This window comes from Aotus nancymaae, unplaced genomic scaffold, assembly GCF_030222135.1.
Source record: "Aotus nancymaae isolate 86718 unplaced genomic scaffold, 86718_ANA_hifiasm-v0.15.2.pri h1tg000006l, whole genome shotgun sequence".
In the NCBI taxonomy this organism is placed as follows: Eukaryota; Metazoa; Chordata; class Mammalia; order Primates; family Aotidae; genus Aotus; species Aotus nancymaae.
In genome coordinates this window covers 69,290,328-69,434,506 of record NW_026988417.1, presented here as the reverse complement: position 1 = coordinate 69,434,506, position 144,179 = coordinate 69,290,328, and the positions used below count along the sequence as shown (strand labels likewise).

The 144,179-nt window shown below is 39.2% G+C and overlaps 2 protein-coding genes, 1 long non-coding RNA gene and 2 other non-coding genes across 6 annotated transcripts; 2 read left to right on the top strand and 3 right to left on the bottom strand.

Moving 5' to 3' along the window:
• Positions 1-7,096: 7,096 nt before the first annotated feature.
• LOC105713326 (uncharacterized) lies at positions 7,097-16,091 on the bottom strand. Its single transcript, XR_001106540.1, has 3 exons — positions 15,906-16,091; positions 15,177-15,341; positions 7,097-7,274 (listed from the first exon to the last, which is right to left on the bottom strand). It is a non-coding gene; the product is annotated as an uncharacterized LOC105713326 (long non-coding RNA).
• A 23,467-nt stretch (positions 16,092-39,558) lies between these two features.
• On the top strand, positions 39,559-134,014 carry CCDC158 (coiled-coil domain containing 158). Of its 2 annotated transcripts, none has more exons than XM_012446995.3 (23): positions 39,559-39,674; positions 46,199-46,416; positions 57,396-57,505; positions 57,617-57,944; positions 58,289-58,365; positions 59,295-59,405; positions 62,486-62,600; positions 70,262-70,381; positions 72,509-72,706; positions 74,390-74,872; positions 80,128-80,317; positions 85,065-85,217; positions 87,115-87,227; positions 89,274-89,432; positions 90,735-90,826; positions 91,391-91,517; positions 106,970-107,115; positions 108,641-108,700; positions 109,737-109,796; positions 111,847-111,914; positions 114,099-114,257; positions 116,402-116,509; positions 133,727-134,014. In XM_012446995.3, the coding sequence occupies exons 1-23, from the start codon at positions 39,605-39,607 to the stop codon at positions 133,801-133,803; spliced, it is 3,342 nt and encodes a 1,113-aa protein (XP_012302418.2). In that variant the 5' UTR covers positions 39,559-39,604; the 3' UTR covers positions 133,804-134,014. The 2 variants fall into 2 exon arrangements, with proteins under 2 accessions (XP_012302418.2, XP_064220579.1); XM_064364509.1 differs by having other exon boundaries at positions 106,970-107,127.
• On the bottom strand, positions 40,661-40,732 carry LOC135272123 (small nucleolar RNA SNORD50). The gene has a single exon (XR_010340224.1). It is a non-coding gene; the product is annotated as a small nucleolar RNA SNORD50 (small nucleolar RNA).
• Positions 85,860-85,965, top strand: LOC135272071 (U6 spliceosomal RNA). The gene has a single exon (XR_010340181.1). It is a non-coding gene; the product is annotated as a U6 spliceosomal RNA (small nuclear RNA).
• Positions 134,015-135,837: 1,823 nt separating the features above from the next.
• STBD1 (starch binding domain 1) lies at positions 135,838-139,888 on the bottom strand. The gene is made up of 2 exons (XM_021669650.2): positions 139,632-139,888; positions 135,838-137,768 (listed from the first exon to the last, which is right to left on the bottom strand). Exons 1-2 carry the CDS (start codon positions 139,849-139,851, stop codon positions 136,927-136,929), a joined length of 1,062 nt encoding a protein of 353 aa, XP_021525325.2. The 5' UTR covers positions 139,852-139,888; the 3' UTR covers positions 135,838-136,926.
• Positions 139,889-144,179: the final 4,291 nt, after the last annotated feature.

Genomic DNA, 144,179 nt, shown 5'->3' with positions numbered 1-144,179 from the left:
GAAAGAAAGCATAGTTCTTGCTGATGCTAAGACCAATTTGGCACAGCATGTCACCATGCTGCTTGAATAAAAGTTATTTCCAACAGCATTAATAGGAAATATCAAAATTAATTTGTGTCTAAAAACGTATAAGACTTTAACTAAAATTCGGTTAATTTTTAAAGGATTAAAAGTTAAAGAGAAACATGAGTTTCCTTTTTTTTCCAATCTAATTAAATTCAACAGACATTTACCAAACATTACGTATGTGCATATGAAAGACATGGTCAGACTGAGTCCAACTTAACCTGCTTGCCTTGTTTTTAAACAAGTTTTTCTAGTAACCTGTGTAGACACTGGCCTAGATAGCTTCTAACAAAGATTTTTAACAAGATCCTTTCTAATATTTATCTTCCTCTTCATTCATTTCCATTTCCATTTTCATAATTGTTATGCATAGTTTAAGCACTATGAATAATAAAAAGAAAAGAAGTAAAGGAAAAAGGGAAGGACAGAGAGGAGAAAAGGAATCAATGAAGGATCTTTAGGTTCTGGAAGGTAACAACAGTCTAACAGGGGAGCTAGGATTCATAGAAAAGTATTTGTAGTCCCAGCTACTCGGGAGGCTGAGACAGGAGAATCACTTGAACCCAGGAGGTGGAGGTTGCAGTGAGCCAAGATTGTGCCACTGCAATCCAGCCTGGCGACAGAGCGAGACTCTTGTCTCAAAAATAAAAAAAAAGAAAAGAAAAAGAAAAAGAAAAGTATAAAGGGCACAATCAGAGAAAGCAATTACTTCCTTACTGGCTGGGGCTTTACATACACACAGATACACACATACACTCAATTTGCTAAGATTGAAACCATCTTGGCAAATAAGTAAACTTTTCTGTATCTTAGTTTTCTCTCTGTGTGTGAAGAAAGTTATATGATTGCCAATATTTCCTACAGCTGTAAAATCCGATAAGTCATTTAACATTTATTGAACATTTGCTATGTGTAAATGAGAAGGATTTTGCTAAGAGAAGAAGGATATACAGCATGAGCAAAACCCATCTGGCCTTAACATGGACAATTTATTAGCAGGATGCCAAATGCAAACAACTACCTTTATAGTACCTTTATATACCTGTATAATAAAACCACTGGGTAGAGATAAGAGGCAAGAAGAATGAATGCAAATTGCAGGGCAAAGATGGATTAAACAAAGAGAGAAGAAACAAACTAGTTGAAGAGCAGCAGAAGGATGAGGCTACCCTGGTAGGAAGGGTAAAGGATGTTAAAGGAAAAAGCAAGAAAGGTAAAAAGTCAGAAGAGATTGGCTATTTTAAAAGGTCAGAGTAACAAGCTGATCTAATGTGGCAGTTGGAAGGAGACAAAAAAGATGACTTTGGGTCATCTACCAGATCCAGGTTTTGGGGAACTGCCTAAAAATCCATTTCAAACTGAACTCAGGACTGTGGCTGAAGAAGTGGTAAAATGAGCCTTAAGCCCCTCCCCCTCACCTCCATAGACAAAGAATAGAAAGCTGTTGATGAAATAGAGTTAGTGAGTCAAGTCTTGATGGACAAAGAGGCTAAGATTTGGATTAATAGGAAAAGGATGGCGGTATTGCAGGTGGAAGAAGCAGTTTTGGAGAAGGAGGGGTGACAATGTGGATGATGGAACTACCAAGATTTATAATGAGATGGCACAGAGATAGTCCAGCTAGAACACAGATACCTCCCAGGGGAGTAGAAATCAGAAATATAAGCACTGATGGAGGAGCACTTTGACCAGCACATTGCTGAGTGTTGAGGATGTAAGAGACAGAAGAGACCAGGGCAGTGACTTATCTTTAAATTTGAAGTCCACTTTGAAAAGCACAAAGAAATACCTCTACAGGTGAAGACACCATGAACATACTTGCCAAAAACAGCAGGCGGCCCCTTATTTTAAGGGTGTTGGACTACTTAAAGGGGTTAACTGAGCAGTAGTCAGACCTATTTTATGGGATCTTATTGGACTATGTATTAAAAAAAACCATTTTCCCCAAATAGATTTAAAAACTTATATAACAAAAGATCAATCCCATATTTTACCAGATAATAGCTCTAGAATCTAGTCAGACCCAAATTTTCAGTAGGCAGTGGAGACTGAATAGTGTAGGGTGTGAAGGGCATCGACTCTGGAACCAGAATACATGAGTTCAAATCCTGACTGCATCACCTAGTAGCTATGAGAGCTTCAGCAAGTTACTCAAATTAATTCTGGGTCCATGTCCCACATATAACATTGGGATAAGAGTATTAACCTCCCCGTGAAGTTGTGGAAATTAAATGGGTGAACACATGTAGCGTTCTTGGAATAGAGCCTGGAACATCATATGCACTAAGTGCCAGCAGTTGCTGCTGTTGTTGTTTATTGTTGTTACTCAGTTTATGAGCCCTGGGAGCAGGTGCATCCCCTCTGCAGGTGGAACTGCTTTTCTGAGTCACAATACAGAGTAAGTGAATCATAATAAAATCATGCCGCCAACTTCCTGGACTATTGAATTACCTGAGCATCCACTTACAATGATAATTTTTTAAAAGTTACCTTTCTTTTTGAAGTTCACAGATTACAGAGGCTCTTTCCACAACCCCACCTTTCCTTTTCAAGGATATTAAATCCCAAAGAAAGCAATTTGAAAACGATTTCTCCTATTGTTACCCTTTGTAGATCCTTTTTGCCCATTCATTCTCCTGCTTCATTGATATCTAAAGAAAAATGATACTTCATTTATTGTATTGTCATCCATAACCTGGCAGTTTATAGCTGTTTTGTATAATGTGTATGTGCCTTTCACATGTGTGACTCAATGTGTACTATCCCTTCCCTTCTCCTACAATGGAAGGTCACTCTAACTTGGAAGAATAGCAGACATCTGGTTAGCAGTGTATGAGCTAATGTGCATTTTTTTTTTTCATTGTCTTAGAGAGAAGATCTAGTATAGGCATGATCAGCCAACACATTTCACTTTAGTCCCATCCCTGGTACTGCCTTAATTATGTGGACTTCTACCAATGCTCAAATGCCTGGTGGTAGGCAAAATAATGGCCTGTCTCCCCTAAGATGGCCACATTCTAATTCCTGAAACCTGTGACTATGTTATGTTATATAGCAAAGGTGAATTAAGTTTGCAAATACAATTAAGGCTATTAACCAGCTGATATGAAAATAGGGAGATTATCCAGGATTATCCTGGGAGGACCAAGGTACTCACAAGGGTTCTTAAAAGTGAAAGAGAGAGGCAGAATCAGAGGCCAGCTGCAAGGTTAGAAGGACTCAACCTGCTGCTGCAGATTTTGAAGATGGAAGAAGGGGACCATGAGCCAGGGAATGTGGGCAGCCTCTAGAAGCTGTAAAGGGCAAGAAAACACATTCTCCCCTAAAGCCTCCAGAAAGGAACACAGCCCTGCTGACACACGGTACTTTAGCTCAGTGAGACCTGTGTGAGATGTGTGACCTACAGAATTGCATGTTGTGTTGTTTTTAAACCACAAGTTTGAAGTAATTTGTTACAGCAGCAATAGGAAACTAATACCTGCCCAAAGTGGAGGTCTGCCTGGCATCCTCATCGGTGCTCTGTTTTGTCTTTTGCTTATTAATTCAATAAAAGTTATTGAGTGCCTACTGTGTGCCAGGCACTGTGCTAGATCCTGAAAATGCAAAAGGAGTAAGACACAGCCATGCCCTTTTATTTACTCAACAAATATTTGTGTACCTAGGCTCTGGTTTAGATGTGGTAGAGATGAAAGAAAAAAAAAATCCCTGCCCTAAAAAGGCTCACAGACTTCTGAGAAGGCCATCAACAGAAATAAAATTTTATGATTCAATGTCATATGTGCATAATATAAGAATATAGAAGGGAGACCACCAAACTCAACTTGGGTGACATCAGGAAAACCTGAGAGAGAAGAAGAAATGGAGCTTAAATGAGTTTGCCAGACAGACAAAGTGGGGGAAGATGCTCAAGAGCTTTGGAACAATGTGACTCTTGGAATGCAGCAAGTGCAAATGAGGAACAGTTTAAAATTTTTGACCTCATTTTAGTTACCTTAATTGAAATGGAAATAGTCACATATGACTGTGGCTACCGTATTGGACAGAGCAGATTGGACCAGATTGGATCCTTGAAAGAAAGGAGATTGCCTTCTCCTCTTACCTTTCCCACTTCTTACTGACTGGAAAGCAGATATAGTGGCAAGTCACTTGGACCATGCAGATGAGATATCACTCCAGGATGGAAGTAACAAATAGAAGAAACTTGGGTCCCTGATACCACAGAGCCATCTTTAGGTTTGGCTTATGCTCAGATCATTATGTCAAAGATATAAATTCCTATATTAAGTTATTGTTATTTTGGATCTTTTTACAGTAGCCAGACCCATCTCCTACTACAAATGTCTACTAGAATAATGAAAAGCAATAATCATAATCTTTGCTAAGATTTTTTTGGAATTCCTTCTACATATCGGGTACTAGGCTAAATGCATGGTTGCATTTAAACACACGCTGTTAAAGTAGATAGTAGGATAGCCCCATTCTGCAGATAATTCTCATTGGTGGCAGGATGAGACTTTTCTGACATCAAACTGTCAGATACTGTAGTATATAAATACAGAATATTTTATCATTAAGGGCCAGGTAAATTGTGTACAACTAGACTTTTTAAATGCTGAGACAATATTTATATTCATTGTAGAATTCTCAGCTGTTATGCAGCAACCGTGCCCTCTTTCTTCCGGCAAAAAGAACCTCAAATGATTCAAACAGTGGGCAACTATTCCTTGACTTTAGGAAGAGTAGGTCCTTATTGCAGAACCCGTGAAAGAAATCCTAATCAATCGGTATTAATCACTGGCATTTTTGGCCAGTTATTGGCCTAAAGATAGGCAGAAGGTACAGTTCTGATTAATGAGATGTAAGCAAAGATCAAATGAGAAATAAAAAGTCAAAAACTTGTCTGGAATGAAGATGCAATGCTGGAGGTGTGGCATCCATCACGCAACCATGAAGACAAAGCCAACATATAAGAATGGCAGAGTGGAGAGATAAGTGGGATCCTTGATCATATTATTGAGCTGCCACTCCTTGCCTGGAAAATCTATCTTCAAACTACTTGTAATACAAGAAAAAACCCCAATTTAATGAGGTTTGTTTTGAATTTTTTATAAATTCAAAATTTATAAATCTGGTTTTGAATTTTTTCACAGGGGGAAAACTTCCTAACTGACACAGACATACGCACATCCTTCTGTTTTCCTTAAGAAAGTTAAGGAAAAGTCATACAACTTAGAATGGTGTCCTATGCATTCGTGGCTTATCTCCGTGAAACCCAGTTCTCACTGGCTCAACCACAGTAAAATTACTTCAGTAATTTGAAAAATAACTTTTGGAATTATTTATTGGGATATGTAAAATAACCTGAACAGATAACAGAGCTCAAATGCAATCCATATTACCTTGTTCCGATCCTCAAACTAAAAACTTATTCTCCCTTAATTACAAATGTTTCTTGATGAATGTACATGTGTGGAAAGCCATTATAATCTATTGTACCCAATTAGTAAATATTCTAAAATTTTAAGGGAAATATTATAACAAGTAATGTTAGGCTATCGTTTAAGAGAAAAATAGAAATATTAACCCTAATGCATAAAAATTTCATTGATATCACTACCCACAAGAAAAGATAAATGAAGAATTGAGGTATGCTGCAGGACGGCGAAGGTTTAAAAGGGATTTAAATATACAGATAAATAGGAGAGGCAGAAATGTTTTGGTCTTGAGTTATACTAAAAGCTGATTTAATTCTTTTCTGAGTGTGGGGAGGGAAAAGCAACACATGATATTTATGCAATCTATTATCCAGAATTATAAGCAAATTTAAAATATTTTTAGATGCTATTTTCCGTTAAAGAGAGAAAAAGCAGATATTTTTCTATGCACAAATATATACTATGCTACCATCTTAACCATGTTATTAATCTTTAATCTGATTTATAACTGAAAAGCTCATGTGATAACTGATTGTATGTGATTTCATTCACAAAAAGAGAAGATTATCCATCAAATAGGCACATTTTTCTTGGGATTTCACAGAATAAATGAGCTGGACACATTTTTCTTTCAAATACCAGGCAATCCAAAATATTTGCAGATAATCAGAAAGGCATGAAACAGCAAATTAAGCTACATTAAGGCAGTTCTCAATATTTTGCATTTTTGACAAATCCGACAAGTTGAAAAAAACAATTTGAATAAAGGCAATATTAGAAAAAATAACATACCTTAGAGATGATTAATGGTTCTCCGTGCTCCAGGCCACCTTTCAGAGTAAAACCCCAGGGAGCTCCTCCCTCCAGGAATGCCTCCAGATAAATGTACCTTCCCTTGGGGGCCGTGTTAGGGTTTAATGTGGCACTAGGCTTATGGAAGTTTTCAGTGGTCCTCATCATGCCAAACACATGATCCCTCAAGTTAAATGTAAAAGGCCTGAAGCAAATTCAGGCAAGCAGTGCTTCTATAGCACAAGTTGTCCCATCCTTCAGTATATTCAATAGCCAAAAGAGAGGTTTGCAGAAGCAAATTCTTCCATACATAAAATGTTCTTCCAAGCTGAACTCCAAGATGCTGAACCAGAGGGAATTTTCACTTCAACATTTCTGAATGTAAATCCTCCTCCAGGAATTCTGAGTTCTCACTGAAGCCCCCAAGTGGTATACATCTCTACTTTGTTCGTAAAAACTTTCTTCAGTGGCACCCTGAAGATCGCTGTTTTGAGGTTTTATTTCATACACACACACACACTAAAACTACTTCTGTCTATTTTACAGAGAAAATTAAAAGCATCTTACAATACAGTAAGAAAATTACAAATACTCAAAGGAATATCTCATTTTTGATTGATTATCAACCCTTTCTTCTCTCGGAGTGAAATTTACCATTACAATAGCCTCCTCCCTCCCCAGAAGTAGCTTAAAAAGAAAGAAAGCACTTACTATGCTTCGGCTCACTTCAGAATTTTCTAACTTGTCCCAAAGAGACAGAGAAGCTGTGCTAAAACTTTTTACTTCTTTTTTTTCCAGCAATAAGTTAAAAGTTTGTTCTTAGGAGAGAAAGAAAGTTTTTGTAGGATGTAGAGAAAATGAAAAAAGCACGATAAATTAATCCTCAATGGAAAAAATATGAAGGAGGCAGCTCAGTTCTTTTCTTTGTTATTTTCAGTGATGATCAGCCACCGCTGCTGCTGCCACAGCCACTTGCCTCCTCTGAGAGAAAGAGTAAGGAAGTTAGAGGAACATGGATTAAGGCAAAGTGAAGCATTGCAACCTTTCTGCACAGTAAGCACTGCCATGCAGAATTCAGTTCACCACAAAGACCTGACAATCCAAACAGTCTCACAGCTGATAACACGTAGAAAGTTAAAAATACTATACAGATGGCTAATTACTAAGGGATAGAAAATAGTTCCTAGAATAACCCTGCCTCGTACCAATTAAAGGAGAATTTCAGTGAGTGAGACACAGGCATTTGTGTTTTTAAAAACCCTCCAGGCAATTCTGCTGTGCAGCCGAGTTTGAGAAGCAATGCCTAAGTGATTTGGGTAAACATTTAAGTACGTGTCAAGGTGTGGAACAAGGGCTTTATTTTTTTCATTAGAAGAAAATACTACCAAGTATAACAGATGAAATGGGACTTTCCAATCAAATTTCTGCTTGTTTGACTCAATAAAAACAGGAGGCAGGCTTTCTTCTTTCCAGGTTTTCATTGTTATCTAGTCCAAGACTGTTATCTACTCTTTACATGAAAAGAAATCCATAATGCCTTGTGGGTAAGTATGAGGCACTCGGGAAGAAATGTTGTTCTAATTTCAGTTTATCAATGTAACTTTGTAATAATGTTACATAAAATTTAACATTCATATTTGTTATTAAAAATTTGAACAGTAGAAAGATAACTACATCTAACCCAGAAGCCTCAGCTATTTAGTTATTGGAACAGATTATAATTATTTCCAAGGAATATATGTACTAAAACATTTTTCTGTTTAAAAGTATGGAATAATGAGAATTAAGTTGAAACTGAAGTTAAACACTACCGTGGGGCTTGATAACAATTTGATTCTGGTGTTTGTACTTATCATTAATGAAGGTTGATACAGAAAAGCAGGTATATGATATTAAACTATATGATATTTAATTTACAACACTGGACAGGTGTTGTTTGATTTTCAGTAGTAACTTCACTGAAGGGCTTGAAGACAAAAAAAAGTAAAATCTCCTGTAATGGTAGTATGTGAGTGGAGACATAAGGAAACCTAAGGTATACCAAGTGAAAATATGTGGTAAAAGTTGGCTGACTCTTCAGGGCTATTCATGCAATTTTTACTGTGGTTTTCTTTTATAGCTTAATTTGTAAATTAGAATAAATGGAGAAATACTAGTTTTTCTTTCACTTCAAAGAACATAGGTATTTTAAATAAAATTCCTAGGTAAATAAACAGCTTTTTCCCAAAAAATTATTTTTTGAGGCTCTTATATTGCTCCTAAAACATTTTGTAAAAATTGGGATTTTACAGAATCCACATTTATTATTAAAAGTAACAAAGCTATACAAAATTTCATTTAGACAGGAGGCATAAGTTCAAGAGATCTATTGTACAGCATAGTGGCTATAGTTATAACAATGTATTTATATTTGGAAATTGCTAAGATTAGATTTTAAGTGTTCTCACAACACAAACAAAAAATTAGTAGTGAGGCAACAGATATGTTAATTCCTTGATTTATCCATTTTACAATGTATACTTGTATCAAAACATCATGTGATACACCATAAGTATATATAATTTTTATTTATCAATTTAAAAAATAAAGTAATGAAGCTAAAAGCAAAAGGCAAAGGAAATAAAAAGATAAGAGATGAAGAATATGAACCCAGAGCTTGTAAACTGATGAAACCTCTATTTTAGATTATCACCAAAAATATTGAAGAAACAAATACATAACCAAAATTGATATGTAATCTGAAAAATGTGTAAAGCTTCATTTTGTAGACAGTCAGTATAGCAGCTGATAGACCAGGGTTGGAAGAACTTTTTACCTTCATCTTCCACTGATCAGATTCAAAGAATGTTAAAGCTGCAAGAGACAATCCTCCCACACCCTTGATTTTAGAGGTATGGACACAGAGACCACCAGAAGGTTAAATGATCTGACCAGCGTCATCCTGCAAGCAACAGAGGCGGGCATGACATTTAAATCTTCAGATGTTTAGGAATGGAATCTCAGCTTAAGTCAGGTGTTTTGCATAGTTTATGGTGAAAAGATAACTTTCTTTTGATATAGCATTACTAATTCATAAAGAGAACTTCTGTTAGGATATGTGATTTGGGCGCAAACTCTTAATTACACAGTGCAATCAGCCTCTCCTCCCCAAGGAGAGAAAGGTAACCCTATTGTATCAAGATGCTGACAGTGGAAAGGTTAGGATTCTCGTTGAGAACAGCATAGGATTTAGGCTTTCTGATAGAGGACTTCTTTTTTGCCCGTTCAGCATCTCTCTAGGAAACCACTTCTTCCTTGATCGTGTGGTGCTGGTAGGCTGCCCCATCCCTGGCTCCAGGGTAGATGTAATAACCCAGAAGTCAAGCACCCCATGGCTCAAATAATTGGGATGTGGATGGGCATGTGACTTAAGTGTGACCAATGTTATAACCAGAAATTTTATTAGTCCTATCAAAAAAAGGGCATTTTCTCCTATGGGCTGCCAGGTTGGTAGACAAAATTTTGGAGTTGCTGGAAGTCATCTTTTTTTCTTTTTTTTTTTTTTGAGACAGGGTCTTGCTTTGTTTCCCCAGACTGGAGTGCAGTGTGTGATCATGGACCACTGTAGCCTCAACCTCCGGGGCTCAAGCAGTCCTCCCATCTCAGCCCCACGAGTAGCTGGGACTACAGGTATATGCCATCATGCCTGGCTAATTAAAAAAAAATTTTTGTAGAGACAGGGTCTCACTCTGTTGCCCAGGCTGGTCTCAAACTCCTGGGCTCAAGTGATCCTCCCGCCTTAGCCTCCCAATGTCCTGAGATTACAGGTGTCGGCTGCCATGCCCCAGCTGGAAGTCATCTTTGACATCACCTGCCTGAGAAGGAAATCAGCTCCGAGAAAAGCAGGGGGAGACAGTTCTAGTGATACCATTGAGCCTTGTGCTCAATTGTACCTTACTTAAGCTGGCAATTCTCAAGCTTTTTGGTTTCAGGACCCCTTACATTCTAAAAAATTACTGAAGACTCCGAAGAAATTTATATCAATCGATATTTTCTATATTAGAAAATAGAAAAGAACCTGTTAAAATACTTATATATGCATTAAAAACAATGATAAATCCTTTACACGTTAAAGTAACTAACATATTAATATTTTTATGAAAAATAATTACATTGTCTCAAACAAAAAATATTACCAAGAAGAGTGGCATTGTTTCACACATTTGCAACTCTCTTTAATGGCTGGGTTAGTAGAAGATGGTTAGATTCTACTATCTGCTTCTTCATTCAATTTGTTCGATGTCACATGGCATATAGCCGCTGGAAAATTCCACCATACATTTTTGAGACAGCAAGTGGAAAAGGCAAACAATGTCTTAGTATTATTATGAAAGTGGTTTTGACCTTGAGGATCCTTCCCCTTCCAAGTTCCCATGGGTCATAAAACTGGTAATTGTAGGAGTGGGCTGGCTTTTAGGCCACCATAAGCAGACATAGCCAGGCCTAAAGCCACCCACTCCTACAATTACCAGTTTTATGACACCATAGATACCTGTTTGTTTTTTCCTTAAACCAGCTGGTGTTGAGTTTCTGCTTCTTGCAACTAAAAGAACTGTAAGTAATACACAAGGAAACCCCTTCCTGGTTTTTCCTGGTTTGGGACAAAGTTTAGAGAAGCTTAGCACAGTACCACAAATGAAGCTTCACGTAGTGTTTTCTCTCTATTACTTCTCTCCTTCCTTCTCCCTCTAACTTACAACTATTGCCTACTTTCTTGATCAGATTCTTCCCTTCATGATAAATAGATCCAATTTAGCTCACAACTTCATTTTCTGTCTCTATATGAAAAATTCCCACTGTGAGTTATTGAGCTCATATTGCTGTTACTGTGAATATGGCTCCAGAACAGAAAAAATATATCAATCATACTGACTTTACCACTTGTTTAGCATCCCTACACCAAACAGTCTGTTAAATGTCATTTTCCTAATTACTGTTTTGACTTTTTAGCAATCACATCATTGTATTTGTTAACAGCACTGAAGGAAAATTAATTTGTTCTTTTGAAAATTCTCATTTTTTTTTCTTAGTATTCTCTAATGTTTCTCTCTTTATTTTTTGCCAAAACTTTTAATATGATTGTCAACTTATTGGATTTTAAAAATGCTTCTGGATTGAATATTTGAGATTGAAGTCACTAGTTTATGTCTGAAAATAAAATCAGAGTGACATCTGGTGGCTATTCTAGCTCATTAAACAATCAGTAAAGTAAATTAACTGTAGACAATAAATTGCTTTTTTTTTTTTTTTTTTTTGAGACAGAGTCTCACTCTGTCCTGCAATCTCTGCCTCCTGGGATCAAGTGATTCTTCTGTCACAGCTCCCTGAGTAGCTGGGATTACAGGCACACACTGCCACGCCTGGCTATTTTTCTTTTTTTTTGTATTTTAGGGGCAACGGAGTTGCCCAGGCTGTCTTGAACTCCTGAGCTCAGACAGTCTACCCACCTCGGCCTCCCAAAGTGCTAGGATTACAGGTGTGAGCCACATTGCCCAGCTTAATAAATTGTTAAATTATAGGTTTGGAAGTTTATTTAGTGTTTCTTAGAGAGAAGGCCTCAGAACAATACCAAATAGACAAAAATCAATCTTATTTTAAAGTTTGTGCAATCTCTCTAGGCAGCCTTTCACAGGCAAAAAGAATGATGTCTTCATGTGTCTCCTTAAGATTGAGGATCAAAACATGATGTTGGCTGATTAAAAAAAAAAAAAATGGCTGGGCACAGTGGTTCTCACCTGTAATCTCAGGACTCTGTCTCAAAAAAAGAGAAAGCTTAAGGAAAACTTTCCCAACTGATCTTCTCTCACGTCTCAATGCCAGGAAGTGGATTAAATGCTTCCTCTGAAAACAGTTACTTGGAAGAGGAATGAAAGCACAAAGATTAGATTTAAACTAATTGAGATCTACCTCCTAGAACTTCTCCTGAAGCACAGGGCTCTGTAGAATGTTGTGTTGAATACGGGGGTTCTTGAGAAAGGAGAAAGGGGGAATAGATGCTGAATATGCAATTTACAGCATTTGCTTCACCAAATATCAAAAGTTGGTTGCAAAACTATCAAAGCACAATGAATTCAAATTATTTGGGAATGATCTAAATGCTCTGTGTCTTGAAGGAAGCAGTAGTTTTACAGGTGCATATATATATGTCAAAACTCATCACATGGTATACTTTAAATGTATACAGTTTATTGAATGGAAATGATAGCTCGATAAAGTTAGTTTTTAAACAACTGAAGGACTTCATGGTCAAATGAATAGATAACCCAAATGTAGAATATACATGCAATGAAATATTATCCAGCCTTAAAAATGAACGAAATCTGTTATCTATTGAAAGTCAGTCAACACAAGGATTTATAATACTTTTTTATTTAAAAAAAATGAACAAAATTCTGATGTATGCTACAACACAGATGAACTCTGAAGAAACTATGTGAAATAAGCCAGACACAAAAGGACAAATATTGTATGATTCCATTTATATGAGATACCTACAGTAGTCAAACTGACACAAAGTGAAAGTAGTATGGTGCTTTCTAGCAGATGAGGGATGAGGAAATAAGGAGTTAGTGTTTAATGAGTACAGCATTTCAGTCTGAAAAATGAAAACGTTCTGGAGGTGGTGGTAATGGTTGCATAACAATGTGCCTATGTGAATGCCACAAAATGAAAATAGTTATAAAGATAAATTTTATGTTATATATATTTTGCCACAATAAGTTTAAAAAGTGCTTGTAAGAGGTAAAAAAAAAATGTAAAACATCACACTATGGTTAATCAGATCATTATTCATCACTTAATCATGGTAAGCACGGTTGTAGTGAAAAGTCACAAAACTGCCAGATGCATAATGATCCAAATAATAATAATATCTGATGGCACATACTTGATATTAGATCCCTGACAGAAGTCATAACTGTTATAGAAGTCATTGTAGTAGGTTATTATTTAAAAACTGGTAGAAGTATATTGATAAACTTACATCATTTACTTCCTAAATAGAAGTAAAAGATCTTAATAAGAATATAACTCAGCAACAGCAACGGTATTGAGATCTTAAACAAAAGATGGTTTATAATAAAGCATAAGTTGGCTTCAAAGATGATTATGACAATGATCTCAATGGCAGAAATGAGACCTAGAGGAAAACAGGCAATCTCCCTTTATTAGCTATCTGACTTCTATCTGCTACTTCTATTCCTTTTTTCATCAGTCTGTAAAAGAGTTTGTTAATTAAAAAAAAAAACCCATATCAAAACTTGTATTTTTAAAAACCCATATCAGTGTTAGGGGAGAGACTGACTTCCAAGGAACACAAAGAACTTTCTAGGGAGACAGAAATCTTGACTGGAGTGTTCGTTACTGGGTGTACACATTTTTCAAAACTCATCACTTAAAAGAACACTTAAACTTTCTCTCCAGCTGGGATATCATCTTCTCCTGCCCTAGGACATTGTCTCGCCTGGCTCCTAGGCCTTTAAATTTAGACACCAGCTTTTTTGGGTCATCAGGATGTAAAGGGCATGTCATGGAATTTAGCCTTCATAATTATGTGAGCCAATTCCTATAATAAATCTCCCTCCCCCATCTTTCTGTCTCTCTGTCTCTCTCTGTGTCTTTCTTTCTCTCTCCCCACTCTGTAATAAATACCGCCACCTCTGTCTCTCTCTCTCTCTCAATTTACATATACATAAAATTGAGGGTTTTTCAGAACTTTGGAAGAAACAAACCCACAGATTCAAAAAGCCCAGTGAATTACAGACCGGACAGAAAAAATAATTATACACTAATACAACACATAGAAAAGAACTTGCATATGTTTTCTTGCTTAATCCATCTGTTTATGTTTTGGTTGCTTACTCATTGATTTTCTTGTTATAAAAAATGTATTTTGTTTGCTATTGAAGTTTTCAATCATGTTTATACCTCTACTAATGTTACCTTTATTTAAGCATTCCAAAACAATTTGTGAATCAAAATGTATATGCTCTCAATTTGAATATTTTTCTTCATAGAAAATAAATGGTTTATCTTATACTATTTCCATTTTCTAAACCCATATCTAAAAAGGCATCTGTTGGTTTTGTCTAGAATTGTAAACTATACCATTGTGATAATAATATAAATGATTTTATTAAAGAGTGTTATTCTTTTTTTTTTGAGACAGAATCTTACTCTATCACACAGGCTGGAGTAGAGTGGTGTGACCTTGGCTCACTGCAACCTCCACCTCCTAGGTTCAAGCGATTCTCCTGCCTCAGCCTTCCGAGTAGCTGGGATTACAGGCACATGCCACCATGTCTGGCTAATTTTTTGTATTTTTGGTAGAGATAGGGTTTTGCCATGTTGACCAGGCTGGTCTCGGACTCCTGACCTCAAGTGATCCACCTGCCTCTGCCTCCTAAAGTGCTGGGATTACAGGCATGAGCCACGGCACCCAGCCTGTTATTCTGCTTTGAAATTTTTATTTTTAAAAGCAAATAGAGGCAGAGACTCTCTGTGTTGCCCCAGCTGGTCTCAAACTCCTGGCCTCAAGCAATCCTCCCACTTCAGCCTTCCAAAGTGTTGGAATTACAGGCATGAGCCACTAGGCCTGGCTAAGATTGTTGTTCTTTAGCATTCTATTAAATATTTTGTCATATTAACAAGAAAAAAACTTTGATTTTTATTATTTCCACACACAAAAAGTACACTAATTGTATTGGAAGTGAAGTATAACTTAATAAAGTTGATTTTTAAAACCTCAATCAGCTCCAAAGAAACATTTCTACTCTTTAAGATGGCATATGAAAAGTCTTCTTTTAAAACTAATTCAAAAGCAGTCTCAAATTAGAAATTACTCACCCTGCCAAGATAAATTTCCAGAAATATAATCACAATTCCTCCTGGAAATGCTGTTCCTCAGAGAGCCACATGGCTGCTTCCGGTCTCCTTCAAGGTTCTGCTCACAGGGTTCTGCTCACACCTGGAGGGGCTCATCTCTGCTCTGTTTGTTTGCATACTGCAACACTGAAACAGAAAAAGAGCTAACATGACTAACTCCATTTTTTTTTCTTTTTTGAGACTGAGTTTCGCTCTTGTTGCCCAAGCTGGAGTGCAATGGTGTGATCTCCACCTCCCTGCAACCTCCGCCTCCTGGGTTCAAGCAATTCTCCTGCCTCAGCCTCATAAGTAGCTGAGATTACAGGCATGTACCACCACATCTGGCTAATTTTGTATTTTTAGTAGAGACGGGGTTTCTCCATGTTGGTCAGGCTGGTCTTGAACTCCCAACCTCAGGTGATCCACCTGCCTCGGCCTCCCAAAGTGCTGGGATTATAGGTGTGAGCCACCAAGCCTAGCTTCCAGTTTTTATTTAAGAGGACTCTACCCATTCCCGTACATGGACTAGGATAATTTTAGAGCACTGAGATACAATGCAAAAACTGCAATCATGTAGTATTGGAAACTAACTCTAGGATTAAAGAAGAAGTGTATGAACAACTATGTTTTGTTAAAGATTTATAGGAACAATGAGGTTTGGCTATCTTTACATGAGAGACTATTACCCAAGGACAAAGAAGTTTCACAGACCTCCGCTGGACCCTTGTTGGTGCCCATATGTCTGTGGTTCCCTGTCACTTAAACATAAAAGACAAGGCAAAATCCTCGCATAATCCTAAAATGGTTCTTTAGGACATTGGTCTGCATCTTCTTGGTTCCTGGCTCTCCAAAGTAAAGTTGCTTTCCTTCCTCCACCTCCTTGTCTCTTGACTTATTGATGTCCTGTGGCAAGAAGAACAAGTTTGGATTCAGTCACAATCCATCCCACATTTCCTCCTCTCCTTCCCTGCTTCCTTTGTCCCCATGGCATTTACCACCTTCTAGTACATTAATTCTGTCACAGTGATTATTTATGACCTGTACCCCACCACTAAAGTATAAGTTCCATGAGGGCAGGGTTTTGGTTCATTTTATTCACTGATGTTCCTGGTACACAGCTGGTGCTCAATAAATATTTGTTGATGAACTCAAGTTTTCTAGTTAAATATATTTCTCTCCTTGTGTGGCTGGTGGGGAGAAGAATGTCAGAACATAACTACATGGTCTTTAATATTTTATGCTCTATGTACTTGCAAAATGTAATAGAGATGATTTGCCCTCCACAAGGTATAGTATCACCTCCACAATGTATAGTATCACCTCCACAATACATATTGATGACTTCTATATATCCAGCTCTATACTGGGCACTGGGGAAAAGTAGTTGCCCAATAAAATGTACAATAGAAAGTTTTAAACCATATTCAGGAAAGGAAAATATCTATCCCCCAAATCCAGGCTGTTCTGTAACTCTGCTTTAACACTGTATTTAGTTTTGAAGATCTTTGGCAAAAGAAAAGTTTCGAAGTCTAAGTCATAAAGGAAATACAATAGTTAAAGTAATTTCATATAATCTATACCATATGCTAAATTAAAATATGTGTTTTTTTCCGAAGTACCACCCATTTACAAAGCTGGTTGTGTTGGGTGAACCACGATTTTTTTGAACTTAGCAAATAGTGAACTAAATTTTAAGTGACCCTATATGTGCATCATGTATTTGATGTCTGAAGTTATTTTCTAACAGAATTTTAACAAATGTTTTTGTACTAAGATAAAGTTCTACTCTTTGATTTTATAGAATTGTAGAGTTTTTTCCTTTTTTTTTTTTTTTTCAGTTAGGAAAGCCTGTTCTGATATTTCTACATCTAACATCTTGCAGAGGAAAATACTAATGCTTTCAAAGTTCAAATGGCTTGTCCAAGCTAGTGCCAAAGCTCAGATCAGGCCTGGGTTCCATATTCCTGAGCCATCCTTAAATTGACTGAGTCTTAATTGCCTCCTCACAAAGGCCAGCCACCATTTGGATTGACATTAGAAGGGACACTGGTTCCTTGAGGGCAGAAACTAGAGCTTCTTTGTATCTCCTCAGTGCCCAGCACAGGATCTAGTGCAGAGTAGGAACCAGTTGAGGAAGACACAACCACCTTGGACCTAGGTGTTGACTCTTAACTAAAGAGCTCTTGGTGACTTGGGCCCTAAATAACCACAACAACCCAACCTCTGCTTGTTCAGCCACTCTGCTCAGTCCTCACTGGCCTCTGGGTTGATTTTCAAACACACCAAGCAAATTCCTGAAAGTCTCTGTCTCACAATATCCACACAAATCCCTCCCCCAAGCCCTACAAGTCTCTTTTGAATGTCAGTTGTTCAATGAGGCCTTCTCAAGATCACACTATGAAACGTCAACCCCACACTCCCTAACCTCCTCGCTCTGTCTCCACGACACTTATCCCCATCTGGCATATTTGAACTTGCCTGTTCATGCATTGCTCATCTTCCTCTACAAGAATGTAAGCACTACAAGGGTAGGGTCTTATTGTTCCCTGCTTTATTTTCAAAACCTACGAGTAGCATGTGGCAGGTGCCCTATAAATATGGGTGGAATTAGTGAATGGAAAAGGATTTTGGATCCCTTTCTTGATCTTTTAATTCTTTATTTACAAAGCTAAGAAGTTGTTTTTAATACAAGATTTTTAAAATGTTGTAAAGTAAAACTGCAGGACACTTCAAAATGCAATGGATTTTATAGTAAAATCAGGGGCACATAACTTTTCATACATATCTGCGGGTGCAGATAATTTCAAACACATCTTTTAATTAAAGACTTTAAAAAGAAAAAATCCTTTGTGTGTGTGTCCAGGGTACAAGCACAAAATGAGACACCAATGGAAATCATATATTAGGTATTGAAAATATTTTTATGTGATTGGAATTCTCATGTTTTGATAGAAAAAGAAAAAATATATAATTAGAAATTACTTTTTCTCTAACCACAAAACCTAAATTATTTACCTTTCTATGTAATACTTATGGTTTCATTTCCTGTTTAAATGCCCGAGTCTATAGGTAATCTTAGATCTCTGAGCCAATCAATGGATTACAAAGACATGATAAACAATCTTTAATGGCATTTAATCTATTTTTATTAAAATTTGTGGTTACATTATGTAATGTAGGACTAATATTTCTAATCAATTTATACATAAGAAGTTATTTGTAGGTGTGCACAATGTGATTGCTAGTAGAATTAAATGCCTCAGCCTGCATCTATCAGACCCTGGCCTTTCTGGACGCCTTCCATTTGATCGATAATTTGCGCAGCACCGAGAGGTTTGGGTGTGCTCGCAGAAATTCTGATAAATTCTATATTAGAGATAACGACAGAGAGTAACTGAAGCACAGCGGAGGGAACAAGTCTCCAGAGGCAGAAGGGTCAGCTATGCCAAGAACACGTATGAACTTGAAAAACATTCGGGGACAGAGAAAACAGAGCTGCAAAATGTGAATTCTGTTAACTTGAAATGGTCAAATGGGAATGCCAGGAGTGGGAATGGGGGTGGCGGGGGTGGGAGTGTCAGAGGAGGCGCGACGGGCAACGCCAGATTGGGCTTGACTCTTAGTTAAGAGGGCCGGACTGGTGCGGGTCAGTAGGTTATCTGGGAAACCACGGTGGGGACGGCTGCGAGAGTGGCCCGGGGCACTCGGGTGGGGGCAAGAGTAGGGCCGGAGACCAGTTAGGAGGCAGTAGGAGGAGCGGCAGCGGGCGCCGGTGCAGGCCCGAAGCCAGGGTAGTTTCTGGGGCAGGGCTCCAGGATTTGACCCCGGGCTGGGTTCACCCTGCTCCCAGAGGGCGCCCGGGTGGTGGTGGGGACTTTGCAGCTCCGTTGCCCCGGCGGGCGGAGTCGCAGGCGCGTGCGAGTGGTCCCTGCTGGGCAGCGGCCGAGCACAACCCCCTTCTCTCTTACCCCCCACCACGAGGCCTTGCCGAGACTCCCAACGGTCCCAGAGCGCCACCGCCGCGAGGAGCGACGGGCGCGGGGGAGGGGGGCGGGCAGCTTCGGCGCAGCCGGCGAGGAGGAGGAGCCGGTGCCGCCGCTGCCGCTGGGCCTAGGGGCGGAGAGTGGGGAGCCGCCCCGTCCCCGCAGCCCGGTCGACGCAGGTGGGGCCGCCGCGCCCGCCGGCGCCCAGCGGAGACGCAGCAGGTGTCTTAGGATTAGGTGTTAGTAGCAGGTACAAGCAGGGCGCTGCCCAAGACCAGGATGGTGGGGTGGGGGTGGGGTTCTTCTGAGGACCGAGAGGGGCTCGTGTTCATTTCTGGAATCTTCCAGTGTCTCGTGTTTGTTTTGCACATGGTAGATGCCCAATAAATTGTTTCTTTACTTGAATGAACTGCTGTTGTTTTCCGGGATCGCAAGACCCCTGGGGACGGTGGCGCTGGAACCTGGACCTCGAAGAACACAGAGGCCTGTGCAAAGTTATTTGATTTGTGGGGAAGAGAATCACCGAGTAACCGGCCCCAATGTGACTTTTGACTCCATGTCTACCGCGCTATGCGAACAGGGGGAGGAGATGGGGAAGACTTGGCGGTAAAGGGGACAGCCTCGCATCCAAGACGGAATGGTGTTAAACGCTGGCGCAAGGGCCCTTTCAGCTTGAGCCCTGTCTTTAAACCACATGTGGGGCTCAGAGCTTTCCCCCATTAGCAGCCCAATTGAGTTCTGGAAAGTCTCCATCTTTTTCCACGACACTCTGCCCCAGGCCCCACTCAGGCTGCTCCAGGTTTTGTTTGTGCCTCATGTTGAAATCCAAGGTCAGGAGAAAGTAGAAGTGAGGGTGGCTGTTGCTCAGATTTTTTGACTGTCGACCAGTTCTTGCTGATTCTCTCAGCACAGGCTAAGGGAGACAAAAGGACCAGGGCTTCCACATATCCCAGAGACATGCTAGATAGGACTGTTTGTGCGGAAGGTCATTGGGTAGGGGTGGAGGAGTGGTGAGAGAGGTGTAGTCCTCCTTATCTCTGTACTGCGCTTATTGTTTTTAATCTTAGTACAGTTATCTTATTTGTGTTGTGGGTAAAATGGTTTCCATGCCATATAGATAGTGTATTTTCTAAAATAAATTGAGGACAGCAATTTATTTGTATGTATTCAAAGCCCTTACTGTTGTTGTGCATTTACAGTGAGGACTCAGTGTTATCTAGAATGTCAGAGCCACTTTAGACCTCCATCGTTTATTAAACAGAGCCTCTTGTGATCCACCTGTCCCCTAGCTAGACGGCCCCAAATTATATGGCAGGCTGAATAATGGCCACTCAAATATATCAGGTCTAATCCCTGAAACCTGGGAATGTTACCTTATAAGGGAAAAGTGCCTTTGCATATGTGATTAAGTAACTTGAAATGGAGAGATTATCATGAATTATCTAGGTGGGCCTTAAATGCAAACGCAAAGGTCCTATGAGAGAGAGAGAGAAGCAGATTTGATACAGGCCGGAAAGAAGGCAGTATGACCACAGAGGCAGATACTGGAGTGATGTGGCCACAAGTCACCAAATTCTCTGCAGCCAAAAGAGCTAGAAGAGGCAAGGAACTGATTCTCTCGCAGAGCCTCCAGAGGGAGGAAGGGATCCCTGCCAACACCATGCTTTCTTCCTCATGTGACTGATTTTGGACTTCTGGCCTCCAGAATTATGAACGAATAAGTTGCTATTGTTTTTAAGCTACCGATAATTAAGTTTGTGATAATTTGTTATGGCAACTGTAGGGAACTAATACATCACATAGCATGCTGTACTGATGAATAGTTTACAGGTCGTCAGCTGGGGCAGTAATAGGGTACAGTAGTGGAGATCACTGTGTATTTATCTGAATCCTGTGAATTCTAAAGAAAGGATTTGAAGGGGGAATTTGGTAAGAAAAGATATTTAAGTGGTGCATAGGAAGGGGAGGTAGTCCGGCATTTAAAGCCATTTTTTAAAAGAGTATTCCTATTAATATGTAACTATTTGCTCTGGCTAAAGAGAATAAAGGTAATGGCTGGGCACAGTGGCTCACACCTGTAATCCCAGCACTTTGGGAAGCCCAGGCAGGCGGATCATGAGGTCAGGAGATCAAGACCATCCTGGCCAACATGGTGAAACCCCATCTCTACTAAAAAATACAAAATTAGTCAGGCATGGTGGCACGTGCCTGTAGTCCCAGCTACTCAGGAGGCTGAGGCAGGAGAATTGCTTGAACCCAGGAGGCGGGAGCCGAGATCATGCCACTGCACTCCAGCCTGGGCAACAGAGTGAGACTCCATTTCAGAAAAAAAAAGTGGCAAAGGCTTTTTTTTTTTAGCTGAATCATAATTGATTATCCATCATGTGTATATCAAGTAAGAGTTGCAGACACTTGGGGACTGAGGTACAGGCCTGGGGAAAAGAGGGAATGCAGAACTGTTTCCATGTCTTAAAATATGGCTAAAAGCAACCACTAGTCATCTGGAATAAAGATACTTTGGAGTTTTCAGGGTACAGGAAAATGCAGTGTTCAAATTTAATGATTTACTTCCGGGACCCAGGCAGCTAATTTACACTTCCCACTTTGCTTTATGTGGTTTGGCTGTGTCCCCACCCAAATCTCATCTTGAATTGTAGTTCTCGCAATTCCCACATGTTATGGGAGGGACCCAGTGAAAGATAATTAAATCACAGGGGCAGGTCTTTACTGTGCTGTTCTCCTTATAGTGAATAAGCCTCATAAGATCTGATGGTTTTTATAAAGGGGAGTTCCCTGCAAAGCTCTCTCTTGCCTGCCATCATGTAAGACTTCCCTTGCTCTTCCTCCATGATTATGAGACCTACCCAGCCATGTGGAACTGTGAGTTTATTAAACCTCTTTTTCTTTATAAAGTACCTAGTCTCGGGTATGTCTTTATCAGCAGCATGAAAACAGACTAATACACTCCCCACACTGCTTTCTTTTCAAACTTCTTTGTGAGGTGTAATTTACATACCATAAAATTCATCTGTTTTAAGTGGACAGTTCAGTGATTTTTAATAAACTCACAGAATTGTACCATCAGCACACAATTCCGTTTTAGAACATTTCCATCACCCAAATAAGATCCCTCGTAACCATCTATAGTCAATCCCCATTCCCAACCCCAGCATCATCTACTTTTAATGACTGCTCTACTTCAGAGTTGAGTTTTAGTCCCTTCATTGGACTACTCCAATGGGTTTATAACTGGCCTAAGCTCCTCCTAGTATATTCTCTACTCAGCTACTAGAGGATCATACGCCTTTGATTAAAATCCTCCAGTGCTTTGTGTTGCATTTAGAATAAGCCCCAAAAATCTTCAGTATGTGGTCTTTTCAAGGCCCCATGAGCTCTACCTCTGCCAATTGACATCTTCTCAGGATAGTTTAGGAAAGGAAGTGATAAGCACAGTGTTCCTTTGGGCATGATACACAGTTGGCCTCCATTAGAAGCCCCCTCATCCCCTACTTAGCTACCCTGCAGCCTCATTAGCGTTCTTCCTTGGCAGGCAGTGAACACTGAGCTTTTCTCATCTTTGAGCCTTTGTGATGGCATTTCCTTTTAAGAAACTACCCCTTGCCTCTGTGATGCTGACTCCTTTTTGTCATTCAGTTCAATGCTACCTCCTTAGAAACGCCTTCCCTGATCTACCCTAACTAGAGCTGTGTTAGTCTGTTTTCATGCTGCTAAGACATACCTGATAGTGGGAGAAAAAGGGGTTTAATTGGACTTACAGTTTCCCATGGCTGGGGAGTCCTCAGAATCATAGTGGGAGGCAAAAGGCACTTCTTACATGGCGATAGCAAGAGCAAATGAGGAAGAAGCAAAAGTGGAAACCCCTGATAAACCCATCAGATCTTGTGAGACTTATTCACTATCATGAAAATAGCATGGGAAATACTGGTCCCCATGATTCCATTTCCTCCTCCTAGGTCCCTCCCACAACACATGGGAATTCTGGGAGATACAATTCAAATTGAGATTTGGGTGGGGACACAGGCAAACCATATCATTCCAACCTTGGCCCTCCAAATCTCATGTCCTCACATTTCAAAATCAATCATGCCTTCCCAGCAGTCCTCCAAAGTCTTAACTCATTTCAGCATTAACCCAAAAGTCCACCTGCGACAAGGCAAGTCCCTTCAATCTATGAGCCTGTGAAAGCAAAAGCAAGCTAGTTACTTCCTAGATACAATGGGGGTACAGGTATTGGGTAAATATAGCTGCTCCAAATGGGAGAAATTGGCCAAAACAAAGTGTTTACAGGGCCCAAGTAAGTCCAAAATCCAGCAGGGCAGTCAAATTTTAAAGCTTCAAAATGATCTCTTTTGACTCCAGGTCTCACATCCAAGTCACACTGATGCAAGAGGTGGGTTCCTATGGTCTTGGGCAGCTCCACCCTTGTGGCTTTGCAAGGTGCAGCCTCCCTCCCAGATGCTTTCATGGGGTGGCATCAAGTGCGGCTTTTCAGGCACACAGTGCAGGCTGTTGGTAGATCTCCCATTCTGGGGTCTGGAGGATGGTAACCCTCTTCTCACAACTCCACTAACCAGTGCCTCAGTAGGGACTCTGCGTGGGGGCTCCAACCCCACATTTCCTTTCGGCAGTGCCCTAGCAGAGATTCTCCATAAGGGCCCCACCCCTGCAGCAAACTTTTGCCTGGGCATCCAGACATTTCTATACATCTTCTGAAATCTAGGCAGAGGTTCTCAATCCTTAATTCTTGAGGTTTGTGTACACACAGGCTCAACACCACATGGAAGCTGCCAGGACTTGGGGTTTCTATCCTTTGAAGCCACAGCCCAAGCTGTACATTGGCCCTTTTTAGCCATATCTGGAGTGGCTGAGACACAGGGCACCAAGTCCCTAGGTCTAGGTCTCTGACATGGCCTGGAGACATTCCCCCATGGTCTTGGGGATTAACACTAGACTCCTTGCTACTTATGCAAATTTCTGCAGCTGGCTGGAATTTCTCCCAAGAAAATGGATTTTTCTTTTCTATCACATTTTCCAAACTGTTATGCTCTGCTTCCCTTATAAAACTGAATGCCTTAACAGTACCCAAGTCACCTCTCGAATAGTTTGCTGCTTAGAAATTTCTTCTGCCAGATACTCTAAATCATCTCTCTCAAGATCAAAGTTCCACAGATCTTTAGATCGGGGGCAAAATGCTGCCAGTCTCTTTGCTAAAGCATAGCAAGAGTCACCTTTGCTCCAGTTCCCAACAAGTTCCTCATGTCCATCTGAGACCACCTCAGCCTGGACCTTATTGTCCATATCCCTATTGGCATTTTGGGCAAAGCCATTCAACAAGTCTCTAGGAAGATTCAAACTTTCCAACATTTTCCTGTCTTCTTCTGAGCCCTCCAAACTGTTTCACCCTCTGCCTGTTACCCAGTTCCAAGGTTGCTTCCACATTTTCAGGTATCTTTTCAGCAACACCCCACTCTACTGGTACCAGTTTACTGTATTAGTCTGTTTTCACACTGCTGATAAAACATACCCAAGACTGGGAAGAAAAAGAGGTTTAATTGGACTTACAATTCCACATGGCTGGGGAGGCCTCAAAATCATGGCAGGAGGCAAAAGGCACCTCTTACATGGCAGCAGCAAGAGAAAATGAGGAAGAAGCAAAAGCGGAAACCCCTAATAAACCCATCAGATCTCGCGAAACTTATTCACTATCACGAGAATAGCACAGGAAAGGCTGGCTCCCATGTTTCAGTTACTTCCTCCTGGGTCCCTCCCACACACATGGGAATTCTGGGAGATACTATTCAAGTTGAGATTTGGGTGGGGACATAGCCAGACTATATCAGGAGCTTCAACTCCATCTCTCTGTATACCACTATCCTTCGTTGTTTTCTTTATTGTACTTAACAACTCTTCAGAATTATATTTTTGATTTTTTTCCTTGGTGCCTTTCTTTCCCCATTGGAATATAAATTCATGAGGGTAGAAACTTGATTGGTTTTGATTTTAGACAGTTCTATCTCTAGTAGTTATGGAAACACTATATTCATAGCAATAACATATTGTAAACTATCAGAATGCCAGCAGCCGTAATTAATAGTTATCAAAGGCTTGCTATGTGTGCCAGGCTCTGTGCTAAGTGCTTTCTATGCATGAATTCTTTAGTCAAAACTTGCCACTTTTGATATGGGAAGAGTAAGAGGAGCATGTCCTCCAAATATAGTCCTCTACATTTTTTTTTCCAGAGATATTGGGTAGTTTTTTTTTTTTTCCTCTCATTAGAATGTTGACTTTCAAAACTGGATCAATGTGCATTGCCACCAGCAATAAACCTAAAAGCCGATCTGGAGAGGTTTTTGCCAGGAGAGAAAGGAAGGATAAAAAGAATAGTACAAATAAAAGTAGAGTCCTTAAAGAGCATGACTCACTGAGGCCACAGCAAGTAAGACATCTCCTGGAGCACAGTATGTGTCAGGGGAGTGGCCAGAGAATGAACTGGTAAGTGGGTTAGGCCAGATCTAAAGTGCAAGCCTAAGAGTGCTAGTCTTAGTTCAAACCTTAGTCTTTGAGCAAGACGGCAAGATGACTCTGGTTTTATAGGAAACTTTTAATGATTTTAAGAAACTAAAGCTAGAAGGATCATTTTGAGATACTTTGTAGTAGGCCTGGCAAGAGCTGAAAAAACCATAAAAGTACAATGGGAGTAAAAGGAACTAAATGGAACTAAATTGCATATTCAAGAATTCTGTCCTTATGACTTGTGACCCCCACCTAAGTATTCTTTACTGAGTTCAAGATATTACAGAGTTAAACTTAACAGAATATGGTGATTAATTGGATATGGAATTTGAATTGATGAAGATATCTGAAACACCCAAGAAAGTAGGTTTAGTGAGGAGATGAAGAGAGCAAATTTGGGATAAGATAAATTTAATACGACTGTTAACATACATGCAGAAATGTTAAAGGAAAAAAACTTAACCAGGAATGGTGACTCATACATGTAATCCTAGCACTTTGGGAGGCTGGGACAGACAGATCCCATGAGTTCAGAAGTTCAAGACCAGCCTGGGCAACATGGCAAAACCCCGTTTCACTAAAAATACAAAAATTAGCCAGCCATGGTGATGTGTGCCTGTAGTCCCAGCTACTTGGGGAGCTGAGGTGGGAGGATCGATTGACCTGCCACTGCACTGCAGCCTGGGTGACAAAGTGAGACCCTGTCTCAAAAAAAAAAAGGTAAAATCTTTATTAAAATTTATCTAGAACCAAACATTTTAAACAAAGTAGATGAAATTTGCTAGAAGCAGTAGAATTGTTCCTATCTGGCTTTGCTTTTGACTGATGTCACCTGTGAGAAGTCATCATATTTTGGGATAGCTTTTTGCTGGATGTTTTCCATGAGAAATCATAGAATGTCCAAATTGGAGAAGATTTTATGAATTTTCTAGTCCAACACTCTACCCAAGAAAGAATACCAGTGGCAGTTGCCATTTCAGGTGCTCACCCATCCTTATCTTCAACACCTCTCAAGGAAGCCCTCCATGTATATATATATTCAGGGTGTTATAATCTTTAGAAAATTTATCTCCACCTTGAACTCGACTCTGCCTCTCTTTACTCCCATTCATTAGGCTGAATTCTGCACATAGGATATATTCATTTTTTTTCTTTCATGTTTTTTTTTTTGAGATGGGGTCTCATTCTGTTGCCCAAGCTGGAGTGCAGTGGTGGGATCATGGCTCACTGCAGCCTCAACCTCCTGGGCTCAGGTGATAACTCCCACCACAGACTCTGGAGGAGCTGGGACTACAGGCATGCACCACTGTGCCCAGCTAATTTTTAAAAATTTTTTTGTAGAGACAAGATCTCACTATGTTGCCCAGGCTGTTCTCAAATTCCTAAGCTCAAGCAATCCTCCCTCCTTGGCCTCCCAAAGTGTTAGAATTACAGGCTCATTCATTTTTAAAATATTTTTAAAACTGCTTATATTCCACTGAGCCATTCCAAAAATATTGGTTGTTTATCATTTCAGTATACCTGCTTAAATTTTATAGACCTGTTTTGACTCACCAGACAGAAGTTTCTGTACCCAGTTACTTCTCTAACCAAGCACAAGTGATGTTGCCTGGTCAAAAGCATTTCCAAACAGAGAAAAGCAGTTAAAATGGTCAGAAGGTATTTGACTGGTCTGTTTAAGTCAGTTTGGACTGTACCTGGAGAAAGATCAGGTCTGAGAATATTGATATTAGGTAATATGTGCCTGTAGGTTTACTTGCTACATCATCTTGATAGTGCCAATAAGATCTGTGCCAGTAAAATTAGAATTGGGCCAATAGGGAGCATATAATTAAACACATTTTGTTGTAAAAACATGATTTAGATAAGTGCTATAGGCTATTTTTTTTTCTTTGAGACAGAATCTCATTCTGTCACCTAGGCTGGAGTGTAGTGGCACGATTTTGGCTCACTACAACCTCTGTCTCCTAGGTTCAAGCAATTCTCCTGCCTCAGCCTCCCAGTAGCTGGGATTACAGACACACGCCACCATGCCCAGCTAATTTTTGTATTTTTAGTAGACGAGGTTTCTGCATGTTTATCTCAAACTCCTGACCTCAAGTGATCTGCCCATCTCAGCTTCCCAAAGTGCTGGGATAACAGGAGTGAGCCACTGCATCTGGCTGCTATAGGCTATTAATTTTTTTTTTTTTTTGTAGAGGCAAAGTCTTACTATGCTGCCTAGGCTGATCTCGAACTCCTAGCCTCAAGCAATCTTCCTATCTCAGCCTCCCAATGTGTTGGGATTACAGGTGTTAGCCACCATGCCTGGCCTGCTGTAGGCTATTAAAGTGTATTTTCACATAAAAGGAAAAAATAATTTGGCACTTCTTGTTGTCATTGTTATATGTGTGTGTTTTAGATATTGTCAAGATCTTAAGTGATGAACATGAATTTGTAAATTGAACTTTTGAAATAATAAATTTCAGTAAATGAAATATATATAAATGAGCAGATTTTAAATATTTTGTTTTTCAGGTGTTAATAGAATAAGTGAAAATAAGAATATCCGGAAGTTAAGGTAACTTTTGTTTTACTTCTAGTTATATTTAAGGATTGCAAACATATACAACTGATAGACTATTTTATCTGTATCTGCATCTAATTTATTTTAGAAGACTTGAAGCCTTGAACCTGATGGATGCTTAGGACAGAATAACCTACAATATAAAAGCTGCAAGGACTTTAACTTGGTGGTTTTCAGACAATGTTCAATGGAGCCCTCTGTATTCCATAGAGGTGTCTCTGGGCCAGAGAGGAGGGTGTGGTTGGGGCTCAGAAGATTTAAAGAAACATTTTCACTGCTTAAAAAGGATTTGAAAAACACACACAACTGTAATTTCATTTAGTAAGGATGGAAATTGAGACTCAGAGATATGAAAAGGTCTGCCCATGCTCTCACAGTTAACCGATGATAGAATTAAGTTTCCTGATTCTAAGTTCTGTGCTTCTTCCAAATTGCCTCCCTACTAGATGGTATTATGTATGGGTGAAATGTGATCTTAAATAGCTTACTTCCATATTACATTATAACAATCCCTGTGTTTAGTCAATGCAGATTAAACTCACTTTCTTTTCTGTTAGTGGGCCTGTATGAAACTTAATATAGCTCTTTAGTATGGGAAAGTGAATTGATATACATACACTGCTTAAATTATAAAGATAGTTTTGGGATTTTGGGGAGTTTTTTTGGTTTTTGTTTTTTTGAGATGGGGTCTTGCTCTGTCACTTAGGCTGGAGTGCAGTGGTGATGGCTCACTACAGCCTTGAACTCCTGGGCTCAAGGAATCCTCCCACCTCACCCTTCCATGTAGCTGGGACTAAAAGGCAAGCACCACCATGCCCCGCTAATTCTTTTCATTTTTTGTTAAAGACAGAGTCTTACTCTGTTGACCAGGATGGTTTCTAACTCCTGGGCTCACATGATCCACTTGCCTTGGCTTCCCAAAGTGTTGGGATTACAGGTGTGAACCACAGCACCCTGCCAGATAGTATTATTATTCTTCATATTATTGCTATCCGATTATGTGATACTTTGTATGTGTTGAGGCAGTTGCTATATAGGAAGACCTGCAGTTACTATCTAGAAGGCCTGCGTGTGAGTTATCAGTTAACTCCTATTCTTTTGAGGTATATGCTCTTTACTTTTTATACTGTATACTCTTTATCTCCATCATATAGTCATATATAGGTTAAATATTGTTCTCAAAGTGACACAGCTAGTAATCACAGAGCTAGGATGACAATATCCAGAGACTTGAAAGAGTGTGATTGAGAAAACAGACACTGAGAGCATGTGAAGTTAATAAGCAGTTAACAGCAATTCAGGCAGTACGATGCTGTTCAACATGAATGGTTCTCTTTATTGTGTTTCTGAGATTGTACCAGCCCAGATATGTTTATTTGAATCAGTCCTGAGGTACCTCAGAATTTCCCAAGGAAAACATACCTGCAGACTGGTTCTAGAAGAATACAGATCAGTTCTATAATATCCCCAGTCTCTGGTTTCTGTGGAAGGTAGGGTGGTTCATCATCCTAGGAGCTTGAGTCAGTTGAAGAATCCAGGAATCTAAATAGAACATACATCGTAAGTCATCTGTACCCAATCAAAACAGAGCTTGGGCCGGGCATGGTGACTTATGCCTGTAATCCCAGCACTTTGGGAGGCTGAGGCAGGCAGATCACTTGAGGCCAGGAGTTCGAGACCAGCCTGGCCAACATGGTGAAACCCTGTCTTTACTAAAAATACAAGAATTAGCCAGGCAGTGGTGCCACATGCCTGTAATCTCAGCTACTCAGGAGGCTGGGGTGGGAGAATTGCTTGAACCTGGGAGGTGGAGGTTGTAGTGAGCCAAGATCGCACCACTGTACTCCAGCCTGGGCGACAGAGTAAGACTCCATCTCAAAACAAACAAACACACACACACAAAATACCCACAGAGCTTGGATTCTAAATCAGTCATTCATTCTAGATAATCACAGGAGAGGTCCGCCTTAAGTAGCAGCTGTACAAAAAGAAATTAAGGTGAGGATTATTCACACTAGGAAAAGTTTAAGTTCATATCCACCATGGCCTTTAGAATCCAAGGAAGAGGAGTCAGAACCCCGGAAATACTTTTAAGTGCTTTATCTCAACTATATTACAAAACCTAAGGCTTGTGATTTTCCTCCAGAAGTCCCCTCTTTGTGGTCTGTGGTTTCTTAGGCCTTTTTTTTTTTTTTTTTTTTGCAACATTCCAATCAAATATCTAGAATAGAATAGTTACATAGATATTACTTGTTACAAATGTAAGGTTCCTTTTAATGTGAACCTGTTCATAATTTTAAATCAGGCAGAACTGTCCATAATAGACCTTGGACATACCAGAAGAGGCCAAGATCTCACTTCTGTATTTTACTCAGAGATTTAAAATAAACACATGTAAGTTCATGTTATGATCCCCAAATCAATCAAGTAGAGTGTTTTTTAACAATTTTATGATTTATTGAAACAAAAAACCTTGCTTTTTCTAGAAATCTTCAATCATTTCATAAGCTTTATGCCTGAAAATAGGAAAAATATTTTAATTCCAAAAGTGTCATGAAAGTAGAGAAACACTGATGACTTGACCAAGTTGAGGATATATAGTCAGTCTAAAATAATGAAAATGAATTACAAATATTATTTAAGTGCAGATTTTTTTTACTCTAAAATACACACATAAAATAACTACCAGCATTGGCAATAGAGGTACTAAGCATCCTCTTTACAAATAAATGGTTGTTTTAAAACTCTTGTTTAAGTGAATAAACCTGTGCTGTCTTCTGTAAACTACTAATTTTCTAAGAAAAAAATTTCCCTCTGAAGGACTGCTGCTTTCTGACAGCCTATTATGAATCAGTGGTACTGAGTTCTGATGAATAACACAAGCATTCCTCATCTTATGTCAAAGGAAACAAGTGTGGTTTCCACATCAGAATATTCTAAAACCAAACCTTCCCGTTGCATCTTTTCTCTATTCTCTAGCTTCTGGTTTCAGTTCTGCTTACCTTGGTCTTAGATTCTGTTTCCTGCTTAATACTAAATCTTTGATGTTGAATTACTATATGATTTTCCAGTATTTGGTTGTAGTTCTATACCTGTCCTATTTGTTCCTTTATGCTTCTGATGGATCTCTAATCCATGATAACATTACTCACCAATTTGAACTTTCTTAATGTCATTCATTATCCTGAAGAATCCCAAAATGTATCATTTTAGTGTATCAGAAAAATTATACAACAAACATTCACGATGAAACATGCTTAAATGAGAAGGCATGCTTCTTGTACACAGCATAGAGTCATTATTTATAAGCCAGTTTGAAAATCCTTTTCTTTCAATAGTCAAGGTTCTTTTTTTCCTCAAGTGGCAGCCTCTTCTATTTAGAACATTTAAATTGCCTAGAAATTTTGACTAACATTCCATTTGTTATAATTCTTTATGGAATTATCTCCCTACCTACTGCTTACTTCCTAAAAAAGGATAGCATGAAACATGCTAAGGTAGCTATGTTCTGTCCTTAACTGTAGCTTTGACAGGTGGCATCTCAGTAATCAAAAGGAAGAAAATGTGAGTAAAATAAAAAGGAATTCCGTTTAATAAAAACTGTTTAGCTTAGAGTTTTAAAATTTTTAAACACTTTATGCTTACAATCATGAATTAATGTAAAAATGATAAGTAGTGTGTTTTATATGTGATCTTCCTCTATCATTTTAGTGGTGCTCACCCACATCTATTTTGTTTTTTAAAGAATCAAGATTTTGAGAGTGTTGCCTAGAGGGTACCAGGAAGAGAGTGCTGCAGCCTTGACCTGTGCAACTGATAACAAAGTACAGATGGGAGGGAGGGCATCTTGCCTGATGCTGGCCAGTAGATCATGAATAACATGGAGAACTCCACTATTCCTGAGAAACTTGGACTCTGACTCAACAGAGAGACAGAGTCTCATTCTCTTGCTTAGGCTGGAGTGCAGTGGTGTGATCACAGCTCATTGCAGCCTTGAATTGCCCACCTCAAGGGATCCATGTGCCTCAGCCTCCCAAGTAGCTGGGACTACAGAACAGTGTTTGTGGAATGAATGAAATACCATGATTGCTCAAGCATACCATTCATAACTCCTATTAAATCCGGGTGCCATGGCTCATACCTATGATCCCAGCACTTTGGGAGGCCGAGGCGGGCAGATCATGGGGTCGAGAGATCGAGACCATCCTGACCAACATGGCGAAACCCCATCTCTGCTGGGAATACAAAGATTAGCTAGGCGTGATAGTGCGTGCCTGTAGTGCAGGCTACTCGGGAGACTGAGGCAGAAGAATTGTTTGAACCAGGTAGGGAGAGGTTGCGGTGAGCCAAGGTCCTGCCACTGCCCTCCAGCCTGCTTGACAGAGTGAGACACTATCTCAAAAAAGAAAAAAAGAAAAAACTTAACTTCATCTGTTTGACCTTAAAATTTTTTTTTTAGTTCTTACTGTTTATAGAGGACTATGAATTTCTTTGAGATTTTTAGCACACTTATCTGCAGACAACTTGAGTGTTTTGGGGTCAGGCCTCTATAAAGTATGTGTTGGAAATGATTGATGTGGCATTGACTCACCTCGTCCTGCACTTGGGAGTGACGTCTCACTGCGTCCAGCTGCAAGAGGAGATCTGCGCTTCTTCCCATAAACCTTAGGGAACTATGACTACATTCTTGCCCTATATGTAAACAAATTCCAGTGATAATGTAACCAGGCTTTTTTTTGGCGGGGGGGGGGTGGTTGCTGGTGAGGCACAGCTCCCCCGAGAGAATGCTGTGGGTTCTTGACCTTTAATTTTTTAAAGAATAAGCAATGGAACCACTGCAGGTGCGCCGTTTGCTCATAAAAGTAAACATCGTACCCAAGAAGCATTGCAGAAAGGTGATTTTATTTAGGTAGAGAAAAGAGAAGGAAAGAAGAAGAGAAAGACTTCCATGAAGAGTGTGGAAGGGGATTCCAGAGGGGAAAGGGAGCTCCCACCATGTGGGAGGGGATTCCAGAGAGCTGGAAATCCAGCGTGGGTCAAGGAGCAGGGGAATTTATCCTGGGAGAAATTCCCACCTTCCCAAGATCCTCTGACCAATGAAAGGAGTTCCTTTAAACTTCCACTGGGGTGATTGACTCTTAGTTTCTTCCCATGCCCTGGAAATTTAAACATAAACCGTGAAATCTCCCGGATGGAGAGAGATGGGAGCGGGGCATGGCACTGGGAAATTCTTGCCCTTAAAACTATGCCCCCTCATAAACCCGGAAAAAAAACATTCCCTCAGTAAGTTAATGGGAAAGGAAACTGAAAATATTCCTCTTACTGTGCTAGGTATGTTTACATGTATCATTTCATTTCCATCCTCCCAAAACATTGTGACTGAGGCATTATCTCTTTGACACTGAAGAAACAGATGATGAGACCCACCCAAGGTCACCCAGCTAGTAAATCCTTGAGCCAGTGTCCCTCTTAAGTCCAGAACTGCTTGGATGCTCTCAAAGTCCCCTGTGTTCCTTCACACTGTAGAACACAGTGACATTCCATCCACTTAGATAAGATAGCCATCTTGTAGCCTCTTATTGCTTATATGACTTTTTTTTTCTGAATCATAAGTATTCATGTTAGAGTTTGCCCTCATTGTCCTTCTTTTTCTTTTTTAAAATAATTTTTAAATTTTTAATAAAAAGAGGTGGGATCTTGCTATTTTGCCCAGGCTGGTCTTGAATGCCTGGCCTCAAGTAATCCTTTCACCTTGGTCTACCAAAGTGCTGGGATTACAGCTGTGAGCCACTGAGCATGGCCTCCCTCATTTTCTTTTGGAATGATTTTGATCATTGGTATTGATTGGTTAATTGATTAACATGGAGTCTAGCTCTGTTGCCCAGGCTGGAGTGCAGTGGCACAATCTCAGCTCACTGCAACCTCTGCCTCCTGGGTTCAAGCAGTGCTCCTGCCTCAGCCTCCTGAGTAACTGGGATTACAGGGGCCTGCCAGCATGCCCAGCTAACTTCTGTATTTTTAGTAGAGACAAGGTTTTAATGTGTTGGCCAGGCTGGTCTCGAACTCCTGACCTCATGGTCCACCTGCCTCAGCCTCCCAACGTGCTAGATTACAAGTGTGAGCCACTGTGCCTGGCCAGTCATTGGTATTTATACTTGGCTTACTTATCCTCCTTCCCTTGTGCAAAATCTTATGCAAGTTTTGCTTTCATAAAATCTGCCTATTCTGAGATTGTGTCTGAGGTGTAGATATCCAAGTCTTTATGAGTGGTAAGGGGAAAATGGCAGTGATCATGAATTCTCCAGTTTGCTTTATTGTAGTAGAACATTTTTCTTTCTTTTTTTTTAGGAAGAAAAGGCAAAAACACATGTAATTTTATTTTTGTTTAATTTTAAGCTTGCCAACTTCTTTCCCTGAACAGCATTTGTCTTGTTTTTATACCCACCTACACTTATATTAGAAACGTACTGCAAACTACTTAGTGATTCCACTTTGAATTCATAGTCATATGACTAAGATGTTTTGAATATAAGCCTATCCATATGCCAGATATAAATTTCAGGAACTCTTAATATCTCTTCTTTTACCGAAATTCTACCTCTATCCTGATGTAATTAGGTTGATTAAGAAAATTAAAAGGCTATGGGCCAGAAAACTAACTTACACAAATACAACAAAAGGAAAAGTTTTTCCAAGTACCTCAATGGGAAATATTTCTTTCAAGTACCAAGTCAATTTCTTCAACTGTACAATGTATTCTAATTTGATGGTTTTCAAATATAATATAGTAACAACAAAATGTAATAAAATTAAGACTATAAGAAAAAAAAGATTTTGATTCATTAATTTAACCAATTGTTTTTCTGATTGCTATCTTAATTTCTGCTTTTGAATTTATTATTTCCTACTTGTGCTTTCTTTTAGTTTACCCATGTTTCTTTCTTTCTCTTCCTTCCTTCCTTCCTTCATTCCTTCCTTTTTTTCTTTTCTTTCCTTTCTTTTTTTGAGACAGAGTCTTACTCTGTCACCCAGGCTGGAGTGCAATGGTGAGATCTCTGCTCACTGCAACCTCCGCCTCCTGGGTTCAAGCGATTCTCTAGCCTCAGCCTCCCGAGTAGCTAGGATTACAGCCACCCACCACCACACCCAGCTAATTTTTGTATTTTTAGTAGAGATGGGGTTTCACCATGTTGGCCAGGCTGCTCTTGAACACCTGACCTCAGGTGATCTGCCCGCCTCAGCCTCCCAAAGTGCTGGGACTACAGGCGTGAGCCACCGTGCTCAACCTAGTTTACCCATTTTTCTATGTTTTTGTGTTAAAGACTTAACTTACTTTTATTATTTCATTTTTATTGATATAGGTGTCCAGGGCTAGGAATTTTCATCTTTTTACTACTTTTAATGTATGTCACAGATACGTACTGTTTTCATTATTATTTTTTAGAAATTATTTAATTTCAGTTTATGTTTCCCTTATCATACAAGAGTTGTTTAATAGAAGGCATTTTAATTTCCAGGTGGAAAGCCCTTTTTAATTTGGAGGTTTTGATTTTAATTTCTAACTTGATTATACTGTGACCAGAGGTGGTGTTTGTAACATTTCTACTTTATGGAACCTACCGACCTTTTATTTGTGCCTTAGAATATGATTGATTTTTGTGAATGTGCCATGTGCCCTTGAGAGGAAAGTATATTGTCTTTTATCAAAGTATGGTGTTCAATATATAGCCAAAAGATCTGCCTTAGTGATTAGTTCTTCTAAATCTTTTATATCTATCTCTACTTATTTTTTGTCCACTTGGCCTGTCTCATACTAATTGTCTGTTAAAGCCTTCTATTATCACTGTGTTTTCAGTTCTTACCGTATCTTCTGTGGATTTATGCTTTATCCAGGTGATTGCTGTGTTATATGGTACATATCTTTATTGTAGAATGTGGCTTTTAACTTCAAGTACACTGCACTTTGTTTTAGTTAATGCTCTCTGGCTTGAAGACTATTTAGTCTGGTATCAGGATTTTTTTATTTTTTTTATTTTATTTTTTTTTTTTGAGACGGAGTTTCGCTCTTGCTACCCAGGCTGGAGTGCAATGGCGCGATCTCGGCTCACCGCAACCTCCGCCTCCTGGGTTCAGGCAATTCTCCTGCCTCAGCCTCCTGAGTAGCTGGGATTACAGGCACGCGCCACCATGCCCAGCTAATTTTTTATACTTTTAGTAGAGACGGGGTTTCACCATGTTGACCGGCATGGTCTCGATCTCTTGACCTCGTGATCCACCCGCCTCGGCCTCCCAAAGTGCTGGGATTACAGGCGTGAGCCACCGCGCCCGGCCCTGGTATCAGGATTTTAACCTGTGCTTTCTTATTGTTTTTATTTGCCTGGCAAATTTTTGTTCCTTTTTATTTTTAGCCTTTTTGAATCTGTGTGTTCTTAGGCATACTTTTTTGTACATATCAGTTTTTTTTGAGCCAATTTGAAAATCCTTTTCTTCCAATAGGCAAGTGAAGTCCCCTTACATTTATCAACATGACTGTTTGGTCTAAATTCTGTGGTATTATTTTCACATTATTATATTATCTTGTGTAATTACTGATTGTGTTATATTTGTTAGAGTTTACTTGTGTTTCTTTTTTATGTTTTCTTTTTAAAATTCTTTGTCATTTAAGAAGGTTGTATTTTTTACTCTTGTGGTTACTTTTGTATTAATGCTTTTTATAGTGCACTTTTAAGCCCCCTTTTTCTTGATCTTTTACTTTTTGTCAGTTTTAAGTGGTGTCCTTTGACAATCTATTCCATTTATAACAGTCTATGGTCTTTTACTTTCTGCTTTTTTCCCTCTTCCCCCTGTTTTTAGTTACATTTGTTCTCCGTTGTTATGCATATAATATTTATATCACTATTCAGTGCCATTACCTCATATTTGTTTTTCTCAACGCTGTAATTGAATATTTAAATATTCACTATCAGTCCCTTTGCAGTTGTCTAAGTCTTGTTTTTTAAATGTTTGTCTTTATCCTTTTTTTCCAAATTTAGTTTAAAAAATTTAGAACCTACACAAAACCTTGAAGATCTTTACCGGTTGTGGACATTGCCACATTTTACGGTGGTCTTTTGGGTGGCTGAAGCTCATTTAGTAGAATCCTCAGCAGAGGCACACAGCACAGTGTTCTGGTACAGACAAAACTGCTTTTTTATGGCTTCAAAACCTTTTGAAGGAGATCTTGGCTGGCTGTAATAACCTTAGTTTGTACTTTCTCTCTCTTCTTGAAAGTACTACTCCACTCTAGCCTTACTGTGTGTGTTGTTTTAATAACCTAGTGCCAGTCTAATCTTCTTGCCTTTGGAAATTATTTCATCTGTTTTGTCTGGAGGCACTGAGGATTTTTTCATTATCTTTAAAGTCTTAATATTGTTTTGCTAGAATATGTTTCAGAGTTGATCATTCTTGGTCAATTTTCCCTGGTACAGAAAATGTGTAGATTGAGGTCTTTATTTCTAGGAAATTTTCTTGGATTATAATTTTAAATAATAGTTCTGTTTCATTGTTCTATGTTTTTCCTTTAGGAACCCCAGTTATACTCAGCCTCATTTACCTGTCTTCCATTTCAATATTCCTATATCACTCTTTTATTTTTTTTGTCTTCTTTTCTTCTTTTTGTGGAGAATGAAGTCTTGCTCTGTTGCCCAGGCAGGTCATGAACTCCTGGGCTCAAGCTATCCTCCTGCTTCTGCCTCTCTAAGTGCTGGGATTACAGGTATGAGCCACCATGCCTAGCTTACACCCTTTTTACTTTTTTATCTTATTTTTTATGATCATGGTGGTTTTCCTGATTTTCTTCAGTGCTTTTATTAAATTTTTATTGCAACCTGTCATTGCTTGTGTACTTTGTGATTCAGTCTTTATTTCTGATATAATTGTGTCTTTTTCTTCTCTGTCTTTCCTAAGTTTAATCAACTCTTGTTTCGTCTCTTCCTGTTTGTTTTGTTTGTTAGCTTATTTTATTTCTTGTCCATTTTTATTCTTTGGCTTTACATATCTAATTCAGGGTGATTTTTCATACCCCTAAATGCTTGTTTGCGCATACTGGGTTCAGTTTGGAGTATAATGTTACAGTTTTCTTTGGCTTCATGTTTGTTGTTTGTGGGAGAGAGTTTTCATCAGCAGAAAAGATTGTATTCATGTTTTCTGACATTTTGCAGTTGATATAGTCTGCTTTTATCTATTCCAATTCATTTTGTGGACAAGCTTCCTACTTTGAGACTGTCTTCTGCCATGTAGTTTCTTTGTGGGTAGTGGTGTTGGGTGGGAAGGGTGGTATATCCAGCTAGTGTTTTGTTTCTGCTGGTTCCTTAATGTTCCCCTCTCATTTCCTTCTTTCCCTTGAATGCCATGGCCCCAAGGGAGACCACCTTTTCTCTCCATATCTCATTCTCTCCAAGAAACACTGCTTCTTTGAGGCCGCTACTTCTTCAAGCCCTTACTCCATTGTCAGGGCTATGGACTATCAAGTTCCAACCTGTGCTTAATATTTTGGCCTTTACTTTTTTACATCTGGGGGTGAATTTATCTGTCCTTTCTCTGTCTTCTGCTTACCTCTTCCCTTCCATTTTCTGTACTCCTAGGCTTGTAGTGGTGGTAGGTGGGCTGTAGGAATTCTTTTGGAAAAAGCTTTTCTCTTTACTTGCAGATTATTTGCAGGTTGTGGTACTCTCTGTCTTCCAGTGATGCTAGGGGTGTGGAGTGCCTGGGTGATTTTATGGCTTTTTGGGAGGATGAGAGGGAGATTTGAAATCAGAACATTACCACTGTTCTCCACATTCAGAGTTCTCTTCTTAGCTTAAATAAAAATGTGAGCACTGTTTGACATCAAAGAAATTCTTCAACTTTTATTAATGACTTCTATTTTGATGATTTGTGGGTTTTGCTAACGAGATATTTTCTTCCATTATTTGACGGTATAACTTTATGAGAAACCTCTACCCCAAATCAGAGCACTACTTACCACAATAATTATTAGTTTTAGATTTTCGGGTTGTCTTTAATAATCCACTTGGCCATTAAAATGAACAATTTTCACCATAAGATTGTATTCATTTATTAATTTTATGTAATATGTATTTCTGTATAAATAATTATTTTTCTGGAGAAGAAATTATTACTGAATTTCAAATGTTAACAAAGTCAGTTCCTGTTCTTCTGTGAACTTTTTTCACATAGTACCTTATTAATAAGATTGAATCTCCGTCTTCCATAGACAGGAATCAAAAGAACCAAACAGGGAACTATTCATACTTCAAGATCTCTAAGAACAGGTAGCAATATTTAATATGGAATCAAAAGCTTGTGAATCAAATAATGAAGATCTTCTATCAGGTAGTGGCATCACATCTAATGGAGGTATGTGCCATTTATAAAACAAAATGGGAAAAAATTAGAATTAACCAATCTTCATGATATTCATTCAAGTTGCTATTTCTTGTATATTTTGTTTTTAACCACGTGGGTTATAGACCATGGTCATGAATGTCTACCATATTGTTTATAATTCTGTTTTTTTTTTTAGGAAGAAATTCCTAGTCTTTTAAGGAATTTTTTGGTTTAAAAAATGTTTCTGCATTGAGGTACTTTAGCCTCAACATGCACCATGCCTCCCTAATGCCTTGGCTTCCTCCTGTGTTTCTCGGTCTACCCTAAGTTAGAATTTTGTGTCATTTCACTTCTTTTTTTTCACCTGCTTCTACATCCAGTCAGGTACTGAGGCCCTACTGATTTTACCCTTGAAATGTCTCTTGAATCCATTTTCCCCTCTACATTCCCATTACTGCTGTTCTGGCTCAGGCCCCCATCACCTCTGATCCAAATTATTTCAATCAAAAGGTGATTCCTATGTTAAGAAAACAGACACAATTGTAACAAATAGTTGGAATTTAATACAGGGAATGGGTACATAGGTGTTGAAAGAGCTGCAAAGCCTAAAGGGATGAAACAACACAGAGATTACCAGCTGCAGGAAACTGCTACCAACCATCCCTTTGGCTAGAAGGACAATGAGGAAAGCAGCTGTTGTAAAGGCATGGAAGTTAGAGGTAGAACCACAGAGAGGGCTGCTTGGAAGGAGCTGAAACCACCACTAACTACCAGATGCCCATCTGAAGCAGTGAGAGGATCATGACCTTAGCTTCCCCACTTCTGCTGCCTTCGGCTCTTCCACTAGTTTTTCCATTGCAAACCTACCCAGAAGAGAACTAGAAAGGGAACCTGCAGCACTCAACAGAGAAAGGGAAGGACAGAGAATGCATCAAGGGCAATCAGGCAAATGACCTGCACTTTCCCTTTCTTGCCCCTCTCTCCTCATTCTTTTTTTCTTTTCAATTTAATGGTCTGTCTCAGAAGCCAGATTCATATATGTTTTTTTCCAGGAGAAATTCAGATTCAAAATAGGGTAATCACAGATATAACTCATTCTTTTCTTGCATGCAGAGTTTATTCTCAGTTACAGATCTGTTTTACTGGTTGGCTTAAAAACCTTTCTTTCAGCACCCTTATTGTATAAACGTTTCTGCTTTTCAATATGCTCCTAATTTTAGAATGCGATATGCATCCTAAAATGCCATTGTCATCTCCACCCTACCATACTCCTCTCCACTGCCCACCTCCACTTGCTCACTTCCTGCATAGCCACATCCTCATACTCATCATTGGCACTGGCATGTAGTTCACAGGTTGTCCCTCCCTGCTCAGGTACATCATCATCCTGTAATACTGTCCTCCTGGGTGACCCATCTAAGATCTTAGACTTACAGCTTTTTGACCTCTTGAATTCTTATTATTTTAACCTTTACTCTAGTTACCCACTCCCTTATTTGGGATCTTATTACCAAGAACTGATAGACTTCTGAAATTCAACTTCCTGTCTTTTTTTTTTTTAACATAAACTCCAGATTTTATTGTTTTTATAATAAAATAAAAGATGACACTGAGAACTGGATCCCTTGGCCCTTTCTTTTCTTATCTCAGCCCAGTTCAAAAGGCTTTCATCTCTTAGATCTGAAGTTGGGCTCAATGCATTCAAGGGCTCAGCACAATCTTCTTGATAGTTTTAGTCTTTTTCCAGAAAATCAACTTAGTCTGCCCACCATAGCCATTCTGTTTCCTGTCATCATACTGCTTTTTCTGGGCATACAGAGAATCCTTGCCCTTCTTGTACTGTGTCACTTTGTGGAGGGTGCTTGCCACACATTTTACAGAAAGTCTGGTGGGTTTTAGGAATATTCACCATGCTTATTTGTGGGAGTGCTGTCCATGCAGAAAGAAAATTGTTTTGTTTTTTTTTTTAACCTCCTGTCTTTCAACCGTCTCACTCCCATATTCCTAGAGTACACCTATTTTCTGCTCATGAAGGTAGTGGCCCCATGTTAAAAATCACTTTTTCTTTAAACAATAAATGGCTTAGATCCACACCTTGAGACTCTGATTCAGTAGGTCTGGAGTGGAGCTCAGGCACTGCTGTTTTTTATTTTTTTATTTTTACAGCTCCCCAGGTGATTCTGATTTACAACAAAGGTTGAAGAGGTTGAGAACAACTACTCTCGGTTCTGCCATTTTCTCCAAAATTATCAACCTTTTTCCATCTTCACTTTCTTTCGTATCATTCCTTGTTTCAGCCAGTCACTTGCCAGTATTCTCAACTTCCTTTCCCCTTTATTATTCTCTTCACTCTTACAGTAAAACACAAATCCTTATCAGGCTGACTGCCTTCTCCATTATTCTTTGAGCTGCTGCAAGATTTTGTATTTGCTAGAGAAAATACACAAATGTGGATTTTCTGCTTTAAAGTCAGTCTCTTATTTCAATTGGATGCTGCCAAGAAATCTTTCTCATTGCCTTAGCCAGGTATCTTTCCAGTTTTCCATAATACTTATTTCAAAATTACACCATTCTTAAGTCCCCTCCCCTGTCTTCTTCTTTCTCACTCTCAGATAACATTATTTCTTAATTTCTAGAGGAAGTAGAAGCCCTTATGCTGGTCCTCTCTTTTCTCCCTATGTCCTGTGCTGAAGGCCCACTATTTTACATAGCCCATGCCTCCTTCTCCCATAGCTCCATGGAAGAGTCAGCTCCTTAATTCACTACCCATGCTTTACTTCTCATCCCCCACTGTCACCTCCTCTGCCCCTTCAGTGATCAGGCTCAGAAATTACCCCTGCTTATTCATATCTTCAGCCTCTTTCTCTCCATTTGCACCTTTCCATCAATAAAAACATGCCAAGACTCTCCCAATCTAAAAACACTGGCAAATACATGTAATGCACAAACCAAAACAACAAAAACCCTTTTCTTCAACCTGTCCCTTCCTGATCTCTCCCTCATAGCCCTGCTTTCTGAAAGAAAAATCTGTATTACCTAGCTACATTTCTTCACCATCCATTCACTCTACAAGCTACTGCCTTACAGCTTTTGAGCCCAGTATTCCAATGAAATCACTCTGGCCAACGTGGCCAGATTCCCCCTCTTTGCTAAGTCCAATGAACAGCTTTTATTTATTTATTTATTTTTAACTTAATTTTAAGTTTCGGGATACATGTGCAGGACATGCAGGTGTGTTATATAGGTAAATGTGTGCCACGGTGGTTTGCTGCACCTATCAACCCATCACCTAGGTATTAAGCCCTGTGTGCATTAGCCATGTATTCTGATGCTCTCCCTCCTCCTGCACCCCTAATAGGCCCCAGTGTGTGTTGTCCCCCTCCTAAACAGTTTTTTATTTTGAAATCTTGTGAAGTTGTAGGAAAAATGGAAAGAACAATATGGTGACCACTTTATATACCCTCCAGCTGGATTCACCAGTTTTCCACATTTTGTCATATTTGCTTTATCTCTATACCTGTAATATGTATCTCCGTTTGCCAGACTATCTGAAAATTACTTGAAAGCATCACGATTCTTGCTTTAAAACTTGAATGTGCATCTCCTAAGAATAAGGATGATTTCCTACAAATCACATTATTGTATCTAAGATAAATACTGCCAATATAGTATCATCTAATGTGTTCATATTTAAATTTCTCCAGTTGTCCTCCCAAAAAGTCTTAGGTATTTTTACTAATCTAGGAGCAAGTCAAAGATCATGAATTGTATTTGGTTGTTTGATATCCTTATTGTCTTTAAATTTACAACCATTCTCTCTCTCTCTCTCTCTCTCTCTCTCTTTCTTTCTTTCTCTCTCTCTCTCTCTGCATGTTTCTCATGGCATTGGCTTTAAGAGTTCAGACCAGCTATTATGGAATGTATGTATCATAGACTGTCCCCATTCTAGAATTTAAAAAAATTTTTTCATGTCTTCCAGTGATGGAAGATTCAGATTTAGATTAAACTCATTTGACAAGAGTTTTACATAAATGATGTGTGTGTGTGTGTGTGTGTGTGTATATATATATACATATTTTTTTTTTTTTTTTTTTTAGACAGAATCTTGCTCTGTCACCCAGGCTGGAGTGCAGTGGCATGATCTCAGCTCACTGCAACCTCTGCCTCCCAGGTTCAAGGGATTCTAATGCCTCAGCCTCCCAGGTAGCTAAGATTACAGGCATGTACCACCATGCCCAGCTAATTTTTTGTATTTTTAGTAGAGATGGGTTTCACCATTTTGCCCAGGCTTATCTTGAACTCCTGAGCTCAGGCAATCTGCCTGCCTTGGCCTCCCAAAATGCTAGGATTACAGGTGTGAGGCACCACACCCAGCCAAGTGATGTATACTTTTACAGCATACACCAGGGAACACATAATGCCACATCCCACTAATTTAAAGTTACATTTCCCCCTTTATAATTAATATGTAATCTATAGTGTATCTTTTGAAACCTTGTGAATCTCCTGCTACTAAATAATCCTTCATTCAATGGCATTAGCATCAACTAAAGATCTTTGCCTAAATCAACTGTTACGTTGATGATTTTCTAATTTTATCATAGTTATTTATTAGCTGATATTCTTCAGGAATAAAAAAGCTTTCCCTATTATCATTATAGAACCATCTTTTGTTTTTTAATTCAAAGTGCTATGATGCACTGTTGTCACTACTGTTTTTGATTCTCAGTTGTGTCAAATTTGACCAGCCTCTTAAAGCTGGGTCCTATGTCTTTTTAAAGGCATGACCTCAATTTATTGCTTTCTGGCACATCAAAATGTTTCAGGCTCACCTTGTATTTTGCCTGTTCCCTCAGACCTGGAATCAACCATTTTGCTAGGAAGTACTTGTTCCTTTTAGGAGGGAATCGTATTTAGAAATCAAGATCTGGCATGCATATTGCTACTGAGGTGCCATTGTGTCTAGGACCTTTCAGTGAATAAAGCTTGGAAGCTGACTTTTAAAAATCATAAGTTATAAGCACTGATAACTCAAATTCAAATCCAATACCATAGAGTTCTTCCTTATCATTCATATTTGTGTCTTTCCTACAGTGAAAACTGTAATTTCCAAAGACTTCAGTACATTTGTTCATTTTCTCTCTTCTACAATACACATGAACTAGTTTCAGAATTATAACAACACTACCAACATTAACAACTTACTAAGTAGCTAAGGCTGGTTGTACAGTGTTCTAACGTTAACACTGTGTTCTAATGTCATTTGAAGGAACAATTTTCTTTTCTCTGTGAGGTGGTTACCAATTTCCTTACTTACTTAGGTTTACTTGTTTCTGTTAGTATTTAACTTATTTTCATTTTGCTTTTAATTTTATTTTTGAATAGTGTAACACTTACATGGCTCAGAAATAAAAACTTTGTGAACAGTATGCTCTAAATAGAGTCTTGCTTCCATCCCTATCTATACCACTCTATTTCCACCTATTCCTATACCCCATAGATAACTGCTTTTATGAGTTTCTGTTTTATTCTTCCAGTTTTTCTTTTTGCAATTAAGTAAATGCTAAAAACACATATACTCTTCCTTCCTCTTTCTTTCTTTTTTTTTTTGAGACGGAGTCTAGCTCTGTTGCCAGGCTGGAGTGCAGTGGCACAGTCTCAGCTCACTGCAACTTCCACCTCCTGGATTCAAGCGATTCTTCTGCCTCAGCCCCCCACGTAGCTGGGACCACAGGCATGTGCCACCACGCCCAGCTAATTTTTTTTGTATTTTTGGTAGAGATGGGGTTTCACCATGGCCAGGATGGTCTCGATCTCTTGACCTCGTGATCCGCCCGCCTCGGCCTCCCAAAGTGCTGGGATTACAGGCGTGAGCCACTGCGCCCGGCCCCTCTTCCTTCCCCTTTCTTACAAAGAGGAGGGAAATTAACCTCTACCCTCCTCAAGGGAGTAATAGCAAATAATTTTTGGACGTATTTTAAAACCACCCCCACCAGCTTGCCTTCTGATCACAAATTAAATGCATTTCGCTCACATGCAAAATACATTCACTCTCTCCCAAGAAGGCCCCTAACAGTCTCATCCTGCTACAGCACCAGCTTAAGGCGAAAATTGCTTTATCTCTTCACTTGCGTATTTTTCCCACGAGACCTTGAGCTTCTTCAGGGTTTAATAAGGGAATCAGTTAGCATAAAGTGTACACAAAATTATGAGAAGGTTAATTAATGGGCCTGGTGCAGTGGCTCACACCCGTAATCCCAACACTTTGAGAGGTTGAGGTGGAAGGATCACCTGAGGTCAGGAGTTCGAGACCAGCCTGGGTAACATGGTGAAACCCTGTTTCTACTAAAAATAAAAAAATTAGCTGGGCATGGTGACGTGCACCTGTAATCCCAGCTACTTGGGAGGTTGAGACAGGAGAATCGCTTGAACCTGGGAGGCGGAGGTTACAGCGAGCCAAGGTTGCACTATTGCACTGCAGCTTGGGCAACAAGAACGAAACTTCATCTAAAAAAAAATTTTAAAAGTTAATTAATGAATTCTTTAATATTTAGGTTCTTCAAGTCCATTTTTTGTGTCATCTATTCACGGTACAATAATTAAAAACACATCTTCAACTGGGACTTTGACACGGATTCCTTTTATCTCTAAATATGAAGTGGAACTTGATTCTCATAGAAAAATCATCCCATATCCTGGAAAGGAACACATTGAACGTGTTTCAGAGGAGTATTCACATCAAGTCGAAGATTTGCAGAGAAGACTAGATGAAGTGAGTTGCCTTCTCTTCTAGCACCTGATGCTATTTGGGGGACAACTGTGAGGGCCAATATGCAGTTTTAAAGCCAGTTATACAACTTATTGGGAGAAAAAACAACAGTGGGTTTATTGGTTAAATTTGTTAATTTGACCTGTGCCTTCTATTTTCAGTATTAAAATTGGGCTAATGAAAAGTCTACATATTTATTTATTTTTGTTAATAATTATTCAAAACACCTTGGTTTCTTGATGTAAAATTTAATGAAACTTGAATAACTCAAAATTATAGTAAGTAGCATTTATCTGCAGTTATAATTAATAATTTGGGTAGACCTGCTATCCTATCATACCTGATTTCTCTTTGCAAAGCAATGATAGAGGGAAGGCTTTTTGATGTATGTGTATACATTATGGCTAAATAGCATCTATAAGTATATTTGCCAAAATTTTCAAGTGGACATTATGTAGAATCAATGCATTTTTACAATTACATATTGGGTCTCAGTAGTTCACAATCTAAAAGTCAAACTCCTTATGATCACATACAAAGCTTTTCATGCTCTAACCTCTCCCTGGTACATTTTAGCCTCATATGCTACCTATTCTCCATAGGTCCTATTCTGGCAATATCAGGCCACTTGCTCTTCCCTGGACATACCGGGTTATTCCAGACCTGCATGCCTTTGCTCAGGCCATTCCTCTTCTCTACCTTGTCTGCCTGGCAAACTCTTATTACGCACCAAGACACAGCCCAAGCATTTTCTTCTGTGAAGCCTTTCCTGTAGATGACATTAGGTATGCTCTCCTCTGTACGCTTACTGCCATCTGTGCACATTTATTGTAGTATTTAGTACATCTAATTTTACTCATTACCACATTGTTCTAACTCGTCAGACTGTGTATGCACTTTTAGGAAAAAAAACTCTACAATTTTATTAACTGCTGAAAATTATGTACCCTAGTATATTATGTACAGGGATACAAAAATGACTCAGATAGGACTTACAAGGAATTCATAGTCTGAGATGGGAGCTTGTCATATAAACAGTGGCATTACCTTATGATAAATACACTAATGAAGATGTATATGTAGACAAAGGAAGCACAGAGTTACCAGTGAGGAGAAGGAACAGTATCTCAATTTGTTTTCTATGTCTATTCCTTAAAAGAGTATGTAACATTTTATTGGCCTTCAATAAATATGTGTTAAATCAGTAAATTTCCTTTCTTGTGTAGGTTTTTATTTTTCCTAGGGTTCCTAATTGCCTTTCTTTTTCTTTATACTATTTGCCTTTATCATATCCTTATTAGAAAAAAGCCTGTCAGATAGGTTTTCTATATCCTCCTTTGATGCAGGACACTCCAAGTGTCTTCTGACCTTTTGCCCAGTCTAGATTAGTTTCTCAATAGGTCTTTTGTATAACTCTTTTCCTAAGACTCGTGCCTCTACTTTCCAGGTTGGATCCATGGTTTCCAGGAATCACTGTTTTCTATTTTCTTTCTTTTTTTTAAATTAAACAAAAATTTTATATGTAAGTACTAGGTATATATATTTATGAAGTACATGAGCTATTTTGGTATAGGTATGCAATGTGTAAAAATCACATGATAGAAAATTGGGTACCCATCCTCTCAAACATTTATACTTTGCGTTGCAAACAATCCAATTATATTCTTTTAGTTATTTGAAAATTTAATTATTATTGACTATAGTCACCCTGTTGTACCATCAAATACTAGGTCTTATTCATTGTATTTTTTTGTAACCATTAATCATCTCTACCTCCCCCTCATTCCCCCACTACCCTTCCCACCGTCTGGTAACCATCCCTCTACTCTCTGTCTCCATGAGTTAAATTGTTTTGATTTTTAGATCCCACAAATAAGCGAGAACATGTGATGTTTGTCTTTCTGTGCCTGGCTTATTTCACTTAACATAATGACCTCCAGTTCCATCCATGTTGTTGCAAATGACAGTATCTCATTGTTTTTTATGGCTAAATGGTACTCCACTGTTTATAAGTACATTTTCTATATCCATTCGTCTGTGGATGGACACCTAGGTTGCTTCCAAATCTTGGCTATTGTGAACAGTCTGCAACAAACGTGGGAGTGCAGATATCTCTTTGATATATTGATTTCCTTTTTTGGGGGGTATATACCTAAGAGTGGGATTGCTGGATCATATGGTAGCCCTGTTTTTAGTTTTTTGAGCGACCTCCAAACTGTTCTTTATAGTGGTTGTACTAATTCACATTCCCACCAACAGTGTACAGGGTTTCTTTTTCTCCGTATCCTTGCCAGCATTTGTTACTGCCAAACTTTTGGATAAAAACCATTTTAACGGGGGGAGTTGATATCTCATTTTAGTTCAGATTTGCATTTCTCTAATGATCAGTGATGCTGAGCACTTTCTCATATGCGTGTTTGCCATTTGTATTTCTTCTTTTGAGAAATGTCTATTCAGATCTTTTACCCATTTTTAAATCGGCTTATTAGATTTTTTCCTAGAGTTGTTTGAGCTCCTTATATATTCTGGTTATTAATCCCTTGTCAAATGAGTAGTTTGCAAACCATTTCCTCCAATTCTGTGGGTGGTCTCTTCACTTTATTGATTGTTTGCTTTGCTGTTTAGAAGCTTTTTAACTTGATGTGATCCCATTTGTCCATTTTTGCATTGGTTGCCTGTGCATGTGGGGTATTACTCAAGAAATTTTTGCCCAGACCAGTGTCCTGGAGAGTTTCCCCCAGTGTTTTCTCATAATAGTTTCATAGTTTGAGGCATTAGATATAAGTCTTTAATCCATTTTGATTTAATTTTTAAATATGATGAGAGATAGGGATCTAATTTCATTCTTCTGCATATGGATATCTAATTTTCCCAGTACCGTTTATTGAAAAGACTGTCTTTTCCCTAATGTATGTTATTGGCACCTTTGTTGAAAGTGAGTTCACCGTGTGTGAGTGGATTCATTTATAGGTTCTTTATTCTATTCCATTGGTCTATGTGTTTGTTTTTATGACAGTAACATGCTGTTCTGGTTACTGTAGCTCTGTCGTATAATTTGAAGTCAAGTAATGTGATTCCTCCAGTTTTATTCTTTTTGTTTAGGATAGCTTTGGCCATTCTGGTCATTTGTGATTCCATATGAATTTTAAGATTGTTTTTTCTATTTCTGTGAAGAATGTCATTAGTATTTTGATAGGAATTGAATTGACTCTGTAGATTGCTTTGGATTATATGGACATTTTAACAGTATTGATTTTTCTAATATTTTCAATAGGAAGACCGAATTTTAAAAACTATCTGCACACTGATAGGTTTTAGATTTCTTCAGAAGAGCACCATCAGTGTGCTTCTTCATTTAGTAAAAACACGTCTTTGTTAAATTCTTAAGAAAGTGTTAAATTCTTAAGAAAAAGATACATTTTATAAATCTTTGCATGTCTGAGAATGACTCTATTTTATACTCATACTTGATTGATTGGCTCAGTAAAGTTGAAAGTAATTTCTCTCAATCTTTTGAAGATATTGTGCTTTTGCATTCAGTATTGCTACTAAGAAGATGTTTATCTGGTTCTTGTTCCTTTGCAGATGATTTTTTATTTTTTAATTAATTGAATTTCATTTTTACCACCTTTTCTTTGTCTCTGAAATGCCACTCTAGTGTGCTTAGGTATGAATTTATTTTTTATTTTTATTTATTTATTTTATTGCATTTTAGGTTTTGGGGTACATGTGAAGAACATGCAAGATTGTTGCATAGGTACACATCTGGCAGTGTGATTTGCTGCCTTCCTCCCCATCACCTATATCTGGCATTTCTCCCCATGCTATCTCTACCCAACTCCCCACCCCCCACTGTCCCTCCCCTATTTCCCGCCAACAGACCCCAGTGTGTGATGCTCCCCTCCCTGTGTCCATGTGTCCTCATTGTTCAACACCCACCTATGAGTGAGAACATGTGGAGTTTGATTTTCTGTTCTTGTGTCAGTTTGCTGAGAATGATGGTTTCCAGGCTCATTCATGGTCCCTACAAAGGACACAAACTCATCATTTTTTATGGCTGCATAGTATTCCATAGTGTATATGTGCCACATTTTCCCTGTTCAGTCTATCATCGATGGGCATTTGAGTTGGTTCTAGGTCTTTGCTATTGTAAAGTGTGCTGCAATGAACATTCATGTGCATGTGTCCTTATAGTAGAACGATTTATAATCCTTTGGATATATACCCAGTAATGGGATTGCGGGGTCAAATGGAGTTTCTATTTCTAGGTCCTTGAGGAATCACCACACTGTCTTCCACAATGGTCGAACTAATTTACACTCCCACCAAGTGTAAAAGTGTTCCTATTTCTCCACATCCTCTCCAGCATCTGTTGTCTCCAGATTTTTTAATGATCGCCATTCTAACTGGCATGAGATGGTATCTCAATATAGTTTTGATTTGCATTTCTCTAATGACCAGTGATGATGAGCATTTTTTCATATGTTTGTTGACCTCATGTATGTCTTCTTTTGTAATGTGTCTGTTCATGTCCTTTGCCCACTTTTGAATGGGCTTGTTTTTTGCTTGTAAATCTGTTTTAGTTCTTTGTAGATTCTGGATATCAGCCCTTTGTCAGATGGGTAGACTGCAAAAATTTTTTCCCATTCTGTTGGTTGCCAATTCACTCTAATAACTGTTTCTTTTGCTGTGCAGAAGCTGTGGAGTTTGATTAGGTTCCATTTGTCTATTTTGGCTTTTGTTGCCAATGCTTTTGGTGTTTTGGTTGTAAAGTCCTTGCCTATGCCTATGTCCTCAATGGTTTTGCCTAGATTTTCTTCTAGGGTTTTTATGGTGTTAGGTCTTATGTTTAAGTCTTTAATCAATCTGGAGTTAATTTTAATGTAAGGTGTCAGGAAGGGGTCCAGTTTCTGCTTTCTACACATGACTAGCCAGTTTTACCAACACCATTTATTAAACAGGGAATCCTTTCCCCATTGCTTGTTTTTGTCAGGTTTGTCAAAGATCAGATGATTGTAGATGTGTGGTGTTGCCTCTGAGGCCTCTGTTCTGTTCCATTGGTCTATATCTCTGTTTTGTATCAGTACCATGCTCTTTTGATTACTGTAGCCTTGTAGTATAGTTTGAAGCCCGGTAGTGTGATGCCTCCAGCTTTGTTTTTTTGCTTAGAATTGACTTGGCTATGTGGGCTCCCTTTTGGTTCCATAGGAAGTTTAAGGTGGTTTTTTTCTAGTTCTGTGAAGAAGGTCATTGGTAGCTTGATGGGGATAGCGTTGAATCTGTAAATTACTTTGGGCAGTATGGCCATTTTCACGATATTGATTCTTCCTAACCATGAACATGGAATGTTTCTCCATCTGTTTGTGTCCTCTCTTATTTCGTTGAGCAGTGGTTTGTAGTTCTCCTTGAAGAGGTCCTTTATGTTCTTTGTTAGTTGTATTCCTAGGTATTTTATTCTCTTTATAGCAATTGTGAATGGCAGTTCGTTCTTGATTTGGCTCTCTTTAAGTCTGTTATTGGTGTATAGTAATGCTTGTGATTTTTGCACATTGATTTTGTATCCTGAGACTTTGCTGAAGTTGCTTATCAGTTTCAGGAGATTTTGGGCTGAGACGATGGGGTCTTGTAAATATACAATCATGTCATCTGCAAATAGAGACAATTTGACTTCCTCCTTTCCTAATTGAATACTCTTTATTTCTTTTTCTTGCCTAATTGTTCTGGCTAGAACTTCCAATACTATATTGAATAGGAGTGGTGAGAGAGGGCATCCTTGTCTAGTGCTGGATTTCAAAGGGAATGCTTCCAGTTTTTGCCCATTCAGTATGATATTGGCTGTGGGGTTTTCATAAATAGCTTTTATTATTTTGAGATACGTTCCATCAATACCTAGTTTATTGAGGGTTTTTAGCATAAAGGGCTGTTGAATTTTGTCAAAGGCCTTCTCTGCATCAATTGAGATAATCATGTGGTTTTTGTCTTTGGTTCTGTTTATGTGCTGAATTACATTTATAGACTTGCGTATGTTAAACCAGCCTTGCATCCCCGGGATGAAGCCTACTTGATCATGGTGGATAAGCTTTTTGATGTGCTGTTGCAATCAGTTTGCCAGTATTTTATTGAAAATTTTTGCATCTATGTTCATCATGTATATTGGCCTGAAGTTTTCTTTTCTTGCTGAGTCTCTGCTGGGTTTTGGTATCAAGATGATGTTGGTCTCATAAAATGATTTGGGAAGGATTCCCTCTTTTTAGATGTTTGGAATAGTTTCAGAAAGAATGGTACCAGCTCCTCTTTGTATGTCTGGTAGAATTCGGCTGTGAACCCATCTGGACCTGGGCTTTTTTTGGGTGGTAGACTCTTAATTGCTGCCTCAACCTCTGCCCTTGTTATTGGTCTATTCAGGGTTTTGACTTCTTCCTGGTTTAGGCTTGGGAGGATGCAAGTGTCCAGGAATTATCCATTTCTTCCAGGTTTGCTAGTTTGTGTGCATAGAGTTGTTTGTAATAATCTCTGATGATGATTTGTATTTCTGTGGAATCTGTGGTGATATCCCCTTTATTGTTTTTTTATTGCATCTATTTGAATATTCTCTCTTTTCTTTTGTATTAATCTGGCTAGCGATCTTGCTATTTTGTTGACCTTTTCAGAAAACCAGCTCCTGGATTTGTTGATTTTTTGAAGGGTTTTCTCTGTCTCTATCTCCCTCAGTTCTGCTCTGATCTAAGTTATTTCTTGTCTTCTGCTAGGTTTTGACTTTTTTTGATCTTGCTCGTCTAGCTCTTTCAATTTTGACGACAGGGTGTCAATTTTAAATATTTCCTTGTTTCTCATGTGGGCATTTATTGCTATATATTTTCCTCTAGACACTGCTTTAAATGTGTCCCAGAGATTTTGTACGATTTGAAGAGAAACCAGAGTATGTCCCAGAGATTTTGGTATGTTGTATCTTCGTTCTTGTTGGTTTTGAAGAACATCTTTATTTCTGCCTTCATTTCATTGTTTATCCAGTCAACATTCAAGAGCCAGTTGTTCAGTTTCCATGAAGCTGTGCGGTTCTGAGTTAGTTTCTGAATTCTGAGTTCTAACTTGATTGCACTGTGGTCTGAGAGACTGTTTGTTATGATTTCCATTCTTTTGCATTTGCTGAGGAGTGATTTACTTCCAATTATGTGGTCAGTTTTAGAGTAGGTGTGATGTGGTGCTGAGAAGAATGTATATTCTGTGGATCTGAGGTGGAGAGTTCTGTAAATGTCTATTAGGTTTGCTTGGTCCAGGTCTGAGTTCAAGTCCTGGATATCCTTGTTAATTTCTGTCTCGTTGATCTGTCTAATATTGACAATGGAGTGTTAAAGTCTCCCACTATTATTGTGTGGGAGTCTAAGTCTCCTTGTAAGTCATTAAGAACTTGCTTTATGTATCTGGGTGCTCCTGTATTGGGTGCGTATATATTTAGGATCATTAGCTCTTCTTGTTGCATTGATCCTTTTACCATTATGTAATGTCCTTCTTTGTCTCTTTTGATCTTTGTTGGTTTAAAGTCTATTTTATCAGAGATGAGAATTGCAACTCCTGCTTTTTTTTGCTCTCCATTTGCTTGGTAAATCTTCCTCCATCCCTTTATTTTGAGCCTTTGTGTATCCTTGCATGTGAGATGGGTTTCCTGGATACAGCACACCGGTGGGTTTTGGCTTTTTATCCAATTTGCCAATCTGTGTCTTTTGATTGGGGCATTTAGCCCATTTACATTTAGGGTTAATATTGTTATGTGTGAATTTGATCCTGCCATTTTGATGCTAACTGACTGTTTTGCCCATTGGTTGATGCAGTTTCTTCATTGTGTCGATGCTCTTTACCATTTGGTATGTTTTTGGAGTGCCTGGTACTGGTTGTTCCTTTCTATGTTTAGTGCTTCTTTCAGGAGCTCTTGTAAAGCAGGCCTGGTGGTGATGAAATCTCTGAATAATTGCTTGTTTGTAAAGGATTTTATTTCTCCTTCGCTTTTGAAGCTTAGTTTGGCTGCATATGAAATTCTGGGTTGAAAGTTCTTTTCTTTAAGGATGTTGAATATTGGCCCCTACTCTATTCTGGCTTGTAGGGTTTCTGCTGAGAGATCTGCTGTGAGTCTGATGGGCTTCCCTTTGTGGGTAACCTGACCTTTCTCTCTGGCTGCCCTTAGCATTTTCTCCTTCATTTCAACCCTAGTGAATCTGACGATTATGTGCCTTGGGGTTGCACTTCTTGAGGAATATCTTTGTGGTGTTCTCTGTATTTCCTGGACTTGAATATTGGCCTGCCTTGCTAGGTTGGGGACGTTTTCCTGGATAATATCCTGGAGAGTATTTTCCAGCTTGGATTCATTCTCTCCATCACATTCAGGTACACCTATCAAACGTAGATTAGGTCTTTTCACATAGTCCCATAATTCTTGGAGACTTTGTTCATTCCTTTTTACCCTTTTTTCTCTAATCTTGCCTTCTCGTTTTATTTCATTGAGTTGATCTTCGACCTCTGATATCCTTTCTTCTGCTTGGTCAATCCGGCTGTTGAAACTTGTGTATGCTTCGCGAAGTTCTCGTGTTGTGTTTTTCAGCTCCATCAATTCACTTATATTCCTTTCTAAGCTGTTTATTCTCATTAGCATTTCCTCAAATCTTTTTTCAAGGTTCTTAGTTTCTTTGCATTGGGTTAGAACATGTTCTTTTAGCTCAGAGAAGTTTCTTATTACCCACCTTCTGAAGCCTGTTTCTGTCAATTTATCACACTCATTCTCCATCCAGCCTTGTTCCCTTGCTGGTGAGGAGTTGTGATTCCTTGTAGGAGGAGAGGCGTTCTGGTTTTGGGTGTTTTCATCCTTTTTGCTTTGGTTTCTTCCCATCTTTATGGATTTATCCACCTCTCGTCTTTGTACGTGTTGACTTTCAGATTGGGTCTCTGAGTGGACGTCCAGTTTGTTGATGATGAAGTTATTTCTTTCTGTTTCTTAGTTTTCCTTCTAACAGTCAGGCCCCTCTGCTGTAGGACTGCTTAGGTCCACTCCAGGTCCTGCTTGCCTGGGGATCACCTGCAGCAGATGCAGAACAGTAAGGGTTGCTGCCAGCTTCTTCTTCTGCTATCTTTGTCCCACAAGGATACCCATCAGGTGTCAGCCTGAGCTCTCCTTTATGAGGTGACTCTTTGGATATACAGGGGTCAGGGAGATGCTTGAGGAGACAGTCTCTCCTTATAGGAGCTCAAGTGCTGAGCTGTGAGCTCCGTTGTTCATTCAGAGCATTCAGCAATGACAGACTACCTCTGTAGTGATGGAATGCCTCAGTAATGGCGGACGCCCCTCCGCAACAGAGCTGGACCATCCCGGGTTCAGCTGTGCTTGCCATGAAACTCTCAATCCAGAGTGTTTCCAATTGCAGTTTTTTTGTTGGGTTGGGACCAGCTGAGCCTGATCACCTGGCTCCCTGCCTCAGACTCCTTTTTTTTTTTAGTTGAATGGGCAACTCTGTCTCCCAGGCATTCCAGTCACTTGTTAAAAAGGCGCTGGGGTCTGTGTGATTTCCCATGCGGTGTCTCACTGCACTGGCTAAAACAGCTGCGTGGAGATTCCTGGCACTTTTTTGCCTGGGAATCTCCTGGCCTGGCTCCCTGTTTCAGTCCCCTTTTTATCATTTGAATGGGTGACTCTGTCTCCCAAGAGCTCCAATTGCCAGCTAAAATGGTGCCTGGACCTGTGTATTTTGTGTGGAGACCTGCCGCGCCAGCCAAAACAGCCGCGCTGGTGACCCATGGGGCTCCTCCACCTGGGAATCTCCTGGTCTGTGGGCAATAAAAATCCATCTGGAAATGTGGCGTCCACTCACCCTCTGCACTATTGCTGGGAGCTGCAATCTTCAGCTGCTCCTAATTGGCCATCTTGGATCCTCCCCCCGAATTTTTGTTTTTTGATTCACCATGCTAGGGACTCAGTAGACCTGTTGTTCTGTAGATGTGTGCCTTTCAGTTTGGAGGAATTCAGTTGCATTTTTTTCTTTGACAGTTTCCTTTCTTCTGTTTTTTCAGTTCTGTCTTTCCAAAGTGCCTGTTAGAAACATATTTTCACCACAGTTAAATCTCTAAATCTCTTACTTTTTCTTTCAAAAATTTGTCTACTTTTTTTACCTTTGGAGGACACTTCTTGACTTGCAACATTTTATTGAATTGAACTTTTTTGTTTACAACCATATTTTTAATTTCCATGACCCCTTCTCCTCTGATCAGTTCTTTAGCATAGCATTTTATTCTTGCTTTATGCTGATAATGTCTCTTGAATTTCTCTGAAAATACACGTTTTTGAAGTGTTCTTTCATTCTTTGCATTATCTTTCTTTGTTTCCTCTGGTTCTTTTTTTATTACTTTGGTATTTTTCCTCAGGTGTTCACTGGTTTTTGGTTTTCTGTTCATATTCAGGCTGATGGCAAACTTTCCATTCATGGGCAGAACTTGATGGCTTTGCTTTAGGAGGATTAGGTACGACATCAACTGTAATATTGGACCATCTTCTATTCTGGGAGATCCCTCAGTGCCTGATCTTAGAAATCTTTGTGTATTTCTCTATAGTTAGACACCTGGAATTTTGGGTGGTGGTGTCTGCTGCCAGGTATTTTAAGTGGGTAGGAGGTAGGGGCTAACTTTTCTATGTATAGAATGTCAACTAATTCTCATGTTTTCATATAAAAAACTTATTCCTATCTCCATGTTAAGCTGGAAGTCAGATTTGTTTTAGAAGCAGTGTTTTGCTTGTAAAGTAGAGAATGGATTAAAAGGTGTCAAGCTTGAGACAGGGAGACTAGTTAAGGTATTCTAGTAATCTGAGTGAGAAATTATTAATTAGGCTTTGAACTACAGCAGTGAGGGAAGGACATAGACATAAAGATACATTGAAAATATATATAGATTTTTGGAAGTTACTAGCTCTAATGAAGATTGATTCGGATGGCTTTTTTTTTCAGAGCAATGAATTGCATGAGAAACAAAAATTTTATTTGAGGCAGTCAGTCATTGATTTGCAAACAAAACTTCAGGAGATGCAAATGGAGAGAGATGCTATGGCTGACATCAGGTTGGGATTTGTTATGTGAAATTATTTTAAAGTTTTACTCTTTGTAGTAGAACTACTTGTGTGAATATGTGTTTTATCAATATTATTTATTTTCTTTCATTTATTTCATAGACGAAGGGAGAGTCAGTCCCAGGAGGATTTAAGAAATCAGCTTCAAAATACAGTTCATGAACTTGAAGCTGCCAAATGCCTTAAGGAAGACATGCTGAAAGATAGCAATACACAGATAGAGCAATTACGAAAAATGATGCTTAGTCATGAGGGAGTGCTTCAAGAAATCCGGTCAATCCTAGTTGACTTTGAAGAAGCCTCAGGCAAAAAAATATATGAACATGACAGCGTATCTACTCTGCACTTCTGCAGCTTGGGTTCAGCTATTAGTAAAATCCTAAGAGAATTAGACACAGAGATTTCTTATCTTAAAGGGAGGATATTTCCAGTAAGTGGTGAGAACACTACTGTAATTTTATATTAAAATGCATTAAGAGAATAACATTAGATATATAATTTTTTTAAATCTTAAAAGTAAGCCAAGTTCTCATTTTTCTGAAATAACAGAAGTTAATTCCACAGTAATCTCTCATGATAGGAACTAGCTTGATTTACCTGTATAGCTTCATGAGAGTATAGACAAAGTAAAATATCTAATAAAATATAGGGATAGAATGTATCTGATTTTATAATTCTATTTGTATTTAAAGCATTCCTTTAGTTGAAAATCTCTAGATTTTCCAAGAGTCATATTTACCAGTAACTAAATCAGTGTCCCTTTTTAAAAACCAGGTAGAGGATCAACTTGAAGCACTGAAATCTGAATCACAGAACAAAATAGAGCTACTTCTACAACAACATCAAGATAGGTAGGTTTCTGACTGAGGTGTGGAAAAACATAGTGAAACTAAACCACAGTTTTATAGTGTTTCAGCCACTATTCCAAAATCTAAACAGCTCTGAAACACGTGAGTTTTTTTTCGTAAGTTTATAGGAAACTCATGTTAAAATTTTGTTTTCCTGACTCTTGTTAAAATGGTAAGGAAGACTTTATTTGAGATGATTCCAATAGGAGTATTGCTATAGGAGAGAGAGATTGAGGTCAGCTCCCAATACAAGGCCAAATGAGGATTTATAGTCAAGGGGCAGGGTGAGGGGATCTATGGATGGAAAATTACTAAGAAAAGGCATTAAGAGTAGGAGGATTCTTGCTAAAGACAGGCCAAGGGCTTAGATATCAAGGGCAGAGCATGAAGAATTTGATGAGATATAGAGGGTAGGAGGACTAAACTGACTTGGGAAGATTCTTGCTAAGTATGGGCTAGGCGGGCCAAAGGTTGAGGCCTAGTTGAAAAGAGGCCTCAAAAGACGGACTAAAGTTTGGTGAAGGAGAGAGTTTTTGTCACTCATTTGTTGGAAAAACCTGACCAGAGCTAATGTAAACCATTTTATAGTCTATGATTTAGTGTGAATATTTACAAATTGTTGCATTCATAATATGTTTGATTAATGGGACACTTCCCTAGATCTCACTGGGGGTGTCATATAATATATAGTACTTGCAATTTATCACCATTGTAAAATCAAAAAAAATCTGAATTCCAAAACTTGCTGGCTCCCAAAAGGTTTAGATAAAGGATTTTGGACCTGTTGTAGACACTTGTTATTAAAAGAGTAGCATATACAAAAGCAAAGCAAAATACTAAATTTGAGAGTATTGAAAATCATTAATTTTAAAAATAATTCATAGTCTGGAAAATCTTCTGTACCAAATAACAATTACCACATTCTTTTATAGGATTGAGCAGTTAATAAGTGAACATGAAGTTGAAATAACAGGACTTACTGAGAAAGCCAGCAGTGCTCGAAGCCAAGCCAATAGTATCCAGAGTCAAATGGAAATCATTCAGTATGTGGTTTGAAACTGTTAGTTATTCATCTTCATTTTAGAGATATTATTTTCATTAACTTTCTGTTCTATAATCTTTTAGAATTTGCTTAGTAAGATTTCATAAGAAAGTAAAACTTTTTTCCCAGCTACTCGGGAGGCTGAGGCAGGAGAATTGCCTGAACCCAGGAGGTGGAGGTTGCAATGAGCCAAGATCGCACCATTGCACTCCAGTCTGGGTAACGAGCAAAACTCCATCTCAAAAAAAAAAAAAAAAAAAAGGAAGTAAAACTTTTTTTCTAACATTTAAGTGAACAGAAAATATTATTTAACATAGATAATATTATCTGACCATATAAGAAGTATTTTTGCAATACTTCTGGGCTCCTGGGATTGGCTGTTTTATGTATTTGTATAAGTCCATTCTTACACTGCTATAAAGAACTACCTGAGACTGGGTAATTTATGAAGTAAAGAAGTTTAATTGACTCACAGTTCCATCAGCCTAACAGGAGTCATGACTGGGAGGCCTCAGGAAACTTACAATTATGACAGAGGCAAAAGGAAAATAAGCACATCTTACCATGACAGAACAGAGAGAGAATGTGGGGATGTGTCATGCTTTTAAACCATCAGGTCTTGTGAGAACTCACTATCACAAGAAGAGCATGGAAGAAATCTGCCTCCATGATCCAGTTACCTCCCACCATGGCCCTCCCCTAACACATGGCAATTACAATTCAACATGTGATTTGAGTGGGGACACAGAGCCAAGCCATATAATTCCACCATGGGCCCCTCCCAAATATCATGTTCTTCTCAAATTTTAAAATACAATTATCCCTTCTCAACAGTCCCCAAGTCTTAACTCATTTCAGCATTAACTCAAAAGTCCACAGTCCAAAGTCTCATCTGAGACAAGGTAAGTCCCTTCCACCTATGAGCTGTAAATTAAAAAACAATTTTGTTACTTCCAAGATACAATTGGGTTACAGGCATTGGGAAATGCTTCTGTTACAAGTGGGAGGAATTGGCCAAAACAGAGGGGCTATAGGCCCCATGCAAATCCAAAATCCAGTGGGGCACTCCTTAAATCATTAAGCTCTAACATAATCTCCTTTGACTCTATGTCTCACATCCAGGGCACACTGATGCAAGGGGTGGGCTCGCAAGGCCTTAGGCAGCTCTGTCCCTGTGGCTCTGCACAGTACAGCCTCCATGGCTGCTTTCATGGGCTGGCATTGAGTGCCTGCAGCTTTTCCACATGTACAGTGCTAGCTGTCTGTGGATCTATCATTCTGGGGTCTGGAGGATAGTGGCCCTCTTCTCACAGCTCCACTAGGCAATGCCCCAGTGGGGACTCTGTGTGGGAGTTCCATCCCCACGTTTCCCCTCTGCACTACCCTAGTAGAGGTTTTCCATGAGGGCTGTACTCCTGCAGCAGACTTCTGCCTGGACATCCAGGCATTTCCATACATGCTCTGAAATCTAGGCAGAGGTTTCCAAACCTCAACTCTTGCTTTCTGTGCACCTTCAGGCCCAACACCATGTGAAAACTGCCAAGCCTTGGGGCTTGCACCCTCTGATGCAATGGCCCAAGTTGAACCTTGGCCCCTTTTAGCCATGGCTGGAGCTGGAGGAACTGGGACATAGGACATCATGTGCCGAGGATGCACAGAGCAATTGGGAGGGCCTTGGCTCACAAAACAATTTTTCCTCCTAGGCCACTGGGCCTGTGATAGGAGGGTCTGCTGGAAGATCTCTGACATGCCGGAGACATTTTCCCCATTGTCTTGCAGCTCCTCCTTATTTAATGCAAATTTCTGCAGCCCACAGCTTGAATTTCTCCCCAGAAAATGGGTTTTTCTTTTCCGCCACATGGTCAGGCTGCAGATTTTTCAAATTTTTACACTGTGCTGTCCTTTTAAACATAAGTTCCAATTTCAGACCATCTCTTTATGAATACATATGACTGTATGCTTTCAGAAACAGCCAGGTGACATGTTGATGCTGCTTAGAAATTTCTTCTGCCAGATACCCCGAATTATCTCTCTCAAGATCAAAGTTCCACAGATCTTTTGGGTAGGGACAAAATCTGCCAGTCTCTTTGCTAAAGCATAATGAGAGTGATCTTTACTCCAGTTCCCAAGAAGTTCCTCATCTCCATCTGAGACCACCTCAGCCTGGACTCATTGTCCATATCATGATCAGCATTTTGGTCACAACCTTTCAACAAGTCTCTAGGAAGTTTCAAACTTTCCCTCACCTTCCTATCTTCTCCTGATCCCTCCAAACTGTTCCAACCTCTGCTTGTTACCTAGTTCCAAAGTCATTTCCACATTTTCAGGTATTTTTATAACAATGCCCTCACTCTCCTGGTACTGTTTTCTGTATTAGTCTGTTCTTATGCTACTATAAAGAACTACCTGAGACTGGGTAATTTATGAAGAAAAGAAGTTTAGTTGACTCACAGTTCCACAGGCTTAACAGGGATCATGACCGGGAGGCCTCAGGAAGCTAACAATCGGAAGGCAAAGGGGAAGCAAGCACATATTACCATGGCGGACCAGGAATGGGGGAAGTGCTGTACTTTTTAACCATCAGATATTGTGAAAACTCACTATCGTGAAAACAGCATGGGGGAAATCTGCCCCCACAATCCAATCACCTCCCACCAGGTCCCACCCCGACACGTGGGGATTACAACTCGACATGAGATTTGGATGGGAACACAGAGCCAAACCATATCAGTGTGCATGTGTGTGTGTGTATGATATATATGAATGTATAGAAATAAAATATGTGCATATGCGTACAAATAATTTTGAGTTTGTTAAAATTTTTTATATGGACATTTTTCTATCATATACAAAAGTAGAGAGAAAATAGTGTAATGCACTCCTATACAGCTGTCACCTAGCTTCAGTAGTTAACAATGTATTTGAGCTGATGCTTTTGAGAGTCAGTTTTGGAAAATAAAAGACTATTGGCTTAAAAATGCCATATAAAATAACTAGTGGTAGTGTCAAAAGGCTAGAATACTCTTAGGTGTTACACTTATTTTTACTTTTCTATTTGCATTTATTCCCTTTCTAAACTAGAGAGCAAGCAAGAAACCAAAATTCTATGTGTATGCGTCAGCTCAGCGATCTGGAATCTACTGTTTCTCAGCTACATTCTGAATTAAGGGAAGCCAAAAGAACGTATGAAGACAAGGTGAGTTTAGGTTTTGCTGCTCTGCTTCTAGAGACTATAATATCCAGAGATGATATTATATTATTAATAGTTTATTTGAAAATAAGAAATCAAAGTAATTTCAAATTAAAAGCAGTTTATAAGGTGGAGTCAGAGAATGCTATATTATATTTTAAACTCTAAACAATTTTTATTTAAATTATATACTCTGATTCATTCTTAACAAAACATTTTTTGCATAGTTTAAGTTTCTAAAAAATAAATTAAAAAATAAGACCATCTTAATTATTTTTACTTAGCTTACCTTTAGCAAATGCTTCCATACCAGCCGATCTTCCCCCTACTACTCAATATTTTTGGGGCCTACTTCCTCTCTTACTTCAACTCCTAACTCTTAATCATTGTGAAGCTAGCAAACCAAATTAACTTTAATTAAATAAATTAATTACATAAAAATTAATTAGGAAGGTAAGTCTTCATCTCTCATCATCATGTAATTCCTTTTAAAACCACATTAATTAATATTTGATATTCTGTTGTTTTGTTTCTTTCACTTTCCATAGCTAAAGAGAAGCTATTCAATATCATTGTCATCTATTTATCCAGAGCTTAGGTTTTTGTTCATTTCAACCATTTGTAAAACAGTAAGACCCTAAAAAACAAGAAGGTGCCATTAAGAGGAGTGGTGTTCTTCATTCCCTGTGAGAAGGGTGATCACCCAAGGCTGCTTGCCTGAGACAGTCTCAGTTTACACCTACTAGTCCAGTGTCCTATTTTATAAATGCTACCGCTCATCTCCATAGTGTCCCATTTGGAAGATAAAGTCTACATTTAGTCATCCTACCTATAAGAGACCCTTAGCCATGCAGAAACAATTTAGATAGAGTTCTGTCACTTGTAGTCAGTTTATCACACCTTAGCTATTTGGAGCAGTAGGTTGGAAATAAGGAAGCTGCCAGATTCCCTTTATAAAATGAAACCAATTTTATAGGGTAACAGTACATGGGGGAAAGCTCCAAATGGGAAGAATTACATATCGCAGCACAAATTCTTCCAGACATTTGCCCTTCTTTGGGCAACCCCTCATTTTATTTACATCTATCACTCCAGCTGGCCACAGGAGGGGGCTGTTTTCCTTGGTTCAAGCATGGAAATAAGCCCTCATGCTTTAATCACAGCGAAGATAAGGATGAAATTTAAACATGACTTTACTAAAGTCTAAGCCATAGAGAGTAACATGAAACCGTATAATCTCAGTTATAGATGTGGGTCCTTTACAGCAGTGTCTTCCAAATATTTTCCATTATGACTCACAGTAGGAAATATAGTTCATCTTATGATCCAATACACACATGTAACTGAAGCAAGATTCACAAAACAATATTTACCCCTATTACATGTGATGCTGGCTGTTTTCTCTTCTCTTCAGATGCTGATTTGAAGCTTACTAAATTGATTTCATGATTCATTGGTGAGTTGCAGTTTGAATAACACTGCCTCCTTTTGTAAACCTTGCACAGCCCTTAACCTAAATCCTTGTGGCAATGTTATTTCAAGCACTGCCACCTCTGAGCACCCTTAAGGAACTTTAGACTGCTTAAAGGGTGCACTCAATAAAAGGTCAGAGAGGAACATACGCGTTTCTCTGCCTTTCTGAAGCCTGCTTTTTCTGTTCTAGCTTCTTTTCTCAGGACAAGCTTTTCCCCTGATGATTGATAGCAGGAATGTCCACCCCAGTCTAGGCAGAGGAAGCCTATACAAAAGGTCATGACCACACTCTGCAGACAATAGCAGGAGGGGCTGATTTCAGTACACCATGGGGTGGGAGGATGCTTTATCACTTGGGTCTAGTGGAGGTAGGCACTCTGGCAGAAGTGAAAGCTGACAATCTGACAGTGAGAGAGGAGACAGGAGAGCTGTTATGTTACAGTCCAATATAATAATGTATATTCATGAATAATCACTCACATCATTTTGGAAAGATTAAATACTCATTGTCTATTGACAAACTTTTTGAAAAGCTACAGAGTACTAAATAAAGCTCAACTTACCTGTGGTTTCTAACATAATTGGTAACTGCTATAGCTTTCCATTATATGGTTGTTTGGAAAAATTATCCTTTCAGAAGCCTCACCCATTATTTGCTAATTTGCATTTGGTCCAATATATAGTATCATGCTGATTTGGACATATTGGGAAATTTTTTCACAAACACGGAAATATCCATCTAAAGCATATAAAAAAAAATCTGTTTCTATACACATTTAAATGTTAGGCATTGTAGAAGCATAAGATCCAGATGAATGACTGAAAGCTTTTTACATGATGTTTTGGGGTCATATAGATACAAACATGATATTAGAATCATTCTCTTATTTTATGCTAATGTAGATAGTGGCTCAGCAAGAATTTTGACAGTCTTAAATAATAAACAGCTAATGGAAATAAGAAGGGCATATCAGTTTCATTAGTTTTAATAAATCACTGAGATTTATAATACACCATAGTGACCCTAAATAGAGTTGGCACCTAGTTGATGGTTAACTAGACTGTCTCAACAGTAACTCCCTTTGGTTTGGTCAGGGAGCACTGAGAGATGACTGCCATGTAAATATAGCTAAGTACACTCTGGCCTGGGGTGACATTTAATACATGGCATAGCTGAGCAAGGAAAATCAAACAAGCTAACAACAAGGATTTCACCTGGGATCATAAAAAATTGTGTTGTTATAAAATGTTTTCATTATAATGAATTGAATATAAAATCTAAAAATACAAATTGTTCTTAATTTTTTATTTTTATATGCCTTGATACTGCTAAAGCCTATAATAACCTTAAAATCTATTTTTCTCTATTGTTTCAGTGCAAATTTCAGTATATACTATTCAAATAACAACAAGGAAAAATATCAAAGGAAATAATACATAAAAGCTGTGATTAAAAGTGAGATTCATGGCTGGGCGCAGTGGCTTACACCTGTAATCTCAGCACTTTGGAAGGCTGAGACAGGAGGATCACTTGAGCCCAGGAGTTTGAAACAAGGCTGGGCAACATAGTGGGACTCCTGTCTCTACAAAAATAAAAACAAAAGTAAAAAATTAGTTGGACATGGTAGCACGCACACCTCTAGTCCTAGTTACTCAACAGGCTAAGACGGGAGGGTAGCTTGAGGCTGGGAGATTGAGGCTGCAGTGAGCCATGATCACACCACCTGCTTTACCCTAGGCAACAGAGTGCAACCCTGCCTCAAAACAACAACAACAACAACAACAAAAAGATTTGTGTGAAAGAAAACTCATAAAAATGTGTTGATATTACACATCAGCATGTGTTTTGAGGGGGAGAAAATTTATTTTCTCCTGAGGTCAGATTTCTTCATTTTAAAAGGTGTTTTTATTTCAAAAAATTGATGACATGGCAGGTCTAAGCAAAACTTTTCCAACTAGAATGCATAAATTAAGAGAAAACTTGTTTAGGAGGTTAATATTTCTCTTCAGTTTAACACAATTATTTTATATTGGTGAACATAGAAATTGTACTTCAAAGAAAATTTGAGATGTAGCTTTTGTAGTTTACAAAAGTGTTTTACTGTAATGCTGTTTTCTATTCTCTCTTTCCATTTTAGGAGAAACTCCAGAATCCCCTTTTACGAATTTGGACCAGTAGAAGCTGTCATTATTGGCTCTGTAGATTTGGTTTTACTCTTAACTTTCGCTTTTTGAGAACAAAAATATCTCATGATCTTGATTCTATGTTTATTTTTACTACTTTGAAAGCGGTTGGGGCTGAACTTTGTACTAAAAAAGTAATGATTTAGTAGCACTGGCTGGAGCTATATACTGTGCAGGAAGATTCTGTGCACACCTCTTTGCATAGTTCTGCCAATGCACTGCCATGCTAGCCTGCAGCATCCCTTATTATCCCATAACTGTGTCTTTTTGAGCACAGAAAAACAGAAACCACCACCATCAACAGACAAACCAAACTCCATATGATTTGATATGATTGGTAATATCTCTGAAATTGTTGTGAGATTAGAATGAAATCCGAATACCCATTTGTCCAGTGATCCAAACCAAAAAGCAGATTCATAGATGGTGAAAGGGAAAACCAGTGCTGCTACATAAAAAGAAAACAAAAAGAAAAAATCTTTAATACCTCTCAGATGTCAGTATTTTGGGTATTTTAAAAGGCTTTTCTTTAGAGTGTGTTTTACAGCTGTTTGTATCAGCTCACCTGCTACTTCAATGGTTTCCCCTTTCACTCTCCATTTATCTTTTTGATTGATTAATATAAATGTTTTTACTCTAAAAAGTGAAAGGTAAAAGCAGAGCTATAGCAGCTGAGTCAGTACTGACAACTACAAAACAAATGCTCCTGCAGGGGGCTGAAGGAACTTCTTATACCAAGTAAACAGATGGAAAGATAAGACTTGGTATTTTCTTTTTCTTTCTTTCTTTCTTTTTTTTTTTAAGTGAAAGCAGACAAAAGAGCAAATCTTAATTTAAGCTTTTACAGCACATATACAAATTCTTTTCTTTGCTCAAGGATAGAAATGGTTTATGCCAAGCTAGGAGTAGAAAACATTTGTTTTATTCATATGATTAATTCAAATTGGAAATGTTCTTCTTAAATTTATAGCTCAAAAGACAGGTAGAAAATAAATTATTTCAGCTTTATTAATACTGTTCTCATGAAAAATAGTGTTGGAATTGAGAGGAACATGAGAGGTCATCTAGAATACTCTTTCCAATTATAGATGAAAAAAATGGAATCACAGAGAAGTTATGTGACAGAAACTAGACCAGAACCTAAGGTGTTTGACTCTTTGCCTGATCATATTGCCTCTTGGATCATGTTCATGTACCCATTCCTTGCCAGGCAATGTGTAACAGTGAAAGTTTGTGGTTCTTCACCTTACTGTCTTTACTACGTGTGTACTGATTTAGTCTTTCCTAATAATAAAAGTGAAGAGATTTTATCAATTGATATTGTTCATTCATTTTTCTTAGGAAGTTACCTGTGTTACAGAGGTTGAATTTTTATGAGGCTTTTTTATTTCTTTTCCTATATGTGCCCCAAAAGGAGAGCACAAGAAGTACTTTTTTTTTTTTTTAAGAGAAAGTGTCTCACTCTGTTGCCTAGGCTGGAATGCAATGGCATGATCATGACTCACTACAACCTCAAGCAATCCTCCCACCTCACCCTCCTTACTAGCCAAAACTACAGGCATGCACCACCATACCCGGCTAATTTTATTTTTATTTTTGTAGAGATGGGGTCTCGCCCAGGCTGGTCTCAAACTCCTGGCCTCAAGTGACCCTCCCACCTCAGCCTCCTGTAAAGTGCTTCTTTATTGGATTATTAGAGTCTAGGAATATATTTCAGACAGTAACCTAATATTTTATGTGTGCCTAATTCTTGTTAAATACTTTTTATACATAGCATAGAGTCAAATACAAAGTCAGTTTAGGAATATAGCCAATATAAATACTAAATCTATATCCTGATTTCTGTAGGTAAATGGGAAACTGATAGTCCTATGTTAGTACTTTTCTATTCATATATATATATATGTGTGTGTGTAGATATATATATACATAAAATGTCTATTATTTATGATTATTATTAAAAAGAGATGTGTATATGTATGTATAGGTAATATAATTCAATATGTGTTGAATTAATAAGTAAAGATCTTTAAAAATAGATGATAGTAAAACTAGAAAGTTGTCAAGAAGAAGTTAGTCATATGTTCTCTAGTTAGGAAAGTTTTTTTTTTGTTTTGTTTTGTTTTTTGTTTTGAGACGGAATCTCAGTCTGTCACTAGGCTGGAGTGTAATGGTGTGATCTCGGCTCACTGCAACCTCCGCTTCCCAGGTTCAAGCCATTCTCCTGCCTCAGCCTCCTGAGTAGCTGGGATTACAGGCAGGCCCAGCTAATTTTTGTATTTTTAGTAGAGACAGGCCATATTGGCCATATGGTCTTGACCTCTTGACCTTGTGATCTGTCCACCTCAGCCTCCCAAAGTGCTGGGATTACAGGCGTGAACCAACTAGCCTGGCCGTTAGGAAACTTTTATCATAGTACATCATCCAAACCAGGTTTTATTATTAACAGTAGGTTGGAAACCTACTGAATAGACACCTTAGAGCTAAGAAGGAATGTGTAGCATTTATGTAGACATGAAAAATTTCCTATTACTAGATAGGAAAGTAGATAATGAAATAGTATTGTAGATACATAAAGATTAGGTATCACCATATAACTAAGTATCAACATGTTCTCATTGCTTTAATATCTTATTATGATATTATGATATTGTGTGGTTCAGCTGAAATCTAAACCCTTAGTTTCCACAGTCAGAGACCCTAGCCTGTTGGCATACACTAAACTAGACATTAAGAACTATAGAAATGCTATTAACAGTGATGCACTTTATAGCATGTGTCATAGAAATGCATTTTCAAACACATCAAACAGCTGCCTTGTCAGGGAAAAATGCACATTAACATCCTCTAAAATTGGTACTCTTATTCCCATTTTATATTAATAGTTGAAGAAAATGGGGGTTAGAATGGTTATATAAGTTGTCTGACTAAATATATATAAATTTGTCCTTTAAAAATGTAGTGACTATAAAATGACAATAGCTAATAACTTGTTACCATTCATTCTTTTATATTCAATGCCTTTTATTACTGAAACTTTGATAATCATTCTGAAACAAAATAGCTCTTCTAAATATAATACAGTTTATTTGTATAGGCTCTGCAGCATGTTATTTATGCCATATCAAGCTTCCTTTTTATGAAATAGGGTTTTGCTCTGTCACCCAGGCTGGAGTGCCGTGACATAATCATGGCGCACTGCAGCTTTAACCTCCCGGGTTCAAGCAGTCCTCCCACCTCAGCCTCCTGAGTAGCTGGGACCCCAGCTGTGCACCACCATGCCCAGCTAATCTTTAAAAAAAATTTTGTAGATATGGGGTCTCCCTATGTTGCTGAGGCTGGTCTCGAACTCCTGGACTCAAGGGATCCTCCTGCTTTGGCCTCCCAAAGGATTATAGGTATGGACCACTGTGCCCAGCCCTCAAGTTTTCTTAAATACCAAATTATAGAACATATCTTTACAGTATGTAAATCTTGAATAATATGTAAACAGGAGACAGATATGTTACAGGCAATGCTCAAATCCAGCAGTACTAAATATTTCATTTTGTAACAGATTTTCTTTAAAAAAAAAAAACTTTATAAAACATGTCATGATAAATTTTTGTGTGTGTGACAGAGTTTCACTCTTGTCACCCAGGCTGTAGTGCAATGGCACGATCTTGGCTCACTGCAACCTCCACCTCCCGGGTTCAGTCGATTCTCCTGTTTCAGCCTCCCAAGTAGCTGGGATTGCACGTGCCCACCACCATGCCTGGATAATTTTTATATTTTTAGTAGAGATGGGGTTTCATCATATTGTCCAGGCTGATTGCAAACTCCTGACCTCAGGTGATCTACCCACCTCGGCCTCCCAAAGTGCTGGGATTACAGTTGTGAGCAACTGCACCTAGCCTCACAATACACTTTTTTGTTCTCAAAATAATACCATTTGCTTTCCAAAGTCTATATTTATTTTATATTACCCACTATCATAATCAGACTCTGTTCAATTTGTACTTTGCTTTCAGATAGAAGACCTGGAAAAGCAGTTAGTCCTTGCCAACTCAGAGCTAACTGAAGCCCGGACAGAGCGTGATCAATTCAGTCAGGAATCTGGAAATTTGGATGATCAGCTTCAAAAGCTGTTGGTAAGATCATGCTCTGAAATATGAATAAGACTAATTCTGGAAATTTTTTCACCAAAATATATCACAAAACTGGTTTCCTTTATAAAATTACAAATGTACAAAATATTTGTGTATATATGCAATAGATTGTTTTAGGCACAATTCAAGTTTTGCATATAAAATATAATATTCTGTATACTTTATTTTTTTCTGAAGCAGAGCTGTTACAGTATTCGGTGAAGGAGATCATGAAACATCCATAGTCTTTTAAGTAGATGCCATATTCCATTAAATTAAAGTAGTGTTACACATTCATTTTAAGGCCAAATAACATTCAAAACATATACAAATTGTTTATATAGAAATTTTGAATGCATAGTTAGGTGAAATTGTTTTAAAAGAAAAGAACAATAGGATTGTGATCATAATGAAGCAACTCTGTTCTCTTTCCAAATTTCTGTTCTGTTTTAGAGGAATTATAGGATGAGAAATTTAGGAAAGGAAATGTTTGGAGCCCCCTTTTGTGGTATTAATGGTATAGTAGAATGAATTTCTCGGCTTACCAAACCCCATTCCAAGGAATGGTGCTCTTTGCTGCCATCCTTTGCAGGCTGACAAGGGTTTGATGAGCTGAGGTAAGGATGGAACTGACAGCTATGTAGAGAAGCTTTTAACCTTGGTGTAATTCTTCAGTTTTTTTACCTAACATTTGCATGTTTCTCAGTGTTCTCCTATCTAATTTGAAAATCTTAGAGACTGAAAGTCTGAAAGATCCTGAAACCTGGCCTTCGTTTTCATTCTTACCATCACCACCGCTTGGTCACCGCACCCCCATTATTCATCGCGGAGAGCACGGCAATCTCCTTACTGGTGTTCCCAACTCCAGTTTGTCTGTTGAGACAAACTGGAGGGCTGCCACATCCCATATCTAAAGGACTGCCATATGCCATATCTAAAATATAGCTCTGATGATGTCACTCTTCAACTCAAAATTTCTTTCTCTGTAGAGTCAGACACCCTCCCTTTCAATACTGTTCATGATCCATAAGCCTGCTAACTTTTCCAATCCTTTTTCTCTACCTGGACCCGGTGGCCCAAGCAAACACACAGGCCCCTTTCCTGTCCCTTCTTCCTAATCTCTGCATCTTCAGGTCTAACTCAAATACCATTCTAAAGGATTTTGATCCCTTTAGTGAGATTCTCTCTGCTATTCCTTATATTTATCCCTTTAATGAAAAACCACTTCCAGTTACTTATGTCTATGTCTTAACTTTCTCTTGGATCATAAGTCATTTGAGCATAGGTATATCTTTGTTTTTACTAATCTGACTATAGAGTTTTTGCTCCTATTCAACACTATGTATTTTTTAAGTGACTGAAAGGGGAGATAATTCTATTCACAGCCCCGGTGCTACTCCAATTCCAGTACCAGCCACTATTCTGCCATTTCTCCATTACTTGCCATTTTTCCTTTATGCTTTTGAGCATTTCTTTGTTATAGGAGCATACTTGATGTGAGGCATAATGTCTTTCTTAGAAAATGCAAGACTTAAAAACTGGATGACTTGTAAAATCCACTGCATTTTCCTTTTCATTATATATTATTTGAGGTCTAGTCTCTTGAGATAGACTTGTAATGCTACAAATTTTAAGCAAAATGTTAACTTATTTTTCTTGAAAATAATTGCTCTTAAGCCATTAAAACCCATTAAAAAAGAATCAGATTCCAAAATCAAAGGTTTCAGAAGTCACATAAAAGCTCCAAATATGATATAAAGACAATAAGTTTTATCTTTTTTTTTTTGAGGCAGAATCTTGCACTGTCGTCCAGGCTGTAATGCAGTGGCGCAATCTCGGCTCACTGCAACCTCTGCCTCCTGGGTTCAAACAATTCTCCTGCCTCAACCTCCGGAGTAGCTGGGACTACAGGCGTGCACCACCATGCACAGCTAATTTTTTTGTATTTTTAATAGAGACAGGGTTTCACCATCTTGGCCAGGATAGTCTCAATCTCCTGACCTCGTGATCTGCCTGCCTTGGCCTCCCAAAGTGCTGGGATTACAGGCGTGAGCCACCACACCCAGCCATAAATTTTATCTTAATTACTTAATAGCAGGGAGGAAAAAAGCATTCCTGTCTTTTTTTTAGGCTGATCTACACAAAAGGGAGAAGGAGCTGAGTCTGGAGAAGGAGCAGAATAAGCGTCTGTGGGACCGAGACACAGGCAACAGCATCACCATTGACCACCTGCGGCGGGAACTGGACGACCGGAACATGGAGGTGCAGCGCCTGGAAGCCCTGCTCAAGGTCTTGAAGAGCGAGTGTCAGGACCAGATGGAGCGGCAGGTCAGCACCTGCACAGGCTGTGCCATCGCCAGACGATCTCCTCTGGGGGAAAAATGTATTTTATGTCTAAATAGGGCTTTTAGTTTTTAACATATATGGACCTAAAATGGCTCCTAAAATAGAGCTATGGATTCTGTGAGCAATTTATGAAAACCTGATTTATATATGTGTGTGTGTGTGTGTGTGTGTATGTGTATGTGCATATATATATATATATATATATATATATATATACTTTTTTTTTTTGAGACAGAGTTTCACTTTATTGCTCAGGCTGGAGTGCAGTAGCACCATCTCGGCTCACTGCAACCTCCGCCTTTCAGGTTCAAGCAATTCTCCTGCCTCAGCCTCCCAAGTAGCTGGGATTACAGGCATGTGCCACCATGCCCAGCTAGTTTTTGTATTTTTAGTAGAGATGGGGTTTCACCATATTGGCCAGGCTGGTTGAAAACTCCTGACCTCAGGTGATCCACCTGCCTCAGCCTCCCAAAGTGTGAGATTACAGGCGTGAGCCACCATGCCTGGCCTTCTATACATATATATTTACCACTATTTAAACTAAATGTGTTAAGCTCTATCTCACTTGTACATTGTTGAAAAACTAAACTCCTATCCAATTGCCTTTTCATTTTTACCTAAAAATTGGTCACTTAATAATTGCTTATTTCTGCTGCAGAGAAGCATCAAATTATTGGGCAATCTGAGGAGCAGCAGGGTTGAAGTTTTCTAACAGAGTTTTGTGCTTTTTCTCCCAAAAGAGGCTTTCCTCTCTAGCCCCCAGCCCCTACCCTGATTGAAACTGATGAATGCATTCCATTCTGGTGCACCCACCAATAGCAAAATGTGGACTGCCTTCTTCATAGCAGTGTACTTTCTGTGCTGGGAACATATGGTTCTAATGCCAGTTACTGCCATAGGGACATAAAAAGCATCCCACAAAAGTGTAAGCTTCTCAGAATGTGAAAGCAAACCAAGGAACCAGTCTTGGCTTAGACCCAGACAAAGCCATTAACTTACTCTCTGGCTTAACCTGGGCAAGAAGAAGGATGAAAGGACCAACTGGAAGTTAGAGTCTTCAGCTTTTCCAAATGAGAATCAGAAAATGTGAATGTGTGTGTAGATAAAAGCCATTATTTATTTATTTTTTCCTCAGAGGTAGAATTAAGGGTAAGATTGGAGGGAAATTAAAAGTAAGGAGTTATTGTAAATCCTACCACCCTTTCCCCCATTGCCAGGGTTATCTTAATTTAAATTAGTATAGAAAACATCCACAAAGGAGATTTCCCAAGACCCCACTCTAAAACACCATTGTGGAGGAGCATTATTATTTAATTAAGCCCTCTCCACCTTGGTCTAACTAGCATATATCAGTCTTATATATGTTATAAGAGCTAGAGTTCTGACAGCAAAATGATTGAGTTAATTTAACTAGACATGGCTAAGTACAGTGGCTCATGTGTGAAATCCCAGCACTTTGGGAGGCCAAGGCAGGAGATCACTTGAGGCCGGGAATTTGAGAACACCAGCCAGGAGATCATAGTGAGACCCCCATCTCTCAAAAAAAAAATATTATTAAACCTTGCTTAATTCATTATTTCATGCTTTTGGGTTAACATGTATCACCTGAGGTTGCCTATACCTATCCTCCCAAATCTATGAAATTCTCTTTTCTTTAACAATCAGATGGCAGCAATTCAAGGAAAGAATGAAAGTCTAGAAAAAGTATCCTCCTTGACTGCTCAGCTTGAATCCACCAAAGAGATGCTGAGCAAAGTAAGAGAAGAGTTGACAGCCAAGAAAATGACCCTGGAGAGCTCAGAGAGGACAATATCAGACCTGACAACTTCTCTCCAGGAAAAAGAGAGAGCCATCGAGGCTACCAATGCAGGGATCACAAAGCTCCGCTCCCGGGTGGACTTGAAATTGCAGGAGCTGCAACATTTGAAAAATGAAGGGGATCACCTCAGAAATGTGCAGACAGAATGCGAGGCCCTCAAGCTGCAGATGACAGAGAAGGACAAGGTGATCGAGATTCTACGACAGCAGATTGAGAACATGACGCAGCTGGTGGGCCAGCATGGACGAACTGCTGGAGCTATGCAAGTAGAAAAAGCTCAGCTGGAGCAAGAAATTAATGATAGGCGGCTGGAACTACAGGAACTTAAGGTCTGTAGAGGTTTTTTTTTTGTGGTTTAACTTCTGAAATATCATTTCTCTAATGAGCAGGTATGACCTATACTGAAAAGTGGTTTTTGTTATCTGTGGACACTCTGAAACTGAAAGTATTTGTTTTTATGTGCATATGTGTGTTTTTGTGAGAAAGGATACATACTTTCATCAGATTAGAGAAGGAATGGATGATTCAAAAATGCCTCAAAATCATGGGTACAAAAGATAAAAATCAGAAAATCTATAAAGTCTTTCCTGATCCCACAGTTTGAAGTATTTTCTCCCTCTTCAGACAGACCTAAATTTGAACCTTGTCTCTCATCAGTTATGGTGAAACATTGGACTGTTTGCTGAATCTTGCCTTCTATCTCTGATAAACAAAACCAAACCAAAAAGTAAACAAAACAAAAAAAACCCCAACCACCAGTTGTGTTACTGTAAGGCTTAAATCAGAAAGTGTGAATCAAGGACTGAGCCTATTAATAGTTTCTGGCTTATATAAGATATTTAATAACTATTAGTTTCTTTCCCTTGCTTTGGTCTTCTGAACTTTCTCATACTTTATTTGTACCTGTTAAAACCTGGGTCACATTCTATATTGCCTTCTGTGTGTGTGTGTGTGGGTGTGTGTGTGTGTGTACATAGCAGTGTCTCTTTTTCACTAAATATTGTAGACTTCTTCAACCAAGGTATACATCTTATTAGTCTTTGTACCCCCTGCCCCATATTTTTGTGCCTTACATCCAGAAGGTGCTCGGTAAATATTTACCAAAATGTAACACGATCTAATGGGTTTTTAAAAAAATTGATTTCATAGGCTTTATGTCACCTTTATCTCTGACTTGGTGAGTAGTAGGAGACAAATCACATATATTGTAGATGCCCTCATTCTAAAAATAGGGACAGCAATAGATAATTATCCATCTTGTGGAAATAAATAAGTTCATTGCATTAAAAAATAGAATTTTCTATTGCTTAAGTTTTTGCTTGGTTATATATATATTTTAAATGGTCAAACTCATCATGAAAAGGGACATAGAAAGGATTCTCAATGGCCAGCCCTACACTGAAACCCTTAGAACAGGTTTGTGATGCAGGGCAGAGCGTATCAGAGGAGAAAGGATGCTTGTCCTGCCTTGCTTAGGAAGACTGCTAGTGGATTGCTAGTGTGTTAAGGCTCCAAACAGGAGAATCCCACTCTTACACTCTAAAAATTAAATCAATTTAATCCTCACAAAACCTTATGAGGGAAGCACTATTATTATCCCATTTTATGGCTGAGGAAACAGACACAGAGAGATTCACTTGCTGGAGAGCAGCACTACCTTGGGATTTGAACCTAGGCAGCCTAAGTAGATGTTACTGTGCAGTGGTTCTCAGTGAGAGCTGGAATCGCTTGGAGGGTTTTTGAAAGCACAGACTGCTGGCCTGCTCCCAGAGTTTCTGATTCAGTAGGTCTAGAATGGGGTGTGAGATTTGGCATTTCTGAACAAGTTTCCAGATGATGTGGACGCTGCTGGTCCTGAGAACATCCATCACGATCTGTGTTAGTGCCTCAGAGGAATGTGAAGCTCATGACTAGAGGGCCAGTGAAAGCTTCGAAGAGATTTGGGAAACTGAAATAGGCAAATACTAGGCAAAGAGGAGGAAGGACGGCATTTCAAGCCGGGGAGCAGCCTAGTCTGTAGTTTAGCCTAGAGATGGTATGGGGGATATTACAGGTTTGGGGTAGGAAGGAGGAGGTTACATGAAAAAGGCAGTGTTAGAAGTGGATTAATCTGGCATCAGTATGCAGAAGTGGCTTGGAGAGAGTAAAACTAATTTACAGTTCCTAAATATGGAGCTGGAGCAGCTTCAGGGAATAATTTCTTAGGTAGGTAGAGTTTCACACAGATACAAAGAACATAAATTTAAAACCCAAGTCTTAATGCCACATCCACTTACCTCTGTGATCCAGTAAGGAAAACAGAGCAGGAATCGTAGGCCTAGAAGATACGATTTCTCCCCTGGCTTCTGTCACCTCTTCAGAGTGGATACTGCACGTACTGACAGCAGAGAAGCAGAGTGACCTATTTCAATCACTGTGGGTCCTCAGAGTTAGAACTTTTTAAAAACAAATATATAATAATACTAAGAAAGGACTGAATTCTATCCGCTGGCCTCAAGGGGTGGAATGGGAGCAGCACTCGTCCTGTGTATGTTGTGATGCCTCAGGTTGTCCCAGGGAAAGCCCTCCCCATCCCTTACTGCATGAGGCCAGCTGGATTTAGTGTGACAGTTGTCAGGAGTGGCTAGGCAGGGATCAGAGAGCCCAGATTAGGGCCCTTACTGCCCAAACCTATCACAGGTGGGCAGTGAGACAAGCCTGTAGCTCCCTACCAATCCTTTTTGAACAGCCAAAAGCTTGTCACGTGGTTATATTGCAGATGTAACATTGGTCTCCACATTTAAACTGCTGCTATAGCAGTCAAATTGCATTAGCCAGTGTACTAAGGCCAGTAGGGAGATAATTTGGAGAGAGAATCTGATGACCAAAGAAAGTCAATATTTTTTTCAAATGGCACTTATTTGGAAAGATCTAGGTCAGTTCTGTCCACCAGAAATATAATGTAAATGACATATATAATTTTAACTTTTCTAGTAGACACATGAAATGTGAAATTAATTTTAATAACATTTTATTTAGCTCATATTCAAAACAAAGTGTTTTTGTATTATAATCAATATAAATCCTAGATCACCAAGATATTTTCTATTTTATTTTTATACAATGTCTTTGAAATCTGGTGTGTATTTTACACTTACAGCACATAGCTTAGATTGGCCACATTCCAGGTGCTCTAGAGTCATGTGCACATATTGTGTTATACAACACAGACATACACCCTGGGAAAAGAGGGGTCCCTCCTAGGAAGCCTTACAAACTCAGATAGAGATCAGTTAGGAGGCACTGTGGCAATCCATATGAGAAGTGATGGCAGTCCAGACCTGGAGGTTGGGCAGGATTTGGTGAACAGCTGGATGTGAGGGGGTGAGGGAAAGGGAAAGACATGGCGACTTTGTGAGTTCAAACTTAGACTGGCAACATGGTAGTTCCTCTAATAGAGAAAAGTCAGAAAGGACTGCAGAGGAAAGCCCTCTGTGAAGAAGGAATAGGAATGTTTGGGTCAGAGTTTGCAGAAGCATGCCACACTAGAGGTTTCTAATAGTTAGTCGGAAATGCCAATTAGAGTTGCCATATTCACATTCCCTACTCTATTCAAAGGACCAGATACTTTCACCACTGCAAGCCACCCCAGTCTAAGCTCCCATTTCTCTCATTTGCTCTTCCAGTTGCCTTCTTACTGGTGTCCATGCTTCTCCTCCTACCCCCATGACAACCACTGTTTTCCTTTATACTAGTGCGAGAGTTGTATGGGTTTTTTTTCTTTTTTTTTTTGAGACAGAGTCTCGCTCTGTCACCAGGCTGGAGTACAGTGGCATGATCTTGGCTCACTGCAACCTTTGCCTCCAGGGTCAAGCGATTCTCCTGCCTCAGCCTCCCAAGTAGTTGGGACTACAGCTGCATGCCACCACACCCAGCAAATTTTTGTATTTTTAGTAAAGACGGAGTTTCACCATGTTGGCCAGGATGGTCTCAAATCTCCTGACTTTGTGATCTGCCCGCCTTGGCCTCCCAAAGTGCTGGGACTATAGGCATGACCCACCGTGTCCGACTCAGAGTTGTATTTTTAAATCATTACACTACATCACTCCCATACTCAAAACTGTCTAAGGACTTTTTGACTCACTGAGAATGAATGCTCAAGTTCTTACATTGCCTCTTAGTAACCTGATCTTTCCCCTGGTCCCTCTCTGACTTCATCTCCTACTTACCCCAAGCTCACTCCACTCCAGCCCTACTGATGTCCCTGCTGTTCCCCAGACATGTTACCTGTACCCAGAGCTCTTCCCAGGCTGTCTATGTGGCTTGTCCTTATGCTCCTTGAGCATAGGGAGCATCGGCTCAGATGTTACCTCATCAGAGAGGCCTTTTCTTGCCAACTGTGGCAGGGTCCCCAAGACCGATCCCAGCCTTGATGATTCCCTAGGAGGACTTGCCAGACTCAGCATGTAGTCATACATAAGGCTAGGATTTATTACAGTGAAAGGATACAAAGCAAAATCAGCAAAAGGAAAAGGCACGTGGGGCAAAATCCAGAGAAAGCCAGGCATGAGCTTCCAAGAGCCCTCTCTTAGTAGAGTTATGCGGGACATGCTTACTTCCCACCCCACCCCACCCCCACCCCCAACAGAAACTGTGACAACACCTGTCAAGTGTTGCCAACTAGAGAAGCTCATTAAAGCTCAGTGCCTGGGTTTTATATTGGATATTGGTCCTACAGGCCCCTCTGCCTGGCAGGTATCCAGATTCCAGGCCCCCCAGAAGGAAAGCAGGGGTTCAGCATAAACCACAGTGTTTGCACAAACAGTTTAGGCACAGTGAGCCACTCTTATTAGTTAGGTTGTTGGGAACCCTCCCAAAATCCAAGTTCCTAAACGACAGCCAAGGGCAAAACTTGTAAGCAGGTCTTTCTAAGGAGGGCACGCAAACCTGCTATGTGAACTCGTTCTGCATACCAGGTTACTTGAAGTAGCAACCCCTCCCTCGCATTCATTCTGTACCCCTCACCTGCTTTTATTATTATTATTGCCATTCCTCTTACCTGATATATTAAATATTTGTTCTCTTCTTACTAGAGGAGGACATGAAGACAAAGACATGTTTTATTTATCACTATCCAGGGTCAGGACTAGGGTAAGGTAAGTGAGGTGCCCAGGTTGGAGGCCCTCACCTAGCTGCCTCACTCTCATTACCCTAGTCATAGCCCTGCTTCTGTATCCCTTGCATATAAAATAGTGCCTGCCATAAAGAAGGTTCTCAATATGTATTTTTTGAATGAATGGAGATAGAAGAGGAATAATGAAATATTGTTGCAAGCAATACTAGGAATTGACATCTAAGGTTAAAAGAAAGTGAGATATTTTTCCTACTTTCTACTGATGCTTTATAATAAAATACAAATTTAGTGTACTGAGAAGCATTGAAAAGATAATAAATATAGATGGAACACAGATAGCAGCCAGAAAATGATATTAAGTAGGAGACTGTTGTCAGATTTTAGGACTGTGTTAGTAGATATCAATTGTAACTATACATGTGCCTATTTTTTATGTCTGTATCTATCCTTCGTATTTATCCATATATTTAGATTTTAAAAGATAAAAAAGATGCAAAGATCTGGGAGCTTGAAGCCAGAGTGAGTGATTTGGAGCTGGAAAAGGTGAAGCTGGTGAGTGCAGGCTCTGAGCAGCTCCGTGCAGTGAAGGACATCAAACAAGAGAGAGATCAATTATTAAATGAGGTGAAAACGAGTAGGAATGAATTAAACAATCTTTCAGGTATGTTGCTTCAGCTCAAATCCTACTAAAAAATAAGAGTCTTATCAGTGAAGCCCAATGTAGACCCTAGCACAATCACAAAAGAAGACTATTTCACTCACATGGCAAACATGGATAACTATGCTGCCCCCATGGAGTTATTCATAGCATGAAATCTCATAGTTCTCATGAAGAGCTCCCACGTCTTACACTTACTGACTTGAACTTTAGTCAGCTCACAGTGTACTGGAAAATCTGTACTGAGTTTTCAAGAGAAGGGTGAGGTATCCAGGTTCCAGGCTTCCAAAAGGAAAACAGGTGTTCAGCATAAATTGCATTGTTTGCAAAGACAGTTTTGTTTTTATGGAAGTGGAAACCTTGAGTCTTTTGAGTCAAATAGCTTGATTAGAGGTTGAATAATGATGTGAAGTAAAAATAAGACATGTGAATTTATTGAAAGGAATAATCCATGGCCTTACATTAAACAGTGAAACACTCCAGTTTATGATTGTTATGTGTATTAGTCCCTTCTTGCATTGCTGTAAAGAGCTACCTGAGACTGGGTAATTTATAAAGAAAAAAGGTTTAATTGACTCACAGTTCTGCAGGCTGTACAGAAAGTGTGGCTGGGAGGCCTCAGGAAACTTACAATCATTGTAGAAGGTGAAGGGGAAGCAATTACATCTTCACATGGCAGCAGGAGAGAGAGAGCAAGAAAGAGAGCATGCAAAGGGGAAGGTGCTACACACTTTCAAACAACCAAATCTCATGAGAACTTACTCACTGTCACAAGAACAGCAAGGAGGAAGTCTGTCCCCATGATCCAGTCACCTTCCACAAGGCCCCTCCTCCAACACTGGGAATTACACTAGGACATGAGATTTGGGTGGGACATAGAGCCAAACCATATCATTCTGCCCCTTGACCCTCCCAAATCTCATGTTCTTCTTACATTTCAAAACACAATCATACCTTCCCAATAGTCCTCCAAAGTCTTAACTCATTCTAGCATTAACTCAAAAGTCCAAGTCCAAAGTCTCATCTGAGACAAAGCAAGTCCCTTCTACCTATGAGCCTGTAATATCAAAACAAGTTAGTTTCTGGTAGATGCTCCCATTCCAAAAGAGATAAATTGGCCAAAACAAGGGGGCTACAGGGTCCATTCAAGTCCAAAACCTAACAAGGCAGTCATTACATTTCGAAGTGTTGAAATATTCTCCTTTGACTCCATGTCTCACATTCAGGGCACGCTGATGTAAGGGGAGGTCTTCCAAGGCCTTGGGCAACTCTGCCTTTGTGACTCTACAGGGTACAGCCCCAATTGCTGCTTTCACAGCTGGCACTGAGTGCCTTTGACTTTTCTAAGCACACAGTGCAGGCTGTCAGTGGATCTACCATTCTGGGGTCTGGAGGACAGAGACCTTCTCCACAGGGCAGTGCTCCAGTGGGGACTCTGTGTGGGGGCTTAACCTCACATTTCCCCTCTGCACTATCCTAGTAGAGGTTCTCCATGAGGGCTCCACTCCTGCAGCAGACTTCTGCCTGGACATCCAGGTATTTCCATATATCCTGTGAAATCTAGGTAGAGGCTCCCAAGCCTCAACTCTTGCCCTCTGTGCATCTGCAGGCCCAACACCACATGGAAGCTGCCAAGGCTTGAGACTTACATTCTCTGAAGCAACAGCTTGAGCTATACCTTGGCCCCTGTTAGCCACAGTTGGAGCTGGAGCAGCTGGGTTGCAGGGACCCATGTCTCAAAGCTGCAGAGAGCAGCAGGGCTCTGGATCTGGCCCACAAAACCATTTTTCCTTTCTAGACCTCTGGGCCTGTGATGGGAGTGACTTCTGAGAAGGTCTCTGAAATGACCTACAGGCATTTACTCCATTGTCTTGGCCATGAACTTTGGATCCTCTTTACTTATGCAAATTTCTGCAGCCTTGAATTTCTCCCCAGAAAATGGATTTTTCTTTTCAACTGCATGGCCGGGCTGCAAATTTTTCAAACTTTTATGCTCTACTTCACTTTGAAATATAAGTTCTAGCTTCAGGTCCTTTTTTTTTAATGCAAATGAGCATAGGCTTTTAGGAGCAGCCAGGCCACATCTTAAACACTTGGCTGCTTAGAAATTTCTTCTGCCAGATACCCTAAATCATCTCTCTCAAGTTCAAAGTTCCAGTGATCCTTAGAGCAGGGGCACAATGCCACCAGTCTCTTTGCTAAAGCATAGCAAAAGTGATCTTTACTTCAGTTCCCAATAAGTTCCTCATCTCTATCTGAGACTTCCTCAGCCTGAACTTCATTGTTCATATCACTATCAGCATTTTGGTCATAACAATTTAACAAGTTTCTAAGATGTTTCAAACTTTCCCACATCTTCCTGTCTTCTTCTGATCCCTCCAAACTGTTGCAATCTCTATCTGTTACCCAGTTCCAAAGCTGCTTTTACATTTTCTATTATCTCTACAGCAATACTCTACTTCTCTGGGACCAATTTTCTGTATTCATTTTTGCATTGCTATAAAGAACTACCTGAGACTGAGTAATTTGTGAAGAAAAAAGGTTTAATTGACTCACAGTTCTGCAGGCTGTACAGGAAGCATGGCTGGGAGGCCTCAGGAAACTTACAGTAATGGTAGACGGCAAAGGGGAAGCAAGCACATCTTCACATGGAGTAGTAGGAAGAAGAGAGAGAGAGAGAGAAAAGAGGGAGGTGCTACATAACTTTCAAACAACCAGATCTCATGAGAATTCACACACTATCATAAGAACAACAAGGGGGAAATCCTTCCTCCTGATCCAGTCACCTCCCCTGAGGCCCCTCCTCCAACACTGGGAATTACAATAGGACATGAGATTTGGGTCAGAATACAAAGCCAAACCTTATTAGTATGGTATGAAATATCATGTACTTCATAAAGCCAGAAGTTACTGAGTGTTACTATGCAAGACACTGATAGAACCTAGAAAGCCCACAGTGAAGCTCACAGTCAGTGGGAAGATAAGCCTAGATGGAAATGGGTGAATAACCAGTGGGTGAGGCACAGTGAAAGTGTGTTGAGTACAAAGATAGCACAGAGGACAGAGAATTTACCTCCTGTAGGAAGTGATGTCTGCACTACATTTGAAAGAGGAAAAGGAATTTGGCAGATGAAAAAGAGGTGCAAGGGACATGTCAGACAGAGAGAACATTATGGGCAAATACATGAAGTCATGAAATATCAAAATGTGACCTCAAATGTATTAGTTGGAGCAAAAGTACAAATGAATGAGGGCTATGAAATAAGGCAGAATAGATAGGTAGAGCCAGGCAATGTGGAGCCCGCAAAGGATATTAAGTAGTAGATTTTTGTCATCAGATTTTAGATGGACTGTGTTAGCAGTAAATTAGAGAAAAGAAAGGCAGACCAAGCAGTTAAGGAGGATTTTACAGTAGTCCCAGATAAATAGAATGAATACTTGAACTAAGGCAATGGCAGTCAGAATGGAGGGAAAGAATTAAGAATATTTTTGGAGGTTAAATCAATAGGACTTAGTGATTGGAGGGATTAAATATAGGTTTCAGGATTTTAGTTTGTGGTATTGGAAAAGCAATGACAGCAACTTAGAGAGGGAACCAGAAGGAAAGGCAGCTTAAGGGCTGCAAATTGAGATGTAGTCACTCTGAGGCAGTTGGTTTCAGGTGGCATGAGGACATCTACATGAAGATGTCTGGCTAAATGGAGCTGGAGCTTTGCTCCTTTTATATATAAATCTAATTATATAAATAGATACATAAAATTAGTGTGTGTGTTTGTGTGTGTGTGTGTGTGTGTGTGTGTGTGTATTCTAGTACATGGAATGATGAGTTTGTGCCAGGTATTTTTTTAATTTATTATACTTTAAGTTCTGGGGTACATGTGCAGGTCATGCAGGTTTGTTACATAGGTATACACGTGCCATGGTAGTGGTTTGCTGCATCCATTGCCCCATCATCTACATTAGTTATTTCTCCTAATGTTATCCCTCCCCAATCCCCCCCACCCCCTGCTATTCTTCCCCTAGCCCCCCACCCCCTAGGCCCCAGTGTGTGATGTTCCCCTCCCTATGTCCAAGTGTTCTCATTGTTCAACACCCAGTTATGAGTGAGAACATGAGGTGTTTAGTTTTCTGTTCTTGTGTCAGTTTGCTGAGAACAATGGTTTCCAGTTTCATCCATGTCCCTGCAAAGGACATGAACTCATCTTTTTTTTATGGCTGCATAGTATTCAATGGTATATATGTGCCACATTTTCTTTATCAAGTCTATCCTTGATGGGCATTTGGGTTGATTCCAAGTCTTTGCTATTGTGAACAATGCTGCAATAAGCATAGGTGTACATGCGTCTACTGGAGATAAGTCAGATAAGATACACAGCAGCCTCGGGTTACTTATAGTGTCGTGGAGATTCATCAACCAGCAGTTGGTAGTTAAAGTTGCTATAGTGGGCATGGTCATCCAAGAAGAAGGTTTAAGATGAAATAACAGCAAACTAATTACAATGTTTGGGAGAAAACAATGAGTAATAAGTAGGTAAAGGAGGAAGAGGATCCACCCAAGCAGATTAAAAAGAAAGAGTCATATCCCTGGAATTGTGTATGTACATTTCATTTCTGTAACAAATGAAGATGTAATTTAATGAGTTCTCTTCCAGTTCTAAAATTCTGTGATCATTAATTACAAATAAAATATACTTCATAACAATGGGATAGAAAAAAGTAATCATCTATCATTGATTATCACATTGTATAGAGGAGTATGAAGTCTTAAAAAAGAATTTCCAAAACAAAAGTGAAGAAATGGAAATGACTACAAATAAGCTGAAAGTGCAATTAAAATCTGCACAGTCTGAACTAGAACAAACAAGAAATACATTAAAGTCAATGGAAGGATCTGATGGTCATGGTATGCTCTATTAAATTTTAAATTATTTATTCTGTTTTTAATTTAATGGTCTAAATTTGTTAAAACACAAACCCAAGTACATTACCTACCACCTTTTCACAGTACTAGATGATGTGAGAAATATATAATAGTAGGTATTAATGATAGATATTATGTAGCAGTTGTTAATTGTTTTTAGGTAAATTGCCGTGGGCTTAATTTAATCCCTAAACTATCTGAATCCTTCCTTTCCTGTGGCTATTTCAGTAATTTCTAACAAATCTCAATATCTATTAATGTCAAGTAATTATTTTTAAGGATATAAATATAGGTTACCACTAATTTCCATTCAACCCCTTATTTTTCAACATGTACATTATATAAACTGTAGGTCTGTGGCTAGACCCTTTAAAAATGAGAAGGAATCCTGGAAATTGAATTGTTAGGTGAGGGGACCCTTCTCACCACCTAGACTTACTCTGTTTTTACCTTGTTGCCCATACTAATGCAGAGAGATAAAAAGGTTATCTTCCAGTTCATGTTATTCATATAATTGTTGACAAGACCATACATATTAGCTGACCATAAGAATTAATATTTATCTAATTAAAGTATACATTTTTCCATTTCTCAGTATTTTTTAATGTCAGAAGATTTATTTTTGTGCTTGCTTTGACAGCACATATGCTAAAATTAGAACAATGTAAAGAAGATTACCATAGTCTCTGTGCAAGGATGACCACAAATTCTTGTTATGTTTCATATTTTGTGTGGTTTGGCCCTTTGCTGGTTAACACTGAGAAATTTGTTGGGTTTAGAGAAGTCATTTGGGAGGCCTTTTGAGGGTCTGCTGCCTCTGCTCCCCAGACAGCAACCCTGCCTCACTGTCAGGCATCTTCACAACCACCCCAGGGACATTACATTTGTTAAGTTACCTAGAGAACTCTTGTATTCTCATTCAAGTTCTTGATTTTATTTATTAAATCAGCTTAAAATGAAAAAAATTTTTGAGAAAATTACCTTTCAAGGCCAACCATGATCCACTTAATCAGACCATAATTCTTCAAAGTGGTAAGCAAATGATGTCAGCCTTTTAATCTATTAATAAAATCAATAAAATGTCAGTTTAACCCTGTTTTTGACAGTTTAGATAGAACTATATCTTGTTAATGAGAAGTCACACCTTTCATTCTGATAGCTTGTTTATAATAAATGGTACATTTTTTTTTTCTTTTTAGCCTCCAAGTTATAGTCAGACTAGACTCAAAGCTGTGGCATTTTCAAACCTTTTTCCTCAGCTAACTATAAGAAAAAAGTCAGACATGCTTATGCTGGCAGTTTGGTTACTGAGATGGTAGTTAGTTCCAAGTACATGACAACAATTATGAGAATAAAAATTGAAGAGTCTGTGATATCACTGGACCCTTTAAAAAGATATACTAGATGTCTTGTGCAGTATTTTAAACATGAGTTTGTAGAAAAATCATTTTAGTAATAATACAATATATATTATTCTTTATGTGACAGCCTCCATATCTATATACATACACACACATATATATTATATATTTCCCTATATGTGTAAGTATGAATTTAGTCAGTGTTATTGTTATTACTGGAAAGGTGGCAATGTATCACGGTCAATGAAATTAATCCCAGTAACAAAAACCTTACAAAACATGATTATATATATATGTTTTCCAGCTCAGAAATCTCTAGTAGTAGCTAAACATTATTATATTCCAATATTATGAAAACCGAAGACCTTTGTCCATGATCTTTCCCTTGAAACTGCCCAGGTACCTTGGAGGATCGATCTTGTCACCTTCTCATAAAGTTTAACCATCAAATTACCAGAGTCTCTCAAACTTGAGAACCTAAGGCAAAATTGTGCCTCTTTTTTTTTTTTTTTTCCCAGCTATGAAAGTGGCAATGGGGATGCAAAAGCAAATCACAGCCAAAAGAGGTCAGATAAATGCCCTTCAGAGCAAGATACAGTTTTTGGAAGAGGCAATGACAAATGCAAATAAGGTGGGTCGCTGTCCTCAGAGTGGGGAAACCAACATGTTCACCCTTGGACAGACCACAAGGCAGAATAAGATGAAGCAGGGATGCAAAGTGCAAGGGGAAAAGGAAAGCTTATTTCTGTGTGAACAAGGAAAAAGTTCCTGGAAAAGCATTTGAGCGGGATGTTGAAAAACAGCCACTATTTTAAACGTGGGAAATAGGAGAAAGAACATTCCTCGTAGAGGCAAGGAATGATTATAAATAAAATACAGAGAGTTCCATTATAATGTGACATACATGTTCCTAAAAATCACTGTGCTATGCAAAATTGTGTAATAAAAACCACAAGGCTTATGAGAACAATGAGATTAGGAGCACCACACTAACATTTCCTTAGTGACACATAAAAAATAGAAACCTAGTAAAAACAATAGCAGTTTTACACATGTTAAATTGTTAAGAAATATATAAATACAACGATAAGTACACCTGTTTGTCCTGAAAATGGCCTTAAGTTTTCTTCAGTATATATGCAGCTTGTATGTTATTGTGGAGAGATAGGAGAGTTTCCTGTAACACCAGATGTACATGGATATGGTTTATAATACATGGTAAAGATGAGGTAGCCGGTAGGTGAGTGTTTGAGGAGTGTGCATGTAGGCTTCTTGTGTATTCCTATGCAGCTGTGTTTAGCTAGGTTGAGTTTTCTGCATTGACCTGGTGTTTCTCATGAGTGAGACTCATTCATGAATAAGCAACTATGAAATTTGCCTAATGTTCAAATGTTCCCTGATATATCCATCACTTTGAAACAAATGTATATTTCAAAAGAAGATTTATAACAGAACTGACTGTAACAGAGGTGAAAAAGCAAATGACAAGTAGAAAATAAGTGCAACCAAAGTAATTGCTAGTTTACTATCCATCGTAGGCTGCCAAAATACTTCTGAGTACAGCTAAATATTAACAAGTATAAACCCACATTTGTGCATACCCCTTCTCGCATAGACTTATTTCTTCTTTCTCTAGTTATATTTATTCTTTCTCATTTTTTCTTTCTTCCTTTTCTCTTACCCTGAATTCATTTTTTTCTCTTTCTCTCTCTTTTTTTTTTTTGCCTTTGGGAACCCAAAGCAGTGCTTATCCTCCCTGATGGTACTTAGGGCTTTAAAAGGTTACTGCCTGCTCTCAACAAAGATACCTGCCCTGCCTAAAGGAAAATATTCATTATAGCTCTATGATATTCCCTCCAAACAAAAAGGAGAAAACCTATAGAATTAATCCCTCTTTCCTTCTGAAGCCTTTTCTGCCTAATCTAATCAGAAAAGGAAAACTTATTTGCATATTACAATAGCAACACCTTTTACCTTATTTACAGTAAACATTTTTCACTATGAAGACATATTTAAAGAAATGTAGACTCAACAAATTGATGTCTGTATTTTAATTGACAACTATACATTTATTGTTTTTGTATACATATTCCATAGTGCTTTTTTGGAGGGATGAACTAATTTTAATGAAATGTTGTTTAATAGCAGAGACTATTGTATCAGTAAGCTCACTGTCATCATTGGGCTGTTAAGTGACTTGAGGGCAGGAACTATATGTCTTATACATTTTTCTGTCATAGAGTCTGCAGTAGGAGTTTGTGAAATGAATATTCAACCTTGAAACAAAATAGAAATCTGTAAAACTTTCAAGTAATGCATCTTTTAACAATCTCTTATGTTGTTTAAAATAAATTTTAGTAAAATTTGGTATATGATTATTTGATGCCAATTCACTAAAACACTGTCTTTTTATAACAATATAGTTATTTCATATTTCATAGATTTTATCAAAGATTTATAAGCCTAGAAAGAGGTAATAAAACCAGTAGTGATTAAGAGGAAGTATATAGTAACAATCTTCCAGCAGCTCCCAACCCCAAGTCAGAAACAATTAAATGGCATATGAATTAAACTTATCTAGTTCAGGGTCCTTTAAATAAAAATTTTATATTTCCATCACCTTTCAGCATCTACATCAGCAGGCTATTTCTGATATTTTTCTCCCATATAATTGTAGGAGAAACATTTTCTGAAAGAAGAGAAGAGTAAACTCAGCCAGGAATTGAATAGTGTTGCCACAGAAAAAAATAAAATGGCTGGGGAGCTGGAAGTTCTGAGATCTCAGGAATGTCGTTTGAAAGAAAAGTTTACTAATATGGAAGTTGCTCTGGATAAGGTAATTATTAACTAAACATATAAAGTAATTATTGACTAAATAATTATTTAGTTATTAACCAAACAGAATTGTTCTGAACGAAAGCTCTATGTAGATAGGAACTGAGTTTATCAATTTGTATTGTATTCCAATCACCTAGCACAAAGGAAAACTCTATCTTATAGAGAAGGCTCTTCTGACTTTTAAAACGTAGTCATAATGCTTACTTTTTGCTAAGTTTTCTTTTTCAGGCTAACATAGTCACAGGAGCAGTAAGATCCAAGATATAAGATGTTCCTGATATCCTTAGAGGCCTGAATAAATAAAAATGCCCCCATGAACACCTGACTTACCATCAAAAAGTGACTTGGACATTTGGTAGAATACAGTCTCTTACTAATGTCAATAAAATGATAAAGTAATGTTAATGACTAGCGCTTTGTGGGGTCCAGAAAGTGCAGGGAGGAAACACAGCTTAAAGAATGAAAAGGATCAGTGATACTGTTTGTCACTGCCATTTATTGTAGAGAAATAAATATCTCATCCTGTCACCTAGAAACTCTGGAAACCTAAAATTTTACTGAAACCATCCTTGATTGCTAAGAAAACAGAGCCTATGGTTAGATGAAAGAATTTGCAATCTCACCTCTGTTACCTTTGTTTATTAAAACATGATATATTGACTGTATGAATTTTAGTTGTGGGTTTTTGTTTTTGTTTTTGTTTTTTTGAGGTGGAGTCGCGCTCTGTCACCAGACTGGAGTGCAGTGGCGCGGTCTCGGCTCACTGCAACCTCCACCTCCCAGGTTCAAGCGATTCTCCTGCCTCAGCCTCCCAAGTAGCTGGGACTACAGGCACATGCCATCATGCCCAGCTAATTTTTGTATTTTTAGTAGAGACGGGGTTTCACCATGTTGGCCAAAATGGTCTTGATCTTTTGACCTCGTGAGCCGCCCACCTTGGCTTCCCAAAGTGTTGGGATTACAGGTATGAGCCACTGCACCGGGACAGTTGTGGTTATTTTAATATAAATTTTTATACTTTGGTAAAGCTGTTTCCTCACTCCATCCTTAGTTCATTCATTGTTTTGAGTGCCCTTCACATACTGAAAGCTATGTATTTGCTGGGAGCACAGAGGATAAAAACATGGCCTCCAGTTGCACACAGTTCACTGAATAAAACAGATAAATAGATCATTGTAATATAGTTTGGTAGAAGGGCAGGAAGATTCCTTGAAGAGATGGCAGCTCTACATTTATAGGTTAATAAAATAAAAGTGGATAAAGAATGGAAGATAAACCATTTATGATTGCTTGATTGTAGGCATCTTTGCAGTTTGCAGAATGTCAAGATATAATACAGTGTCAGGAACAAGAATCAGTCCACTTAAAACTTCAACACACTTTGGATATAAAAGTAAGGTCATCATGAATAGTGGTTTAAGCAAAAATAATGCCTTCGTTTGATATGCTTTTATATTTTTTTTTGTACCTTAGATACACATTCAAGTATATTTCAACATAACCTGATACTATTAATAGCAATAAGATCTGTACATTGTTGCATACTATACCTATTCTTTTCCTATATGGTAACAAATAGAAGCAGCACTATCCTTAGCTTAAAATAAGTGAGTGAAATGTAAACAAGTTTCACTAGTACCTGCATGGGAATACCCAAAGCAAGAGTTTTCCATGCCCCAGAGTCAAGCAGGTACAAAACCCTAAGTGCAAATATATTTGCTTTTTTGTAGATTAGCAAAAGTAATGTAATCTACATGACAAAACATGTTTTTTTTAAATAGTACATTTTACACTGAAATATATGTCTATTTTAAGAAGTATACTTTAAAATGACAGACACATTTTAAAATCTCAGTAATGGATTTTGCCTGTGAAATCAAAAAATACATTTTGATTTCATAATTCTTTACAGTTGTAGGTAGGCAGTTATTTTCCTCACCTCTGTATTGTTTTCCCGGAACATCAGGGCCCTGGTTACACCTCAAATTCTTCGATGAAACCACATCTTCTCCAGCCAGCATCTGTTACTCGTTTTCATTCTAATGTACCATCTTCTCAGTCTACAGCCAGCTTCCTATCTCATGTAAGTAACCAATCTTATGATCCATTATGCAAATAACATATATGTAAGTAATTCTAAATTGGAAAGAATTGCACTAAAAAGTAGTATCTCTATATTCATAGTATTTTCAATTACTAGAGTTTAGATTTGTACATTTTCCTATAAATTCAGTGGAGTCCAGGTGAATAAAAATATTTTCTTTACTATTTGGTGTTTTCTTATCTTCAATTCTTCAGTTATTTCCATCACAAGCATTTCCAGATTACAAAGCAAATAGGGAGATGGCTAAAATAAGCATCACTTCAAAAGCCAAAGGCAAGTTGGTAGTATATTTAAAATTCTACCAAAATGAAAATTATTTGCTATATGTGGTTTTTTGTTAACTTATTTATAGCATGAAAATTTTATTAATTGTAAGATACTTTTATTCCCTTTAATTAAAATATTAGAAACTTCGGAATTTTTTTAGTTTAACGTTTTATACTTTTAATGCTCAGAAAAAAAATATGTGCAATGTAAAATTCAAGCCTTCTCTTCTCTGAAGATATGTATTTCTGGAACCACAAATCCCTTGCTACCATTATTCAACTGTTAAGAAATAAGACATTCCATAAATCACACATGAAAACCAATTAAATTAGTTAAAAGTCCTATCTTACATATGGCAACAGGATCACCAGTAATCTGTTATTTCACCTGTAACATTTAAATGAAAATTATGTACTATTTGAATGACTAAAATAGAGTCCTCTCACATACTTAAGACGTCGGCATTGAAAAATAAGCTATCACACAACAATAGAATGATAATATTAGTGTTAGAAGTTAAACATGTTTCTCTCTGGAGACTGGAATTCAGAGATGCACAGGGGAAGGGCAGGAGACTGGTGCTTTTGGTTTTAAGTGTTATGAAATCATTTTACTTTTAAAAATAGACATGTTCCATTGATAAAAATTAAATTACCCTCCCCTTTCCAAATATAATTCTGCAAATCAAACAACAGCAAAGAACACTGGACCAGGAGTTACTGGAACGATATTTTTAACTGATTTGTGTGGCCTTGGGCAAGTCAGTTAAATATATTGTGCCTTAGTCTTTTCATTTGTAATGAGTAGTCTGGACAAGATGACCTCTAGGGTCACCAAGAAAGATTAACTCTGAAATTCCATGATTTTTAATTACCCAAAAGCTATTTGATTTTGTCCAGCTGCTTAATATATAGATTGTACTTGATTATAAAGAATCTTATCCATCAATGAAAAAGTACTAGTCATTAGTTTGTTTAACTTTAAATTTTAATTTAAGTATTTGTTTATTTATTTATTTTTTCCTGAGACAGCGTCTTGATCTGTTACCCAGGCTGGAGTGCAGTGGTGCAGTCATGCTCACTGCAGCCTGAACCAGCCAGGCTCAAGCAATCCTCCTATCTTATCCTCCCTAGTAGCTGGGACTACAGGTGCATGCCACTATGCCTGGCCAATTTTTGTATTTTTTATAGAGACAGAGTTTCACCATTGCCCAGGCTGGTCTCAAACTCCTAGGCTCAAGCAATCCTCCCATCTTGGCTTCCCAACGTCCTAGGATTACAGGTGTGAGCCACTGCTTTTGGCCTCAACTTAAGTTTTTAAATAATAATTCTAACAGAAAAAATGAACCACATTTAAAAAATATACTGTCAGACATGCTTTATACAATTAATTCCTTCTCATAAAAATGTTTAGTATATAATTTTACACAATAAAAGTAACATTCATTCTTTATTTTGTTCACTTATGTTTGCCAAGTACCTAGAACAGTGTCTAGCATATATTCAATGAATATTTATCTCATGGATGAATGAATTCACTGTAGAACATTGTCTTCAGGTTTCCATTATTTCCACTGATAAGTCCATTGTAAATCTTGTTGTTGCTGTTTCGGAGGTAGTTTTTCCTCTGACTGTTTTTAAGATTCTCTCTGTTTTATTATGTAACAGTTTGCCTATCATGTGCCTAGATGTGCTGGTCTTTCTATCTGTCTTTCTTAGAGTAGTGGTCTTCCTAATGTGTGGATTGAAATCTTCATCAATTTGAGAAAATTTTCATCCCTTATCTACTCAGTTTTTCTTTCTCTATTTTCTTTTTCCCTCTGGGACTCTAGTAACACGGATTAATTTTTTTTCATCATGACTTATATATCTTTATATTCTTTTCACTTTTGCCCAGCCTTTTGTCTCTTTGTGCTTCAGTCTGGTGGTTTTTTTCTGGCCTATTTTCCAGATAATTAATTCTCCCTTCACCTGAGTCCAGTCTATTAAACCCATCAATTAAGTTTTTCATTTTAGAAACTGTGATATTTAGTACTAGAATTCCATTTAATTCATGTTTTTTATTCCATTTCTTTACAGAAATTCTCAGTGTTATCTTGTGTGTGTGTGTGTGCACGTGAGTGTGTGTGTGTGTGTTGTTAAGTACATGTATGGTCCAAATGTTTGTGTTACCCCAAAGATTTATATGTTGAAACCTAAACCCCAGGGTGGACCTCTGGGAGGTGATTGGGTCATAAGGGCTCTGCCCTCACAAATGGTATTAGTGTCCTTACAAAAGAGGCCTGAGAGAGCTTGTTTGCCCCTTCTCCCATGTGAGGACACATAGAAGGTGCCATCTATGAGGAAGAGCTCCTCACCAAATGCTGAATCTGCTGGCATCTTGATCTTGCACTTCTCAGCCTGAACTGTAAACAGTAAATTTCTGTTGTTTATAAATTACCCAGTCTAAGATATTTTCCTATAACAACCCAAACAGAGTAAGAAAATAACTTTTAAAAATCAGCTTATGATAATTCTATTATTTGATTCCCCTCTGAGCCTGTTACAATTTTTTCCCTTGGTTTCTAGTCATGTTGTTGTTGGGTCTCTCTGCTTCCTCTTTAAATAATTGAGTCTGGACATTGTATGTGAAAAAATTACAGAGATAATTTTGTGTTCTAGACAGTTTTCTTTGTTTATGGAGGATTTACATTTGCTCCTGGCTAGTAGCTAAACCAAGGGCACTAACAGTCCCTTATCACTGTAATTTATTTAGGGATTGAAGCGATTCGGATTAAGTCTCTTATCCTCACAGCCTGAGGTTTACTGCTTAGCCTCCACCTCTTTGGTATAGTTCCCATTTTTATCCCTCTAGCTTCTTGATTATGCTAAAAGCTCATCTTACCCCCTCACCGTCTCAGCTGCCTCTTTTAGAATTGACAAGTGAAAATCCTATGCTTCTCTGGATTTTCTTTGTTCCAGATGTTGGCCCCATAAATTTTCCCTGCCTTGGTAGCGCTTTAATGCTGTCAGACAGACTTAAAAAATTATTTTGTATACGTTTGTATACTAAAAATATTTTGTATACTTTTCTTGTGAATTCTCAACAGAAGGGTTGATCTGTCATTCCTTGTAAGAGAATTCCTCTATTTTTATCCCTTGTTTGTACAGTTTTAGACATTATCTATAAACTTCTATTGTAGAATATAAAAATGTTTTACACATACACACATTTCTTTTCCCTGAATTTAAGTCTCCACATGTAACCACATGATAAATTTTGGTTAAATCATATTGACTGTTCAAATTATTATGACTGTGTAGATGGTTTCCTAGCTGAACTGTGTAGTGAACTGTGATTATATTTCCTTTTTGCCCTTAGATTTAATAATTGTTTTGCTTTTTTCTTTACTTAGTTTTCTAGATACCTAGACCTGATTATCCCTTAAAATTCTCTGAAGAAAACTCTTAATACTGCTTTTAGTATGAGTCAACTAATCAGATATTTTAGCAGCTCTTATATTTGCTTATGTATTCACATATTATGTATGTGTGTATTTCAGGGCCCTCCCTACTCCTCTTCCAGTCTGGATTGGTTGTTCTCTAGGCTTGCTGCAGGATTGCCTTCTTGGATTTTCCTTTTACCCAAGTCTCAGGAATTCCCTTCATCTTTTTTTTTTTTTTTTTTTCCTGTTTTTTAGGCTTAACTCCCTTTCTTGGTTTCTTTCTTTTGATGGAGCACATAATGCAGTGACTTTCTGTGAAAACGCACATTTCATTTTTACAAGTGTTTTAAAACCTTGCATGTCTGAAAATGCCTTTATTCTTCACCTACATTTGATCGATGCTCAGAATTTTGTTGCTTTTGTGCCATTTTGATTCCAGAGCCGTTGTATATGACCTGTTTTTTTCTTTCTTAACGCATTTGGAATCTTTTCTTTATCTTTAGTATTCTTTCAGAATAATCCCCACTTGGGGATATTCTTTTTTTTCCTTATTTTATTTTTCCGCCTTTATTTTAGATTCAATGGGTACATGGTACAGGTTTGTTACCTCGGTATGTTGTGTGATGCTGAGGTTTGGGAGTACAAGTGATCTCATCACCTAGGTACTGAGCATAGTTCCCAGCAGTTTTTCAACCTTTCCCTCCCTACCCCTTTTAGTAGTCTCCAGTGTCTGTTGTTGCCATCTTTATGTTCATGAGTACCCAGTGTTCAGCTCCTACTTGCAAGTGCGAACATAGAGTATTTGGTTTTCTGTTCCTGTGTTAATTTGCTTAGGATTATAGCCTCCAGCTGCATCCATGTTGCTTCAAAGTTCATTATTTCACTCTTTTTTATGGCTACATAGTAGTCCATGGTATATATGTACCACATTTTCTTTATCCAATCTGCTGTTGATGACCACCTAGGTTTATTCCACGTCTTTGCTCTTGTGAATAGTGCTGCAATGATAATGCATGTGCATGTATCATTTTGGTTAAATGATTTGTTTTCTTGTAGGTATATACCCAGTAATGGGACTACTGGGTTGAATGGTAGTCTGTTCAAATTCTTTAAGAAATCTCCAAACTGCTTTCTACAGTGGCTGAACCAATTTACACTCCCACCAACAGTGTATAAGTGTTCACTTTTCTCTGTGTCCTTGCCAACATCTTGTTTTTTGTTTTTTGACAAGGGGGTCTTATTTGATCATTTTCTTCCCTTTGTTTTCTCAGTTCTTTCTGGAATTTTCATCAGTTTTCTATTAGATCTCCTGGATTGATTCTCTGCTTTTCTTTAATTTTGACTTTTTATTTTTTGAGCTGGAGCCTCACTCTGTGATGCCCAGGCAGGAGTGCAATGGTGCAATCTCGGCTCACTGCAAACTCAGCCTCCCGGGTTCAGTGATTCTATTGCCTCAGCCTCCAGAGTATCTGGGATTACAGGTGCGTGCCACCACATCCAGCTAATTTTTTGTATTTTTAGTAGAGATGGGGTTTCACCATATTGGTCAGGCTGGTCTTGAATTCCTGACCTCGTGATCTGCCCACCTCGGCCTCCCAAAGTGCTGGGATTACAGGTGTGAGCCACCACGCCCAGCCACATCTTCTCATCTTTTATTCCTACCTTTTGAGAAATGCTTTTCAATTCTGTCTTCCAAACAATTATTGAATTCTGTATCATGTACTTTTTTAAATTTCCAGGAACCATTTTTTTGTTGTTTTTTAAAAGGTCTTCTCTTTAAGTAGCTTTCTGTTCTTTCATGGATGCAACACTTTCCTGGTTTTGTTTGTTTATTTGGTTGGTTGATGGGTTTTTTGAGATGGAGTCTCACTCTGTCACCCAGGCTACAGTGCAGTGGTGCAATCTCAGCTCACTGCAACCTTCCTGAAGCAGTTCTTATGCCTCAACCTCCTCAGTAGCTGGGATTATAGGCACCCACCACCATGCCCAGCTAATTTTTGTATTTTTAGTAGAGATGGGGTTTCATCATGTTGGCCAGGCTGGTCTCCAACTCATGACCTCAAGTGTTCCACCTGCCTCAGCCTTCCAAACTATTCGGGTTACAAGTGTGAGCCACCGTGCCCAGCCAATACTTTCTTGTTTCTCTTTAAGGATATTAACTTTGGTTTTTAAATAGTTTTTTCTGTTACCTGAATTATTAACGTTTCTTGGAATACATTGTTTTGTTTTTGTAGAGTCTTTCTTTTAATGCTTGGTGACCCTTAGATGTCTATCCATATTTAAGACTGAGGCCCTAAAAACCTATCCAAAGCTTTATGTAAGGTTTCAGGGTTTGTCAAGTGGTAGATGGTTAGGTATTGCTTTTTTATTGAGGGACCCTAAAATTTTCTATAGTTCTTTATTCTTGGGCCGATCAGTTTCCCTAAAGTGGGATCTCTTATTCCTGACTTATACATAGGTATAAGTCAGTCAGAATTCTGTGAAGTGAGTGGGAGAGGAAGTCTAGGGTAACTATTAATATCTATCTATCTATGCAGTCTCACTTAATACTCATATTTAACATTTGCAGCCTTACTCCTGCTATACCAGATAGATATCTCTATAGGGTCCAAAGTCCTTTGGTTCAACCTTACTCGAAGATTAAGCCTCTAAATTCATTTAGGAGAAAAGAATGAGTAATCACCTGAGTATTTAGAGACAGCTTCTGGAATTCTAACAGCTTCTCCTGTAAACTTAGCCAGTCCTCCAATTTTACTGCCCTGTTTCTTACCCTGGACTTTGAAATACATGATGCACATCAAAACCGCATTGACATACCATCTCACGCCGGTTAGAATGGTGATCATTAAAAAATCTGGAGACAACAGATGCTGGAGAGGATGTGGAGAAATAGGAACGCTTTTACACTGTTGGTGGGGGAATACATTAGTTCAACCATTGTGGAAGACGGTGTGGCAATTCCTCAAGGATCTAGAAATAGAAATACCATTTAACCCAGCAACTCTATTACTGAGTGTATACCCAAAGGATTATAAATTGTTATGAAGACACATGCACATGTATGTTTGTTGCGGCACTGTTTACAATAGCAAAGACTTGGAATCAACCCAAATGCCCATCAAGGATAGACTGGATAAAGAAAATGTGGCACATATACACCATGGAATACTATGCAGTCATAAAAAAGGATGAGTTCATGTCCTTTGCAGGGACATGGATGAAACTGGAAACCATCATTCTCAGCAAACTGACACAAGAACAGAAAACCAAACACCGCATGTTCTTACTCATAAGTGGGAGTTGAATAATGAGAACACATGGACACAGGGAGGGGAACATCACATACTGGGGTCTGTTGGGGGTGGGGGGCTAGGGAAGCAATAGCAGGGGGTAGGTAGGTTGGAGAGGGATAACATTAGGAGAAATATCTAATGTAGGTGATGGGGGGATGGAAGCAGCAAACCACCATGACATGTGTATACGTATGTAACAATCCTGCAGGATCAGCACATGTACCCCAGAACTTAAAGTGTAATAAAAAAAAAAGAAGAAAAGAAAACTCAGAGGCAGGGTAGCTTGCTTCACACTGGCAACTTCTGTGCAGGTACTTTAAGTTTTAACTTTGTTTTGCTAAATTAATTATGAATTATCCGTTTGCCTGCTGTCTCCCAAAATTTTGTTAGCATTATTAATCTAATGTTATCTGTCTTTTCCTCTTTATCCTTAATTCCTTTAGTGTCACTTTAATGTGACCTAGCATAGTAGAGAAATTAATGCCAAGTTTAGAAGCAGAATATTACTATTTGCACTGCTCTACATTGCCCCTTCATTTATTATTTATTTTAGTCTCTTTATTTTATGATTCTAATAATAGCTTAGATTTACTGAAAACTCTTTTGCCAGGCACTGTGCAAAGTACTTTTGTAGATTAGTTCATTTCCCACAACTACCCCACATGAGGTAAGTGCTATCGTTATACCTATTTTACAGAGAAACTGAGGCTTGAAGAAGCTAAGTGACTTACACATGGTTTACACAGCAAGAATACAGTTGAGGCTGGGCACTGTGGTTCATGCTTGAAATTCCAACACTTTGAGAGGGCTGAGGCAGGAGGGTTGCTTGAGACCAGGAGTTTGAGACGCCTGGGCAAAGTAGCGAGACCTCATTTCTACAAAAAATAAAAAATAAAAAATTATTCAGAAATATTGGCATGTGCTTATAGTTCTAGTCTGGAGGCTGAAGCAGAAGGATTGCTTGAGCCCATAATTACAAGGTTGCAGTTCCTGGGCAACAGAGTAGGACTCTCTGTCTCAAAAAAAAAAAAAAAAAATGCAATTGAGACGAGACTTACCCAGACAGCCTAGTCCAGAACTTATGTCCTTAACTATTATACTGTACTGTTTCTCTACATTATATAGCTGATTGATGTTTATAAAAATAATTTTTTAAGTTGATAATGTACATACCCTACAATAACTATTATTGTATTTCATTAGTCTTTGTGAATGAGGATCATGCAGTTTTAAATATTCAAAGACATTTGAAATTATCCGCCTGATTTTATTGTGTTATAAGTAAGAAAATAGGAAAAGCAGAAAAGTAATATTATGTGATTTGGTCCAAACTCAAACACCTGGAACATGCAGGTACTGTACCTTTGTGTGTGTACACACATACACATACATATATACACATACATATATATAATTTAATATAGGAGCATTTTAGATTAATATTTCAAATAGTGGCTATTTTAACATAAGACATAAAATACATCTAAGATAATAGAATTGATTTTGGTTATGTATCAGATTCTATTCCTATGCACTATAGTTTGTTGTTGCTGTGCTTGATCTTTGCCAATGAAATATACATGATGCGGGCAAGATTTTTAGCAACACTTCGTAACTTTTTTCCTGTTTCCTGCCCATCTATTCCTAATATACTATGTAAACTTATATTCCATTTTCATTACAATGTTCTAAAAAGGAATATAAATATAAATATAAGAGTTGGGTTGGGGGTAGACATTCTCAAAATAGAATGGTTGAATTCAAACTGAATGAGATCAAGCAATTATTTTTAGCTTTTTCATTTATCTTCTATCTTTGGAGAATGGAGACAGAACTGGTTGAGGAGTACACTCTCCCTAGGCCTTACTTATCTTACATCATGACTCATAAGTTTGCCTGTAATAGACTTAAGGCCATTAGAAAAAGCAGTATTGGAGAAGAGGGAAGTACATTAGAGATATAATTTTTGAAAAATTTTAGAAACAAGTCCAACATAAAATGATTTCAGAGTCAATGATTTCGGAGTCAGAATGTAATAGGAAACTAACCAAACCACAAAATAAACCTTAAGTTTAACAACTTAATGTATAAGCTTATATTCTTCCCATATCACAAAAAGCTTGTACAAGTTTTGCCCTGCAAATATATGTGCCCTAGAAATAGCCTTAATGTGTATCCTAAGGCAGCAGTCCCCAACCTTTTTGGCACCAGGGACCTGTTTCATGGAAGACAGTTTTCCCATAGAACAGGTTGAGGTGGTGGGTGGTTTTGGGATTATTCAAGTGTATTACATTTATTACGCACTTTATTTCTATTATTATTATGTTGTAAGATATAATGAAATAATTATACAGCTCACCATAATGTGGAATCAGTGCGGTTCCTGAGCTTCTTTTCCTGCAACTGGATGGTCCCATCTGGGGGTGATGAGAGACAGTGACACCTGAAGTGTGCTTATGTCCAGTCTACTCCCTAATCTCTTTTTGGTTGCTGTCACTGCAGAAAACGCTGCTTTACAAAGGTGGGCTGTTGAAAATGGAAGCAGGCTATTCCATGCTTTTGTGGCAATCTCAGGATATTCTGCCTTTACTTTAATACAGAACACAGGGAGATTTGAAGTCACCTTAAACATACTTTTAAGGCCACTGTTATTTGCAATCTCAAGCAGTTGATCCTCTTCTAGCATGGAGAAAGCCGATTCACCTGGTTTATTCACAAATGGGTGGTGGGTCCATTCCTTCCCAGGTCAGAGATCTTTTGTGGTTGGGAAGTAATCCTTGAACTCTTTTGAAAGCTGAGATAGGTGATTATGCACCAACTGGGAGAAAGGAGACCCTGGTTCAGCCTCTTTCAAAACCTCTGATAACTTTGACACATGTCAAAAATCCCAGTGTTCACTTGTTGCCCCCATAATTTCAGTTGACTTTGAATGCAGCCCCTTTATCTGCCAACTTGAACACAGTTGTTGTTCTCCCCTGAAGTGATAGATCGAGTTTGTTGAGCAAGTTGAATATTTCACACAAGTAAGCAAGTTTTGTGACCTATTCTGTGTCACTGAAATGTGCTGCCAGTGGTGACTTTTTCAGAAACAAATCTCTGGAGCAGCTCTCATAACCCAAAAACTCTGGTCAGTGATCTACCTTTAGAAAGCCATCTCACTTCTGTGTATAAGAGAAGAGGTGTGTGCTCTGCGTCCATCTCCTCACAGAGCTGCGTGAACAGATGAGTTAAGGGCATGTACTTCAATGTGGTTGATAGTTTTAATCACATCCTCCAAAACATTGTGAAGTTCAGTGACATTTTTCGGCTAGCCAGCATCTCTCTGTTGATGACACAGTACATAGACTCACATTCAGAAGCGACCTCTTTGACCCAAGTAGTGAAACCAGAAAGCTGTCCAGTCATGGCATTCTCTCCATCCATGCATATACCAACACAAAATGACCAGTTTTCATGATATGTACTCATTCAAAGACTTGACTAGTTCTGCAGCTGTGGTGTTGGTTGGCAGCAAAAGCACAGACAACATGTGCTTGTGCCCATCCTCCTGAAAAATATATAGCACAAAAACAAGCGTTTGTTGCCTTGTTGTCAACATCAGTAGATTTGTCAATCTGGATTGCATACCATGGTGACTCATTAACCCTCTCTAACAGTTGTGCCTCAGTATCCTCTGCTCTTTCATCAATCTGTCTAGTTATGGTGCTAGCTGAAAGAGGAGCACATGCCACCTTTTGACCTGCAGCCTCTCCTAAAAGTTCATGACAAATGTACTTAGCAGCAGACAGGATCAGCTCTTCACCAATAGTAAGGGGCTCCTTAGCTTTTGCAATGTGGTTAGCCACTAAGAATGATGCTCTCAGTGCAGACACATTTGATGAAGTGGTGGCCTTCAATAATTGCTTCTGTTTTTCATGTTCAAGTTTTTTTTTTTCTTTTGAAAAACTCCTAAGACTTGTCTTTTAATGCAGGGTGCTTGGTCTCCATGTGATGAAGCCGTTTTGAAGGTTTCATGGCTTCATTGGATCGCCACATATTATAAAAAGAGGGCTTGGAGAACGTGAATTACCTATTGCAGTGAACCCGTAATTTAAGCAGGACTCTTGATATTTTCTTTTAAACGCAGCTTTCTTTTCATTGGCAGCTTTAGAGCCTTCTGCTCTCTCATGATTGGGTCTTTCTCCCTTTTCCAAGAAGCTCTCCAGTGATGATTGTTTTTATTCATTTTGGCTAGGGTTAGCTTATGGGCTTACTAAAACTATGACTGAGACAAGTATGCAGTGCAGGAAAGAGGCACAGGCAAAGTGGTAAATCAAATAATGGGCAAGACACATGGACTAAAATAGGTGTCGGATTCTGACTTAAAGCCTGCTAACAGATGCAGCTATACAGTTGAAGTACACAACTCACTTACCGCTGTAAAGCCAGCCACCAGATGCAGCTTAATTGTCACTTGCCACACACTGATAGGGTTTTAATATGTCTGCAGGCAATGGATTTATGCAGTCATCCCTCTCTGCTAATGTTTATCTATATTTGCAGCCACTCCCCAGCACTAGCATCACCGCCTCAGCTGCACCTCAGGTCATCAGGCATTAGATTCCCATAAGGAATGTGCAACCTACATCTCTTACATGTGCAGTTCACAAGAGGTTTCACACTCCTATGAGAATCTAATGCCACTGCTGATCTGACAGGAGGTGGAGCTCAGGTGGTAATGTGAGTGATGGGGAGCAGCTGTAAATACAGATGAAGCTTCATTCATTCTCATCACTTACTTCCTGCTGTGTGGCCCCATTCCTAACAGACCAGGGACCAGTACTGGTTCTGGGTTTGGGGACCCATGTTGTAAGGGTCAAAGGATTGGGGTGTTGGGGAGCATGATCCTTTGCTCCTTTGCTGGGCTCTGGTAACTTCGGGAAGAGCATGTGTTTATTTCTTTACAAGCCTGATAAAAGTTATATGTAACAATATTTTAGAACTATTTCCTAGCTATTTTCTTTCTTTTTCTTTTTTTTCCCTTGAGACGGAGTTTCACTCTTGTTGCTGAGGCTAGAGTACAATGGCACAATCTCAGCTCACTGAGAGCTTCCAGGTTCAAGCATTCTCCTGTCTCAGCCTCCCAAGTAGCTGGGATTACAGGTGTGCACCACCATGCCCAGCTAATTTTTTGTAGTTTTAGTAGAGACAGGGTTTCACCATGTTGGCCAGGCTGGTCTTGAACTCCTGACCTCAGGTGATCTACCCACCTCGGCCTCCCAGAGTGCTAGGATTACAGCCATGAGCCACCGTGCCCAGCCATGCTGTTTTCTAATTTTAAAAAGTGTATTGGCTGGGCGCGGTGGCTCACGCCTGTAATCCCAGCACTTTGGGAGGCCGAGGCGGGTGGATCACGAGGTCAAGAGATCGAGAATTGCTTGAAGAATTGCAGGAGAATTGCTTGAATCCAGGAGGCGGAGGTTGCGGTGAGCCAAGATTGCGCCATTGCACTCCAGCCTAGGTAACAAGAGCGAAACTCCGTCTCAAAAAAAAAAAAAAAAAAAAAATGTATTTTGCTCATGTTATAAATCAAAACATATTTCCCATGAATTAACCAATAAAGTATTTAAAATGATTTAATAAAACCATTATAAGATATACAAACATTAAAAAGAAAGATTGATAATTTTGACTAAATAAAACTTAAATTGGCCAGGCATGGTGATTTACCTGGGAGCACTTTGGGAGACGGAGGCGGGCAGATCGCTTGAGCCCAGAAGTTGGAGACCAGCCTGGCCAACATGGCAAAACCCCATCTCTATTACAAAAAAAAAAAAAAAAAAAATAGCCAGGTGTGGTGGTGTGTGTCTATAGTCCCAGCTACTCAGGAGACTGATCAGTTGAGTGTGGGAGGTCAAAGCAGCAGTGATCCGTGATCACATCACCGCACTCCAGTCTGGGTAAAAGAATGAGACCCTGACTCAGAAAAAAAAAAGAAAAAAAGGCATTTCTGTTGTTACAGTGAATACCCAAAAATACAAGGTATAGGACACAGAAGAGGAAGCTTATTAAGAACACCTAGAAAAGACATAAGGATTCTCAGCTGACTGCCTGCTCAGCCTGAGTCAGTGTTATTGTGTGGCAACCAAAAAAGACTTTAACAATAGCATCCAAATCAAGCAAGGGGAACAGTTCTCTGCTCTGCTCAGTTTTCCTGAATAAATTTAGCCTGAGGTGTGTGTTGGGAAGTGAGGGGGGTTGTATGATAAAATAAATATCCATTTTTAAAGACTTATGTTACACTTGTTTCTTATGTTAGAACTGTGACCAGGGTGGAAGGTGTATGGGTATGGAGGGAAGCTTTTCTTTCAAAGAATCGAAGCTATACAAAAATTAAACTGCCTTCCTTGGTCTTTGGTGATCAATCAAATGCCAGATAAGCATATTAGTGGAATGCTATAGAGAGAATTCTTCATCACTTCTAATATGGGAGTTGGACTAGCACCAGAAAATTTTCAGGACCCCTCCAGCCTTGGTATTTTTTTGATTTTATACCCAAGCAAAGTATGGGTATGTAATGGAGTATATAAAGATGATAATGGTCAAATCAAGTCCTTGCCTCTGTGGAGCTTACATTTTCATTGGAGGAGCAACACACATAGAAGTTTGAAAGATAGGTATTGGGATAAAGTCAATAAAAGAATATCATAGGACTGATTATAATTAATTGCTAAGTGAATACTAAATTGAATGCTTTTTAAAATCTCATGTCGGCCAGCACAGTGGCTCCTGCCTGTAATCCCAGCACTTTGGGAAACCAAGGTGGCTAGATCGCCTGAGTCCAGGAGTTTGAGATCATCCTGGGCAACATGGTGAAACCCCCTCTCTACAAAAAAAAAAAAAGTTAGCTGGTCATGGTGGTGCATGCCTGTACTCCTCAGCTAGTCGGGGGCGGGGCTGAGGCAGGAGGATTGCTTTAGCCTAGGAGATGGAGGTTGCAGTAAGCTGAGATCTTGTCACTGCACTCCAGCCTAGGTGAAAGAGTGGGACTCTGTCACACACAAAAAAACGCAACTTTTGTAAAGCATCAGTCACTCTCAAAGAACCTAGGTGCCACAATGACAAGGGGGAACAACATATTTATATGTGTTTATTGGTTTTATATTGCTCATTTATAATAATTGTCAATGGCTCAAACATTTTAACATTAATTGCCAAAGCTTATTTGATAAACTTTCTGGTGGGCAGAAGATATGGGAAGATATAAAGTCCAGGTTATAACTAAGGTGAGTGAATATTGCCATAGGATAAAACTTTCCTAATCAACTTTATGGGGTTTATTCCATATTGGGTATTACGTATATTAGGGTGAGGACAAGAACAAAACCAGTGTTTGGTAAAATTGGATCATCTTTTTAGAGTCAAATGTTTTTATTCATAATTGAGAAAGTGGTTCACATCCTTATATTTTAAGCAAATGAAGTCAAATTTAATAATTGAGTGGAGTCTAATTTGTGAAACTTTAGAGTGACTCATCATGATAATTTCCAGGTAAGATAGCTGTCAGTAAACTGGAAAGACATACTTAGCACACATTCAGTTAGTTAGAACCCTTGATATCTTCAGCTGGATATTATATTGGTTTATTAGTGGAGTTGGGAAGAGGAGGATATGAGGATTATATTATACCAGTAACATCAGCTCTTTGTTCGCATAAATCCTAGAAAATTAAAGCTCAACAAATTGAAAATCTGCAGTGTTCATCCCTCAGCAGCCAATCTGCGTGACAGGTGTAGCTTTTCAGTGGGATGGACTCCTCCAGCTAGAATAGGTCAAATAGCTCAAGTGCACCTGCTCAGCAATGCACTCTGATCATTTGGTTTCCCCTCTTGATGTGCCTATTGAGAATGTCTGTATTCCTTATCATGTTATTAATATTTATTGGAGTACACTGTCAATCTGAAAATCCCGTATTATTTTAAAACACCGCCTAACACAGTTTGGAAATATTGAATGTTTCTTTCCTCATCAGTAAAATGTTGGGGGTAGATTAACTCATCTCTAAAGAGCTCCTTACTTCTCAAGTTCCATTGCTTTATCAAATTAGTTTAGCTTTAAACAAAGTAGTGAAAATTATTTTGCCCAGGTGTACTTGAAAATATGTAATGACATAGTAAGGACGTTCATACTGCATTGTTAAAATTTTAAAAGTAGTTTAAAAATAAATGTCTGTAGTTCAGTCCCTATATATATATGTGTCCATGTACATATAAATTATAGTACTCTATTGATTATTTCCTGGTTATTATTGATTATCCCTGTGTAATAAACTTATGGGTGATTTTTTTTGTTTTTCTCTTCTTGCTTTTCCATAATTTCTGTTGACCAGTTGCATTAATTTTGTGATAGGAAATAGCATAGGAGTCTGAAAAAATAAGTGTCTTTGTTTGTAAATTGTTTTAACTCAGCACTCTATGAAAGCTAACACACTGAAGGAAGATCCAACAAGGGACCTGAAACAGCTTCTCCAAGAGTTGAGAAGCGTGATCAATGAGGAGCCAGCTATGTCTCTTAGCAAGACAGAGGAGGATGGAAGGACATCTCTAGGAACCATGTACGTGGCTGTGTAAGGCTGTGTGCATACAGAATGGGAAAGCTCATCTCATGAATGGTTTTCCATTGAGTTATTCACATGTTACTCTCTGGGAGGGTGAGGTTTAAATAACTTTAAAAGTATCTGCAGTTACCACAGAAAACAATATGAAAATGGAGGAGTTAAGCAAATGTAAAACAACTCGACATTAAAACAATACAGTCATTCTATTCAGAAAATAGTCAGTGCAGGTGTCACCCACAGTTACGTTTGTAAATTTTAATTCTCAAAAGATTTTATATCCATAATCTTATTGATTGAGACAAGGCAGAGAAGGATTTATTTATTACATTTTGTAAATGAGAAAAACACATCTCAAAAGGTTGACATGTCTGCAGCCACATAGTTCAGTAAGGGAGATAAAACTAGAACCCTGAGAACCACATGTGCTCCAAGTAGAAGATAATAGGAAAAGACTTCATTTTCTCTGTATTCATGCCAATGACTTGATTTGATTATATTAATAAAAGATCAGATCCAAAAAGGATTCAGCCAGTTCACCAGCCCTTCCTTGCACATAGCTACAGACATCAGTGTGAGTCTCATATTCTCTCAGACAGTGATATTTACTTTTGTGTGTTATCATTTAGATTAGCTTATCTAAAGCATTTTAGTATGATATATATTTTTTAGTGTTATAATGGCCCATTGTTGTAATATTCATTTTCTGGTTATATGACAAATACCTAAAAGTAATACTTCCTGAAATAACACCTGTATATAAATAATCTCCAGTTTCTTATGATGTCCAATTCATATATATTTACCTGAGGTAGCCAAATATTAGCTGAGTTTATCTAATTGTTAATTATTGGTAATAACAGTAAAACATTAGTAACAGCCCAGTTACATTAGCGTAACATTGCATTATCTGAAGCAGATAACGTCAGAACTGTTCCACTAGCCACTCCAATGAATGTTTTCATTTTCAGAGTACTTTCATTTTTGTTATAACTATAATATGCCTTCCAAATCAGGGCAGTATTAAATATTACACTCATTTGACAGATTTGTAAACTTAGGCATAGATTGACATGCCTCCTCCTACGAAACATAGGAAAAGCCAGAAGTAAAAGTTAGAGACCCTTGCTCCCCAGCACTGATCATTCTGAGGGATTACCAGGACTTCCCTGATCAGCTTCCACCACTCCAGCCACTAATGATTGGCTTGGACGCTATTGGACTGTATTGAACCTGAATATATTTGGTCCCTACCTTTAGAGAGTTTATGTTAATTTGCTGTAATCCTGTAAATGACCTTGTCACTAAAGCCTAAACTCAGCCTAAAGCTTTTAAGAATTTGTGTGAGGAAAGCATTTCTCAGTTGATGAACTCCAGAGCCCTTTGCAAAATTTGCTTGGAGGCCTAAAATCTACAGCTGCTGCTAAAAGAAAAATTGAATATATGTAAGCAATTGATTAGTCTAAAAAGACATGGATGAAATTGTGCTTTATATGATTAACTGAGAGTTATATTTTCTATACAGAGAGGATAGGGTAAGAGATTGCATTACCGAATCTAGCCTGAGATCAGACATGTGCCATAGGTAAGAAGAATCTGAGATTCTGAATCAAATTAATTGTCCAACAATTTTATATGTGGTCTGATAATTCGAGAAGCCTGTTTGGACAGTTTACATAACACTTAATGGGCATATTGGGCTCATTGTTTAACTGACTTTAAAAAATATTTCAATGAAATGTACTGAAGTAATTTAGTTTCTAGAAGTCAACTCAGTAGACATTTTTTCTTACTTTAAAATTTGCTGATGTTTATCCATATGAAGCTATTTATATGGTATGCCATAACAAAAATGGAAGACTTTTTCTATATTCACACATATTTACAATGGCTTACATAACTTTTGAGAAAAGGATGGTTCAGAAGGAAACTATGAAAACTTCAATTTAGGACTATCAGCACCTTATTGAAAACAATCTTATTTTCATCAATAATTGAATAGGTGAATTCTTAAATGGAAAATTTTAAAAGCACAAAGAAATAAAATCCATAATTCCAAATATGACCATAATCAAAGACAGCTTTCAAAAATTGACTTTAGCCAAAAAAGAAAAAAGGTTAATGTTAATTCATTATTTATCATAGTGTAAGACACTATGGCCATTGCTTGAAAATCTTCAGTAGCTCCTCAATGCCTGCTGCATTAAGTACATCTCCCTCAGTCTGACATTGAAGAATTAACCAGAGTGGTCACACACAAATCTCCCTTGTGACCGACCACTCTGCTTTCACTCCTGTGTTATACTCTAATCAAACCAGACTTCTCCTGATTCCCAAAAGTTCATTTATTTTTGTCTTCAAGCTTTTCTCCATTCTGTTTCCTCCACCTGGAAGAGCCAGTTCCCTAGTCTCACTCTTTTGAATCCATATCTATCTAAAAGTAATGTTGAGAGAAGCAATTTTGTTTTATCATTAAGTTAATGTTTATGATTTATTTATCCAGCTGTCAAATGATATCATTTCACCCTATATAAGAATACATTATTTTTCTCACAAACTTTTATTATATTGGTAAGAAAATACATTGTGTAAACTGATTTCTCCCATCCCTCTACCAACAGAAGCAACAACTCGATAAGGGACTCCACTGAAGGCAGCAAATCAAGTGAAACTCTTAGTAGGTAGGAAATACCAGCCCCCATTTTCAGAATGTCCTTTTTATCACTGTGCCTTCATTAATTCAAAAGATCTTTAACTGTCTGTAATGTGCCATGCACTGCGGTAGACTCTTAGAATATAGTGAGCAAGACGGATATAGGCCCTGTTTTCAAGGTGCTTACAATCATAAGGTCTGTTTACTGACAGACTGCCTGGAAAAACTTATCTTTTCTGTTTTCACCACCTAAATAAACAGACATCTGAGCCCTCTGTATATCTGAAGAATTATGAACGTGAGTTCTACATTAAGATCTAGTTAGAATAGGGGCTTATTCATTGCTGTATCTTCAGCACCAATCATAATGCCTGCCACCTAGTAGCCATTCAGTAAATACTTGCTTAATGAATGAAGATAGTATTATAAATATTTTCTTACTGTCTCTGCTACTTGATGAAAATACAGTGAATTTGAGTCTTTCTTAACACAGTCATCCCTTGGTATCCATGGGGGATTTGTTCCAGGATCCCTGCAGATACCAAAATCTACAGATGCTTGAGTCCCTTATATAAAATGGCATAGTATTTGCATATGACCTACACACATCTTCCTGTATTCTTTAAACCATCCCTAGATTACTTATAATACCTAGTACACTGTAAATGCTATGTAAATAGTCGTTATATTGTATAGTTTAGGGAATAATAACAAGAAAAAAAGCCTGTACATGTTCAGTACAGATGCAGCCATCTTTTTTTCCCCCAAGTATTTTCAGTTCACATTTGGTTGAATCTGTGATTGCAGAACCCATGGACACAGACTGGACAAGTGTAAATCTTTCTTGTAGCCTAAATGAAATGATGTTTTTTATTTCCTTCTCATTTGGATATATGATCCTACATCATACCTATGAATAACCACAACTATCAACTGCATATTTTTATTCTTATTATTTTCCAGTTGATTTAGACTTATTAGTCTAATCTCATGTATAAGGCAGGCATTCTTTTCCCATATGTAGGTTAGAAATGAAGACTCAGATTGCTTAGCAACTTATCAAAGTCATACTGCTTGAAAACAGTAGAGCTCAGATTTTTACTCAGGGTTAGCTGGCTCCTGAGCCCATGCTTATGACCATTGTGTACTGCTTCTAGGTACCTACACTGAGCTACTGGGGATGGAGCCCAGTCATAGCATGGGACAAAGAGGAGCTACTTCCCTGAGATAACTAAAGCTCTGCAGTAGAGTTTGTTCATGACTAGAAAAATCTGCTTCCATCAGCAATGAAAGTACTGCAATACTTCTTTATTCTGAAATTATAGAAAATAACTTTTTCTTTATTATGGAGAATAACTATATGTGCCAAAAAGTCATTGAGAAGGCATGTTTTACATTTCAGTGCCTGCGTTAGTAAAATACAGCTAGATTCTCATATTTGCATATGCATTTAATTTGTTGTGATGTCAACTATCATGGAGCTTCTGGGGAACTCCACTGTACACTTGTGAGAGACTGAAAGTTATAAAGCAAATAACAACTTCGTATCATAATGAAAATAGTTTGGACCTCACAAACCTCCTAAAAGGGAACCACCCTGAGAACTGCTGCCATAATATTCTCATATTGGTACCCAACTCACAGAGGACTATGTAGTTTACTTCAACTTATATGTCTTATAGTTTTGTACACTAATACTACTAATGCTATGAGTTGTTATTGTCATTGTCTTTGGTTTCTTTATTTTTAAATGAGTCATTAAGATTGCATCTCTTAGAATCCATGAACAGGTGATTTGGATTTTATAGCTATTAGTACACAAAAATGGATTTTCTAATGAGGATTATCTATTTTCATTCTGTAAAATGTTCATGGATTCCGAATACAAAAAGGATAATGCAACTTTGAATCTACCTCTTAGAGTATTTTAGGACTTCTACAGTTTAGGGTTATGATTGCCATCTTGAGGTTATATTTTAAGTCATCACATTTTGCCTGTGTCTGCTTGATTCTGTCTATGAATCTTAGTACAATATTTGTGAAATGGAATGCTTGCATTACAATTCTTATGCTTCCAGAGAGCCAGTCACATTACATGCAGGAGACATGGAAGATCCCTCTGGTTGCTTCACATTTGCATCTGCAGGTGAGTTTCCAACAAAAGCACAGAAATAGAACCTACAATGGCTCCCTATTTCCATGAGGACAAAAGCCAAAGTATTTGCAGTATACTTGCAAATATACTTGGAAGTACTTGTGGTATCTTCCAAGTCCTGGTTAGCTCTCTGACCTCGTTTCCTGCTACTCCCTTTCATGCATTCTGTTTTATCCACCCTCAAACTGTTCTTTGAACATGTCAGGCAGCTTCCATGTTAGGGCATTTATGCCCTGTTCCCTCATGTTGCTAAACCCTCAGCTCCTTTAAAAACTTTGGCCAGGTGTCACTTTCCCAGTGGGACTTAATTCTCATCACCTCATTGAAAAATCACAACCAGCCAGGCATGATGGCTCATGCCTGTAATTCCATCACTTTGGGAAGCCAAGGTGAGCAGATTGCTTGAGCCTAGGAGTTTGAGACCAGTCTAGGCAACATGGTGAAACCCTGTTTCTACTAAAAAAAATACAAAAAATTAGCTGGGCATGGTGGCGCGTGCCTGTAATCCCAGCTACTCAGGAGGCTGAGGCAGGAGAATTGCCTGAACCCAGGAGGCAGAGGTTGTGGTGAGCCGAGATCACGCCATTGCACTCCAGCCTGGGTAACAAGAGCGAAACTCCGTCTCAAAATAAATAAATAAATAAATTAATTAATTAATTAAATAAAATAAAAATCACAATTTTCCCATACTTCCAGTGCTCCTTATTCCTTTTATCAGTTATGCTAAGCATCTTCTCACATATACTGTGTCACCCTTGTGAGACAAGACCTGTGCAAGGGCAGATGTCTTTAGCCATTTGGTTCCTGGATATATCGCAGGTGCCTGGAAGCTTCCTGACACATAGCAGGTACTGAATAAATATTGACTAGATGAAAGGAAAAGGAGAAGAATCAAGATGGACAGTTCTCCATAAAATTTCCAAAGAATTATAGATAAGATGGTCTCCATTAAAAACAAAAAAAGAAAAAAGAAAAAACAGTTCCAGAAAGAAGAGATTGAAAGAAATCAATTTGTTGACAAGCAAAGTGGCATAATTCAGACTAGAAATGGAAGAGAAAGATAAAAACATCACAGGGAAAAGCCTTAGAAAATGAAAAATTAAATAGATGTGACTGAAATTATAACCATAGAGAAAATTACACAAAAGAAATTTTTAAAAATAAGGACCAAAAATAATTATACAGAATATGTTAGATTTGGAAGGCAAAGGCAAACCAACAGACACATAATTGGTCTTTCTATGGAAGAGAACAAAATAAATGAGAAAGAATAAATCTGTGATGATGATGATTCAACAAAAATGTAGTTATAAATCTGGACAGTATTGTAAATAGAAAAAATTGAGGTAAGGTGAAAAGAGATGGGAGAAAGATAAGTTTTCATTTTTTTTCTTAGTATCAATATACTGTCATGTGCTGCATAATAATGTTTTGGTTAGTGACCATGACATACACAACAGAGGTCCCATAAGATTATAATGGAGCTGAAAAATTCCTATTACCTAGTGATGTTGTAGCTGTCATAATGTCATACCACAGTACATTGCCTTTTCTATGTTTAGACATATTTAGATAAACACTTACCATTATATACTTACCATTTTATTCATTTGTGCAGATATGATTTTTTATGCATATAAGAATTCATTTGGAGTTTGAAGTAATGCTGCTTGAATCTATGGAAGTCTATGCCTGATTACCCCATTTTCTGGACCCTATAGCTCTATGTCTGTTATTTGTTTTTTTTTTTTCTCTTGGTTTTCTGCCATATCATCTTATCTTCTTATATGCCTGGTTATTTTTGTTGTATGACATGTTATATGAAAATTTGTACAGGTGATTTGAGGCTATGAATGAGATAACCTTCCTCTAGAGAGCATTCATGCTTGCTTTCGGTAGACAACTAAGGCTTCCAGATCAATTTAATCACATTAGAAAGAGGATTTGAAACTAGACCTCAGGATCTCAAGGGCAGGTCTAGTTCCCGTTCACCCTTATTTCTAAGACATAGCCCTTTTCAGCTCCAAAACTCCAAATCTTGGGTATTTAGAAGAACGTCCTCCTGTCCCTCCACCATTGGGAACATTTTCTCATGAAAGTTTGACTTTTTGAGAGGTCCAGTGTGCTATTTTTAATTAATTCTTCCCTTTTACTTTTATTCTTGCAAAATTTTAGCAAGTCCATCTGTGAAAAATTCAGCTTCTCATTTATTCAGTTCTTCTCCTAAGAAGTCTCCCGTGCACTCACTCCTAACCAGATCATTTGAAGGTTCAGTAGGTTCCACATCACAATATAGATCCACCAAACCTATTCATTCATCTGATTCTATTAAAGGTAAGAAAGATCTGATATTATTGTTGTGATTGATTTATTTTTTACAATGCTGGACTGTAAGTTCTTTTTACTCAGAATTAAGATTTTGCATACTGCTCTTATGTGTAAGCTCTGATTCTGTGTAACTTAAACAGGTCTTATTTAAGTATAACAGCTATTGTATACCATTTGAGTCTTAGTAAGTGTACATAGCTATTATATGTAAACATTATCTCTTTTTTTCTCTAATATGAATAATGAACATTTTTGCCTCTATTTTATTAAAAGATTTTGCATCCTCTTTTAAATGCTGTGAGTTACTTTTCTTTCTTATTTATTCTTTAAAATCATGGCTCTTCTTCAGTCTCTGCCTTAGTGAGTATAAGTGTGTGCCATACAAACATTTCAAAATTTTCTCATTTTTAATATTTTAAGTTAGTTTCTTATTTGATTAGACAAATGAGAAAAAATAGTTTGATTTAGAACAAATGCCTGGTAAATAAGTGAGAGTTAAATATTATGTGTTGAATGAACTTGAAATATTTCTCATCATGTATGACAGTGACCAAATGACCCTAGTGTTTTATGACATCATTCCCTTTTATAAGAGATAAACTAGATAAAGTTGTATTATCGTCAGATCATTTCTTAGTATTTTGAAATACTATGCCTTACACATTTCTATATCCTAAGAAATTTCTAATCACACATATTAGTACATTTTTTACATCTTTTTTTCTGTACTTGTGTCCTCTTTCATCTTTTATGTTTCTAAGCTATCCATTTACTATATTTTAAAATTTTAAGTATAAAATTACTTTCCTGTTCTGTGATGGCCAGTCTGTGCAAACCTACCCACAAAGGCTGAGGAAGCTGAGAGGCTAAAGAAAGAGACTGACAAGTCCAGTTTCTCAGAAACATTTAATAGGGACTTAAGAATGGAGCCATGTCTGTGTCTCTGCAGCAGTGAAGCAAGGTGGTAGATCCTTGTACCACTATCCCCTCAGACCCAGGACCTGTATACCATAGGTAAAGGGTATACATGCCTCAGAAAGGATGTGCAAGACAATTGCTTAAGGATAGATTTATGGTAGGTGCTTGCTACCTACCATACAAGGAAACTGGAAATCTTGGATGCCTTCCTGGAACTGGGATTAATCAGGAGTCAACTTGGCAGATTAGCATCCAAGGTGGAGTTGCTTTGGCCTCCACATTCCCTTTTAGAGCTGTGGTTATTGCAGGAATAGAACAATGCTGCTTGACACCTCATTGTTAATTTTTGTTACATAATGGCATGGCATTTTCTTCCCACCCCCAACCCCCTGCTTATTGTCAGGTACTCATAAAACATATATTTTATATTGTTTATGTTTAAAATCTAAGAAACTGTTTCTCATTCTCTTAAACTAAAGTAATTCCTAGATAATTGCCTTGAATGCTAATATCTGTAATGAAAAGGAAGTTTTCTTGATAGGAAAATTAACCATTAAAAATATTCTCAAAATTATACAGCTAGGCAGGGATTAACATCAAAATTTAAATCTTCAGATTGCCAATAAAGTACTTTTAGAGGTTGACAAAACAGCATACCGGTACGAGAATAACTTCCATGCTCCTAGGCCCTCTTTAGTTGCTACTGCCACATTTGTTCTAGTTTCAGTGTGACCATGTTGACATCCATGCCACCCTCTGCTGTCATATAATACCATTGTCATTAGGTGACAGAACTAATGTGGGCACTGGTCTCACATACATTTAAAATGGTGCAGTTTCTATATTAGATCATACTCCCTCAAACCCAAGTTAATGGAACTACTCAGGTTTGGTACAAAAAGCTGTCATATATGATGCAGAATGTAACATTTAAACTTGAAGTATTCTTTTCACCCATCCCATTTAATATTATGTAGTGAAGTAATGATACATCAGATTGGTTTGAACAAAATCAAATAGGCTAGCATTGCAATATTTAGATAAAACTCATTTTTCTCTGTTTTAAAATCATGTGTTAACATTTCCTTTAAGTGTTATAGCTCTTTTAGAATTTGTCATGAAAAAAAGTTTCCTTTATTTTAAAGAAAAATTGTTTAGCCTTTAATTGAAAGATTTCCAAAAGGAAATGTTGAATAGACTTTTAATATCACATCTAAGCCATTTTCTAATAGATTCACAGTCTCCACCAATAGAAGCAACAGGAAAAACATGTAGGAAGCTTCAGAACAGACTGGAAAGCTTGCAAACTCTGGTAGAAGATTTACAGCTGAAAAACCAAGGTACAGTGTACGTTTTTGAAGAGATTTTACGTGCTCATGAGAATGTTCACCTTCCTTTCAGATTAAGCCTTTTATCTATAGACCCACTGAAAGGGTATTGAATTAGTAACTGTAAACTGAAGTCTAAATATAAGGGTCTTAACCATTTGACCATGGTAGGGTCGCTCTAGCCCTGCTGTGCTCTCTTATCTAATGGGGATGACAATCCACAAGCCCTCAGGAGTGTTTTTGAGGTTCTGAGTGGTTTTTCACCTGGGACTTTCCCACACACTCGCTCTCTTGTTCCTATTAGGTCTGTAGACAAGCATTTATATGACGATAGCCAAGACAGGAGTATAGTCAATAGCCAGAAAGCAAAATAGTGGTATTTATCCTTACACAGGATTTAAATTAGCAAAGCACTAGAAGACACTGTGCCACTCAATGAATCACAAAATAAAAATAATCCACTTCTAAAAATGCTAAAACTATTTGAATAAGAAACTGTTATAATCTGCAGATGACTGGCAGCTTTTTGGGCATAAGTTCTGAGTACCATGGATATGGGGGAGTTCTCATGTTTCATGCTTTTCTAACTCACCTTTATAAATCCAGGAGCCTTTATTAGAAAGAAATTAATTTTGAAGTACCTTTGTTATTCCATCCCTAGAAAATAATAAATTGCTGGGTGAAGGAAAATACTTAACAAATCTTTATAAAGTAAACTTAACCTTGTTAATAGTAATAGTTGCTATTACCACTTAATTGAGCACTTCCCAACTGTGTGCCAGGCCTTGTACTCAGAGCTTCCCTTATGTTTTCTTCATGTGATCTTCACAACAACATTGGGAAATGGGTACTGTTATTACAGCATTTGAAAATGAGGAAACTGAAGATAAGAGTACAGTCAATAAATCCCAAGTCATAGTGAGGAGTAGGACGGGGACTTCGCCTTTGAAATTTCTGACTCCAAAATCCACATGTTTTTAATATAGAAAGGTTTTAGCAAATTGTTGTTGAAGAAAATTCCAAGTCCCTGTGGTAACCCAAGACCCTTATGTATATAAACATCAGGGAAAACATTTGGTTTTAACTTTATTGTGAATTTGTGGGGTTTGAGCATTATTTTTTAAAATTTCAATACTTTAAGGGAATGTGTGGTGTTTAGTTGCAGGGAAAAGTTTTTTAGTGGTGATTTCTGAGATTTTGGTGCACCCAATACCCAAGTGGTATGCACTATACCCAACGTGTCTTTTATCCCTCACCTGCCTCCCACGCTTCCCCACAAGTCCTCAAAGTCCATAATACCATTCTTATGCCTTTGCATCCTTCATAGCTTAGCTCCCACGTATAAGTGAGAACATATGATGTTTGTTTTTCTGTTCCTGAGTTACTTCAATTAGAATAATGGTCGGCAAATCCTTGCAGGTTGCTACAAATGCCGTTAGTTTATTCCTTTTTATGGCTGAGTAGTATTACATTACATATATATACACACACACACACATATATATACACACATATATACATGTATATATATAAACACACATATACATGTATATATATAAACACACATATACATATGTAATTTTCTTTATCCACTAGTTGGTTGATGAGCATTTAGGCTGGTTCCATATTTTTGCCATTGTGAATTATGCTGCTATAAACATGCATGTGCGAGTGTCTTTTACATGTAATGACTTCTTTTCCCCCAGTAGTGGGATTGCTGCATCAAATGGTAGTTCTACTTTCAGTTCTTTAAGAAATCTTCTTACTGCTTTCCATTGTTGTTGTACTAGTATACATTCCCACCAGCAGTGTAAAAGTGTTCCCTTTTGGGCCGGGCGCGGTGGCTCACGCCTGTAATCCCAGCACTTTGGGAGGCCGAGGCAGGTGGATCACGAGGTCAAGAAATCGAGACCATCCTGGTCAACATGGTGAAACCCCGTCTCTACTAAAAATACAAAAAATTAGCTGGGCATGGTGGCGCGTGCCTGTAATCCCAGCTACTCAGGAGGCTGAGGCAGGAGAATTGCCTGAACCCAGGAGGCGGAGGTTGCGGTGAGCCGAGATCGCGCCATTGCACTCCAGCCTGGGTAACAAGAGCAAAACTCCGTCTCAAAAAAAAAAAAAAAAGTGTTCCCTTTTTACCACATCCACACCAACATCTGTTATTTTTTTATTTTTAAATTATGGCCATTCTTGTGGGAGTAAGGTAGTATCACATTGTTGTTTTGATTTGCATTTCCCTGATCATTAGTGATGTTAAACATTTCTTCATATGTTTGTTGGCCATTTGTATATCTTCTTTCAGAATTGCCTATTCATATCCTCGGCCCACTTTTTAATGGGATTATTTGTTTTTTTCTTGCTGATTTGAGTTCCTTGTAGATTCTAAATATTAGTCCTTTGTCAGCTGCATAGTTTACAAATATTTTCTTCTCCCACTCCGTGGGTTGTCTGTTCACTCTGCTGATTATTTCTTTTGTTGTTCAGAAGCTTTTAAATTTAATTAGGTCCCATCTATTTATCTTTGTGTTTGTTGCATTTGCTTTTGGGTTCTTGGTCATGAACTCTTTGTCTAATCCAATGTCTAGAAGAGTTTTTCCAATGTTATTTTCTAGAATTTTTATGGTTTCAGGTCTTAGATTTAAGTCTTTGATCCATCTTGAGTTGAAAACAAGTTGAAGCTTCATTCTTCTACATGCGGCTTGCCAGTTATTCCAGCACCATTTGTTGAATAGGGTATCCTTTCCCCATGTTACATTTTTGTTTGCTTTGTTGAAAAATCAGTTGGCTGTAAATATTTGGCTTTCTTTCTGGGTTCCTTATTCTGTTTCATTGGTCTGTATTGAGGGAAGTTGTTCTTTTTCTGAGTCCATGAGGTGGTGTAGTTTTAAGGGCAAGAATTTCCCAGTGCCATGCCCCCCTCCCATCTCTCTTCATCTGGGAGATTTAGTGATTTATGTTTAAATATTGTGGGCATGGGAAGAAACTAAGAGTCAATCACCCCAGCAGAAGTTTAAAGGAATGCCTTTCATTGGCCAGAGGAACTTGGGAAGGTGGGAATTTCTCCCAGGATAAATTCTTCTGCTCTTTCACCCACACTGGATTTCCAGCTCTCTGGAATCCCCTCCCTCGGGGTGGGGTGAGGAGCTTCGGGGAGGGGGGTGAAGTGCATTCCGGCTGGGCTCAGAGGCTCTAAGCAAAGCGGCAGCACTTAAGGAAGCACCTCGGGGAAAATGCTTTTTACGAATTCACTTGCTCACTGGCCAGCATGTTCGGATCCCTAGTTGGGAGCAGCATGAAACCGCAGAATATGGCAGTTAAAAACCACAGTCAGGAACAGAACAGGGAACTTCCCTCCCTGGGGCTCTCACCTGCAGGCTGTGGGTCCCTGTGTGGGCAGTGGCTGGGGGAGTGGCCTAGGGTGTACATATGGTCCTAGCAACATGGTGGCCACAGGTCCCTGAGCAGGGGCATGGCAAACTTTCTCCTCTGGCAGGAGGCAGGGCACAAAAGACACTTGAATGGGCAGGGCAGCTGCAGCAGCCCAGCCTGCTTCTTTGAATTGTATGCTCTAATGGCCCCGCCCTAGAAGCGTGCCCTTCCAGGGCAGTTTTATAAATTGGCCTGCAAAAATTGGACCTTTGCTGGAAATATTGGTACCCATCTCCTGAGCCTCACTGGCCTTGTTGGAGCTCGTTGGTATGATTACCACCCAACCCAGTAGCTCCTTTTGTTCCATGCCTCCATGTTGGTCACTGGAGGTCATGCAAGCCCATGGGCATGAGTCCATGATGCTGGTAGGTCATGATTGGAATCCAGTACATGGAGAGCCCTTTAATAAGATGGATCATGCATCTTGGGCACACGAAATTTCAGGGTACTTACTGAAAATGTTTCATTTCAGTACCCATTTTACCTGGGGGATGCCTCAGGTCAAAGCGGCTGTAATTTTTTTTAACCAGGGATGCGAGCATCCCTTGTGTTCAATTTCAGATAGGTTCTATTCCCAAGCTCAAGTCCCCATTAAAATGTATACTGGAAAATTGGGACCAATTTAACACATGACTTTTAAAGAAGAAGTGGCTCTTCTTTCTCTGCCAAACAGAGTGGCCAGAATCCCCCCTGCTGAGTGGAAAAACCTGGCCTCCAAAGGGAAGTATAAATTATAACACTATTCTACAATTAGACCTGCATTGTAAAAGCGAGAGTAAATGGTTTAAGGTCCCCTATGTGCAACTATTCTTTTCCCTAAGGAATAAGCCTCAGCTCTGTCAGGCCTATGCCCCATACCCTGTTCAGCCCTCCTCAGGACTACCTCCACACGTGGGATTCCCTGTGGCAACTACCTCCACCAGTGCCAACCAGGGCTCCTCAGCTCCTGTGCCCCAACAGGAGCCAGGGAGGGCCGAGACAACCAGGGCATCTCAGGCTACCTGGATGCCCAAACTCTGCCCCCTACAGGGAGCGGGAGGAGAATTTGGCCCAAGTAAGGTGCACACCCCCTTCTCACTTTCTGACTTAAAGCAAATTAAGGCGAACTTAGGAAAGTTTTCAGATAACCCAGACAAGTACACAGACATTCTTCAGGGCCTGGATCAGTCCTTTGAATTAGACTGGAAGGATGTCATGCTTTTGCTTAATCAAACCCTAACCAGCAATGAAAAAGACGCTACTCTAATGGCGGCTCTAGAGTTTGGGGACACTTGGTACCTTAGTCAGGTACATAACCTGATAATGCCAGAGGAAAAGGACAAATATCCCACAGGTACACAGACAGTCCCTGACATGGACCCTTGCTGGGATCTGGATTCAGAACAGGGGGACTGGAGCCGTAAGCATTTCCTGACCTGTATACTTGAGGGATTAAGGCAAATTAGGAAGAAGGCAATGTTATCCACCATAATTCAAGAAAGGGAAGAAAACCCAACAGCTTTCCTTAAGCAATTGCAAGAGACTTTAAGAAACTACACTCCCCCGTCACCAGACTCCATTAAGAATCAGTTAATACTAAAGGACAAGTCTATTAGTCAGCAGCAGATATCAGCAAGAAGCTTCAGAAGCTGGCCTTGGGACCAGAATAGAGCCTAAAATCATTGCTAAACCAGACAACCTCAGTGTTTTATAATAGAGACCAAGAGAAACAGGCTAAAAGGATCAGGAGAGAGCAGAGAAAGGCTACTGCCTTAGTTATGGCCTTCAGGCAAGCAGACCCCAGGGGCTCAAATGAGGGAAAGGCTCAGGTTAGCCGCCAGGCTGGCAAAGCTTGTTACCATTGTGGTCTGAAGAAACTGTCCCCAGAGGAACGGACCACCACCTCGTCCATGCCTGCTGTGCCAAGGGAATCACTGGAAAGCACACTGCCCCAGGGGACAAAGGTTCCCAGGGCCTGAGGTGTCTAACCAAATGACCCAATGGTAGGACTAAAGGTGCCCAGGGCAAGCGCCAGCTCAAATCATCACCCTCAATGAGCCCCGGGTAACGCTGACCATAAAGGGTCAGGAAGTTAATCTCCTCCTGGACACTGGCACAGCCTTCTCTGTTTTGCTCTCCTTCCCTGGACCGTTGTCCTCTAAGTCTGTAACTGTCTGAGGAGTCCTAGGACGAGCAGTCTCCCGATAATTCTCCCAGCCCCGAAGTTGTAACTGGGGAGATATGCTTTTCTCCCATGCCTTCCTCATTATGCCAAAAAGTCCCACTCCCTTACTAGGGCAGGACCTGCTAGCCAGGGCAGGACCTGCTAGCCAGAGCAGGAGCCATTATGTATATGAACCTCATTAAGGAGAAAATCCCTCTCTGCTGCCCATTATTTCAAGAAGGGATTAATCCTGAAGCCTGGGCAAAGGACAAACAATTTGGATGGGCAAAGAATGCATGCCCAATTCAAATAAGGCTAAAGGATTCTACCTCTTTTCCTTACCAGAGACAATACCCACTAAGACCAAAAGCCAAAAAGGGACTACAGGGTATTATAAGGGACTTAAAAGCTCAGGGTCTAGTGAAGTCCTGTAGCAGCCCTTGTAATACCCCAATTTTAGGAGTGCAAAAACCTAATGGACAATGGAGGCTGGTGCAGGATCTTAGACTTATTAATGAAGCTGTAATTCCTTTATATTCAGCTGTACCTAATCCTTACACCTTGCTCGCTCAAATACCAGAAGAGGCACAATGGTTTACAGTTCCGAGCCTTAAAAATGAATTTTTCTGTGTACCACTACATCTTAACTCGCAGTTTCTGTTTGCCTTTGAAGTCCCTTTAGACCAGAGTTCCCAGCTCACTGGGACAGTATTACCTCAGGGCTTTAGAAACAGCCCCCACCTGTTCAGCCAGGCTCTAGCTCAGGACCTTAGTAGTTTCTCACATCCAGGTACTCCAGTATCTGGATAACTTAATTTTAGCTACAAGCTCAGAAACTCAGTGTCAGCAGGCCATTCAGGAGCTCCTCAACTTCCTTGTCAACTGTGGATATAAAGTTTCCAAACCAAAGGCCCAACTTTGTAGGCAGGTCTAGGCAATACCTAGGGCTGGTCTTGTCTGAGGGCACTTGGGCCCTAGATAAGGATGTCTTCAACCCATACTGGGCTTCCCCGTCCCAAAACCTTAAAACAATTATGGGAATTCTTGGAAATAACTGGTTTCTTCCTATTTTGGATTCCTAGATATGGTGAAATAGCAAAACCTCTGTACACTCTGATTAAGAAAACCCAAAAAGCTAATACCCATCTAGTACTCTGGGACTCAATAGCTAAGGCAGCCTTTCAAACCCTAAAGTAGGCACTACTGCAAGCTCCAGCTCTAAGCCTTCCTACAGGGAACAACTTCTCCGATATGTTACAGAGAAGTCAGGAGTGGCAGTGGGGGTTCTCATCCAGACTCAGGGAGCCACACCACAACCGGTGGCATACCTAAGTAAGGAAATTAATTCAGTAGCAAAAGCCTGGCCACACTGCTTATGAGTTGTGTAGCTGCAGTGGCTATACTGGTCTCAGAGGCAGTTAAAATAATGCAAGTGAAAAATCTAACTGTATGAACTTCACATAATATAGCTGGAATTCTGGCCTCTAAAGGAGGCTTATGGCTAACAATCATCTCTTCAAATATCAGGCCTTAATGCTCGAAGTGCCTGTACTTCAGCTGCACACACGTGCAGCCCTCAACCCAGCTACTTTCCTCTCTGAGATAGGAGCAGACATAAAGCATAATTGTCAGCAGATTATAGCTCAGAACTATGCCGCTCAAGAGAACCTCTTAAATACTCCTCTAGCCAACCCTGACCCTAACCTTTACACTAAAGAAAGTTCCTTTGTGGAAAATGAAGTTCTAAAAGCAGGATATGCAGTAGTGAGTAATCAAACAGTGCTTGAAAGCAATTCCCTTCCTCCTGGTGCTAGTGCCCAGCTGGCAGCACTAATAGTCCTCATTCAAGTTCTGAAATTAGAAAAAGGAAAAAAAGTAAACGTATATACAGATTCCAAATATGCTTACCTAGTTTTGCATGCTCATGCTGCTATATGGAAGAAAAGGGAGTTCCTAACCTTGGCAGGAACTCCTATTAAATACCACAAGGAAATTTTAGACTTATTACAAGCTGTCCAAGAACCAAAAGAGGTAACAGTCTTACACTGTCAGGGTCACCAAAAAGAAGATGAGAAGGTAGCCAAAGGCAATCGTGGAGCTAACCTAGAAGCTAAAAGGGCAGCTAAACAAGCATTTATGGAAGGACCTTTAATATGGGAGAACCCACTCCAGGGTACTAGAGACCTCAATACTCATCAGAAGAGGTAGAGTGGGCAATCTTCCAGGGACACAATCTTCTTCCTTCAGAATGGTTAGCCACTGAGGAGGGAAAAGTGCTTCTACCTGCTGCCAGCCAGTGGAAAGTACTTAAAACTCTACAGCAAACCTTCCATGTGGGTATAGAGAATACACATCAGATGGCCAAATCTGTATTTATAGGCAAAGGTCTCTTCAAGGCTGTCCAACAAATAGTCAAAGGATGTAAAGTATGTCAAAAAAATAATCCTTTGGCACATCACAAAGCTCCCCCTGGGGAACCACAGCTGGATATTACCCAGGTGAGGACTGGCAAATGGACTTCACCCATATGCCTAAGTCTCGGGGATATCAATATCTGCTAGTATTTGTGGATACTTATACAAACTGGGTTGAGGCTTTTCCCTGTAGAACAGAGAAAGCCCAAGAAGTAATAAAAGTCCTAACTAATGAAATAATCCCTAGATTTGGACTCCCTCTCTGTCTTCAAAGCGATAATGGTCCTGCCTTCAAAGCTGCAGTAACCCAAGGAATTTCCAAGGTTCTACAGATACAGTATCATCTCCACTGTGCTTGAAGGCCTCAGTCCTCAGGGAAAGTAGAAAAAATGAATAAAATTCTTAAGAGACACCTAAAGAAACTGGCACAGGAAACCTACCTCTCTTGGCCTTCTCTATTACCAATAGCACTCTTAAGAGCTCAAAACTCTCCTCAGAAAATAGAATTCAGTCCTTATAAGATGCTTTACGGACAGCCCTTTCTTATTAATGATCTTGTATTAAACAAAAAAAAACCAGCAAATCTAATAAAAGATAGAACTTCTTGGCTAAGTACCAATAGGTTCTCAAGAGTTAGCCTGAAGGATATCCTGGGGAAAAACGGAAAGAGTTGTTCTGCCCTGGAGACTTGGTGCTTTTTAAATCTCTCCCCTTAGACTCTCCCTCTCTAGACCCATCTTGGAAAGAACCATTTTTGGTTATTCTGTCTACCCCAACAGCAGTTAAGGTGGTGAGGATTAACTCATGGATTCATCACACTCGGCTGAAGCCTTAAATACCTCCTAAGGAAAGTCATAAACCCTCCACCCCATAGCCTGAAGTTCAATGAGATAACCCTTTGTACACCTGCGAGCCATTAAAAGATCTACATCTGCTTTTCCAACAAGATCCTCAGATGAGCAACCCCTCACAAGTCTAATTTATCCTGGCATCAATAGGACTATAACCTTCAACTTTGCTATCCCTCAAATAATATACTTCGTGCTGGTATTGGGAAAGTTACTACCTCTATTCAGTTACTATAAACTATCTTAGATGCTAAATATAACAACAGAGGTTACTAATTCTCTCTGTAAAAGGCAGCTCTCTCTGCAAACCAGCTTAACTCTTAGCTGCCATAGCTTTAAAAATAAAAGGGTCCTAAATCTGCTAACAACAGAGAGGAGGGAAATCTGTTTCTTTCTAGGAAAGATGCTGCTATTTTGTAAGCCAGTTAAGTGTTATTTTAAACATAGAACTCAGGAATCAATCAAAAACAGGGCTAAAGACCTTCAAGAACCTGGCTCTGATCTCTCCTAGACTCGTTTATAACTCTGGGCCTCTCGTCTTTAACCACCTTGTCATATTCATTTCTTATAAAACCATAAAGTCACAAAATAATCCCGCTGCTGGAACCCCGGATGTCCTTGACTCATGAGCGCTATCATGGACCTCTAGATCAACCTGCACCCCTAAAAGCCTCTCCTCTGGAGGAAACCTCAACTGCTGAGTCCTTTCTATGCCCCATTTCAGCTGGAAGTAGTTAAAGAGGATCAATGCCCCTATTCCAACAGAAGTTAAATTTTCCTGTTCGGAGAAAGGAATGAGGGAAGGTGTTCTCTTTCCAGGTCTATGAGGGGATGTAGTTTTAAGGGCAAGAATTTCCCAGCGCCATGCCCCCTCTCATCTCTCTCCATCCAGGAGATTTAATGGTTTATGTTTAAATTTCACGGGCATGGGAAGAAACTAAGAGTCAATCACCCCCGAAGAAGTTTAAAGGAACTCCTTTCATTGGGCAGAGGAACTTGAAAAGGTGAAAATTTCTCCCAGGATAAATTCCCCTGCTCCTTCACCCACACTGGATTTCCAGCTCTCTGGAATCCCCTCCCACATGGTGGGAGCTCCCTTTTCCCCTCTGGAATCCCCTTCCACACTCTTCATGGAAGTCTTTCTCTTCTTCTCCTTTTCTTCTCTTTTCTCTACCTAAATAAAATCACCTTTCTGCAACACTTCTTGGGTCCAATATTGACTTATACAAGCATATGCCACACCTGCAGTGGTCCCATCATTTATTCTTTAAAAAATTAAAGGCCAGAAACCCACAGCTTTCTCTCAATGGAGCTGTGCCTCACCAGCACCCAAGAAAAAATCCAGTTACAATATGCCTATTTTTATACCGGTACCTTGCTGTTTTGGTGATGATAGCCTTGAGGTTGGGTAATGTGATGCCTCCAGATTTGTTCTTTTTGCATTGTCTTGCTTTGGCTATGTGGGATCTTTCCTTGATTCCATATGAATTTTAGGATTATTTTTTCCAGTTCTATGAAAAATGATGGTGGTATTTTGATGGGAATCACATTGAATTTGTAAATTGCCTTTGGTAGTATGGTTATTTCCACAATATTGATTCTACCTATCCATGAGCATGAAATGTGTTTCCATTTGTGTGTTGTCTATGATTTCCTTCAGCAGTGTTTGTAGTTTTTCCTGTAAAGATTGTACATCTCCTTGGTTAAGTATATTCGTAAGTATTTTATTTTATTTTATTTTATTTTATTTTTTGAGGTGGAGTCTTACTCTTTCACCCAAGCTGGAGTGCAATGGCACTATCTAGGCTCACTGTGACCTCTGCCTCCTGGGTTCAAGCAGTTCTCTGCCTCAGCCTCCCAAGTAGCTGGGATTGCAGGTGCCCACCACCAGGCCTGGCTATTTTTTTTGTATTTTTAATAGACATGGGGTTTCACAATGTTGGCCAGGTTGGTCTTGAACTCCTGACCTCTTGATCCACCCACCTTGGCCTCCCAAAGTGCTGGGATTACAGGCAGGAGCCATCACACCTGGCCAAGTATTTTATTTTTATTGAAGCTGTAGTAAAAGGGGCTGGGTTCTTGATTTGATTCTAAGCTTTGTCATTGTTGATATATAGCAATACTGCTGATTTGTGTACATTGATTTTGTGTCCTGAAACTTTACTGAATTCATTTATCAAATCTAGGAGCTTTGTTGATGAGTCTTTAATGTTTTCTAGGCATAGGATCATATCATCAGCAAACAACAATAGTTTGACTTTCTCTTCACTGATTTGGATGCCATTTATTTCTTTCTCCTGTCTGACTGCTCTAGCTAGGACTTCCAGTACAATGTTGAATAGCAGTGGTGAAAGTGGGCATCCTTGTTTTGTATAAGTTCTCATGGAGAATGCTTTCAACTTTTCCTCTTTCTGTGTAATGTTGGCTGTGAATTTCTCATAGATGGCTTTTGTTACCTTGAGGTATGTTCCATCTATGCTGATTTTGTCGGAGGTTTTCATTATAAAGGAATGCTGGATTTTTGTCAGATGCTTTTTCTGCATTTTTTGAGATGATCATATGATTATTGTTTTCAATTCTGTTTGTGTGATATGTCACATTTATTGTCTTGAGTATGTTAAGCCATTCCTGCATCCCTGGTATGAAACCCACTTGATCATGGTGTATTATCATTTGGATATGCTGTTGGATTCAGTTAGCTACTATTTTGTTGTATATTTTAAAATCTATGTTCATCATTGATATTGGTCTGTAGTTTTCTTTTTTTTTTTTTTTTTTTTTTTGTTATATCCTTTCCTGGTTTTAGTATTAGGGTGATTCTGACTTCATAGAATAATTTAGGGAGGATTCCCTATTTCTCTATGTTTGAAGCACTTTCAGTAAGATTGGTACCAATTCTTCTTTGAATGCCCAATAGAATTCAGCTCTGAATCGGTCTGGTCTTGGACTTCTTTTTGTTGGCATTTTCTTTTTATTACTGTTTCAATCTCACTACTTGTTATTGGTTTCTTCAGAGTTTCTATTTTTTCCTGACTTAATCAGGTGGGTTTTATATCTCCAGGAATTTATCCATCTCTAAATTTTCTAGTTTGTGCACATAAAGGTGTTCATAGTAGCCCTAAATGATCTTTTGTATTTCTGTGGTAGCAGTTGTAAAATCTCCCATTTCATTTTTAATTGAGCTTATTTAGATATTCTGTCTTCTTTTCTTGGCTAATCTCACTAATGGTCTAATAATTTTATCTTTTTAAAGAACAAGCTTTTTTTTCATTTGTCTTTTGTATTGTGTTTTATTCGTTTGTTTCAATTTCATTTAATTCTGCTCTGATCTTTGTTTTTTTTTTTTTATTCCTCTGAGTTTGGGTTTGGTTTGTTCTTGTTTCTCTAGTTCTTTGAGGTGTGACCTTAGAGTGTCTATTTGTGCTCTTTCAGGCTTTTTGATGTAGGCATTTAATGCTATGAACTTTCCTTTTAGAACCACTTTTGATGTATCCCAGAGGTTTTGATAAATTGTGTCACTAGTTTCGTTCAGTTCAAATAATTTTTAAATTTTCATCTTGATTTCATTATTGATCCGAAGATGATTCCAGAGTAGATTATTCAATTTCCATGTGTTTGTATAGTTTGGAGGGTTCCTTTTGGAGTTAATTTCCAGTTGTATTCCAGTGTAGTCTGAGAGAGTACTTGATATCATTTTGATTTTCTTAAACTTATTGAGACTTCTTTTATGTCCTATTATATGGTCTATCTTGGAGAATGTTCCATGTGCTGATGAAAAGAATGTATATGCTGTAGTTGTTGGGTAGAATGTTCTGTAAATCTCTGTTAAGTCTGTTTGTTCTAGGGTATAGTTTAAGTTCATTGCATTGTTTATATGCACTGTTTTTTGTTGACTTACCATCTTGATGACCTGTTTAGTGCTATCAGTGGAGTACTGAAGTCCCTTACCATTATTGTATTACCATCTGTCTCATTTCTTAGGTCTAATAGCAATCATTTTATAAATTTGGGATCTCCAGTGTTAAGTGCATATATATTTAGGATTGTGATATTTTCCACATATAATGATCCTTTATCATTATATAATATCCCTCTTTGTTGTTCTGAACTGTTGTTGCTTTGAAGTCTGTTTTGTCTGATGTAAGAAGAACTACTCCTGTTCATTGTGGTATCCATGGAATATCTTTTTTCGTCCCTTAACCTTAAGTTTATATGAGTCCTTGTGCATTAGGTGAGTCTGTTGAAAACAGCAGATACTTGGTTGGTGGATTTTTATCCTTTCTGCCATTCTGTATCTTTAAAGTGGCACGTTTAGGCTGTTTACATTCAGTGTTAGCATTGATATGTGAGGTACTGTTTTATTCATTGTGTTAGTTGGTGCCTGAATACCTTGGGTTTTTTTTTTTTTTAATTGTGTTATTGTTTTATAGGCCCTGTGAGATTTATGCTTTAAGATGGTTCTATTTTGGTGTGTTTTGAGGTTTTATTTCAAGATTTAGAATTCCTTTTAGCATTTCTTAGTGCTGGCTTGGTACTAGTGAATTCACTCAGCATTTTTTTTGTCTGCAAAAGAATTTATCTGTCCTTCATTCATGAAGCTTACTTTTGTTGGATACAGAATTCTTGGCTGGCAATTATTTTGTTTGAGGAGTCTAAAGATAGGACCCTAATTCCTTCTGATTTGTAGGGTTTCTGGTAGAAATCTGCTGTTAATCTGATAGGCTTTCCTTTATAGGTTAACTGACACTTTTGCCTTGCAGCTCTTAAGATTCTTTCCTTCATCTTGACATTAGATAACCTGATGACCATGTGCCTAGGTGATGATCTTTTTGTGATGAATTTCATGGGTATTCTTTGAGCTTCTTGTATTTGGATGTCTAGATCTAAGGAAATTTTCCTCAATTGTTCCCTCAAATAAGTTTTTCAGACTTTCAGATTTATCTTCCTTATGAACACCAATTATTCTTCAATTTGGCCATTTAACATAATCCCAGACTTCTTGGAGGCTTTGTTCAGTTTTATTAAATTCTTTTTTCTTTGTTTTTGTCTGATTGGGCTAATGTGAAAATCTTGTCTGCAAGCTCTGAAGGTCTCTCTTCCACTTGTTCTAGTCTACTGTTGACACTTTCCAGTGCATTTTGTATTTCTATAAGTGTGTCTTTCATTTCCAGAAATTGTGGCTGTTTTGTCTTTATATCTATTTCTCTGGAGAATTTTTCATCCATATTCTGTATTTTTTTAAAAAATTCTTTAAGTTGGGTTTCACCTTTCTCTGATATCTCCATGAGTAGCTTAATCAACCTTCTGAATTCTTTATCTGGCAATTCAGAGATTTCTTCTTGGTTTGCATGCATTTCTGGGAAGCTAGTGTGGTCTTTTGGGGATGTTGTAGAACCTTGTTTTGTCATATTTCCAGAATTGCTTTTCTGATTCCTTCTGATTTGTGTAGACTGTTTCAGTAGAAAAATCTGTATCTCAAGGTTCAGATTATTTTGTCCCACAGGTTGATCCCTTGATGAGGTGTCCTCCCCCTCCCCTAGGGATGAGGCTTCCTGAGAGCTGGACTGCAATGATTGTTATTCTTCTTCTGCATCTAGCCACTCAGTGGGGCTACCTGGCTGGGGCTGGGGCTGGGAAATGTCTGCAAAGAGACCTGTGATATGATTCATCTTCAGGTTTCCCAGCCATGGATACCAGCACCTCCTCTGGTAGAGGAGGTAGGGGAGTGAAGTACACTCTGTGAGAGTCCTTGGTTATAAATAGGTTTAGTGTCCTAGCTTTATCAAATACTGGTTATGCTAGCAGTGACATTTTCACATGGGCAGACTTAGGACCTCTGGCTAGCCAGAATGTTACAGGTAATGGAATTAGCTGTTGTTTTCTCCTTCCTTGGTACAGGGTTATTCTGTTATGAGTTACTGTAATGTCCTGAGGTGGTTGGCCTCCAGTCAGGAGGTGGTGCTTTCAAGAGAGCACCAGCTGTGATAGAACACAAGGGAATATAAGCTTGCCCTCAGTTGGCCAGGATAAGTATTTGGATTTCTCAGGTGATGTGTGAGGCCGTCAAGCTCTCAAGAATTTGTGTGTTTTGTGATTGGCTACCAGGGCAGGTAAAAACAATACCGTTAGGTTGGGACAGAGTTAGGTACGTCTGAGCTCAGACTCTTCTTGAGTGGGGCTTGCCATGGCCACTGTGGGGGATGTGGGGTGGTTCTTGGGCCAGTGGGACTATGTTCCAGAGGTGATGATGGCTTCATCTGTTGCCAGGGAAGTGGGGAAAAGCCTGTAGCAATAGGCCTCACCTAGTTCCCACTCGGTTGGCAAGGCTAGTCTTCCTCCTACCATGTCCCACTAACAGTGCCAATATCTCCAGGCAGCCAGCGCAGGGTAGTGATTGGGGTATGGGGGGCAGATCAGACCTTGCCCCAGGCTATAAGCTTCCCCACTGAGAAAGCAAGTATGGCTTTCAGGTCTTGCCTGCTCCTTCCTGCCTACCCACACTGTCAGCAGTGGCTTCTGTGCTGCTTTCTGTAGCAGTTCCCGTTCACTACCCAGATTCTGCTCAAAATAATTTGCGTACAGTTGAAATTATTACAGAGTTCAGTTGGAAGCTTCTTTCACCCTGTGACCACTCCCAGATTCTGCCAGCTGCTTTCCCCAAGGGCCCTTGTGAGATATAGTCAGGGATGGCTTCCCTGGGCTCGATCTAGAGAATGGGAGGGCTTCCAAGGCTCTTCCCACTGCTACTTCTACTTTTATATTTTGCACTAAATTCGTTTCAGCTCTAGGTAAGGTTAAATCCTTCTCCTATAATCTGGATTTTCAGGTTCCCCAGTGGGATGTATGTTGGGAGGCAGGATTTACGCCTCTCACACTTTGGGAACTCACAGTTTTTCACCTATCTAGTAGAATTTGCAGCGTCATTCACTCCCCTACCTCCTCTACCAGAGAAGGTGCTGGTATCCATGGCTGGGAGACCTGAAGATGAATCATATCACAGGTCTCTTTGCAGACATTTCCCAGCCCCAGCCCCAGCCAGGTAGCCCCACTGAGTGGCTAGATGCAGAAGAAGAATAACAATCATTGCAGTCCAGCTCTCAGGAAGCCTCATCCCTAGGGGAGGGGGAGGACACCTCATCAAGGGATCTGTGAATTCTTTTGGTTTTTCTGATATGTTCCTGCAGTGGCTCTTGGAGCAAAGTCAACAGTGTAAGTCTCCACATGCTGCTCTGTCCGTCCAAGTCGGAGCTTGGAGCTGCATATTAGCCCTGTCTCTTGTCTGCCATCTTCCTCTCCATATCTATTGTGAGTTTTTTGAAGGAAGATGCATTACCTTATTGATCCTATTTTTATTCTCACCATGACATACATTTCTGAGTTTATCTAATGTATGGGACCAAATAATAATCTACATGGAAGACATTTATTTGTTTACAAAATAAAAAGACCTTTTTGCTGGATGCAGTGTCTGGATGGGATACCTCTTGAAAATTCTAAAACAAATATTTTTAGGGGGAATTTTGGGAGGATTGTCAAAACTTGAAGTGCATTTACCCTTTGACCCAGAAATTCCACTTCTAGCAATTTATTCTATAAGAAATTATTGTATAAATGCACAGAAGTATATATACAAAAGTATTTATTATAGCATTGTTTAGAAAGAAAAATATGTAACCTTTTTTAGTCAGTTTAGTAAGTCAGTTTGTGTAATGAAATATTAGTAAATACTGTGCAGTTAAAACATAAGCTGAACTGAGAAATTATTGACATTTTGTTATATGAATAAAGGAAGCTACAGAACAATCTATACCACATATTTTCATTTCTGTAAAGAATAAAACATGTGCACATGCATGTATATGTGCAGATATTCACCAAATTGCTTATGGTAATGACCTCTCAGGCAGAGGTAGATTCCAGCAGATTGAGGGAGCAGAGATAAAGACTAACCTTCATCTTTTTTTGTGTCCTTATGAGGTGTTTGAATTATTTACAATTAGTATTACTTTTACAATTATCATGCTCAATCAAAACAACTGATGCTGGGCACAGTGGCTTATGCCTGTAATCCTGATACTTTGCGAAACTGAGGCAGGAGGATTGCTTGAGACCAGGAGTCTGAGACCACTCTGGGCAACATAGAGAGAGGCCCTGTGTCTACAAGATAAATAAGTAAATAAAATAAAACACTTGAAGCACTAAAGATTTACCCTTAACTCTTGTCCATAACACCAACCTTTTCAAAAATATGCTACATCACAATTTTTAAGAATGTCTTGAGCTCAGAACATATCTATTCTATACTAACAAGCTAATCTTTGAGGTAGCACATAGTAGAATTAAAGCCTGAGTAGATTTTGTTATTCTAGCTATGTTTTATCAACATTTTCAGCAATGTCTTCAATGATCAGAAATCAAGAAAAGGGGATACAGAAAGTAAAAGACCAGGAAAAAATGTTACTAAAATGACTCGTTGCTTGCCTGTTCATTACAGAGGAATGAGGCCCAATTAATTGTGGTGTTACTTGTAATTAGTGCTTTGTGTACTTTTTCTTTTTATGTGAAAATTTAATAAAAGATGCCCTGTCTTGTAAACTCTATTTTGAAATAAACTATTCTTGAATTCCTCACAGTAAAACTTCAAACATCTACTAGCTAGTATTCATACATTGTAACAATTAATACCTGTAAAGTATTCATACATGATAAGGTATTATAATTACCTCATAAGGTAATTAATTGTAAGATATAATTTGTGCTTATTCTAATATATTGGAATAATTGTGGGTTTTTAATTGTTGTTACTGGTCCCAAGACAATAGAATCGATTTTATTTTATTTTACTTAAATTAAATTTTAATTAAATCTTAATTAAATTTACATACTTTATTCAATCAATTTTAGCTTCAAAAAAATTCTAGGAGAAAAACTACTTTCACATGAAAGTGAAAGATGTGGTGTAATACCAAGGACAGAAGGACAAACTTCAACATACTAACAGGGACTCATTTTGTGACTGTGAACTCACTGTTCTGTCAATATCAGTGAGGGTAATCAGATAACCAAACATCAGGGCCCCCAGTCAAAACTTTTAGAAAAGTTTCTCTTTTTTGCATATTAATAATAGTAAAGAAAGAAAGAAAATGATGTTATTCTTTTGCAAGTTCGAGATTACATCTATTCAGTCTGTTTTAATTAAATTTTAATAAATTAGGGGGTTTTATATGTGAACCAAATAAAATGAGACAAGAACAGATATAAAAACGTTTCAGTAGTGTCAAAACATCAGGGACAATGTGGCAGGTGGCTAGCGGTCCAAAACAAATTTGTGTTCCTGTTCTATAATCTGGAATTGTCTCTGAGAAACAGAAGCCCAGCGAAAGTCTCTGTTTCCCAATCCTGCCTCCCCTTGTATCTGGGTGTGGCCTGAGGGTTCTCATTAACAGAATATGGACAGAGCAGTATGTGGCATTTTCAAGTCAAAGTGTTAACATGCATTGGTGTTCTTCCTTACTTTATTTTCCCCTCCACGGGCTGGATGCAGAGGACATAAGGGTTATAGGGGATGGTAGAGCCACAGGGCAGAAGGGAGTCTGGGTAACTGAATCTCTGCAAGGTTAGAGCCACAGGGCAGAAGGGAGTCTGCGTAACTGAATCTCTGCAAGGAGGAGAGCTGCCCTCCTGCCAAGAAGACTCACTGCTAACAGTTACATGAGCAAGAAGTCGGCCTCTGGTGCTGCAGCCTTCTTAAATGGATGGTCTCTGTTACAGCAGCTAGCAGAAGCCCTGACCTATGCAGACAATAAATGGAGTAAGGCATACATCCTCTCACCAAAGATCCTCACGTTTCTGCTCTCAAGGACAGTGTTAACACTGTAAGCATGTTCAAGTTTAAGTAAATTTTTTAAATATAAAATGTAATATTTATCTCTTAAATCAGTTGGCTTTACTGAAAGATTAATTTTAATTTTACCAGATAATGATAAAATAGCCAGTAGTAGAATCCTAGAGAGACTTTTGCTTAAATTGTTTTACCTTTGATTTTTCCTCATGGTAATGTTTGGGCATTCTGTGCAGTAATGGTGAATGCCTTCTGCAGAGCTTATTAGTACAATATAAAATTCATTATGAAGTCTATAAACAGTACATATGAATTTAACATAAAAGTGCTATGAGCCAAAAACTGTCAAATAGTTCTTCTAAGCATTTTCTAATGCTATTTTTGGTTGGGTTTATTCTGTTCAGCAAAGACCATCTGATTAACAGGATTAAACATTATTTCACCAATAGATGTTATACTTATTAAGAGCTAACATGTAAGAATTTATTTTCAAGGACAGGCATGCTGAATTTCCCTCCAGTCAAAGGTGAACTTTTAAAATAAATATTGCAATGTTTGCTTTTCTGTATGTGTCTGTTATTAGTGGAGGAAAATATTTGCATTTTATTTTGCATCTAAGCTATTATGATATTAAACTTTAGACAAATAATTCAGACATTGAATGAAGATATTAAAATTCAGGTTTTATTATTTGTTCAGTTATAATAACTTAAAGTTTAAATATTTGCTATATTCTCTGAGCAAAGATGTACTTCTGTACCACTGTTGTGTATAAATTTGCTACCCAAGATAGTGACTGATATGAAAGGAGAGGGAAGAGGGTGACAGAAATGATTGCTATAGGACAGATCTGATGCAGTGGCGGGGGGAAGAGCAGTGGGAGAGACATAGTCCTACCTACAGAGACTCCCATGGGTAAATGGTGGGTGCATCCCTCCCTGCAGTTGGGCTGTGCCTGTACCTCACAGTCCTCTAAGAGGTGTTATTGAAGCTACCTCACTCAGTATCCCCAACCCCACTCATGTTCCCTTTCCTCATGGGCTGCTCCTGCAACTGACTTCCATGATGACTGGTTCTCATTAGGCCTCTTGTTTCTACACCAGCCTTAGATCATTAAGACAAAGACGTACTTGCTACCCTCATAGCACATAACCACACCTGGCAGATGAAAATCAAACAAAAACATTGGGCAGTTTTAGAGCATTATCTTGGATCCTTACAAATCACATCCAGACCAGATATTTTCTAATCACAGTTTTGTATCGTTAACTATTTTTAAGCATAAAATTTGTATGTAGTAAAAAGTGTTTCTGAAGCTGTACCAATAGGAAGTCAGCTATGTTTAAGTGAGGCTTGTTTTGCTACCATATTCTAAGGATCACCTGAAGGCTCAAGCTTGAACCCTGCGCAGCTGGTTAATTTCTTTGCTCCATGACCACAGTTTACACCTGAAGCTTAGCCAAGTCACTCCCGAAGAGGATCATGCCCTAAAGTAATAATGGATCAGCACAAGTCCCTCAATCAGTGCCAGAGGGGAAAAAAGTCCACATCCACTGGAAGCATTTGCTGTGTATATATATGTATATATACACACATATATTTCTGCACATTAGACAAAAGCCACTAGCAAATTTGAAACAATCTGAATGGCTGAATTTGGAGTCACACTGTCTTTATTTTATTCAGTGTGCTCCGCAACCTCAGCCTCTTCCACATTCTTCTACAGCTTCTCCAATACTTCGCAAACTGAATCAGTGAATCCCCCACCATGCGTGAACCACTTTATCCTCATGGCCAGTCTCTAGGAATCTATTGCTGCATTCTTCCCAGCGAGTAACTCCCCCATTCTCTACCAACACAAACTTCCACTCCACCACTGTATCTGCAGGCAGGAAAATGGAATGAGACCAGAACCCATCCTTGCTATAGTAGAGTGGGATGTATGTGTTCCACCTCCCGAGACACTCATGGTCTCCAGTTATTGCAATGAATTGCACATCAGTGCTTGTGATATAATGGACCTGGAACCTGACGCTAACTTGCTGAGACCCTGCAGGCACTGCTACCTTTTCTGTTTTCCCATGTACTTGCCAACCTCTTGCTTCCACCAGAGTGCTTCTTCCATTGTCCATTCCCTGGTTTGGGCTTAACACTGGAGCCTCAAGACTGCCAACATCCCCCCAAGATGAGTGCCTAGACACCATTTCCCACTCCTCAGGGTCAACCCGGTCCTGACTGTTCAAATGAGAGAGGCTCATTTCTTCTTTAGCTCTGTTCGTGAGCAGGTTGCTAGAAGGCAACTTCTCTGCAAAACATGTAGCTGCTTTAGCAGATGTCTCTCGTCCTTTTTGGAATCCCCATTCTCTCATAGGAGATTCAAGGCTTTCATTTCTTGAAACTTCGGAGTGACTCCTAGAGTTACCAGTCTCAGAGGTAGCTGCATCTGTGTCTGGAAACTGTCCAGAAGGAACATGTTCTCTTGAATTGTCACAGACTTCCCTGGAAGGATTCTGCAATCTGCATGCTGCTGCCTGTAGGCTACCAAGGTCTTTGGTCTTAGAAATCAAATGTCCATTGCTTTCTTGAAGATGCTCTAAGAAATAAAAGGAAAAATGTAATAGAGTCAGGTAGTTCATGGAAGAAAAAAGTTAGGCTGAGAAAATAATTTGGTTACTGAAAGGTTTACTACTAGTCAATCTGCAATTCACAAAGTCCCCCTCTATTAAAATCAAGTACAACTTAATTAACCAACACTGTGCTCTAAGAATACACATGCATATCTGACAATAAAAGGTACATCCAGGAGAATCAGTGTGCCAGCACAAGTGTAAATGAAATGGTAAGCTCTAGAGGCAGATGTGTAACCCTGTCATGGTCCCTGGTCTCCACAGTCCAGGCCATACTGGCATGCAGCCAAGTTGAGTTGCTTGGCTCCTATCATCAAAGAATGTTCAGGCTGTGGGGCAAAGGGCTGCGTGGCTACCTTACAAACCAGAAGAGTACACTTATACTCCCAGGGGAGGCGTGCAGGGCAGGGATTGGCTCTCACAGATCTGCGGGCAGATCAGCAGGAGCTGTCACTGTGAGGAGATAGAAAGGACAGTAGTGCATCCCTGGGCAGGAGTGGAGTGGGGGAAGGGGCTGGTTTCTCCTTGCCAATCCCATATTCATGAGGAACCGCCTCAACAAAACAGTGTTTTGTACCCTCCCACTGTAAGCACTTTTAAAAAAAATGTTCTTAAAAACACAAAATCCAAGTCCTCTAAAAATGTGGTTTCCTTCTTGACCACCCCATTGGTAGTCCAAACAAGACTGAAATCTCCAAATCATATATACAATCAGCACAGCTGTGGTTTTATGGGGCGGGGTGGTTGGGGGAGTGGGGACAACAGTCTTGTTTATCTCTTTTTAATGGTGGGGTTGGAAGTGAGAGTGAACAAATATTATTATGGATTCCCAACTTTTCAAGCTAAAGCATGAGATTGGCCTTCAGGAAAAACAAAAAGATAAGTGAACGGTCTAGGCATCCCAGACCAATCACACTAAGGGCACACGGGCAGATTTTCATGAACACCACTGGGCTAAAAATAAAGTTCACAGATGTCATTTTCACCATTAAGCTTCTGTCCAGGCATGGGCCGCTTGCCAAGGGAGGGCACTGGAAGGTAAGGTTTTTCTACCAGTGTTCGCTCTCTGCTTAGCAAACGGTCCCTAAAATATAGACATTTAAACCTAGATGTCGCTTTTACTCATCAGAGCTGGGACTCCTATTTAAGTAGTCCCTTCCCAGGGATGACCACCTGGCCCTGTTCTGGGGCAGTGTGAGGGGGGTGGGGGGAACTGCCGACAGTGCTGAAACCGGTCACCAAGCACAGCCCCAGGCGTCAGTCATGGCCTTTATGGCCAGAGTCCAACCTGAACTTTGCCTTCCTAAAGAAGCATCCAGATAGCACGAGGCGCCCGCAGCTCGGGTGTTCCCAAACCGAGCTCCTCCATGGGCTGTGCGATGGGAGGATGTGAGACTACCGGGATCACATCCTGAGAAAATGTCCCGGCTTGGGCAGAGATTGAAGAGGCTTGTAGGATCCCCCCAAATCTAAGCCCTCTTTTCCAAAGGCAGGGAAGGGGCGCCGCCACTGCAGCCGCCCGCACAGCACCAAGCACCGCCAAGTGGCGGAGCTTATCCCCGTCGGAGGGGCAGAACCAAGTCCTCAGGCGCGGACGCTGAGGGACTCGGCAGGGCGCGGCCCTTGGAGGACCAGCCAAAAAACCTGCCTGCGCTACCAGCCAGTCTGGGAAACCGAGGGGCGTGGGGACGGCCCAGCCCCCTTAGGGGAGCCCTCCGCAGGAATGGGCCCCTAGGAGAGCTCTAGGTAGATTTGCCTCTTTCCTCCCTTCCTCGATGAACCTCAAAGCTATGGCAGATGTGCCCTGGAGTCACAGGGGGGAAGAATACCTGATTTGGTGACCAGCTCCTGCCTGGAAGGTCCAGGGCTCAGTCCGCCGCTGCCACTCTGATCGCCTCCCGGAGCCGCAGCTCCCCCAAGAGGGGCGACCTTGTCCTGCTCAGCGTCCCCGTCCTTCCCCGTGTCCCCAGAGCCGCCCCGCAGCAGCCAAACGAAAAGCGCTCCGGCCAGACCCCCTCCGACCAGCAGAGCGGACCAGACGGCGCCCATGGCTGAGAGGCCGCGGCCGCGGGAGACGACGGAGACTGGGGCCGGGGCTCAGGTCACGCAGGCAGAGCCACACCTACCCCGCCCGCTCCAGCCTTTTACGGTTCCTGCGGCGGGCGCTCCGGCGGAGCCCGGGCCTGCGTGACCAGTACTCAACTTTCCCGGCCCCGCCCCGCTCCCCGCCCCTAGGCTGCAGCCCCGGGCTCCCTCCGGGGGGAGACTCAGACGCTCTTCCATCTCTACACTTTCTGTTCCCGGCCCTGCCAGTTGCTAGCGGCCGGGGTGGCAGGGGGCGGCGTTCCACGTGTGTCCCGCGTGAAGAACCCAAGTGCGCACAACTGCCGCGCGCAGTCAGGATCTGCCCCACCGCCCTTCCTTCTCCCGCCCGCTGCCCGCGAGGCCTCGCCCCGGGTCGGGCACCTCGGCGCCTCCTCCCCAGGGAAGCTCAGCAGCAGTGCGGCCAGCTAGAGGCTGAGAGCTTCCTGGAACTCAGAGGTGGGAGAGGCCGCGGGCGTCGATGACGCGCGGGCCTGGGCGCGGGCTGAAGAGGTGGCGCGTTCGGGTGGGGTGGATGGCCGGGAGGACCGGGGCAAGGTGCGGGGAAACTGGGAGCCCTAGTGGAAGTTCCACTCCGCCGCCAGCTCGCCGCGCTTAGCCTCCCCAAGCCTCTGCCTCCCTGCCTGCAAAATGAAAGGACTGGACTGAGGACCGTCCATCTAAAGATGCCAGTCAGCCCAACTACGTCCAGTCTCATCCTCTTTGGGCGTGTATGGATGGTGCGAAATGCGCGCCCGACTGTCTGACCTGGATGTTGTCCATGGACGAGCGCCTACAGATAAGTTTGTTAATAAAAACAGCAGCTCTTTATTAAGCACTGTCTGTATTCTGTATGTTTTATGTATGTATTTAATCCTCACAAGACAACAACCCTGTGCGCTGTTATATACATTTCTTTGTAAATCCGTTCCTCTGCGGATCTGATGACTTTGCACAACAGCTTCAAGCTGATAGTCCCCACGTTTATGTCTGCAGCTCACACCTTTCCCTTGGACTCCGACATTCAACAGCTAAAGGCCAACCTGCCTTGGAGTAATTATTAGATTGCTGTCTCTGATAGGACAAATTATCAAATTGTGCCCCTTGCTCCGAAAGGACAGTAGCCCTTAATCTGGTGCAATGCTGTGCCAGTGAGGTTACTGGAGGGCCGAAGCTGCCTTGATGCAGGTCACAACTACAACTTTGGCAATCATAAGGGAGGGGGTAGAGGAGAAGTGAGGGCAAAGACTGCCAACTAGGCATCTCCTTGTGGGTGTCTAATAGACATCTCAAACCCAACTCATACAGACCTGAACTCCCCACCTTCCTCCCCAAACTTATTCCTCTCCCTACCTTCCCCATCTCAGGAAGTGGCGACCACATCCTTCCCATTGCTGCAAAGCAAAACACAGCCAGCTACTACTACCCACTACTTTCAAACCAGCAGTCAGCCTGAGCCTGTTAAAACACCCCAGTTCTCTGCTCAACACCCTCCAGTTGCTCCAGATCACAAGGAAAAACGCTACAGGGTCTGTTCCCCATGGCCACTGTGCGCTCACCTCCATCTTGCCACATCCAGCCACACTGGCTTCCTTGCCTGGAGTCATCCTTCCTACAGACCTCTCTCTCTCATCCCCTTCAGGTCCTGGTACAAGCGTCATCTGCACCGCCCCCCAGACCTTCCTTGACAATCCCAGTGTTCATTATAATCCTACTCCCTATATCCTTCCCCTGCTCCAGTGTTCTCATTAGCACTTAGGGCACTGTTTCTAATACACTCTATAATCCGTGTATCTGTGGTTTAATTTCTCTTTCCTCCCTTCAGAGTGTAAATGACAGCAGGAATTATTGTCCTTTGTTCTCTGCTGACTTCCCAGCGCCTATAACCTTTCCAGAGTGAATGATTAGAAGTATAGTTTGAATGAATGAATGAAGCCCCATGTAATCTCCCTCTAGAGCATTAATGGCATTTTCCTTACATAGATTCCAAATGCATTTTTAGCCCATGTGGATATGGGCTTTCCTTGAAATTCATTTTACGTATAATAAAAAGTGACCATAAAGCTATATTTTTAAGAGAATGAATGTCACTGTATAAAATAAGATTCCTCCAGCCTGGGCAGCATAGCAAAACTCTGTCTCTACGGAAAAATACAAAAATTAGCTGAGCATGGCGGTGACACCTGTAGTCCCAGCTACTCAGGAGGCTGAGAATCACTTAAGCCTGGGAGATGGAGGCTGCAGTGAGCCATGATCGTGCTACTGCACTCCAGCCTGGGTGACAGATGGAGACTGTCTCCAAAAATATGATAAAAATAAAAGATCCCTGCCGGGCACAGTGGCTCACACCTGTAATTCCAACACTTTGGGAGGCCGAGACAGGCAGATCATGAGGTCAGGAGATAGAGACCATCCTGGCTAACACAGTGAAACCCCATCTCTACTAAAAATACAAAAAATAAGCTGGTGGAGCATGTAGTCCCAGCTACTCAGGAGGCTGAGGCAGGAGAATCACCTGAACCCAGGAGGCGGAAGTTGCAGTGAGCCAAGGTCATGCCACTGCACGTCAGCCTGGTGACAGAGAGAGACTCCGTCTCAAAAAAATAAAAAACAAATAAATAAAATAAAATAAAAGATCCCTCACATATGCAGTTCACATAGCGTGTGTGCTCCTGTGAGAATCCAGTGCCGCTGCTGATCTGATAGGAGGTGGAGCTCAGGCCGTATGATGCTCGCTTGCCCACCACTCACCTCCTGCTGTGCAGCCTGGTTCCTAACAGGCCTCCGACTAGTTTGGGGACCCCTGTCTAAGGGATATAATCCCAGAGAATCTGTAAAATCCTTTAGATGTGAGCCCCACTATTCACTTACAGTACCTGAAAGCTCTTAATATTTATTTATTATTGTCAGAAATGTCTATTCATTTATTTAAAATAATACCAAAAATTATTTTCCCAACCCATCAGGATTATTTTTACATTATTTCATATTGATCATGCAACATTTTTATTTTTTATTTCTTTTTTCCTTTGAGAATCTCAAGAAGCTACTGCAACATTTTTAAAGAACATTATTTGGCCTTCCTTTTGGCTTTTCCAAACTTAAGTGTTGGCTCATTGATTTCTGTGTTGCTGCTTTAAAAAAAAAAAAACTCCAATCACAGTCATATGTTTATATTAAAGGTTCATAGCCACATATCCTAAAAAATTCTTGCCGAACTGATGACACCCATGCTTATCACTATACAATTGTAAAATAGTCATATTTGCCTCCATATGGAAAGCTGTGAGTGCCTGGGAACACAGTGTTGTCAGGGAACAAAAAAGGCACAAGCACATCTGTGGGGCAAAGGAGGGAGGCGATGAGTTCTGCCGGGATGTGTTAAACTGCAGGCACGAGCAGGAAGTTGGAACTGGGTTTCTTTAGTTTAAGAAGAGGATCAAGGCAGAGATATTGGAAATTCTGCATAGAGATGTGGCAATTAAATCCATAGTAAAGATTAATGTTATAAAGAGAAATGAAGGATGGATGAGCCCTTGGCACAATTGCAGGAAGAAAGATTGGGAAGTTGCCTCCATGTTACTACCTACTTTACAATTCTGTCTTGAGAAAATATTTTATGGGCCATAATGTACAACCCATTTTCTAATTGATACTATTCTATTTAATAAAGTATGAATAGATACAGATGGACATTTTAAAGTTTAATATGTATGTGAGTGTATATATACATATATATGTATATATTAAAATATATATAATATATATTATACATATATATGCATATATATTAAAAGATTATATATATATATATCCTTTAAATTTACGCAAGAAAAGATTGCTCAATCCTGGCTTAGAGGGATGAGGACAAAAAAATGAAAAGCAACTCTGTTTGCAAAGTCAGAGAGACTAAAGACTGGGAAGGTAGAGCCAGAGAAAAGGGAGAACCAAACTCAGATAAGGAAAGCAGTTCAAGAAGGGGGCGGGGGCTGGGCGTGGTGGCTCACGCCTGTAATCCCAGCACTGTGGGAGGCCGAGGTGGGTGGATTACTTGAGGTCAGGAGTTCAAAACCACCCTGTCCAACACGGCAAAACCCCGTCTCTACTAAAAATACAAAATTAGCCGGGCATGGTGGTGCATGCCTATAATCCCAGTTACTCAGGAGGCTGAGGCAGGAGAATTGCTTGAACCTGGGAAGCAGAGGTTGTAGTGAGCCAAAATCATGCCCTGCACTCCAGCCTGGGCAACAAAAGCAAAACTCCATCTCAAAAAAAAAAAAAAGAAGGTGGCAGGG

Bases quoted from the DNA above. Each gene is read 5' to 3' on its own strand.
- CCDC158 (XM_064364509.1), top strand. From the start codon at position 39,605: ATGGAATCAAAAGCTTGTGAATCAAATAATGAAGATCTTCTATCAGGT. The intron at 57,945-58,288 runs GTAAGTGGTGAG...TTTAAAAACCAG, and splicing joins TTAAAGGGAGGATATTTCCA to GTAGAGGATCAACTTGAAGC. The intron at 89,433-90,734 runs GTAATTATTAAC...GCTTGATTGTAG, and splicing joins TGGAAGTTGCTCTGGATAAG to GCATCTTTGCAGTTTGCAGA.
- STBD1 (XM_021669650.2), bottom strand. From the start codon at position 139,851: ATGGGCGCCGTCTGGTCCGCTCTGCTGGTCGGAGGGGGTCTGGCCGGA. The intron at 137,769-139,631 runs GTATTCTTCCCC...TTTATTTCTTAG, and splicing joins GGAGCTGGTCACCAAATCAG to AGCATCTTCAAGAAAGCAAT.